This window comes from Ovis canadensis, chromosome 3 (assembly GCF_042477335.2).
Source record: "Ovis canadensis isolate MfBH-ARS-UI-01 breed Bighorn chromosome 3, ARS-UI_OviCan_v2, whole genome shotgun sequence".
Taxonomy (NCBI): domain Eukaryota; kingdom Metazoa; phylum Chordata; class Mammalia; order Artiodactyla; family Bovidae; genus Ovis; species Ovis canadensis.
In genome coordinates, this window is record NC_091247.1 from 78,119,931 (window position 1) to 78,264,109 (window position 144,179).

At 46.6% G+C, this 144,179-nt stretch overlaps 1 protein-coding gene and 1 non-coding gene across 2 annotated transcripts; one reads left to right on the top strand and one right to left on the bottom strand.

The window, feature by feature from the left end:
* Positions 1–1,419: 1,419 nt before the first annotated feature.
* On the bottom strand, positions 1,420–95,304 carry EPAS1 (endothelial PAS domain protein 1). Its single transcript, XM_069583408.2, has 16 exons — positions 94,635–95,304; positions 42,973–43,163; positions 33,866–34,017; positions 33,368–33,452; positions 29,505–29,623; positions 29,210–29,415; positions 19,796–19,902; positions 12,270–12,417; positions 11,404–11,618; positions 10,148–10,338; positions 9,521–9,631; positions 7,744–8,234; positions 6,639–6,765; positions 6,325–6,442; positions 5,942–6,115; positions 1,420–3,932 (listed from the first exon to the last, which is right to left on the bottom strand). Exons 1-16 carry the CDS (start codon positions 94,658–94,660, stop codon positions 3,781–3,783), a joined length of 2,613 nt encoding a protein of 870 aa, XP_069439509.1. The 5' UTR covers positions 94,661–95,304; the 3' UTR covers positions 1,420–3,780.
* On the top strand, positions 20,454–20,525 carry TRNAC-GCA (transfer RNA cysteine (anticodon GCA)). Its single transcript has one exon. It is a non-coding gene; the product is annotated as a tRNA-Cys (tRNA).
* Positions 95,305–144,179: the final 48,875 nt, after the last annotated feature.

Sequence of the window (144,179 nt, forward strand, 5' to 3'; positions counted from 1 at the left end):
TTAGTACCTTGAGTCCATCTGGGACTAGTACATCCAGTAACTGCTGTCTTACTGGGGACACCACTGCCTCAAGACAGGAAGAACCTGGTTAACCTGCAGCAACTGCCCCCCCCCCCCCCAAAAAAAAAAAGATTCTGTGCTTCCAATGCTGGAGGCATGGGTTCAATCCCTGGTTGGGAAACTAAGATCCCATGTGTCTTGCAGTGTGGCCCAAAAGAATAAAAAGTTCTTTTTTACATAAAGCAGAGGGTGAGCAGGGACCGAGGAGAACAGGGCTACAGAGGGTTGAATCTTGTATGTTGTGAAGGAAATGGGCCTGCACTGTATCTCTAGCGAAACCCACACTTCACCCCTCAACTCCAGTTTGAAATCTTCATTAGAGACCATGCTTCAGGAGAGGGTAAATTCTGCCCTACTCGGATCACAGGGAGCCAGGGCTGGCCCTTCTTTACCAAGTGGGGCTGCCTCCCTCCTCAGCTTTGGGTCTGCATGTCCCCACCCCTCAAAAGAGGGACTTCTCGTCTGGAGGCTGTTAGGCAAGGTAAGCTCTGGGAAGGTGAGTTTTGCATGCCTGGAAGAGAATGTATGTCGAGTCAGGAGGAACCCCAGTGGCTGATCTATTGTTAATTCTTGCAGGCTGCTGCCCCTGCACACCTGGCCATGTAGGCACACACCTACTCCTAAGTGTTAGTTGCTCAGTTGTGTCTCTCTGCGACCCCATAGCGATAAAGAACCCACCTGCCAATGCAGGAGACATGAGATGCAGGTTAGATCCCTGGGTCAGGAAGCTCCCTTGGAGTAGGAAATGGCAACCCACTCCAGTATTCTTGCCTGGAGAATCCCATGGACAGAGGAGCCTGGTGGGCTACAGTCCACAGGGTTGCAAACAGTCGGACACGACTGAAATGACTGAGTGTGTGCTGACTGTAGCCCATCAGGCTCCTCTGTGGGATTTTCCAGGCAGGAATAATAGAGTGGATTATCATTTTCTTGTCCAGGGGATCTTCTTGACCCAGGGATCAAACCCAGGTCTCCTGCATTGCAGGCAGATTCTTTAGCAGGGAAGCCACCTACTCCTAAGCCACCTGCATTAAAAATTTTATTTCTCAAAATGCTTCCCATAATTTTCTGAAGGCAGGGACCATGACTTCTTTTCTTGGTGCCCTCCCAGAATACAGAAAAAGGGGCCTGAAGCAGAGAAAACACCACCTGCAGAAATATGGATGATGTAGCATGGCTTCCTGGTCTTAGACAGTTGGAAAGGTTTAGTGATAGCCTTTTTTTCCTTCATCCAGCTTCCTGTCAGTTGTCTCACAAAGATCAGTGCCCATGTTCATTTTCTGTAAACTATTCAATAGTTCACTTTATATTGGTGTAGCCCATGATCAATCCACCAGAAACAACAGCCACCAGCAGTGGTAGGATCAGAATACTTTAATAAGATATCAGTGTCAAAATACATTTCCTTATAAAGTTAAGCTCCCATATAGTAATAACGTTGTCAGTAGGAATTTGACAAAATAATAATGTTCACGAAATCATTATGTTGATAGATAAGGTTAATATGAAGCTTGGAATATTTTTTCAGAGTGTTTTAGTAAAACTGCAAGGGTAAAATGCCCTTAATGCTGAGGCAAACACAGAAAATCAAACACCAGCGCTTACACGTCAGTAGCCCTTCAGGTTGTGCTGCCCACTGTGCGTGAGGCAGGGCTGCGGTGCTAAAGTACAATTTGAGCAACACAAATATGATTTGGGCGACACAGTGACTAGGTAATTTTTCTTTTGAAACTTAACTTTTGTTTTGGGCAATAAGTTCATCCAGCCTTACCAGATTCTCGGTTTGCTGTGCTTTGCTTTGTGTGTTTCTAGAAACTTTGTCATTGTACCCATGATGGAAAAGTTCCATGTGGCTGCTGCTGCTGCTGCTAAGTCACCTCAGTCGTGTCTGATTCTGTGCAACCCCATAGACGGCAGCCTACCATCCCTGGGATTCTCCAGGCAAGAACACTGGAGTGGGTTGCCATTTCCTTCTCCAATGCATGAAAGTGAAAGGTGAAAGTGAAGTCGCTCAGTCGTGTCTGACTCTTAGCGACCCCATGGACTGCAGCCTACCAGGCTCCTCCGTCCATGGGATTTTCCAGGCAAGAGTACTGGAGTGGGGTGCCATTGCCTTCTCCTCCATGTGGCTAGTATTCTGAAAACAAGTGATATTGTCCCTCTTACCTGGTGAATTACAAGGCACTTTTAGGAGACTGTTTTCAGTGCTTCCTACCTATATATGTCCCTTCTGGGAACAGACAGACCTCAAGGAGGCCCAGGGGCCATCCCCGGAGGTCTGCTTGCTGCACCTTGACATTGTAGGGTGATCTGAGGGCCTGGCCCCATGGGGAAGGGGCATGAGGGTGAGGCTGGTCAGAACCAAGGGCCCCCTTTCTGCACCTTCACCCCACCCCCGGTTCAACTCCATGGGCTCCAAGGTGGTGAGCTGGACGTGCACTGGATCACTATACTGTTTCTGAATCTGCACCGTGTTATGAATTCCCATCTAAACCACCTCATGGTAGTTCTGGAAGTATCCAGATGTGCCACATGAAAGACCATTAGAGTCGCATAGCTCAGTGCACTTGAAGGGCTGGCAACAAAATCTTAAGAGTTAAAGCACTTCCCCTCCCTTAGATCGTCCCACCCCCACCCCTGACGTGCCATCAGACCCTCTTGGCAGTAATAATAATACATACATACATACATACAAAATCCATATAGAACACGAGGAGAAGACAGCTCGCAATGCTCTCACTTAATGATTCCACTTTCTGGCTTATTTGTCACGCCTATGGCATGTCCCGAAAGCAAAGAGCCAACAGCGAGAGACCTTGAGCAAGGTTAGTACAGGCCTGTGGGAGTTCTGTACAGTTCTGCAGTGTCAGCAACATCAGGAAAAAGATCAAACAGCTTAAAAAAGATTTTAAAGTGATTTTGTGAGCAGGATTCCATTTCCGTTTCTGATATTACAAAGTACCCATATATATGATAAACACTTAACCCAGATATAAATTTTCTTTCTTAAAAAACTCAGTTATGCTTTTGAATAATATTAAAAAAAAATCCACCAAATGCAGGGGAAAAACACCAGTTTAAGAAAAGCCATACTGTGCAACTTTCATAGATAACCACACACAATGGAGTTTACCCTTCACATTTCATTTCTTTTTTTACCCCCAAAAGTCATACCAAAATTAGAGCAGAGAGTTGTCTTAAAAAAAAAAAAAGATGGAAATTTACAATACAGTGATTAGTTTTAGAAAAGAAAGGGCTGAGTGAGGCCAAAAATCAAGTTTAGAAAGCAAGATTATTTTGTTTCTCTTTGGCAACAACAAAATCTTTTTTTAGTTAAATGAAGCCAAAGCTTTCCCGAAAGGCGAACAAACGTACACCAAACTTGTTAATATTGTTTGTGTGTGTGTGTGTGTGTGTGAGAGAGACCCGTGAATATTATAAATTAGGATTTGGGGAAAGAAAACTCTTATAAAATTTAAGAACATTTCCATTGACAGAGCAAAACATAGCAGGTAAAACAATTATATTTTAAAAATATGGATAATAAAGTGAGCATCTTCAGAAAAAGGCCACTACTCGGTGACCTGGACAAGTTTGCCAGGTGAGTATATCTTGTAAAAAGTGTGGTGGTGTTAGAAATACCTAGTTGCAAAAAACAGACGGAGAACATGAAGCTGGTGGGACGGTGTGGGAAGGGTGCCTGTCGGTGGCGGTCCTGGCTCAGGTGGCCTGGTCCAGGGCTCGGAGGAGATCCCCTCCTTGGAGGAGCGTGGAGGTTCCCGGAACAGGAACGTTCACCTCACAGTCATATCTGGTCAATTCCGGCAGCAGGTAGGGCTCAAACGAGGGTCCGAGCAGCCGGCTGGCCATGCCTGAACAGAGAGTTAAGTGCTGTCGTTTAAAAACCCTGAATCAACCGTGTGTGGGGGTGGGGTCTGTTCTCTAAAAGGCTGGCAGGGATGCAGCAGGTTCACAGAGCAAGAGGCACTTCCAGCTTTCCTGACTCTGGGGCACAGTGGGGCAGCCCTCATTCCACTCTTCAGCGTTGTCTTTCCCTAGTGACCTACCCCCTGCTCGGAGCAGGGACCCAGCAGATACATGTCTGCCTCTCTCATTAGCTGAGAGGCTGAGACCCAAGGCGGGGACAAGAGTGTGCAAGGCAGATAGGACGGGGAAGGGTTCAGAGGATGGGGAGGGTGGGTGGTTCCCACGAAGGCTTCCTGGCCTGGGAGGTGGAGGCATGAGGCAGTGCCTGGGCAAGGCTCGGAGTTACCGACGGAGCCCTGCCCTCTGTGCACTGGCAGCTGGAGGGAAGGCCGAGCAGAGAAATGGAATTCTGAACCAGCTGGCGCCTGTACACACTTGCACACACGTTTACATGCACTCATATCATACACATGTGCCACAAGCACATGGACATGCACATACATATGTGCACACACACATACATGCATGTACACACACACACACGGGTCCTTCAAAGGCCTGACTTCCAGTTTCAGGATCCTCACCCTTGGCTGCTCCTCTCCTGCTGAGAAGGAAGATAAGGGGACATTCCCAGCCCAATCCCCACCTCCCACTTCCAGGGAAGAGAGGGCCCGGGTGCCTGGAGGCAGACCCAGAAGCCCTTCACTGGCCCCAGTGATGTGAGTCCCTGCTTCCCTTCCTGACTTACATGAAGCATCTCAGCCCTGGGCCCTCTCTTCTTCAGCCCGCATCTCAGCCACTACCAAGGGTCCATGCCTGCCTCCCCAACTCATCCTTGCTTTCCTGTGGACTGGGTGTGTCTCATGGCTGTCTGCAGCCCCACAGTAGAAAGGGGTACTTGCTCATCATCCTTTTCTAATCCCCTCTTCTTTTACTCATCCTCAGAACCGATCTAAATTTAAAAAAAAAATTATTTTCCCCTGAAAAGAATGAGTTTCCATTCACGGAAACTCATGGGTTCACAGCAGGCATAATAATGCTGACTACCACTTCATGCAAACATATACACTTTGCACAGGTGCGGGCATGGTAAGTCTTTGCAAACCCATGGACTATAGCCTGCCAGGCTCCTCTGCCCGTGGGATTTCCCAGGCAAGAATACTGGAATAGTTTGACATTCCTTTCTTCAGGGGATCTTCCTGACCCATGGATCAGACCCAAGTCTCCTGCATTAGCAGGTGGGTTCTTTACCTGCAGAGCCACCAGGGAAGCCCACGCTTTGCATGCAAGCCGCTAAATTAAACGTGCAGGCTACTACTCCAGCCTAAGGTAGGTAAGGAGCAAAGCTGGAATGGAAGCCCAGGACTATCTCGGAACTCTAAAACCTGGACTCTGAAGCACTGAACAGCAGTCTGTCTCAAACCATAGTGCTGAGGAAATGACTCTTTTAGGGCAGGAGTTTGGTATGTTTCACCCAAAGTATGAATTACATTCCTGTTTACATAGCAACCTTTTCATGATAACATACTACATAGGATGCTGACAGACTAAGGTGGGTAAGAGGCAGGCATTGGGTGGCTAGTCCTCCTAGAAAGCAGGATCCCCTCCACAGGCAAGCCTGCCCATCCTCCCGGCAGTGCGTCCTCATCTCAGCGTGATGCCCCAGTAGGTCACTGCATCAGGCATTACAGTAACACGAAGAACTGAGCAAAAGGCCTAGGCTCTGGGGCTCTTATAGTGGTATAGCCCTGGGTGTCACCTAGTCACTGGAGGGCTCCTGCTACAGCCCTGTGGACAGGTGGCCTTCCAGTCTCTGCTGTGGTCCCCTGGGGAAAGGAGGCTGCCTTGCATGAGCAAACTCATCCTTGTGCTGAGATCTGCCACCTTTCTCCATCCCCTGGCTCCCACAACCCCCGGGCGCTGGCACAGCACGCCTGTTCCCGAGTGCACCCACCTGACATCTTGTGAGCCGCTGGTAGGCTGTAGTCCTGGTACTGGGGGGCATAACACTGTGGGGGGAACCCACTCTTGGTGGGCTCCCCCGGGTTTGTGGCAGACGGTGGCTGTGGTGGTGGTAAGTGTCTCAGGGGCTGGCTCCTACCCCTCACGGGATTCTGGATGAACTCATCTGAAAAGGCCGATGTCAGAGTGAGGGGACAGACTGTGACATCCCCAGCATCCCTCTTCCTCCATGGGAGGAGCCCAGAGATTTCTGACCACGTCATCCTCAGGTGGTGAGGAGAGAGGAACCAAGGTGGGCCCGGATCTAAGCCCCTGGCTCCACCGGCAAATGCCCTCTCCCAACCCCAGCCTGCCACGGCCCAGGACTGCACTCACCGTTAGGGACGTCTGCATTAGGCAGCTTGTCCGGCATCAAAGAGCAGGTCCCACCACCCCTGAGACTCTTCATTCTTTTCCACATCAAGTGTGAGGTGCTGCTGCCTGGTGGATCCCCCTGCATGTGGAAGTGCAGACATAGAGGGAGAGGCCAGAGAACCCAGTCCCAAACTGCGCTGGGATGAGGCAGGCCCTGCTTGTTCTGAGAGACCCTCCCTGTCAGCCTGGGTCTCGACATTCAGCCCCGGCTCCCACCCAGCCTTCCCCAGGGCTGTGGAGGGAACCTGCAGCAATGCCCCCAGGAGACGGCTCACCCCACTCAGGTCTTGGAAGGCTTGCTCCTCATACTCCAGCTGTCGCTTCAGCTTCAGCTTGTTGGAGAGGGCAATCATGGCTGGGCTCATCACATCCGGACCCTGAGGCCCGAAGCCCTTGGCAGACCTGCCAAGCCAGAGAGAGTGGGCGTGAGAGAGTCTGGGGCGCCATGTGCCCAGGGTCCTCCCAGGAGGAGGACCCTGACAATGGTGGCTCTGGAGCCCCAGGGAAGAGTCCTGGAGGAGGGGGCGAGGGCCTGGGCTGGAGCTCTCCCTGTCCTCAGTGTGCCCTGCCTGGTAGACACTGATGGCTCAGCTGTCTGCACCTCCCTCCACACGTGTCTATCTGCCTGGCTGGCCCCCGGTGGCCTTTGGTCCTGGCCTGGTTTGTGGCCGCCCAGCTGTGACAGCTGTCTTTGCAAGGGCCGCTTCTGCCCCATCTCCCCTGCTCTGCTTGGACTGCTCCCCACCAGGGACAAGGGAGGATGCCCTGGAAAAGGCAAGGGCCTCAGGGAAGCCTACCCAATGGGCCCTGGGAACTTGAAGCCTATTCCAACCATGGGACAGCCAGGGAAGCTCCCAGGGGTTGGAAGGGCCTTGTGGGGGTGGTGGATGCTGGCAGGTGCTGGGAGGAGGCAGGCCGGGGAGGGTGCTGCTGGACTCTGGCAACCAAAGTCAGGGGGAAGGCAGGGGCATCTTTTCACTTTTCTCAGCTAGGCTTCCACACTTGAACTGAGGAAATGTCCCTCCATGTTGTGTGTGTGGGTGGTCTGTGGCTCAGATCATGAACTCTGAATAAAAAAAGGAAGGGGTAGTTCAGGAAGCCACTGGTATGCAGGGCCCAGGACAAGCCACTTCCTTCCCTTTCCCTGTCTGCAGCTCCCTCTTGGTCTCCTCCAGCTCTGATAAAACGTGTCCCACTCAAGGCCTCACGTATCTTAGGGCGAATCCCCTAAAGTTTAGAGAAGGGCCACGTGGCATATTGGACCGCTGTCGAATGGAAACTGGTGATGGGGCAAGGGGCCTTTTGGAGCCCCATACCTGCCCCTAGTGGGCACCTGTCTGTACCCCCTCCCCTATGCAGCCCAGCGTCTCTGTCACTGACCTCTTCTTGAACGTGGCGAGATGGGGTGTGGCAATGGGGGCCCCCAGGGGCACTGTCCCCAAGGCCTCTGCGTGCTGATCTTCGCCAGGCCACTTCATGGGCCCCAGCTGTAATGGCGGGTCAGGGGGCCACTGTGTGCTGGATATGCCTCCCATGGAGGAGAGAGGGGTGTAGGTCTGGCCGCAGCGCTGCAGCAGGGACACCTTGCTGCCACCGTCAAAGAAGGTGAAGGACACGCGCCGCTGCTCAGGCTCCGTCTTCTTGCTTTCCAGCTGCTGCTGATACTTGTCCAGGAGGAAGGTGCTGTGAGAGGCCATCGGAGCCAGTGGCTGGAAGATGTTTGACATGGTGCTGAAGCAGTGCTGCGGGGTCGACTGGGGGGTCTCCGGCAGGAGGCTCTCCTCGGGGCAGATGGGGCTAAGCTGGAAGTCCTCTCCGTCCATGGGGATGTAAGGCGCCAGGGTCTCCAAGTCCAGCTCATTAAAGTCAGTCTAGAAGACACAGAGCAGGGGCAAAGCAGCTCAGCAGTGGGTGCTGCCTCAAGGACGCTGCCTCATCTTAGTCCCTCGTTCCCCCACCCCCACCCGAGGCATTCCTCCTGCACAGCCTGGAAGCTGGGGGCCCAAGAGAGGAAAGCACACGTGTGTCCTCAAAGTGTGGAAGGTTTTCTGACACGCGTTACCAGCCTTCCACTCAGTCATTCTTCCACACACCCCACTGGTGTCGGCCCCACCTCTTCATTCCTGCCTACTCTGATGAGCACGATGGCTCCTGGGGGCCAAGGGCAGCTTTGTCCTCATCTCCCGCCCGTGCCCAGGGTGTATCTGTGGACAGCTCGTAGGGTAACCGTGGCCCAGTGCTCTCTGTGGGACCTTCATTCAGATCAACAAGGAAGCAGAGGTGGCCCCCATGATCCCAGTATGGGCACCATAGCGAATCCTCACAAGCAGATGCAGCAAAACAAACATTTCAACCCTCCCTGGGGGGAGGTAGCTTATTAATGGTTACAACTGCATGAGATGGTTAAAGAGAAGCAGCAGCCAGTCACACACTTTCTCTTTTCAAGGAATAAATCTTAGAGTTCAGAGAAGAAAGTGCAGGGTTGAAGTAGGGAAAGATCGCAGAATAAAGACACAAACTGAGGAGGCAAGGTAGAAATTTGGATGAATAACCCAGAGTAAGACAAATAGGGATTAATACATTTCCTTTGGGTTTTGTGACACACATACCATCCACCCACACCCTAGCCTGTTTACACAGGTTTTACAAGACTGTTTGGCCTTATGTAATATGTTTCTGAAAAGTTATATGTAAATAAAAATTTGTCAGATGTCATTTTAAAATGCATTTAACATAAGTTATTTCAAAGAATCCTAAAATGAAAATGTATATAAAGGGAATTGTTCCCTGTGCTTAGAAAAGTCTTACACATCTGGACATCTGGGGATGCTTTTTAAATGCAGGGCTCCTTAAAGAAAGGTTCAGTTGTAGTTTTGGCTTTCTGAGCACTAATAGCCAAGTTAGTGGACATAAATATATGGAGAGTTAAAAAGAGCTGCATTTGACATGGGTAAAGCAGAAGGCAGACGTGGGAGAAGCAGGCAACCACAGGCTCCATTTCCTTGCACTCTCACCCAGTTAAGGGACTATGGCATTGGCCAAGCTTTCCCACTAGTCTTTGCAACAAAGGGCCGAGGCTGCAAGAATGGGCATAAGCCTTCACAGCATCGGCAGGCAGGCCTGGTGCACCATCCCGATCTTCTCCAGGGCTACATACCTGGGTGCCACACTGGTCCTTTGCCTCCGTGTCCATGGCAAAGAGCTTCTCGATTGCTTCAATCTTCAGATTGTCATCTAGAGATGTGTAATAGTCTCCAGGGCTACTGGGCTAGGGGCCAGGAAGGAAGGTGACCAAGTCAAGGCTATGGCACTGCTTTCCCCAGAAGTCCAAGGTGGAAGGAGAAATACATCTCAGAGTCAACTCCATTCCATGGAACAGGATTTGTAGAGAGGCCACTCCATATGAGCTGTGTGAACCTCTCTGAGCTCAGTCTCCTCACCATAAAATGAGGCCGTCTTGAAGAACACCAGACAGAAGCATGGCTGGCCAGGCCCTTTGCGCCCTGCAGGATGGTTACTGTCCTGCATGGAGACTGAGTGCAGGGCTCACAGCCATGAGTGACTTAGCCCCTGTCTTCAAGGAGCTTATTCTGTGGATGGGGGTGGAGAGCCAACAGCAAGCATCTAATATGTGGCAGGCAAGTCTCACGGCCACCTTTGGGGTCTGCAGGAAACCTGAGGGAGAGGAGCGCAGCACTGGGGCCTGGCCTGTCCACTCAGCCATCCGGCCGCGACCAGAGGAGCCCACCCTCTCCATGACCTCAACCCAAGGTGGGGGGCTCACCGTGGAGCAGCTGCTGCTGCTGCTGGCACTCGGGGTGCTGTTCCCCAGGGCGGCCGCCTGGGGCACAGTGAAGGCGGGCAGGCTCCCGGCCTCGCTGTGGGTGCCGTGGCTTTTCACCTCTCCAGTCCACTGCTGGCTTGGGGGCAGGATGCCCTTGCCATAGGCTGAGGACTCCTCAAAGTTCGGGGTCCCTGTGGAGACAGGGCCTGGCTTGGTTAGCACCCACAACCACTGGGCTCACCCCCAGGACAGAGGAAGCCCGAAGGATGCACAAGAGTTCCGAAAAGGGTCTGCAGCGTGCCTGGGGCTAGGCCCTGGTGCACTGAGGCTTGGTTGGGTTAAAGAGGCCTTCAACCAGGGCTTTGCTTCAATGTACAGACTCTGTTTAATGGGAACATCCTCTTGGAGCCGCTAACTTTCAGAGATTAAATGTATCAGTTGCCTCTCTTCCCTGAAGGACAATCTAGAATGCAGAGGAGAAGGTTATGAGAACTGGGCAAGTCACCTTGTTATTGCCACAAAATTGGGACGCTGCATGACTCGTTGGCCCAGGTTTGCCCTCTGTGACCCTCTGCAGTCACGACTCCCCTGTGGCTTCTCAAGAACACGTCTAGCAAGGCCAAGCCACTTCAGAGCAAGTACAGGGAGGTACAGCTACTCCTTGAGGGGCCACAGTAAGGCTGGGGGTGATGGTGGTCAGTTGCCACATGGAGAGGAAGGGGCCTTGCAGGTACAGAGCAAGGGTTAAGAGCTGGAAACCCTGCTGGGGCCACCAGGACTCGCATCCCCAGGGGACAGGTAAACGTTTAAAGACGTGCATGTAAGGACTTACTGCTGGGCCTGAATCTGTTTCTCCATCCATGTTTCTGGGATGATTTCTCCCAACATTATTTCAACCTGGCAGCCTTCTGCCTAAACACACAATCTGTCTTTCAAGGTGGAGATCTGCCCACTCTGTGAAAATATGCCCATGGCCTCAGAGCAGATCCCCGAGACCTCTCCTCTCAGACTCCCACTGCCCATGATGCAGAATCAACCGGATCCCACCTGGATCGGTGCCTTGAGAGGTGAGACATGGGGCAGTCCCGAGCACGGTGAGTGCGTGTGCACAGCACACGGTTTGGCCACACTAATGGAGGATTAGCAAGACTCGGAGAAGGTACACGGCAGCTCTGCTTAAGGGAAACCTGTGCCAGGGAGGCCTCCCCCCACCCCAGGAGGGTTTGATTGCCCCGGCCTAGCTAAGATGCACCCACCGAAATCCAGAGAAATGATGGTGTCTCCCGCGGTAGGTGCCAGCTGGGCCAGCTCCTCGGGCTCCTCCTTCAGCTTGGTGAACAGGAAGTTGCTCTTCTCAGACACAGCCACCTTGCCACTGTTATCAAAGATGCTGTTCATGGTCAGCAGGTGTGGCTTAAACGGTGACTCTGTCTGGTCCATGGAGAACACCACGTCGTTCTTCTCAATTTCACTGTTGAGATGAGAGGGAGCTTCAGACCCTCCACATTTTCCATCAAAACCCTTTTGCTCTCCCAGACACACTGAAGCCCTGACAGCTAAGCCTCTCAGATAAAACCATGGGTATGGACAGTGTGTTAGCATTTTGTAAAGAACTGCACGATGGTAGTTTGGAGTCCTGGAGCCTAGCGATGCCAAGAGAGCCTCACAATATGTATGTGTCTTGGATGCTGTTTTTATATTGTACATGGACTGAGTGGTGTGCACAGACATGAAGGCTTCTGCTTTTGTTTCACCCCAGCACTGCCTTTCTCCAGCTGTCTTCCCAAGTTCTACATAGCTAGGGTGTTACATCTGCTCCCCAAAAGTATGAGCAGTTCTCTTCCCTTGATCCTCATTCAGAAAACAGGTTAGGCTTCATCTGTGTTCTAGTTGCCTCCCTCACATAGGGTGGAGGCGTGACAGATGACAGACGAGAGGCAAGGGGCAGAAAAAGTGCCATCAAAGGGAAATCCCAATGTCCCATTGTTCCCAGGATGCCCACCGCCAAGGACTCTAAGGTGTGGTGCCCGGGTTCTGAGGAGCCTGGTGTCCCTGGGTCGCACTGTCAGTCTCAGGAACACCCCAGCCCCAGCCTTGTGGCCCCCAGCCCTCACACACTCACCTCAGGACATAGTTCACACACATGATGCACTGGGGCTGCAGGTTGCGAGGGTTGTAGATCACCGTCCCCTGTGTCTCCAGCCACACGTAGCCCCCATGCTTGGCAAGCATCCGGTACTGGCCGCTCACCACCTGACCCTTGGTGCACACTAGGGGAGGAGAAACGGGGCCTGAGGTCAGGGAGGCAAGGGCAGTGTATGGGAAAAGATGCGGGGGGAAAGGGCGCTGAGAGCGTCTTGCCCAACACTTCATGTTAAACGTGGGGAAGGCGGTCCAGAGAGGTTAGCTGACGTCCCCAGGCTGGCTGTAAGGGAGCGGCCATGGCCAACCCTTGACAGGTCAGCTCACACCGGCTCAGCTGTGAGCAGAAACCAAGAACAGCACCTGCCCTTCTTTCCCCTCAAGGTCAACGAGAGGAAGCCGCTCCACGGGGCACCAGCCGGATCCATGCATGCACCCGGGGTGCAAGAGCACCTCCTCTGCCCCGCACTGCAGGTGGGGGGAACCTGCAGGCAGCGTGGAGAATGCCTGTTCTCGGCAGCTGCTGGTAGCAGACCCACCATCAACACTCTGCATGTGAACATAGGCAGTTTAAAACACACAAAACCGATATCCTGATTGTTTCAAGTCATTGGTCAGACCCGCCACCTTTAGGGCCACAAAAGGTTTGGGACCCAGAGCAAAGGCATAAGCAAGCCTCCCGCTCCCAGTGGGGGCTGAGGCAGTACTGGGCCCCCAGCCACCTCCACACAGAGCCTCTTCAAAGCCTGTGAGTCCTCTGCACTTGGCCTCCCAGCTGCTCAGCTAGGCTACCTGCATATGACTTCCTTCCTCTCCCAGAATGTTCTGAATGTTCATTTAACATTTGCTTTTCTCCATAAAAACACTGGAGAAAGAACCCTGCATCCCAATATAGTTCTCTTCCCCAGTCTAGAATGCTCTGACTGTTCCCCTTAAAAAGGAATCAACAAGTCCCTTCAAATGAAAGTTTACTAATGTTAGGATTTCTGATAGTTTTCTGAACTGCCCACTTACTTTCATTCCTTGGGAATTCATTCTTTTGAATCCCAGCTCAGAAACCCCCAAATCACAGAGAACTAAGAAGAGGCGTGCCAGCAGGATTATAAAATCTTGGTTTTGGTTTCTTCATCTGCAAAATGGGGTACTGATAATAATTAACAGTAATGAAAAGGCAGAGGAACCAGAGATGAAATTGCCAACATCCGCTGGATCATCAAAAAAACAAGAGAGTTCCAGAAAAACATCTATTTCTGCTTTATTGACTATGCCAAAGCCTTTGATTGTGTGAATCACAACAAACTGGAAAATTCTGAAAGAAATGGGAATACCAGACCACCTAACCTGCCTCTTGAGAAACCTGTATGCAGGTCAGGAAGCAACAGTTAGAACTGGACATGGAACAACAGACTGGTTCCAAATAGGAAAAGGAGTACGTCAAGGCTGTATCTTGTCACCCTGCTTATTTAACTTATATGCAGAGTACATCATGAGAAACGCTGGGCTGGAGGAAGTACAAGCTGGAATCAAGATGGCTGGGAGAAATATCAATAATCTCAGGTATGCAGATGACACCACCCTTATGGCAGAAAGTGAAGAGGAACTAAAAAGCCTCTTGATGAAAGTGAAAGAGGAGAGTGAAAAGGTTGGCTTAAAGCTCAACATTCAGAAAACTAAGATCATGGCATCTGGTCCCGTCACTTCATGGCAGATAGATGGGGAAACAGTGGAAATAGTGGCTGACTATTTTTCTGGGCTTCAAAATCACTGCAGATGGTGATTGCAGCCATGAAATTAAAAGACACTTACTCCTTGGAAGGAAAGTTATGACCAACCTAGACAGCATATTAAAAAGCAGAGACATTACCTTGGCAACAAAGGTCCATCTAGTCAAGGCTATGGTTTTTCCTGTGGTCATGTATGGATGTAAGAGTTGGACTATAAAGAAAGCTGAGTGCTGAAGAATTGATGCTTTTGAACTGTGATGTTGGAGAAGACTCTTGAGAGTCCCTTGGACTGCAAGGAGATCCAACCAGTCCATCCTAAGGGAGATCAGTCCTGGGTGTTCATTGGAAGGACTGATGTTGAGGCTGAAACTCCAAATCTTTGCCCACCTGATGCGAAGAGCTGACTCATTTGAAAAGACCCTGATGCTGGGAAAGATTGGGGGCAGGAGGAGAAGGGGACGACAGAAGATGAGATGGTTGGATGACATCACCTACTTGATGGACAAGGGTTTGGGTGGACTCCAGGAATTGGTGATGGACAGGGAGGCCTGGCGTGTTGCGGCTCATGGAGTTGCAGAGAGTCAGACACGACTGAAAGACTGGACTGAACTGAATGATAATAGTTATTATTAGCACCCAGTATCCCACAGCTGTTTGTACTGAGGACCACATCTGCCCACCTGGCTACAGGTATAAAAATGCTGGCTGAATGTCACTGACAAATGCTGTGAAGGAATAAGCCCCTCTGCCCCAGTTACTAACATGTACAGTGCTCAGGCCCTGCCACATCTGCAGATAATGTTCTGAGGGGCCTTATGTGAGAACATGCGGACATTCTGTAAACACAGAGAATCTCTCCAGTTTTCCTTGTAGGCTCCTGAACCACTCCCCGTTCACCACTCCTGTGTGACTGAGGAATACAGCTTGGTTCATACTAATGCTGCTTGTAATCCTTTTACATTTATGTTTTTCTTGGCACATGTCACCCTGTTCAGAAATCTAATAAGCACTTCCAAGGTATAGGAAGCACTATAACTTACATGTGTATAGTGCTTTGCAGGGTTCAAAACCATAAGATAAATTCATTTCTGCAAAGGAATGAGAACAGTGCTTGACCACTAAAGCATCCACAGGATTAGTGTCAGCATCATCTAACTTACTGTACAGTAATACTATAAACTGCTTATTATTAATATTCCTGGTTTTCATCTGAAGAAACTGAGGCTTAGAAATACTGAATGATTTGCTGAAAGGCCCTATCAGTGGAACTAGTACAGGACTGTAGTCCAAACTGAAGACTCCTAAGTTTTTTTTGGTTTGGTTTGTACTTTAAAAAAAAAATCAACTCTGTGTGCTGAGTTGCTTCAGTTGTGTTTGATTCTTTGAGACCCTATGGACCGTAGCCTGCCCGACTCCTCTGTCCATGGGGTTCTCTAGACAAGAATACTGGAGTGGGTTGCCATGCCCTCCTCCAGGGGATCCTCATGACCCAGGGATCGAACCTGAGTCTCATGTCTTCGGCATTCGCAGGCAGGTTTTTTACTGCTTACGCCATTACCACCAATAGAAAATGCACCCATTTTAAGCATACATGTTTTGATGAATGTACAGACCCTTGTAACAGTCACTACAATCAAAGAACTTTCCCTTATCCCACCTCCCGAATTTCTTATAGCTCTTAACAGTCAATCCCCATTGCTCCACCCCAGTCCCAGGCAACCACTGATCTGTTTTCTGTTAACGATATATTGAAATCATCTTCTCTCCATTTGCATGGAAGTGGAATCACACAGGAGCACGCACTCTTTTGCATCTGCCTTCTTTTTACGTAGCGTGTTTCCCAGAACCCTCATGTTGTTGTAGATATTTCTGGCTTGCCCCCTTTAATTGCTGAGTAATGGTCTACTGCACAGAGATACCATTATTTATCCATTCACCTTTCAGTGGATGTTTGAGTTGTTTTCAGTTTTTGGCTATGATGAATAAAGGTGCTATAAACATCTATGTACAAATCTTTGTATGGACATACAGTGTGGGTGTAGCTTAGGGGTGCAGTGGGTGGGTCATATGGTAAGTACACCTTTCCTTTACTAGATACTGCCAAGTTATTTTCCAAAGTGGTTATATCAGCATTGTCTAATCTTTTAAATAAAATCCTGTGCTGTAGGGAAGACAGATATCATTTTCTTTTTTTTTTAAACATGAGGAAACTAAGGCCAGAGGGACCTGGCCTGCTTTACATCACACAGGACAATCGTCTGGGCTGTGAGACAGCCTTGTGGCCCGCAGTATGGTGCCCTCCTACTACATTCCCATGGGCGACACTTCACTGGGAAGACTGAACTGGTGGTTGCTGCTGTCCCAAATCATCATGGACCCCTTGGCCAAAGAAATGACTCTGTCTTCCCTCATCTCCCTTTATCTGCCCCACTGAGGCTCCCTTGCTCTAGCGACATGATTCTCGCACAATTTCAAGTGCCTGGAGTGAACTTATTTTTTAACTTATTAACTTGTTCTTAATGCAGACAAGATTCTGGGCTCTTATTCTTTTTGATTAAACAGTGCAGTGAGCAAAGGTCCTTAACTGCATTTCTAGCGACTGCAGGCGAGGGCCTGCTCTGTCAGTAGCATGTAATTACACCAGCTTTCTAATCATCTGCTCATTAATGCCAGCCCGGGTGAGGGGCCTGCTACTTGGTAGATAGGCTTTTTATGGCCTTAATCTTGTTTTCCTAAGAGCACATACTGTCCTCACACAACAAAGAGAAATCAGCCCCCCTCCCCCAAACCCTTACCCTCCAAGGGTAACAAATGTATAAACTACTAATCCATTTGCAAATGATGGCTTTCAATTATCTAAATCTGGTCTGAGGCCTGAACTTCCCCAGCAATTTCAATGGTAAACCTTCACAGTCTAAGATACACGTACATGCCTAAATTCGGGATACTGGTGTGTAACCCTAGACCAGCCTCAGCCCCCAACTATTCCATAGTATGAGCATGGGTCTGTGGTGCAACTTTATCTGCATAAACTCAGTGAGAGAGAGAGAGAGAGACAGAGTCAGACAAACACAGAGAAACTGATTGAGATAGACGGAAAGATTGAAAGAGAGAAAAAGAACTGTATAGCACATGGAACTCTACTCAGTTATGTGGCATCCTGGATGGGAGGGGAGTTTGGGGGGAGAATGGATACATGTATATGTATGGCTGAGTCTCTTTGCTATCCACCTGAAACTATCACAACATTGTTAATTGGCTATACTCCAATATAAAATAAAAAGTTTTTAAAAAGAGAGGGGGAAAGAGAGACAGAAATAGTTGCTTCTGTTTAGCTGGCATTAACCCAATTTCCTTCCTTATGTGGGTTCAGGCTGACTAGGAAGAGGCCTCCAAACTCAGAGCTGCTTTGCTTGGCTCCATCAGGGAAAGAAGGGAACCTGTGATTTATATTTGGTCTGTGAATTATCTTTAAGTGTGCCTATTGCTTAAAAACACAGAGTCAATAAAAAGCACCATATTGCCCTTGGATTCAGCAGAAAACTAAATTAGTATGACAATATTTTACCCCAGATCTTATTTAAGGATGAAAGATTTTCTAAGAGAAAGGAAAAAACCCTTTCATAGGCCTACTGAGAAGTCATCATTTTTTGTTCTTTTTGACAGTAGCTTCCTCACCTTTCCCACCCTGGAAGCTTCAGTCCAATGCTGTCCTACAAGAATTCTCAGAAACATTTGCTAGTATCCCTACTTTGACGCACCCTTGGCTGAGAAGGAAGGTTAGGCTTTTCCCCAGTTTTACATCTAAAGGAGGGAAACCCCAGAAAGCCAGGCCCTGGGGAATCAGTGGGTAAGCTGAGCCAGAGCCAGGTCTCCCAGGCCCAGTATCAGGAAGACTTAGGGAGCTGGAACCGCCATGGATCCGAAAAGCATGGGGAATCCCAGAGAGGAGGCTGGTGCCACATCCTACAGTTTCAAAGCTGGGCCAGGTTAGGGCTGGGTCACGTCCATGGCACGTCCACCTCCCGCCCCCATCCCTGTGTCCCTGAATGTGGAATCTGGATTTTGGATTTTTTTTTTTTTTTTTTGCCAGAGACCACAGTGAGAAACATCTTTGAGATATCATTAGGGGCCCTGCTGCACTGTCAGACTGAACCCTAAAGCCGTGAGGATGAAGCAAAGAAACCAATCAGAGAAGATCTTACTGCTTGAGAGAACAGTAGCTGTGCTTCTGTGCAGTTTATGGGCTGCTGATCTGTTAGCTGCTCTGACCCTCAGCTGTCCTAACCTTGGGATAGATGGATGGATTTAGGAACAATGGCGAAATGGCTGCATTTCCATTTTCTTCATTGCTACTTCAAGCCACTCTAATCCCTGGAGTCCAAGACCAGCAGGACCACTGGGAATCTTCTCAGATTAACCCATTTTAAGTCCTTCTGTAATCCTCTCAGCACCTCCATCTGCACTGGGGGCACTTTTTTGAAGCGTTCTTTCCAAAATGTAGTTTTTGCCCTTGAGTTTATCATTCACTTAGTGCCTATACAGTACCAAACACTATGCTAGATACTGAGGCTGAAGGCACCAGTCAACTGGCTCCCAGGGAACACATAGCCCTCCTTCTCCCTCAGATATGAGATCCTTTAGGGTAGGCATCAATCCTATAAATTTCTATTTCCCCCAGTAGGCCAAGTGAGGAGGGTATGGCAACTCACTCCAGTATTCTTGCCTGGAGAATCCTCATGGACAGAGGAGCCTGGCGGGCTATAGTCCATAGCGTCACAAAGAGTTGGACATGACTGAGCGACTAAGCCTAGCACAGCACAGGCCAAGAACAGGGTTATAGACCCACTGTTCTTGCATGTTGATGGGCTGTATGGATTCAAGAAAATTGTCTTGGATCATTTACAAATGAGAAGGCTTAATTGGGATTAAAGTCAACTGAAATTCAGTAGAACAGCTCTGTCTAATATGGTAGCCATAAGCCAAGTGTGGCTACTTATAGTTAATTAAAACTATAATTTAAAAATTCAGTTGCATTACACATATTTCAAATACAGCAAAGGTCACCCATGACTCTGCAGAGGAAGAACATTTCCACTCCAAAAAGTTCTTTTGGACAACCCTGCTCTAGAATCCTTTCATAATTCAGGGTTGTTGTTTCTTTTTCTTTTTTTTGTAAGCTGCAAGGCACAATTTCCGCATGCCATTATTGGGTTGCCTGGACATTCTCATCCAATTGAGTTCTCTTGATTCAGCAAGCAAGATCTTGGAAAACCATGGCTTACCTCAACTAATCTAGTAAGTTGGTACTGTACAACCTCCACCTCTGTTTAGCCCAATGTTCCCCCATCCTTCAAGGTTCAACTAAAGTGCCCTGAACTGTCCCAGCCCTCTTCTTCTCTGAATGGATGTACTTGCACCTAAAGCATATTACCCAAGTTGATCATGCTCTATGGGGCTGTTCCATAAGCTTTTGCAGTCTGTTGACTGCAGAAATGTGCCCAGTGGAGGTGGTAAGGGGGGAATGAGATTCAGCCCACCCTCCATTCTCTAGGCTGTATGCCTTGGTGTGTTGGTGTGTCCCCTTATCCTATTTGCATCAACATGCCATATAGGCTGGTGGCAAGTTTGATTCTCTAACTTTCCTGAGGACATGAGTCTTGTCTGCCACACAAGATGGTGGGCCCTGTGATGAAAGCGATTGGATTTTCTTCCTTCTCACCGGTCACATTTCACTCAAGGCCAGATTCCACAGCTGTCTGGGGGTACTCCTGGAACTTACAGTTCTGGTGGCTTTTGGTCATGTTCTCTGAGTCCAGCGCATGGTAGAACTCATAGGCTGAGCGGCCAAGCAGCTCTTCAGGGTGGTAACCAACCAGTTCTGTGATTCTAAATTGGGGAAAAAAAAAAAGCAAGGTGGGGAGATCATATGAGTATGAATGGGGTGCAAGGACCTATATCCAGAATGTAAGTCAAATGCACACGTTCAATGAAACATGCTCCAAACTTCCTGGTCACACCATTCATCCAAACAGACAAAAATATGCTGATCAACTTGCAACTATGGGTCTACTGAACCTCACTCTTCCTGCCTTTCCTGAATTGTGTTTGGAGAAGAAGGAAAAGCACCTATCTAAGGGTTCCCTCACTCTCATCCCCAGACAAGCACACATGCATATTCTCCAGTGACCACTGGAAGGGGCTCCCATCAGCCCCCAACTCCTAGTTTTTGTAGACAAGTGAGCAGAGATGCAGAGACAGCAGATAATTTACTTGATGTCTACACAAGTGTCTGGGGACAGAGAAAGAATAAAAATGGGAACCTCCTGGTTATTCAAGCTTATTCTAGTAGAAGTCATTATAAATGAAAAGTGAAAATTATGTGATCCTGAGTTAGAAAAGCCCGGAGGTGGCCTTTCCACGTGTGTTACCCATTGGCTTCCCTGGTGGCTCAGATGGTAAAGCGTCTGCCTGCAATGCGGGAGACCCAGGTTCGATCCCTGGGTTGGGAAGATCCCCTGGAGAAGGAAATGGCAATCCACTCCAGTATTCTTGCCTAGAAAATCCCATGGATGGAGGAGCCTGGCAGGCTACAGTCCATGTAGTCACAAAGAGTTGGACACAACTAAGTGATTTCATTTTCACTTATCCATGGGACAAGAGGAAGCCGGGCAGCAGAGGCTGGTCTGTGCTCAAGTCTTCACCCCTCAGGTCCTGCCTGGTGACCTGATGCCTCTTAGACAGCAGGGGTGCCATTATGGGTTCGCCAATTTGTCCCTCCGTACCTCAAGGAAAGGAGGGAGGGCATAACGTGCTGAGAGGAACAAATACAAAATCATAGCTCTAGAAATGTGCCCCTTCATTAACACTCTGATAAATAGGCAGCTCTGAAATGACAGGGCTTGGCTGGGCCCTGTACAGTGTCTGCTTTTGATGGGAAGTGGGCAGAGAAAAGGCAGATGTGAAGAATCATGAAGAATCAGGTACCTTTCTAAGAACACGCTGCTCTGCACAGGAATCGTTAAAATAAACAAAGTCCTACCCAAGAACCACCAGATAAGCTGCTTCCCCACGTCATACCTAAACATATTTCTCATAATCTTTGTTCTCTTACATTTTTTCTAATGGGCTTGCTGTCTTGTTTACTTAGCCTATCACGAGCTAGAAGCGATGCTATCTCCTCATCATTACAAGCTCTGTTTTGGAACACATGGCTTCTGGGGCCTGGCCCAGTCACCTGTCCATGCTGGAGATGAAAGCAGAAGCTGTGACTCCTTGGTCCCTTGTCTCTACTCCTCTCTCCCTCTCCATACGGGTTTTATATAGGTCAGACTAAATCATCCTAGAATATTATTTCTGTTCTGTCACTCCCCTCTATAAGCATCTCCAGCTTACCTATCACCAGCCATATCCAGAGGAAATAAACTCTGCCTAACTTCCAAGTTCCCCCAGAGTCTTATCTCCACCTTCCAAGCAGTTTAATTTGCAGCTGATGGGCAGCATGCCATGTCTCCTGCCCTGGTATATCCCCTTCCTCCCAGTTTCCATTGCTGGCAAAGCTAGGCTTGCTGCAGAGCCTCAGGGCCTTCTTTCTCTGAGCCCTGATGATGACAGGGCCAGTTCAAGACTGCATCTTGTTCACCGAGCTGTCTCCAAGTCCCCCTTCTTAAGCCTAATCAGCGAATACAGTGTCACAAGGAATTATGTATTATTCTGTCCACATCTTAGGCTGCCAACCCTGAATTCAGGAACCACATTCTCCTTTGGCCTCCGCGACAACGGGTGCTCAGTAAATGCCAGAGTAGTCGACCAATGGACTGATTTTCTTTGGGGGCCTAAGGTACAATCAGAGCCCTGTCTAACTCAGCACTGCTAAGGATCCCGAGCACTAACAATCCACTTTTCTTCCTAGAACACAATCACCTATCTCAGTGCACGACGGTGCACACACACAGCCTTCAGCGCAGCCCTCATGGTATTCGGTCCATCCTTCCTCCATTCCCTAAGGTGTGTCTGGTGTTGAAGTGGGCAGAGAAGAGGCAAATTCTCTGCCTAAGTGAGACCTGGGGGTGAAGGGCTTTGTCAAACAATGGGCAACACAGCAGAGCTGAGATGCTTAGGTCTCAGCTGATTTAGGCCAGCAGAGATTTCTCCGGTGAGATTTCAGCAGTTCACTTGCACCAGCCAACTGGTTCCAGATGGGGAAGACCTGTCCCCTCACTTGGCCCTGAGCAGAGAGATCTTTGAAGTCATCAGCAACAGACGTGTTCCTCAGCAGCCCAACTCTGCCAATGGCACTTTAGCTGGAGTGGAGATTCAGGGAGAACAAGGAGATGGTTGAACAGAGCTGGTGCTTCCTTTCCTACACGCATGTAGCTTTTCCGATGGGTTCCATGTCTTTCAGGCTTAGCCTGGGAGTCAGAATTGCACCGGTAGGCTGTGCTGACAATGGGCTGGCCACCAGTTTGCCACAAAAACTACTTCGTGCCTGCACTAGTTGTAAATTTCCTAGAGACCCTCAGAAATGAGGCTGTTCTGGGAAAGTCTGATTCTCCTCTGTAAAAAGACTACACTTTCTTTCAAGATTAGAATCTTTAAAATGCTTAAAGTAAATGTTTATTGTAATCAACCTCAAATAAAATATTTTCTGATCTAATTAGTATACTATCCATTCAGAGGACACAATGGGTATGTTTTGGAAGTGGACAAACAAGGGCTCAGCTTCAGGATTGCCAGCTCTCTTCCCAGTAGCAGCCTTCATTTATCTTGTCAACTAAAATAAATATTTAACGTCTCTTTCTTTATGCCTTTAAACAGACGACTATAAAAACTGGGAAATACACATACCCCAAACACAATTGAAGAACATTCGAGTGGTTGAACTTCACAAAACCAGGAAACCCCAACTCAAAGCTAATGGTCGTTGCCCTCCTTCGGCAGGCACGCCGACGCCAGCGGGGAGGCTAACGAACCCAGTTTGTTTATAGGGTCGGCCTCCGTGGCACACAAGGGCCCTGCCTGCTCATTTCCCTCTGTCCCAGGGAAGTCTCCAGAGCTGGGCTGTGATAACATAATTTCATCTGCTCTCTTCACCAGAGGCAGGGGAACTATTATTATTTTTTTTTTTCTAATTAAGGGTCCCTGACTCTGGAGAGGGGAGAAAAGTCATTTTGGGGTCACCCATAAATTTCAAAAGTCGATTCAGTATGGCTGTTCTGTTTGTAGAGAAGAGCGACATGCAAAGGGGCTTAATTCACCAGACTTCAGAAGCAAAACAGCACAGAGGTTCCTTTTTAATAATAAAGTAGGAAGAGAGCTGGATCAAGGATGAGGCCAGGAGAGAGACATAGACATTGACAGGAAGCCACAGGAGGCAGAGGCAGGAGGAAGAGAGAGAAAAAGAAACCAGAAAATGGAGAGGGAAAGAAAGGCAGTTAAAATCTGAAGTTAGTGCCACCCCAAGTTAATATGTGGGTCAGAAGGCTGGGCTCTCTGGATTTCAGAGTCGGGTTTGCCTCACAGCATAAAATGACAGTTACTGGTCACTCATTGCTGGCTCCCCTTCACGCTGTGGGGCCCTTTCCACGTGGACCAGCCGTGGCTGAGCGCTCGGAAGATGCGGACTCTCCCACGGCAGCAGGGTCAGGGCAGTGTGGGCTCGTAGGCAGAAGAAACTCAGCGCAGGCCTGAGCCAGCTCGGCCGCCCACGAGTAATAGGGCAGCGAGCTCCCTGCTTCACACGCCACGCCTGGAGTCAGACGAGGTCTGGCGGCAGTCTTTACTCATTCCCTACACGGGCACAGAATTTGCTCAGTAAATTAATCATGTAAACAAGATGGTTAGAAGAGTATTTAAACTATTTGAGAGGATGAAAGTTCTAAGTACTTCATAACCACCTATTTGTTTTTGAAAGAATGCCTTTGCTAATAAAACCATCCTTCTATCCAGGCCTGCTTTCTTTCCTTCCCTCCTCTGGCTATGGCCTCTCCACAGTAACACTGGGCTCACCTCATTTTGGTTTCCGTATGTGCTTTTTTTTTTTTTTAGTTTTGAAACTGCATTTCCTTAATAATAACCAGAATATTCACTACCACAGATTTCAACGTCATTTGTTTTAATGTATTTCAATCCAGATTTTCTTTGCTTTAAACAACCCTTTTGCCTTGTGTTTCCCTCCAATAGTACATGGTTCAGTGAATATCCAGCTGGCTCTGCAGTTAATAGATAATTAATTTGCATCCTGTCAGTGTTATGTGTTACAGGTGGGGTGGATATATACACAGTGTGCATAGGAGGATAGCCCTGGTTCAGTCCTGGACCAACTCTGCTGCTGCTGCTGCTGAGTTGCTTCAGTCATGTCTGACTCTGTGTGACCCCATAGACGGCAGTGCCACCAAATGCCGCAACTGCCTTTCATTACCTTGAAACCCACAAGCAGGAAGGGGAAAGTTGCCTTGAATTGTAGCGAGAGAAAGGCAAATCACGCAGATGAATAATTTTTGAATTGTGAGGTCTACCACACTTCAAACCAATTCCAAAGAGCTGCTTCTTCCAAGGAATATTTTGAACAGATCAGACAGGATGATATACAAGCATTTCTCATAAACATGCTCAGTCTTTCTTAGGACTGATTTCAGAACATTGTTTGGAAGAGACATGGATGCACGAGAACATTGCAAGTGTCTTCTAAACTCAGGGACTTCAAAAACACATTATATACACCCTGCCACACAAGATCGGTAGAGAAAGACTAATATGTTTGCAAAAATATTTAGAACAGACTATGAAACTAAAAATGATACGTAACACATTAAGCTAAAAGATCACTTTGCACTTAAAGATGCTACCTATCCTCTAAAAAAAAAGAAGTGAAATAATTTGTTAAATGTATCTAAGTATGCAATGAAAGTATATACTCTTTTATTATTAATTTGCCCAAAGTCAGTCTATTTTCTTCTTGGGCATTAATACTATCACTTTTCAGGTGTTCTGATGTGTGTGTGTTTTACATCTCATGGCTCTCTAATTTTACTGACAGTCTCTTAAAGATTCTCAACTATCCCTCACTTTTATCATCATTACCATTTCCAGCTTCATCGTAGAAAAAGAGTTAATCATAAATCTGACCCACAGAATTTGAAATGTAGGCATCTTAATTCAGTAAACTGTAACTTCTGATATTATTACATCCTATGTTGCCCTAATTCAGTGACAAAAAGGGGTTGCCCTCAGATTCTTTATTTTTTAAAATTACATGACCCTCTTTGTTAATCTGAAAATTTTACTGTTATAACTACCCCCCATTCTTCTCTTATCCACATAATTTGCTTTTATAATTTATTTCTAAGATACAAAAAGACTCATAAAACACAGTCACAGTGGGATTTTGTGTATTACAGATTTGCCCTGCTCTCCCTGATGACTTGGCTTCTTTCACAGTTACTTTCTTTTTCCACTAGATGGCGCCTCCACGTGAATTTAAGAACTACCCCATCTTGAAGTTAAATTACGTGGGAACAACTTTTGTTTTCCTTTTGGGTGCATGGTTCATTAGGGTGCTCATGTCTCCAACTCCAGACCCTCAGAGATCAAGAATCACCTCTTTCCTTCTTTGACAGAATCGGTCTACGGCACTGAGTTAGATACATAGTAGATGTTCCATAAGTAACACTTCATTAATTGGCTGCTCATTTTAGGAAACTACTTGAATTGTGCATGGAGACAAGTTCATTACACTGATAATCAGGATATTCTTTTTTAAACTTTCTGCTCAGTTTTACTGCCTCCACTGAGAGCAATTGATTGTATATACAAATAAGTGTGACTGACATAAACTGTTATAGAATTCTCTTCTAACAATATTTGCTGTTTCAGATAATACAGGACTTGGTATGGTCTTGACTCTTTATTAAGAGGAGCAGGATGAATGCATTTTGAACCATCTGCATTCCTTTATTTAATTTCAGATCTTTCAGGACAAGTTGCTTCTGTTTCAACTGATTTTGGAAATCTGAGCGTTGAGTACAAGATTACTCTTTTTTCTAGTATACTTCTCACCTCCCCGCTTCCTTTCTTCTCCCTTCTCTTTTTCTCCATGATCCTTTTTTTGTTTGTTTGATTATGTCTGTGGTCTCAATACAACTAAGAAAAAGTACCAAACAACCTCAAAAGTGATTTTGTGGGTTCTAATTGCCTTATATTTTCACCAGATTCTTTCTAACTTTCCCACTGGAAAAAGAATCCCTTTGTGGGAAATCACAGCCTCTCATGTGTGCCAGATGTCATTAAATCTAGTGAATCCCCTGATTAAAATGAAATGGTCCTCTTACTATGATACGCAAGTGTTGGTTTTTGAAGCACTGATCTTGGGAGAGTAGTGTGTGTGTGTATGTGTCTGTGTATGTGTGCGCACGCGTGCATACCCGCGAGAGAGCAGACACGAATGTGTGTATACCTTTCCCCATCCCAATACAAAAAGTAACAGCAAGATAAGCTACCAAACCCGAAAAATCCTAGTCCTCGTCAAAGCAATTGAGAAGCAACACATAGGTGTTAAGGACTTAAAATAGTCACTTTATAAACTGTCTAAGCCATGTCTGTGCCCTTGTGAACTAATCTCCTAATCCGTTAAACACAACTTCTGTGTGGCACAGCCTTCTGTGTCTTTAAATGCCTCTGCATCCATCTCCCCAGCACCATTGAGTTCAGAGTTTGGGCCATGTAATTAGGTTTTTGAAAGACAAGATTTTGCTGAAAGTGCACTATATCCAGCAAACCTTACAAGTAATATCCCCCTCCACACTCTGAGTCACAAAGCCCTAAATCACAGGTTCCTTCAAGTCAGGATCAACTCTGCCTACCAGACCTGAAGCAAACTAAGAAGTCAGTGCAGGGTCCCTCTCTTTTCTGGGAGGAGGGTCTTCCACACTTTTAGTCCCCCAATTCCTCATGTTATTGCCCCTTCTGCCTTTCACCCAAAGATTAGATGCTTTCAGGAAATGACCTGAAATTCATTCAAAACATGGTAAAGAGTGAGGAATAACTTCAAATTACTCTTTCCAGAGGAATTTTCCCTTCCCTTTAACAAGGATCAAAGTCTTAACACTTAAAAATTTCTTCTTTCCTGTTATCTAGGGATGAGAAGTTATTTTCTAGGACAGTACGGTTTTCCCAGTGCTTCTGGGGTCACATTAGGGCTGTGTGTGTTACAAAACTGTATCTTCTGCCCAGAATGGTCCTTTGAATACAAAGACTGCATCTGATAAATAACCTTACACAGCATGGATTTCTCGGGTGCCTGCCTTTGCAATAGTCTTTCTCTCTAATTATCCTCATATCACAATTATGACAACATGAATAACCATAATAACTGCTGGCTGTGCCAGAGTGTCAGGACACAGTCTTCATATGGGATATTTTCTCCCTATGAGGTTAGAGCACTTCTTTCTACATCTCAAACCACCCATTACCTGCCACAGCCTTGAATCCAGCACTATGGTGGTCAGAACTAGGGGACAGGAATGACTCAAGGGTACTTTCACCAGAGTTCTTAAATCTGTCCTAGAGTCCAGTTCTAAGGAGTGGTAGCAGCAAACACCAGGTCAGTCCAGAGTCAGGGCAGACAGACTCAGCAGAGCTTGGAAAGTAGAGCCCCATCCATGAAGAAACCTGCACCCCTGGGACATCCAGCAGAGGGAGAGAAAGGTGGGTGGGCCTGGGGGTTGCTGAGCAGGAGCTCCCTCCTGGGGTCTGTGGCTTCCTGCTGGCTGGGAAGGTGAGGCAGTTTCCTGCCGGTAGGCTATCCTTCCAGGCCCCCAGCCTCTACATATCTTCAGAAGTGGTTTCAGCCCCTTGAGTTTAGCAGGGAGACAAGCTTCAGGGGAGGACAAGGACAGGGAGCAAGATGGCAGCAGGAACAGAAAGCCTCTCATCAGTTAGGGGGTTTCTGCTTTTCAAAGCACTTCCATGTCATCACTCATCTTACAGTGATTCTGTGAAACAGGTGGGGGTAAGTGTGGATTTTATAGAAGGGGAAGCCACGATCTCGGGGTTTCTGGAGAAAGCTAGAAGGTGAGAGTGGAATGGCTGGAGCAGCAGGGAGTTGCCCCAGGAACTATGACTCCGGACAAACGTGGTGATTCTGGACACTGCTGAAAGCTGGCGTCAGGTGAGGAGGTCCCCAAGGGCACATCCTATCACGCACTAGATGGCGGGCGGCAGTGGCATCTCCTTGAGACGGGCCTGGCCTGTCCCTCCCTCCCTGATGGCAGCCATTGCCCATGGCATCCTTGCTTCTTCCACCTCCTGATGCACCCATGTGTCCAATGTCCAGGCACAGAGGGGAGGGCAGAGGCCAGGCAGTGGGGAGGAGTCAGAGCTGTTCTTCCTGCCCCTCCCATGACAACTCAAACCTTTTCCCTACCTGTTTCGATCTTTACCTTGAGGTAAAACTAGAATGACATGGATTATATGTGTGGCCTTGGGTACTCTTTCAACTACTTTAATAAAGAAGTAATTTAGGGTGGGAATCACAGCTAACACTGAATACTTCCTATCGGACTGGAACTTAGGCCATCTCACTGCATTAAGGCTCTTAACCACTACAATCTCCCATAAGAGAATTTTCCAGTTGGGCCTGGCTTCGGGGATTGGAGTCTGACTTGGTTCCCTTCATCAAAAAGCCTTCCACCCGGGGCTGGACACTGGCTGGAATGGAGGTGGCGCAGGAGCAGAGGCTGAGGAAAGAGCTCACTAATGGAAGAGAACACACAGGAGTCACGTGACTGCAGAGCAGCTTCCAGGCTCCCAGCTGGCCTCGGCCCTAGGTGTGCTGATGGAGACCTCTAGACCCTTTTTTTCTGGGGAGCGGAGTGGAGAGAGGCTTGGAGATCTAGGAGTCTCTCTCTCTCTCTCTCTCTCACACACACACACACACACACACACGGAGTCTCTCTCTCACACACACACACGTGTGGAGGAAGATGTACACACCACCTCCATCCACCATGACGACAGCTGCACTCTAGAACAGCTCTGGGCTGACAACAGGGGATGGTCCAGTACGACCCTTGGCAGCATTGGTGGGATGAAACTGTGACCTGCCCCCAACAATACAACACGTCAGCCGCGGGCCCGCCTCCTGACCACAGGCACAACCACAGGCGCATGCGCACCCACGCTCCCCGCCGGGCCCCACCTGTCGTCGCAGTAGGTGAACTTCATGTCCATACTGTGGCGGCTCAGGAAGGTCTTGCTGTCCAGTGGGATGTCCATGTGGGACGGGTGCTGGATCGGCTCGCACATGATGATGAGGCAGGACAGCAGCGGCTCCTTGCAGCCGCAGAGACTGCTGTGAGGGGGGCAGTTGCTGTAGACCTTCACCTGGCCCGTGCAGTGCAAGACCTGGAGACCAGCCGCGGAGGGTCAGATGTGAGGCCGGGGGAGGGGCGGGGGGGCACCCCGGGACTCCAGACCCAGGCCTGACGCCCTACCTTCCAGGTGGCTGACTTGAGGTTGACCGTGCGGCCTCTGTTGGTGACCGTGCACTTCATCCTCATGAAGAAGTCCCGCTCTGTGGACATGTCTTTGCTTTTCTTCCCAAAACCAGAGCCTGGATGGAGAAGGGTAGTGGAGCCAGCTGAAGTTAGTTCTGTTTGTAGTCAGAAGCAGGGCAGTTTTTCAGGGGTGTGTATGTGTGTATGTGTCTGTGTGTGTCCATGTGTGTGGTCTGTGTATCTGTGTATGTGTGTGTGTGTCCGTGTGTGTGGTCTGTGTATCTGTGTATGTGTGTCTGTGTGTGTGGTGTATCTGTGTGTCCGTGTGTGTGGTCTGTGTGTGTGTGTCCGTGTGTGTGGTCTGTGTATCTGTGTATGTGTGTCCGTGTGTGTGGTGTATCTGTGTATGTGTGTCCGTGTGTGTGGTGTATCTGTGTATGTGTGTCCGTGTGTGTGGTGTATCTGTGTGTGTGTGTCCGTGTGTGTGGTGTATCTGTGTGTGTGTCTGTGTGTGTGGTCTGTGAGTGTCTGTGTGTGTGGTCTGTGTATCTATGTGTGTGTGTGTGTGTGTGTGTGTCCATGTGTGTGGTCTGTGTATCTGTGTGTCTGTGTGTGTGTGATCCTTGAGAGCTGCCCTGAGCTGTGGATCAAGGCTCCCTCATCTCCAGCCTGTCTCCCCTGCAGGGTGAGCTCCTGAAGGGTCGGGGCTATTCCACGGTTTCATTTCCCACTGCACCTCTACTCTGCAGAGTAGTCAGGTGATGTGTGACCATTGGCCATGATCTCAACAAACCTCTCCCCTGAGTGGGCCCCATAGAAGGAATTCCAAAGGGACCATCTAAGCAAGATCACAATCGCTCAAGGGGATAAGCTTCTCAGGTGGGAAATTTCCCTTAGATGCCCCTGTCTTTCCCCCATTCCTGTCCCTCCAGTGCCCTACTGTTAACCCACAGTGGCTGTGTTCAGGATCCCACACCATGTGCTCCCTTTCCAAAGTGACACAGGTCAAGGCTCATGGAACACCGCTGGTCCAAATCTCCTGTAGAGAGCAAGTTCACCTTGAGGATTAACTCAGTATGGATCATACCCCTTCTCGGCCAGAATTAAATAAATCATAAAGACAAACAAGATTGCTTCCTTCCTTATGGTCTCCAAATAACCTGCCCACTCAAAACTTCTCCCACTGGGGGAAAAAACAGTGACGACTGCAGTAAACCCCAGAGGTGTCCCCCATCCGTGTCTAAATTCTGCCATTCTGGGCCTTCCAAGGTGCACTCCCGCCCGGCTGCCCAGCATCTCAGAACAACCCAGAGCCTTGTTTCTGGTAGTCACAACTCCCCTCTGGGCATAGCCTCCGGACTGAAACCCCCAGGGGTCAGTGACGAGTGGCACAGCCTCAAGTGGCTGTGTCAGATGAACTGTGGTGCTTTTTAATCTGTCATAAACATCAAAAGAGAGGCCACCAAGTAACAGGCCAGACAGTGAATCTTTTTCTTTTTCTTATGAGAGGGTATTCCTCCCCATCACAATCACAAAATCATCTCTCCCATACTCAATGATGCTTTTCACAATTCTAGCTTCCATAGGTGGCATTTGCACATCATGAGATGTTCTTGTCTCTTGGGGTCTGGACACACTACCAGGACCAGCTCAGGTGCTGTGCAGGAGTGGGCGGGAGGGACTCATTTGTGGCCGTGGCATGGGTTATGGTTGTAGCTTCCTAACCTGTTAACATCGGGATTTTCCCCATCCTGTCATTTGGTTAATCTCTCTGAACACAGCTCCAATCAGATTACCCCATCTCTGTTCAAAAACTTCCAACAGCCCCCTCTGTCTACAGGATGAAGTTCAAGGCTCAACTGCCGGCCTTCAAAGCTTTCCACAAGTAGCCTCACAGCCTTATCTGCCTCTGGGTGCTCACACTAACCCTTTGCTTATAGATCACGAGTCCACTCAGGTCAGCACCTTCAAAGCCTTTGCTGATTCACTGATTTTGATCCCAAGTCGTCAACACAGGGACCGAGAGACCTAACATTCTACTCAGATCAACAGAGTAGAGTCATGCTGAGTCACAGCACTTGAGAGCGAAAGGTCCTGGACTTTGCCTGGTCCAACACTGTCACTCTGAAGAGAATGATTCCCAGGAACAGAGCGATGAAGGGACTTGGTTCAAGTTGTATGATCAGACAGAGACTAGGTCAGAGGTTGAACTGACCGAGAACCCAAGGGTTTCCAGAGTAGAGAAGAAATAAGAGACTTTGGGGTTTTCTCAGGCTTCCAGTGCCTGTTTTAGAAAGGGATTCAGAAGGTCTGGCAGCCTTTTTCTCACAGAACTAAACAAGACTTTCTTAGTAACACAGAGCAGACAGTGAACAGCCCTGAGAGCTCCCCAGCCTGTGCCTGACCAGAGCCAGGTGGCCTTCAGGAGGGAGAGCAGAGGGGCTGGGGGAGGAGGCAGGGGTGGGGGTCGGGGCAGGTGGTGGGAATCCTGCACTCTGCAGGCTCAGGTGGTAACAAGGGTAGAAGTAGGCTAATGAAATGTATGCTTTTTCAGCATGTGTGATAATAAGAGCAAAACCTTGTAGGCTTGATACTGCCACCTTGCCTCTGTCATTCAGGTTGGATAAGTACACGCTCCATGTCAGTGACAGGTGAGAGCTATAAAAAGGGATGTTAGACTCGGTACAATCTGTTCAGGGCAGAGACTGACTCTCAGGTTCAGAAGGGACCTTGAAAGACATTGAATCCCTTTTTCTTAAAGCTTCAGTCCACTTGACAATATGTCCATTAGAGCTTTTGCGCAACTGTCCCCAGTTATGAGAGATGAAGCAGCCAGCTCCGACTGTCCCTGAAAAGTGCTTTTTGCTTGTATGGGCCCTTCCTTCCACTGGCACCTGCGGGAGCCCCCGCAGGTAGAGTGCAGTGCACAACACCTTTCAAACTTTCTCCCTCAAAGCCGCCTGTTCCATTTTTTATCACCCAGGGACCAGGCTCCTTCCTTGGCTCCGGTGGTAGCTAGTCTCTAAAGGTGGTCCCAGGGAGCCACATCTCACAGTATCAGGGCCTGGTATAGCCCCCTCCCACAGTGAATGGGCCAGGTCTGTAACTCACTTTAACCAAAGAGTGGTGCTGTACCAGTTTCAGGACTAAGCCTTCAGAGGGCCTGGCAGCTTCTACTTTTGCACTTTTGGGGAGTCCTGAGCTCCCCAAAAGGGAGCTAAGAATATAAGTATAAGAAGTTTGGCTACCCTGGAGAGACCATGTGGAGAGGAAGAGGCTCTGATACCTTATGGAGTGAGAGAGAGCTCCAGCCTCTGGCTACGCCACAAGGTCCCAGAGGTGTAGGTGAGCCCTCTGCTTATCCCATCGAGTTGAGCCCCCTGACATCACATGGAGCATAACCACCCATAGAACCCACCGAATCATGAGAGACTATAAAAGCACTGTTTAACCCACTATGTTTGGGCAGCCTGTTACACAACCAGCACACGGACAGCTGCAACAGTTCCCATGAACATTTTGGCACAGACAAGCTGATTGGTTTGGATGGTGTCATTCGGAAAAGATGCTGGACACTCAGGTGATGAAACCTCCTAGAGATGGTGTCCTAACCCACAGGACTGCCCTAGGAGTGTGATCTCAGGCACCACAAGAGCCAGCAAAAGATAATTCTGAGTACTAGGTCCTTTCAGGGCCCTTGATCTCATCTCCAAAGTCCTGTTGGATTTTCTGTGGGTGTCTGTTTTTTCTGGATCATGATTGCCATGATTTATCGATCCTACATTAGTACACAAAGGGGAGGCAGGTCCCTTCCCCACGTGGTGTTAAGTAGGAAAGAAACACACCAAAAAATACCTTACCATTTTTGAGACTCAAGTTCTCACGGATCTCCTCATGGTCACAGGGATGAGTGAAGTCAAAGATACTGTGTCCTGTTAACTCTACCTGTTTCAAAAAACAAGGCTGGGCTCATTATTCCTGACACTGAAGAAGTCTCCAGGAGGAAGCTGGGCCCCCTTTCAGGTTTGGAGAGAGGGAGGAGGCTGAGTCAGACCTTCTCATATTCCCCCCGGCAGATCCACAGACACACAGGTGTACCAGAGGTCATGACAGACACGGCTGACAAGGGGGGCCTGCAATCCAGCTGGCAGAGCTGTCTGCCAGGATAGCCACCGGCAATGCTAGCCCAGTGCCAGGGGCTCTAAGTTATTTCTAAGGTTTGAGGCTTGAGATCAGAGAGGAGGAGGGTGGGTGCATGCAGGGAAAGGTCAGGAGGGAGGTGATCAGAATCTTCCACGAATTTCTACCCCTAAATGGAAACATTTTCCCTTTTTGAAGGAGCCCGAGGAGGGTGTCACCTGTGTGAGTCCCATGAACTTGCTGATGTTCTCCGACAGAAAGATCATGTCACCATCTTGGGTCACCACGGCAATGAAACCCTCCAAGGCTTTCAGATACAAGTTGTCCATCTGCTGGTCAGCATCGGCTTCAGATTCATTTTCAGAGCAAACTGGAAAGACAGGGGGTGGGGTTGAACAGTTTGCATCAATGTGGGGTTAAAGCAGATGTGACTGGTGTGGATGGATGTCTTCCAGGGATGGCTCAAAGGCATCAGATGGATTTTTCTGGAAACACACACTGCCAACCACCTAAGTGTCCATCACATGCCCAAGGAGCAGGCATCTGATGAGCACCACTGCACGGGGGACACCCTGCTGGGGGCTTCACAGGCAGTACAGTTGCGGCACTGTACCTGTGGTACTGGCGGCAGTGGGGTCACTGATGTCAAGGCAGTTACAGGAGTAGTCAGGATGGTCATTTTTCCCTAATGGATGTTGAGCAATGACGGCATATCAGCCTATCACTGAGAATGCTATGTAATCTTCAAAACACCTGTGGGGTAGGTCCTATTTTTTTTTTTTTTTTGTCTTATCTTACAGATGAAGCCCAGAGAGATTAAGTCATTTGCCCAAGGTTATAAAGGTTGTGGACTCAGGCAGATGAATCCAGAAGCCACACTCCTAACCATTCATCAGCTTTGGAGTCAAATAACCACTGACTCTATTCCTCCTATTAGGTTATGGCTCTAACTGACATGACAAAGAGTAAGTGAAAACCTCTTTGAATGTCAGTTTCCTCGTCAGCTAAATGGAGATAATAATGCCCATCTCTTGTAAGGATTAGAGAAGTATGGAGAATGCCTAAAACGTACCAACTAGCATGACTTCTCTCCCTTTCTGGCCCCTTCTACACACCGTCACTGCCTTCAGATTCCTCAGACCCCAAATCGGGGCTAGGTGGTACACTAAGCCACAAATCTAAGTGAAAGATTCAGGGTGACAGAGCTGGGTGCCCAAGGGGAATACAGTCAGTGCTGAAGGGTTCACAGGAAGAGGGGGTTGCTTTGAGGCGGTCAGAGACAACTGTTCAAAGAAAGGCATTAGAAGAGACTCATGAAAAGCAAGTATCTCTCTGTTAAATGAAAGTAGGGCTTTCTGGGCCTACTGGCGTGGGCAGATGCTGGAAAGCATGGAGGAGGCAGAGCCTGGAAGGAACTCTGCAGGGATGAGAACAGGTCCACCCGGTGGAAGAAAGAGGGTCTGTGCCCCAGGCTCTTTGACTGGGCTTGTGAGTCCAGCAGCCTGGAGGAATGGCATCTCAGACCATTGCTTTGGGGAGATTCATCCGGCAATGGCATGCGAGATGATTTGGAGAGAGTGAGGATCAGAGGTGTGAAGCCACAGGAGGAGGCTGCTGTGTTAGTGGCAGGCTGTGGAGGTGGTTGCTAGGGGCAACCGAGGAAGGCATCCACTCCCCAACCACTCTGGGGGGCCCTGGCCTATCAAGTAGACCTCTGCTGTCTGCAAAATGTAGCCTCAGCTCTGGCCCCAGCGAATAAAGCTCTCAGGCCCCAGACCCTTGGTTGTTACTGCTCAGACCACAGACTTTAGTTCAGCACTGCTTCTCCTAGCTAATTATTTACCTCCAAACATACATTTACTTATAAAAACTTGTATTCATCCACTACAAACATCAAGCCAAGTATGCTTACCTTAATTTGCAGAACGAGAGAATCATAGAATAACTTGTCACTTATGAAAGTTAATATTCACTTAACTAAAAAAGAAGTCGTTCGAACTGAGACTATTGGAGGGAATGTAAAATGCAATTGAATTTATGGGCCACTTGGCAAGAGACATGTGGATGCTGTGCAATAAGGTTCAAGGGCCTTCCTGCAAGGGCACTGGATTTATTTGGTTCTCTTTTCCCTTGAGCCCCTAAATTTAAGCTCTGGGCCATACACTGTTATTCCTCCAGAACAAATCCAAATTAGGAGATGTTCCTACTAAGGGGCTTCAGTGGCATCCCTGGGGACTGGCCACCTTCAGGACACAGCATCAGTGACTGGGCTGGGGTCACTGATGCTGTCCAGGGACAGGCGACCCTTCAGAGCCAAGAGCTGGGCCATGCAGAGTGTTATCCTAGTGACTTCCCTGTGTTTTGCTAAAATGGTAGAACAAAATGAGGGAAATTCTTTCCTCTTCATACCCTGACTCAGGCAGCTAGCCTATGGGATGGGAGACTGGGGATGGCCTTTTACCATACACATGCCCATACCTGTTCCCTGCTTAGGGTCCTTGCCAACCAACTGGTTAGCCGAACTGATGATAATGAACCAGAGTTCTAGGTGTGGGTGGTGCCATGGCCTATATTCACACTCCTGGTTAACACCTAAATTTAAACAAGGGCTTCAGAAGAGACCACGACATTACCTAGTGCTTTCAAGGTGGAGCAAGCACCAGGACCACTGCAGGACTTGCTAAAACAAGGATTTCTGAGACCAGAGCAAAGTAAAAATGTGCGATCTCTCACTGAAACATCAAACCATGCCCAGGGCCCTTCTAATGGTGGAAGTCCCCATGGGACTGCAGAGTCACAGAGAGCCATAGAGCCAGCCCTGGATGGGCCCTGTGCCCAGCATTCCTGATTCAGGTCTCAGGTTGGGGGCAGGGCTTCCCGGGTGGCTCAGTGGTAAAGAATCATCTACCTGCCAATGCAGGAGACACAGGTTCAGTCCCTGAATTGGGAAGATCCCCTGAAGGAGGAAATGGCAACCCATTCTTGCCTGGGAAATCCCATGGACAGAGGAGTCCAGTGGGCTACAGTCAATGGGGTCACAGAGTCAGACACGACTGAGTGAGCATGCGGGCACGCAGGTTGGGGGCTGAGAATCTGCTTTTCTAACAAATTCTCATATGATGTGAATGCTGGTGATCACAGGTAGAGACCATCACTGCCTTAACTGAAAGTCCTATAAGCCACCCTAATGCTGCGAAACGGAGAAGGCAATAGCACCCCACTCTAGTACTTTTGCCTGGAAAATCCCATGGATAGAGGAGCCTGGTAGGCTGTGGTCCATGGGGTTGCTAAGAGTCAGACACACTGAGCGACTTCACTTTCACTTTTCACTTTGGAGAAGTGAAGTAAATGGCAACCCACTCCAGTGTTCTTGCCTGGAGAATCCCAGGGACTGGGGAGCTTGGTGGGCTGCCATCTATGGGGTCGCACAGAGTCAGACATGACTGAAGTGACTAACCAATGCTGGGAAAATCAACATGTTTTGGCAAGTGGTGACCTATCTGGGGGACATAAGGAGAGATTTTCAGCACTGTTAAAAATCACACCACACAGGTGAGCGCCTTCTTCAGACAGCAGAGGCCAGTCCTGTGATTCCTGGCCTAGTGAAAAGATTTTTCTTCTCTTCAATTTCTTTGATCTCAGTGGCAACACTGACTTCAAAATCTGGAGTCATCCCAAGACAACCTGATTTGGGTTAGCTAGGCCCAGAGGAAATAGTTCCGCTTAAAGTTTCCTGTTTTTAACAGTTCCAGCACAGCCAAACTGGTTTCCATCCGTGCCCAGTACACTTGCTTCCAGGAGGTGGTGAAATTGGCTGCAACAGCTGGCCAGCTGGACTACGGGAGGGAGGGAGAGGGGCACACAGAGCCCATGAAGGGAAACAGAGCATCTCGGGACTGAAGTCACAATGGCTGGGGGACCAGGAAGCCAGCAGGCCAGCCCCCTGAGGACCTGGAAACAACGGGGCCTCTTTCCTCTGTGGAATCATTTGCTCCCAAAGCACCTGCCTATCCTCCTGGGGACTTCGGACGGAACCTGGCCAGCTTGCTGTCAGCTTGGAGCTGAGGGCTGAAGCTGTGGGGCCGGAGGCAGCACTTTACCCAAGGGGCTAGGGCTCCAGGCACATCACCTGGCTGAAGACGGCCCTGCCTTTCCCCTTTTCCTCTCTCATGGGAGCATCAGGTCTCCTGAGGGGATCACTAATCTCTGACTCAGTGCTGGGCACACAGACAGTTCACTTGCCTACAATGCAGCTATCACACTCCTGCCACATGTCTGCCCCATGCTGGGCACGAAGTCAGGCCATCTGTCAGCAAGTGTCACTTACTGGGTGCTCAGCCCTGTCCTCGGGAAAGTCAGGTGTAAGAGCATCCTTTCCCCAGAGGAATCTACAGACCAGTGGGGAAGAGACAGATAAGCTGCCGTAAAGTTGCACAACAATCCGAAAGAAACCCTCAGTGCCCAATGAAGAGGAGCACACAGTAGGTGCTTGATAAACCCTCAGTGGACTCTTTAAATAGCCCTGGGCTCCGGGTCCCAGTTACTTGCTTCCCAGGACCCTTCAGGGTCTGACCCCCAAGAAGAGAAGCGGGTCATGCAGATCAGAGGCACTCTGCAGAGACTCAGTACACTGCACCCGAGAGCACAACAAGATTCTTTCAAGCTAAAAATAGCCCCGGTAAACAGGCTTTGATGACTCCCCACAGCCAGGATATGCGCGGGCTGAGGTTTCGGAGCACTTTTTCCGGAGCACCGCGCATTTCCTTCAGGCAGCACCGCCTGGGTGGGGTTGGACCTGAGGTGGGGCGGGGGGGTGGGCAGCAGGAGCTGGGCATCTGGGGTGAGCAGGCAGTGGTGGGGCAGATGCTCCTGACCGGGCCCCTGGGGCCAGGCAGGCCATCACAGGTGCTGCTGCGCAGGGTGCCAAGGTGATTTTCCCTCTGTTCCTACTCTGAGAAGTTCCGAGTATTCTGACTGGTCTCCAAACCACTCTGAAGTGATCCTCCTGGGGCATACGTGCTTGGTGGGCAGTCACCCCGTAGTTATTATCGAAGGGGCTTCCCTTTCACACTGATTCTTCTCCTCGGGCTCTGCTGGGCCCTGGATGTGCTGACTGCAAAAGCAGCCCCGTCAAGCCATGAGGAAACAATTTTTTAATGGTTTATCTGGCCATCAGCCCCACCTTTAAACGCCACCATCACCAGGTAGTAGGCTGGAGTTACCCTCGCATCTTTGGCAGAGGGCACTGCGTCTTATCTGACCTGTGGGCCTCCCAAAGGGCCTTGAAAGTCCACCATTAGAAATGCATTTCTTTGTCCTGTACATGACTTACTGTCCTGTCTTACCTTTCTATATGACCCCTCATGACATACAGCACAGGGCTGGGGCAGCAAACACCTGCTGACGGGCCAGACTTAGCAAATTTAAGCTAAGGGAACGATCTGAACAAAGTGTCTCTAGAAGAGACTGTACACCAGGGGCTGTCAGCGATCAAGATCCCGGCATGAGTCAACATTTCAGCTCTTCTCCAACAGGACAGAAAGAGGCCTTGGTTTGGAGGGTGGTTGGGACAAGGGGGTGAGACAGAAAGAAAGGGGAGAAAGCCTGGGAAAAGAAGTCTGAAAGAGGGGCATAAGAAGACACCAGAAACCATAGCTGCCTCCCCAGTTTCACCTCTGCTCTCATTTTCCTGCATGAAAAGGTCATGGTAAAAAGCTAAAATCACTTGTCCCACATTTTAATGCCTTTCCCTTGGCAGTCTAGAGAGGAGGAAATCATCATCTCTTATTAAGAGCGATGTCTTCACTATGCAACTGCCAATGAATTAATCATAAACCTGACGTTTGTCTTAGAAATGCTGCTTCCCATTGATCTCTAGCTCTTGTGTCAAATGAATTTGATTTTTCCCTCACGAGTGTGTGTGTGGGGAGCCAAAAATCAATTTCATAGTGAAAAGCCAATTTTGCATATTTACTGCTGTCGAAGGCCCTTCAAGTGCAGGAGTGACCCTCATTTGGGTACAGTTTGTGGGGCTCCTCTTGAAAGAGGATTTAAGACAATCAAGTGGCATTTCCACTGATGTTCCCGTCAGAATGTGTTCTGTTCTCAGCCCAGCGTGGAAGCTAATATCATAAAGCTATTGTTTCAGTTTGCTTCCTGTGATACAAATCTCAATCGGCCGCCGAGACTCCCAGCCTGAATTTCTCAGCGCTGAGGTTTCCTCTCCAACATTCCCACACAGAACAGCCTACTGTGAAAATCAAAGGGAAACGTGTTACTAAGTAAAGAAGAAACTTCTCTAAAGCAAAACCTGGTCTTTTTTAGCCTTTTGAACTCTGAGGTATGCAACCAGCTATTTCCTATCATAAAGGGAGCCAACATCGACGCTCACCTTTGTTAGAAATGCTTCCATCATGGATCTGTGGTTTATTTTGACTTAGGAAGGCTTGGCGACTCTGCATTTTGCTAGAAATTGCTAGAAGGTAGTAAGAGGACAGTAAGGGTTTACACTGGGTTTTCATTTACATCATTTTCTCCCAAAAGCCTATACTTATAAATCTTTTTCTTGATCATAGTTGGTTTTACCTCTAGGCTGTAACTTATTGAGAGCCTAATACATGGCAGCAAGAGGATAAGGATTTTTATATCCAACATCCTTGGACAGCACTGCAAGTGAGTACCGGCAGCCGCTTTGTGCAGCTGAGAAAATGAGCTGGAAGGGTGGTAAGGAGGTTTTCACAAGGCTGCAGAGAAGAAAGGCAGCCTGACTGAGGTTCTAGGGAAGCTCTAACTGCCCACAAATCCTGTACATCTTTTCGTTGCGCTGCAGGTTTTAAACAAGCAAAATATGATTAAGATTGTCTCACATTCAATTCCTAAAAACATCGTCAATAACTGGTCTAAAGAGTGTGTGGCAGCAACTGTGGAAGAGGGGGCACAGAGAGCCATCCGTCACCTCCTCCCTCAGGTGAGGCATGTTTTATGAGAACTGCTCCTTCAAGGACACCTGGACCAGATGACCAAATGTGGACACTTTTTACCCTTTTCTGTCATTTCTTTCCTCTGGACTGAGAGGACCAGAGCCAACATGCTGAGTGCTCCAGTAGGTCCCGGGAAAGCCCAGCCAGAGGGCAGGCACTTTGTGTCCACAACTTGCAACAGGCCCTGGGCAGGAATATGTGAGGTCTTGCTGTGGCCTCTCTGGTCCCATCTCCCCAGGTGTGTCTGGACCACAGGGGGCTCTCGCCAGCACACTTGCAGGCAGACATGCTCAGAGCCTCTGACACACGTCCTGTCCAAGCCAACCCTGAACCACTGAGAGGGGGGTGGCTATGCACGGGAGAGCTTGGAAACCCAAGGCCGTGCACCGAGAGCAAGGGTAGAAACAGCCACTGAGTGTGTAAGGATCTCCTACAGACCCCACTGCTCAGGGCCAGCCCCCTATGCCTCCGTTTAACTTTGGTTCCCCACCAAGGAAGACCCCCTTTCTCCCCAATCACCAGGCCCCATCCACATCTTCAGGTGATGACGACCAAGTCTGCAGAATGCTCCTGCCCTCCGTGTCTCTGTTCCACTGGATTCAAAAGGACTTGAACTCCAGGTACTAAATGTGTGCCTTTGCAGCAAAGTTAACTTTTCTGTGCCTCACTTCTAATCATCTGTGAAATGAGCAGAAACATCCTCCAAGCTGAAATTCAATCAGGATTAACGTATTACTCCTTTTGGGGACCCCTGTTGGTGAAGGAACAGGGGTGATGGTGGTGAAAGGAAGTAGTGATGAACCCAAAGAAATCAGTGTCTAAAAGTAGAATTTCATTTCGTGTCTCAGAGTGGAATTTCAAGTACTGGAACAGGGAAGATGAGATGCTTCTGGGTGTGGGGAAGGGGTCTCCGTTTAGTCCTTAAGTCCTCCACTCCCTGTTCTGTGCAGATGGAAAGATGATTCCAACACGGGCAGACACTGCCCTCACCTGTCCTAGAGGAGATGCTTCTTTAAAGGACACAGGTACACCCATGCCCTGCGATGGCACCTCCAGGCCTTGCACTTCAGTCCACGGTTCCCTTTCTCTGCAGCATCTAAGACACCACGCCTGCCATCACCTTGCACTGCTTCTTTCAAAGTATTTTGAGAGCAAGGTTTCACCCTGGGTTCTCTCCCTCCTGTCTGCTCTTTTCTGAGATGCTTTAGATTTTCAGGCCAGGGTTAGCCCTCCAACCCCTGGACCCACAGTGCTGTCATCCTATTTTCTGAAAGTCTTCCCCCCATATCCTTCCTGCGCTCCCGGGCCCAGAATAGCACATGGCGCTCCGGCTTCCCCGCCTCACAGTGGATTCCCTCTGTTCTGGGTTTCCTTCCCAGAATAGCCACTGCATAACAGGATGGCAGAGTCCACCCCACTCCAAGGTACATGGCTCACTCGGGAAAACTGAAAACCAAGCATGAGAGAACTCCCCCTGCTGCCCCGCTCTGCTCACCACCTCGGACGTGGCTACTGACGGTGCCACAGCTGGGTGGGGGCGGTGGGCACAGAGGGGCGCAGCCCCCTGCCCAGTTCCCTTACAAAACTGGCAGACTAGAAAGGACTGACTGTCTATCTGTTAGATCTGATATTGGCAGAAGCCCCAGGCCTCCTCCTTCTGGTCTGGACTAACAGGAAATGGTATTCTGAAGAAGATGAACTCAGGCGGGAAAAGGTTTCATGACCTTGAGACTTGCAGAGATAGCAGGGAAGGTGAGAATTCGTGGGTTCTGAGGGGAGATGGTTATCTGTCCGGGGCTCCCCAGCGTGGCTGGGCCTGTGCTTCACAGACATTATCTCAGTTTATTCTTAAAGATACCCCGAGCAATAAGTATTCTAACTCCTTTTACGGATAAGGAAACTAGGGGCACAGACGCTGAATAATCTGCCTGGCATCCTGGCTAGTAAGAGGGAAGGGTCACATGGGCACACCTCTGCCTTCTGGAGAAGGTGGCCAGCAGACAAACACTAAGATGTTCCCTGAAGGATTCATCCAACCTGGACTGGAGTGTGGAGCTGCCAGCCGAGGGCATGGCAACCGGGAGCCAGCGCCAGCGGCTCTCAGTCTCCCAGCCCTCTGTGCCCCCTCAGCTGCCAAGGCTTCGGCCCATGACTGTAATCACCGCCAAGGCCACTGCTGGAAAGAGGTGCAACAGAAGAGAACTAAATGCTATGACGGCGTTGCTGTGGGTGGAAGGTGTGCAGAGTGGGGGTTCCTGGGTGGCCTGTCAGCTCTGGCTCCTGCGTGTGAGAACTCGGGGGTCGGGGCGGGACAGAGGGAGGGGGCCCAGGGTTCGCGGCCTCACCGGAGGAGAGGAGCTTGTGCGTGCGCAGGAAGCTGATGGCCAGCCGCATGATGGAGGCCTTGTCCAGGTGTGAGCTCACGCTGTGCGGCAGGGGCAGCTCGTGCGCCAGCTCATAGAAGACCTCTGTTTCCTTGCTCCGCCGGCACCTGGCTGCATCTCGGGACTTCTCCTTCCTCCTCTCTGAGCTGCTCCTAAGTTGAGAGACAAGGGTTAGTCTCCAGAACATCACTGCCATCCCATCACACCCCTGGTCATGACACCCTCAGGACTCCCCCATCCAAGGCATGGCTAGACTCTCCCTCTGAGCTGATGTGGGCTCCCATCGGTCACCTGAGCCACAGGTGACAAAGAGCTCTGCCTTTGTGCATCTCGTGTCTGCTCAGCCGCCCTCCCATCCTGCACGCCGTGGAGTCCACACCAGGGCTTCCAGTGGGTGAAGTCTGAGCAAAGACTTGCTGGTTAAGTCAATCCGCTGACAATGCCCAGGGGTTTTTGGGGACTGAGGTGAGTGCCCAGGACAAAGAGGGAAGTGGGAGGAAGCTGGGGCCAGTGGCTTAGATGGCTGTGTCAAAGCCTCTGGGGAACAAGATGAAGAACTGCTTCTGGATAAAATGCTGAAACAACTGAGCCCAGTAGTGGCCCTTAGATTCCATTTCCTATCAGTGATTTCCATCACAAAAATTGAAAACGCCACTAGAGCCCAGGAGCAGTCAACCAGACGGACACCTATCTGTCTGATGTCCTAAAGCACACACCTGTCAAGGGTTCAAAAGGACCAAGCACAGACACTCTTCCTCTCCGATCTACCAGCATAGGCTTCCAGTCAGTCGCATCTCCCTTCTCCTTTCAGGAGAAAGGTCCACTTGCCAGTGCTGCACATTTATATTATTTAAACTGATTAGCCTCAGTTTTCTCATCGGTAAAATGATAATACAGCACTTGCCCCACAGAGTTAATGTTGAGGACTGAATGTGATAACATGTGGAAAATCTTTAGTGCCAGGGCTCTCCCGATGGTAAAGCAGTGTTAGCTAATAGTAATAACAAATTTGTCCATGAAGAGATGAGCATGAGAGCAAAAACATTACAAAAGAGTACAGCAGAATCCTATTTTCATGGAAATATATGTATTATACATAACACCTCTTATATAGGAAAAATCTAGAAATATACTAAAATACTAACGACTATTGCTCTTACAGCTACCCTGTTTATGGTGCCTACTACATCCCAGGGATTGGGTTAAGCACCACGGCACTGGCTCCTCTAATTCTCACAACTACCCTTGGAAGTGGTTATTATTGTCCCTGATTTACAGAGGAGGAAATGGGTCGACAGAGGCTAGGCATCGTACTCCCTCCTTTATTCACGGGGGTTCATTCCAGGATTCCCAGAGGATGCCTGAAAGCACCAACCGTCCAGGAGCCCTGCATGTACTGTTTTGCCCTAGACTAATGGGCAGGTAGCATATACGGCACCAACACACAGGACAAAGGAATGATTCACGTCCTGGGTGGGACGGCAGGAGATTTCATCATGCTACTCAGAATGGCATGAGATGGAAAACTTAAGAATTGTTTATTTCTAGAATTTTCCATTCAATATTTTCATCCTGGGGTTGACTGTGCGGAACTGAAATCGCAGAAAGTGAAACCAATGATAAGGGGGGATGGCCGTTAATTCACCTGCAGCCTCTAAGACAGCCTCTAGGTAGGGAAGTGGGACTCTACACCAGGCATCTGGGCCCCAAACTGTAGACTCTTACCCACTAACAATGTCCTGCCCCCCTATCTTCAAAAATGTTCACAGTGTCAGGTCAGTGAGGTGAGGAGGAGATTTTTTTTTTAAGTGCTTATCCATATTTTCTTATGTTTCTATAAAATACCTATATTGCTTGTTTAATAAACAAGTGTTCAATGATGCTCATAGCTCTCAAGGCCTCACCCTACCAGCTCCGGCTTGCTCTGTCTATCCTTTCTCCTGAGAGTTCTAAAACCAAAGGTTACTTCTCTTTTTGTTTGGCTTTGCAGACTGAAATCTGGACAGAAAAAAAAAAATCAGTATTTTGGAGATTCCCCAAATGTTGACATGCCGTCTCTCAAACCCCTCAAGATCTGGGGCAGAGGCACTGTTTTGACTTTACAACATGCTTTATTTTAAAAAAACAGAACATCCAACTCCTTGGATGGATTAAGCATCGTAGATCCAGAATGCAAGAAGAAACTCCAGCACCTCTTGATGTTCTGGAAGAACCTTCTGAAAAATTGTGAAACGGGTGGGATCGTTTTTCTTGCCCTATCTCCCTTTTCTGTTTCCTTTACCAAACCTGCTTCCTCCGCGCCCCGCCACCCCCCCCTCCCCCCCGCCCCTTCCCCGCTGACTTTCAGCTGTTGCAGCTCTGGGCCTAGCACCCCGCCCATCCTCACACCCATCCCTCAGAGCCTGCCCGTAGGATAATTCTGCTCTACTTCCAGCCGGTAGTGGCAGTTTGTATACTAGTCCCTCCCAGTTGCCTTTAAATCCTGACCTCTGACTGTGGAGCACAAGCGGTTGGTCAAGGTTTGCAGGAGTCCTGGCCCAGGAAGGGAGGGTGGGAAAGAGGCAGGATGCTGTCGCTGTGCCCGCCGCACCTGTGTGTCACGACAGCAGGTAAAGGACGGCCGGTGTCTTTAGGACATTGACTCCACTCTCTAGCACCTACGTTCACGCTTTCTGAAAAAAGCATCATCAACACATGATCAGCCATTCGAAGCCTCTAGGGAAAGCCTGGGCTTTCCTGGTGGCTCAGTGGTAAAGAATCCACCTGCCAATGTAGGAGATGCAAGTTTGATCCCTGGGTTGGGAAGATCCCCTGGAGAAGGAAATGGCAACCCACTCCAGCATTCTTGCCTGGAAAATCCCATGGACAGAGGGACCTGGTGGGCTACAGTCCATGGGGTCGCAAAAAGCACTGGACACTCCTTAGCGACTAAACAACAACAGCAACAAGAGAAGGCCCCCTGAGTGAGACAGACACCAGCACAGGCTGTGACCTTCAAGCCAAGATCCGCACACAGTGCTTCCCTTGGCCATCACCCTTTCCTTGAAGTGGAAGAGCAGACAGAGAGGAAGAGCCAGGGAAGGAAAAGGCTGTCTGGAGTTGGCGCTCTGTCCGGCAATGGCCTTTGAGATTTGGCTCCTACTATGTTCCCTTGGCTGCACAAATGTTTACTGACACTTTTATGTTGGATGCTGCACTGAGAACCCTACACACAGTACCTCATTATAATCCTCTTAACGGGACATGTGAGATGGGCAAGGCAGGCACTGCTGTTGTTCCCATTTCACAGATCTGGAAACTGAGGCCCTGCCAGGTTAAGTTACTAACCTAGGACAGTTCAACTAATTAGCAGCAGGGCTAGGACTAGAGCCCATCTCTTCTCAGGCTAAAGCACACTCTTTCTATTTCTTAATGGTAGGAGATAGTGGCTTTAGCAAAAATAAACAGCAAAGTCTTAACATTGAGAAAAAGAAAGGTTGAGAATCTCACACAGACTCCTAGTTTAAATGTCTGAGCTCCACTTCAGGTACCTTGTTTTTATAGTAGTGCTTGGGGACCAGCATGACTTTAATTGGATTATCTAGTTAACCTTGACACAGCCCAGAGATATCTGTCTAATGTTGACTCTTGGAAGAACAGACAAACGTGTAGCACTGCCATCATTGGATTAGCAACATGAAGAATTACAGTTAAGTGTGAAGGTAAGACCTGCCTTGACCCAAATGAGGCACCCAGCTGACCTCACCCCATGAACCACCGTTTGGGCCTCTCAAGCCAACAGACCAAGGAACGGGAAGTTAGGAGGACTGGTTTTAATACACTGGTTAATACACTTGTATTACTACTGGTGTTAATACACTGGCAACCCATTATCTTGCTATCTGATGTTGAACAAGGAAATGCATTCTCAGTGCCCTGATGGCCTCACCTGTGAAATGGGAGCCTTCTCCTGTCTTCCTTGTCAGGATCAAGTGAGACGAGTATAGAAGGGATGGGAGTACTAGAAAGCTCTCCATGGGATACTAATGACCCCACTGCCAGGCTAATCTGAGCACTAGTCGCAGTCAGACTTCGGCCCTACAGCTGCTGGTCGCCAAGTCACCACTGTGACCGCAGTTCCCTTTGTTGGTCAGGCTGATTTTGACCAGTTTGTTGGGTCATGTTGCTGGTCCTTCTTAGATCAATGAGGCTTCATGTCCTAAGGTGCATATGCCTTATTTTCTCTCCCTAGATGGGTCCTAGAATTCCCCACAAAGACCAGAATTTTTTTTTAATGATAATCCTAGACATGCCATGTTACAATTCTCTGGTTTGTTTATTTTTTGGTAAGAATATATTTTTATCTAAGTTTTCCAGATCATCAGCTCATCAGAAATATATTTCTCACTCCAGTTCCTCTTTCTACAAAGTCCCTGCTCTCACCCTTCTTGGTGGCCTTCCTGTGACCATGGGGTGGTCTTGTATAATATGTGGTATATGGAATATATAATTTGAACATGGCCCTGGTGGACTGTGTCCTCATGCAGACCCAGAAGTATTTACTGAGCTCCCTTCTGGGCCTCGTGGCCGAGATGCACAGTCCTTGTCCTCAAGGAATATGCAGTCTGATTGGGGTGCCAACTTGAAACATCCCTGTTAACCAGACAAATAAGCACAGACAAAAAGCACAACAGGTGGTTAAGATGCGAGACAAGCTGGTGGCCACAAGCAAGGTCAAGGCAGGCTCCCCAGGGAGGCAGAAGTCCAGCTGATTCCAGAAGGTCAAACGGCAATACCCTCACAGTATTTGAGGGGTGTAGAGAGCACTTTTTTTTTTTTACATGTTATCTCATGTGAGTCTCATAAAATCCCTGAGAAATAGAAATCACCATCCTCATTTAATAGATGAAGTGGAAATGTAGACAGATGAAGTGACTTGCTAAAAACATGGTCTCAAACCTAGTTCTGGGTTCAAGGTCAACGTTTTTCCACTGGCAGCAAGGAAGCTGTTATTTGCTGTCTACTTTTGGAGAAGGAAATGGCAACCCACTCCAGTATTCTTGCCTGGAGAATCCCATGGATGGAGGAGCTTGGTGGGCTACAGTCCACAGGTCGCAAAGAGTCGGACACGATTGAGCGACTTCACTTTCACTTTCAATATGGACCAGGCTGTGTTAGGTATTTTCCCACCAACTGGATGTCCATATATACAACAGGAAGGAGAGAGGGGGGCGATATGGAAAAGAGACAGTGACATAAAGATTCCTTGGTGGGGTGGGAGGAGAGGCTGCCTTAGGTGAGCATCCCACTCACCTTGGGAAAAGACCTGGAACCTTAGGAGTAGGATTAAGAACCAATTGTTGTTCTGACTCATTGAGACCCCTGGACTGCAGCACACCAGGCTTCCTTGTCCTTCACTATCTCCCATAGTTTTCTTAAATTCATGTCCATTGAGTCAGTGACGCCATCCAACCATCTCATTCTCTGGCTCCCCTTTCTCCTCCTGTCTTTAATCTTTCCCAGCCTCAGGGTCTTCTCCAGTGAGTCAACTCTTCAGGTGGCCAGAGCTCAAAATGAGTGTGAGTAGGAAGAAGGGGAATTGGGGCAGGATGCAGGCTGCATCACTCAGGGCTGAGAGTCTGGTGCAGGGCCATCAGAAGCGGCTCCGTGCTGCTCCGTAGAAGCCGCAGGTTCAGCCTATATGATTGTCTCTCTTCATGCTGCAGCTGGAGACCAAGCAGCGTCTCTCACTTTGGGGGGACATTTTCATATACACAAATGTATACTCTTTCCAAGCTCAAATGTCAAATTCTGAAACATTCGACCTCAACTAAGGGAAACAACCAGGCAGCCAGTCAAAACATAACACAAAAACGACTGTCCTAAAGCTTCAGTGGGTGCATGCTACAGGTTAAACAGGGAGAAAGCTCTTTGCCCAGAGCTTCATTATCTTAAAAAGTCTCTAACTTTGGAGACATTGCTCTAAGCCTGGCTTAGGGATCCCTACTTAAGTCAGTAATGGAACCATTATTAGCCTGGCCTGGGGCCCCTGAGATGTCACCCTCTACACCAAGGGGGCTGGTGGTTTAGTTAGCCATAGTCTCCTGACCTTTAGCGTGATCAGGGTTCCCATGACTAATGCCTGTAGGCCATCAGGGTGTCAAAACAACATACCTGTTCCCTGTAAGGTTAAATGGCTTAGAAGCAGAATGAATTTTTAGCAGGCTAGGGAGAGAGAGACTGAAACTTATTGAGCCGGCTTGGATCAGTCTATTGGCTGGTGGTGAAATTCTAAGCTGGTGCCAATTTGCAGGAGGCTGTAAATGGATGAAACAGAGGTCAAATGCAACGGGGAGGGTGTCCCTTCACTGAGGCTGCACTGCTGCTGCATGAGGGGTGCCTGAAGGGAGGAATGTGCTCCAGATCCCAGCAATCAGGATCCCACCCAGGAGTGGCTGCCCTACACAGAGGGGTTGACGGCTTCATGGATTAAATCAGAGCAGAACCAAAGCTGGTGCTACTCAGTCTCGGCCGCTCACGGCAATCACCAGAGAAGCCTCAAAAAATGGATGCCTGACCCGGCATCAGGGGTTTTAAACCTTGCCCTGTGATTCTCCTCTGCAGCTAGGGCTGGGAACCACCACTGCAAAGTAGTGCCTTTAAAAATGAAAAGGCTTTTTTTTTTTTGGTGGAAGAAAAAAGGAAACTGATATTTATTGAGCATGGGGGCTAGGTGCATTTCATAAACATTCTCCTCTGATCCTTACATTATGCAGCAGTACTGGTCCCAATTTTGCAGAGCAGTGGATCTCAACTTTAGCCTGCAGGAGAATCACTTGGAGGGCCCGTTAACAGGTTTCTGAGCCTGTGATCATGGGTCTCTGGAGGACTGAAATAAGTGCAGGTGTACTCAAACCTAACCACATCTCTTCTCCTATCATGGACTGTGTCCACACTCATTATGTACAACAAATCTCAGGTAGCCGTCGTAAACCAAAGTTATTTTATCTAGGAGCTCATGTGACCATCAGTGCCCCAGAGGTATAACTGACCGAAGGAGGGAGGTGAAAACAAGGAGACAGATTTGAATCGAGGCTACATACAAGGCAGCAACCCTCCAATACAGCCACCTGAGGAGAAGGCACAAACTTTACTCTAGTGAAATGGCCATTTGTTGTTGTTGTTTAGTTGCTAAGTCATGTCCAGCTCTTTGTGACCCCATGGACTGTAGCCCACCAGACTCTTCTGTCCATGGGATTTTCTGGGCAAGAATACTGGAGTGGGTTGCCATTTCCTACTCCAGGGGGTCTTCCCAATCCAAGGATCGAGCCCACATCTCCTGCATTGGAAGGTGAATTATTTATCATTGAGCTACCTAGGAAGCCCTAAATGATCACTGCAGTAAGTGTTTTAGGAGGTCTTTAATGGCAACCCACTCCAGTATTCTTGCCTGGAGAATCCCCTGGACGGAAGAGCCTGGTAGGCTACAGTCCACGGGGTCGCAAAGAGTTGGACACGACTGAGCGACTTCACCTTTAGAAAGGACCTCAGAGCCACACAAATCCATCATAATACTTCAGAGAACTAACTTCATTTCAAACTGCAAACAGTATTATCCTGTTTAACCACCCCTTTTAGTCACCAGACTTGGCTGTAGATGGATCTCAGTTGTTTGAAAGAATAAAATATGCCCTCAAAGATAAGGCCTTGCCACAATTGAAGGTATTGAAAAGAATGGCCTTTGGCTCTGAAGGCAATTCCAAAGGAGTGGCAAAAATGCTTTAGAAGAGGGTGGTTTGGCCAACTTTCTGGATGTGTTCTGATGTTTGCCTAGAGGCAGTAGTGAAGTGTAGGGGACTCTATGACATAAGTTATATATTATATAGGAGAGGAAAAGGCATCAAAATTATCCAGGTGAAACAGAAGAAATTAAACAAGCAAATTCAGTAGAAACTGGGCAGATCAGACAGAACTTGACGAGGGTGGAAGGCACTATTCACCCGGCAATATGCATGCTTCAGGGAGAAGACTGGCCTCTGCCTGAAAGAGAGCACAGGCCAACTGGGAGGTAAGACTAATACTCCAGACAGGGGCATCAAAAGCCCTGAAAGAAGGGATACAAAGAAGAGAGGAGGGCTGCAGAGGCAACAGAGCCCTGCCCCTAAGGAGGGATCCTGGAAGCGTCTCACTTCTCAGCCTCCCCACCACCCCTGTCTTGAGGCTAAGTCCCGAGGCTGCCCGACCCCTCCGATGGTCTGTGCCCGGGGAGACAGGGCCTGGACTGCATTCAGCACTGACAGTAATGCCTGGGGCCCTCCCAACATGGCCCTCTAACGGTCAGACCTGCTCAGGGCCCACTGGAGATGCTTATCTGGTGGCCTCCTAGGCCCCAGGCAGCCTTGGGGAAGCGAGCAGCAGACCCAATTACCAAGCAGCTCCGTAGGCACAGCCCATCTGGGGCTCCAGATAACCCAGCTCCTCACGTCATCTGAGGATACGTGCAGTCCTCAGCCCAGCTGGGAAAAGCATGCGTGCACGGGAGCAGCAGTGACAAGCTGGCTCTATGCTGAGCTTCACCAAGCCCAAGACTTAGCGTCGTTCTCTGCTCAACACATTGCATTTGCATCACTCATCACAGCTTACAGCGCACTTTACACATTAATCTGTAAATCTCACCCAGCAGGGCACAAAGAGCAGGTGCTGTTATTTCCATTTTAGAGATGAGGAAAACAGAGGCTCAGAAAGGTACTGGAATGTGTGGAGCTGGAACCAAACCCCTGAGCTCTGTTTCCAGGACACATAACAGAGCCCATTGCCAAGAAGCACTAGATGGTTCACACGACTGGAAACAGACTTTCATTATGCATTACCATCACATAACCTAGTTTAAGATAACACTTTTAAAAAAGGCTTCGGTGGAAGTAAGGGTATTGCACATTTAGTGCAGGCAATTTTGAAAACACAAAAAGTACAGAGAAAAAAATTGAGATCTCATTGGACACATGGCTTGTTACTTAACATTTATTACATTTTGGAGAACTCTCTAAAGATACTCCTAACAGCCAGCAATGTCATACTGTCTGGGTGGATCACAATGTGCTGGACTGTAGATCAGAGTATGGCTTCTAATTTCTAGCTGTTATAAATAACACTATCATAACTACCTTTCTATCAGGTGTTGGCTCTTAATTTATATATTTTTTTATGATATAAGGTGACACATACCCAGCTTGCTGCCAGCTCCCCATGACTTTCTCACCATGATCACCTGTGGAAGTTGAAGAGATGAGTTTGGGAGCAGCATCTTCGAGACCACGGCTGCCATTACTGAATGCAGAGCCCCAGAAGAGGTGCTGCCACAGGGAGACAGCCGGAGAAGCACAGCGGGGTGTGCACTGTCTCAGCAGCTTTCCCTGTCCTCTGACCGGCTCTCTGAGGCTTCCTCTTTCCCTCATGCCATGCCCAGTTTAAAACATCTGAAGAGAGGTGACTAATTGAACTGGAACTGGAGAATCCAGTTCTGCAAAGATGGCCACTCCTGCTGGTCAGTAGGAACTCAGCCCCAGTGTGAAAATAAGGTGTTATTTCTGTCTGCGCTGATGCATCATGTCCCGTGCACCGAGAGAGGAGACTCCCCATGAAGAGGGAGGAAAGTGAGCAGCCACAGAGCAGCTGCCTGGCTCCCTACTGGTCTCTCCGGCCTCCGATGCCCACTTGTGCCTGCCCTACTGCACCGTGTAGACTCCAGCTGGGGGACTAATTAATCCCAGCAAGCTGAGGGGCTGCTGCTGCTGCTGCAGCTGCAGCTAAGAAAGAACCACATGCAACACTTGTCCCTTGCTGAAGAACTCTCACCGCACCGCCTCTGATTTAATCCTGAAACAACCTGAGGAGGTAGGCCTGTATCAGCCCCATTTCACACATGAGGAAATAGACTCCAAGGATGTTCGTGATGTGCCCTGTGTCACCCAGCAATGGAGCCAGCACTCAAGCCTACCATCTGACCCCAAATCCCATACTGTACTGTTGGTGGCAATCGGGCAACCTTCCCCAAAATGCCCACGGGCAGATCTCTCTCACGGGTTCAGATGGTTTAGCTGTGTCGGGGTGAAGCCTCTACGGATGTTTAATGTGATGAGTCTTGGCTGGGATGCAGCAGAGGGAAAGTCATTCTCACCCTCTCGTCTTAGGCCAGTCTCACTAGTCCCACAATAACCATCCAGGCCCAGTAGGATCCCCTTTCTCTGCTTGGAGATGTCTGCTTCACAAAGACAAAAATTTCCTACTTTGCTATCACCATCTATAGACACCAGAAAAGACTAGGGTTTCCCTGGTGGCTCAGATGGTAAAGAATCTTATCTGCCTGTAATGTGAGAGCCCTGAGTTCGATCCCTGGGCCGGAAAGATAGATCCCTTTGGAGAAGGAAATGGTAACCCACTCCAATATTCTTGCCTGGGAAATCCCATGGACAGAGAAGCCTCGTAGGCTACAGCCCATGGGGTTGCAAGAGTCAAACACAACTGAGCAACTAACAGTTTCCCTGGCTTTCTACACACACACAGGTTACACATTCCACTCTTGCTACATGCTTTCCCTTGGTGCCACTTGCCCACACCCAAGCTGGTACCAGATCTGATCAAGGGTTTTCCCTAGGGCTTCTCTCTGTCAGCAGCCTACTTCCTCTGAATCCCACAAGCTTCCAACAGCACAATCTGTGGTTTGGCTCCAGCCATTCTGCCTAGGCAGCCATCCTGTTCCTACAACACGGCCTTCAACTAAGAGAACTGATAGAGACATTGCACGGCAGAGGGATAAAGAAAAAAAAAAAAGCCCTGCCCTAGATGTAAAATGATCCTGGATCATTTTACATTTGTATAGAAAAGCCAGCAAGACTGGGAAACCAGTCTTGCCTTCTCCTTCACCAGCATTTCCCCAGATCATTTGCCTCCTCCTTCCCCAGCAGGAGGCAAGCACTTACCCTGGAGGTAGTGGGAAGCAGCTTACTGTCCCCACAGAGCCTAAGACCTAGCCCTTCTCCTCTACTCCCCACACCTTTCCTGGAGGACGTGCTCTTCATCCCTCGGTTTGTCTAATCGCACTCATCCTGCAGGACCTCCCCAGGGCCAGTTTCTCCAGGAAGGCCTCACTTACGCTGACCTCTCCGCCTCCCAGTTCAGAGACCCTGCGTCGCATCATCAGGCCCTGGGTTGTGCTCCACTCACTTCACTTCCATAGCCTTTGTCCCCTCACTGGAACCACCATTCTGGAGGGAAAGGACCCCACCATCTGCTCCTCTGGTGTGCTCCAAAGCATAAACAGTACAGAGTAGTAGGAACTGGAGACATTAGATAAAAACCACTTAAATGATTTCCATTCTGTGAATTCTTCAAAATTGCTCACTGTTCTATATCATTCATGAAAACTCTAATCCAATTCTTAATTAGAATAAAAGATTTCCATCTAAGAAGAGCCCTAGTGCAGAGACACTTCAAGATGTTTGTGTGTTTCCCCAACTCTTTGAATCAGAGTTGAGGTCTGAACTAGCACTGCTGATAGCTGCCTGTGGAGTCACACAGAGCAGCACTTCTCAAACCCGACTCTGCCCACAAAGCACCCCAGGATCCTGTTACAATGCAATTTCTGACTCGCAGGTCTGGGCTGGGGTCTGAGGTTCTACATTTCTAACCACCTCCCAGACGATGCTAATTCTACTGTCCACGACCACAATTTAAATAGAAAGAGACTCAGGGACACATGAGACCTGGAGACCAAGGACGTGAGGGAGATACCAACGTCTGGCTGGGCCAGTGCTACCCAGAGATGCCGTCCTTATCCATCCGCAGTCACCTGAAGTCTAACAAGTCAGCTCTCCTCTTCTGCCAGGAAGCATCTGACTTTTTCTGTTTCTTGGTAAGATTTCATCAAGCCCTACTTTGGAGATCCTCTCCTCCTTCACATCTTCACCACTATCATCTCGTCCCTTCTTGTCTCTTAAAACTCCATCCCTTGGGGGGCAGTTCCAGCCCTACTTCCCCAGACACTTCCCCAGCTACTCTCACTCCCTCCTCCAAGGCACCTCCCGCCCACATTTCTCACTGGCCCTCCTTAAAGGTTTCCCAGTCTTGCTGGCTTTTCTACACAAATCTCCTGCTGCTATAAGTAGACTGCAAGAAAGTGCCTTGGGGGTGGGGCACAGACACAACATCGTCTACTTCAGTGTATCCTTCAGGGAACCTTGGACCACGGCAGACAAGTAAATATCTGCTACTCGACTTTAAGGACAATTCAAGTGTGCCCTTTACTCATCTCCTTTCCCTCTCAGGGAGGAAAAGAAAGTGATCCCGGCTGTCTTGGCCTCCATCCCCAGTCCTGGGCCTTGCTTCTCTCCGGGGAGCTGCAGCTGGGCAAGCCTAGACTGTGTTTTGTTCTCCGAGGCTCCTCTCCCCTTAAGGGAAGAGTTAAAGCACTGGGAAGGCTGCTTCCCACTTGGAAATCTCCATTTCCTCATGCAGTGTGAACAAGAGAACATCTATGATCAGAGGCTGAGCGAGCCAACTGCACAGGGAGTGAACGCGCCCTGAATGGGGCTGCTCTAACGCCCGCCAAGTCAAGTCATTAAGATGCCATCCCTGAGGTGCAGCCCCCAGCGTCACCTCAAGATAGTCCCTCAAATCTTGCCGGCAGAGGGGATGAATGGGGAGCCCAGAGCCTGCTAAAAGCAGGCTCTTTCATGAGTAGGGGGGGCCAGGACCTCTGCACTGACACCATGGTGGCGGGGTGGGGGGGGCGGGGCGTGTGGCTGGGGTGCTGCAGAGGAAGCAAAGAAGTCCTCTTGCCCCTCTACTTCCCCTCTCACTACACAGAACCAAAACCAACCCCCTGCTCTACAGCGAGTTGCCCAAATGATTGCTCCTCAAAAGGCAACCAAGGAGGGGGGAGCGTAGGGGCAGCGGGGGAGGTAATAACATTAGAGAAAATATGCACAATGCCAAAAATAATCACTGTGTCATGAGAAAACAGAACTGGGCCGCCTCGGGGGCCAGGCTGGGTATATTCAGGAAGGAGGGGGCAGAAATTCCCCTGGCAGTGTCGTCAGACATTCTGGCTGAAAAAAAAAATTTAAAAAGCCCCAAACTGGAACAGACAGTGGTCAGGGTGAACTCAAGTACAGAACATGATTTTAAGGGTTGGTTCTCTCCTCTTTATTTTAGACACTTCAATTTCAAAGAAAATAACATTTGTTCAGACTTCTAATCAGAACTGATGCCTGATCAGTTAATAGTGAAATATCCACAGGATTTGCCTTACTAATCCCAATTTGACACCAGAACTTGTGGTGCCTGGTATTTAAAGTATTTCAGAACAGCAAGGGTGGGGTGGGGGGAGGCACAGGTTCTGTCATTCCTCCTCTGATTCCATATCCCTTCTAGCCTCCCTGGTGATAGAACGGAGAAAGCAAAGACAAAAAAAAAAACCAAAAAACCAAAAAACCAAAAAACCGGAAAGACAGAGAAAGGAACCCAGAGAGAACTCAAGATCCTTTCTCTTTAGAACCACAATTTTCAGCCTGTTTACATGGTCACGTTAAGTCCCTGCTTTGTTCATTTCTGCCTCCTCATACTATGATGTGACGTGAGATAGATATCCATGCATGTTTAGAAAGCTACGTTGCATTTTTTGTACAAAAATCATCAAAAACCATGGGAAATGCCAAAGAGTCTTCCTCACATTACTATCGTGCTCTCAAGTGATAATATTGAGTAATTTGGGAAATACGTTGTGTTTTTTTCCCCCCAGCCACCACTTTTTCTCTCCACTCATTCAGTAAGAATTTGTGGATCCCTTTTCATGTGCCGGGGCTGTGAGCAATAGAATGAAAGATGGAATGGCCACACCTGACCTCAGGGAGCCTGCAGAGAAGTGAAGAGTCAAGTCCTGAAGGAACGGCCTGGGGGTCAGCAGATGCCATGGGAGTTTGCGTGGAGAAAGTCTGTAAAGCTGGACAACACGGGGAGAGCCTGTCACTGAAGGCAGAATTCGAAGGAGGAGCAGATAACAGGGAGGTAATCATGAAGGCAGGAGGGGTGAGAACAAAGATACTGCTGGGGAGTGAACAGGGGCGCCAGGGGTCAGGAGACATACTGGAGGTGGGTGCAAGGCCGGAAAAGTCCAAATGGGGGATAACTTCACTCAGCACACAGGGCTGAGCGGCCAAGCACAGAGGAGGGCTGTCAACGATAATAAAGCTGCTGAGTCGGTAACCACCTGCCCGACTGACCAGTTAGTGGTTGACCTAGCAGGTGGTGGGCAGTGTAGAACCTGGCCTGGACCCCTCTTCTGCTGGTTGTGCTTCTGCCACAGTGGACAGCAAATATGAGAACCCTTCTTCCTTGGGAGCAGAGCCAGGGGAAACAAGTCCCTTTGTTAAGAGCTCTAAAAATGGCAGCAACCCTTGGGCCACCATGTGCGGGCGCCTCAGTCCAGCCCGCAGAGACTTCGGCAGGCATTCTTGCTGAACAGTTAGTCAGACACTGCCCATGGGACAGAAAACAAACTTGAGCAAGGTTGCATGCCTCCTCGGGCTCCAGCGGTGTTCCATTTGTTTTCAGACTTTAGCCCCTATCCTCGAGCTGTTTTCCCTTGCCTCTTACCTCCTTGACCACGGGTCAAGAAGAATACGCTTCCAACCAGATCTCAGAGAGGACCAGCACAGCAGCCCACCCCTGCTTTCCCCAAGCTATTTCAGCATGTCATTCCCCTATTTAAAAAAACAGGGGCAGCTCCCTATTGCCCTCACCTTGACGTTCAAGCCGTGGATGCCCCTCAAGGTCTGTGCAGCAAACCCCTCTGCTCCAACCAGACTGCACTCTGCACCACTGCCCACAACTCAGCTCCCTGCCTGCTGCCCAGTTCTTTTTTCCTTACCTGAAATGCGATCCCTCCTTTCCCACATTCCAAACCCTGTACTTTCAGAACCAACACAGGCCCAGCAGCTCCACAGAGGTTTTCCTGGCCACACTACCCAGTCTGCACTGATCTCCCCTCTCCTGCCGGCCCTGAGCAACCAGAGAGTTGAGTTATTTCACTTAACTACAAGCGAGCATCACCTTAGTATTCCCTGTCTTAAGGATCTTCTCTGAGGGCAGATGCAAAATGTCAAGAGTTCATGTATCAGAGGCTGGGACTGCCTCTTACCCCAACAACAACAGCTTCGTCCAGCTCTTTCAGATACGGTATGGCGAGCTGGAGTGAAGGCTAAACCGGTGTGATCCCCCGCAGTGGGATTAGGGCGGCAGAGCTACAGTGCTCTGCTGCTTTCCGGGTAGAAAGTAGGTTAATAAAGAGGCGTGAGGGTGGCTGCATTCATCACCGGGTTACTTAACATCCAATGACTCCCCGCTGTTCCCGGGGACCAGATCCTCATACCCTCGGGACGTTTTCATATGGAGCTGCTGGCTGTGCCCGTGTCCACATCATGTTCAGTGTGCCAGACGCCAGGCAGCTTTCACTAACACCGGTGAACAAGCCTGGACAGAGGCGGCCCGCTCCTTCCTCGGCCCCCTGCCCCTCCCCCTCCCTCCTCTTCCCTACCCTCCAGATGAGCCCAAGGAGGCTTCTGCCTCTGACCCCACCTCCCAGAGACAACAGAGTGATCTGTTGCCAACACCACCATCACCCAAAGTCCTCGTGTCACATGTGGACATGCCCTTTCGGCAGTCAGATTTCTGGCAGGGAGGATGCTGGAGCTTGGCCAGGGTTCCGCCCGTTCGGTGATGTAAAATAGAGGTGAGAATATTGGCCAAACCAAAAAAAAGGAAAAAAAGCTACTAAACACAAAATCCCTAAGGGGGGGAAAACCCCATTAAAAACCCAATACAATCTTAAAGGCAAGCAAGAAGGGTTGGAGAATGACCTACACTTTGGAATAAACCACTAGCCCACACTTCAATCTTTAAAAATCTTGTCCCCTAACCTCAACCCTGCCCCCTAACATACCCACCCCAACGTACACACATACACCCCAGACTAGGAGAGGTTAACAGAACCCAGCTGCTCTCTTATCTGGCTAGTCTGCTAATGGCAAATCTCTGGTACTGAGATTCTACAAGTGATTTCTGCAAATCACTTTAATTAGAGATAATGTCATTTTTACTTCATTATCCAGCCTAGCAGTCAAAGAGAAACAAGTCAATATTATTTCTGTGAAACACCAGTTCTGCCCTTTAATGCTGACAGGTGACAGGGAACCGAAACTCCTGCCTACACCACTTTTCAGGAGATTTTGGTCAAAAGACTGGGAGGTTAACCCTTGGTATCCTGGGCCGAGCAGAGCACCCCCAGCAGCCTTTACCCCAGAGACTCTAAAGCAAAGGCTGGTCTCTGTGTCTGGGACGAGGGCCCCCTGACTGCAGCACCGTGTGACGCCCGGGCAAGCGAGTGGGGCAGCACACTGCTACCTCCACTTTGTGGGAAGCAATCATTAACATGTGAGTCAGCAGCCGAGAGAAGACTTTAAGCCCAAGGGAAAAACAGCCCCAAGTCCCTGTAGCCTCAGAGGCCACACTGGGTTTGATTAAACCATTTGAAGATTAGCTGTGTGTGGGAGGCCTGAGTGGCTATGTAGTCCTGGCAGCTCTCATGGATCCTCTCAGCTGTGCCCGTGCTGACTCCCTCAGTCGTGTCCGACTCTTTGTGACCCCACGGACTGCAGTCCGCCAGGCTCCTCTGTCCATGGGAATTCTCTGGGCAAGAATACTGGAGTGGGTTGCCATTTCCTCCTCCAGGGGAATCTTCCCAACCTAGGGACTGAACCCAGGTCTCCCGCATTGCAGGCAGATTCCTTACAGTCTGAGCCACCAGAGAAGCCCAAGAATACTGGAGCAGGTAGCATATCCCTTCTCTGGGCCAGGGTCAGGGGGTGGGGGTGGGGGTGGGGGTGGGGTCTTACTGACCCAGGAATTGAACCAGGGTCTCCTGCATTGCAGGCCTGGGACATTTCAAATCCTGCTGCCACACTGGAGGAGAAGATTTGTTTCTCCAGAATCAAGTAAGAAATGCTCTTTGCTGGGTCTCTGTTTACGGCTGCTGCTGCTAAGTCACTTCAGTCGTGCCCGATTCTGTGCGCCCCCGTAGATGGCAGCCTACCAGGCTCCCCCATCCCTGGGATTCTCCAGGCAAGAACACTGGAGTGGGGTGCCATTGCCTTCTCCGTCTCTGCTTACTAGTTTCTCCTAATTATTTAAAAATGCCAGATGCAGCTCTGGTTTCATTGGAGTGACTTCTGATCGCCTTCGAGATTGTGAGAAACCTGCTTGCCCTACACCCACCAAACTGTACAACTCTGGCACGTAGGAGAAGTCCTGAAGCACCCAGGGTTCTAAAAAGCACCATCACTGAGCTCAGAGAGCAAGGACTCCTTTGCATTTTAGCCTTCTGTCAAGAAGTGTGGCTCTTTGGAATTTAAATCCCATCTGGCGTTTTTGTTTTGTGAGCTTTTGTTTTCACTGAGTCAACATTTACTGAGTGCCGGCTCAGCGCCAGCCTTAGGGGATACAGGAGGAAATATGGGTCCCTGCCCACAGTGAGCTGATGGTCTAGTGAGGGAGATGGACAAGTAGGTCAGGGTCTAGGGCCAGACAGACAGCCTGGGCTTGGGGGCGCAGATGTTTCCTCTGTGACACCGGGGCAAGTCACTGAGGTTTCTCTAAACCTGTGTCTTGTAAAAACAGTTTGTCTCAAAGTCTCTGCCTCCTGGGCTCTTGTGCAGAATAAGTGTTACATATGTGCAGCACGCTTAGAATCATGCCTGACATGTAGGGTTGACTCTGTTGCTGCTGAAGTCAATAAACAGAGCTCTGGGAGCACAGAGGGTGCCCTGACCGAGGCGAGGAGAAAGGGAGACCTGTGGAAGGCTTCTCAAGGAGACAGTTAGGACAGACAGGAGTGAGCCAGGTCAAAGAAGGGGTGAAGGGGTTCCTGACAAGATGGGCCAGAACCAGGCCTCGTAAAGAGGGCTCAACTCAGGTTTGGGAGCACAGGCCTTAACCAATTGGGGTCGACCCAGAACAGGGGGATTGTCCCTCCCGAGGTGTCCCAAAGTGCCCTCAGTAAGAAGCAGAAGCCTGGGTTAGCAGAACCATGGGGCAACCCTGTTGTGGCATTTCTTCTATTTTCACATTCCTAGCGCTTTGACAATGAGATGATTGTGTGGATATTACAAGAGGTGATTATCTCCATGGGTGCTGACCCTGTTCTGGCGCAAAGACCTTGCCTCGCCAGAGCCAAGACTTGTGAGGTCACTGCTAAGTTGTCGATTCTAGAGAACCTCGACAAACCTCAAAGCCACCAGGGGAATCTGCTCTTGGCAGGATGGCTTATTTTAAAAGACAAGCTGCAGTAAACAGGTGCAGGACAGGAGGCAGCCTGTACATGAGGCACTTTCAATTCAAAGGGCTGTGTACTAAACTTCCCCACGTGCAGGGGCTGGTGAGGGGTCAGAGAAAGGCAGCCTCCCCATGAATCAGCAACCGACATCCACGCTGCTGGGTGCCACGAAGCCCTGGTCCCGCAGATCCTCTGTGGGACTGGGGGTGTGCAGGGCACTTCCTCCCATCACAAGGAGAGGGGAGCACAGAGCTGATGGCCTCTGTCATGATTAAAGCCTGAAGGTGGAAACTTGGAGGAAAAGTTTCAAGGAAACAAAATGTCACCGAGTCTTCTACATGTTACAACAAACCCAGGCATCACAAACGTTCCAGGACCTCAAGCAGAATGTGTTGAGCAGTTACACATTCCTAGCTGGATTTAAGTCCTCCTGTGAATGATTCATCTTGATGTCCAGTGATGAGCTTCTTGGCTATGAGGAAAGGAGAGCGAAGGAGATGAAAATGTCTGATAATCCATGTGAGGCAAGTAGAGGTTACAGAGATAGCCAGTAGTGTTTTCTCTTTGGGAAAGTTTAACAGACACCTTATTATTCTTTCTTGGAAACAAAAATAGAGAGGAGCATAGGCCAGTGAACAGGCAAGGTCTCGGGGAAAAAGCTCATCTTAGTAGGAGGCCTCCTTGGCCCTATTACCTTTCGGCCACCAGGTTTTCTTGATTATCTTCCTGTTCTTCTCCAGGCCTCCCCTTTCCTCACCCTGGGACAGCCTACATGCTCTGCTCCTGCCTGGAAAGGACCCAGAGTGGAGGCTGAGTCCTAGGAAAGTCAGCACATTCTGGAAACCATGTCTCCCCTGCTGCTGTTGTCTAGCACCCAGATGACAATCCCCAAACCAGCGTCAGTAGCCAACTGTAGGTCTCCGCTTTTGGACATGGCCTAAAAAGGCATCACTGACTCGATGGACGTGAATCTGAGTGAACTCCGGGAGTTGGTGATGGACAGGGAGGCCTGGCGTGCTGCGATTCATGGGGTCGCAAAGAGTCGGACACGACTGAGCGACTGAACTGAACTGAATCATTCAGGAAGGATTTTTGGAACTGCCCTTATTAAGGAAAAGAAATGTAATATGTAACTTGACTGAAAAAAATCCAGGAAACTCCAACACTCTATCGAGTTCTTAAGACATTTTCTTCCCCCCATAATCCTTGGCCAAGTTCAAAGGTGAGCACTTTCCCAGAGGCTCATTAGGAATAATGTTTATTTCATACATTTGGAGGTTGCAAAGTTTGATTCCATCTTGCTTATTTGGGGAAAAAAATAACTTTTTTATGAAAGGAAAGGAGGGGGTGGGAATGGGGAAAGAGACAAGGGTACGACTGGGGAGAGAAGAAAGGTGCCTGGAGTACCGCCTGGAAGGCAGACCCGGCTTCTGAACCATTTTCACCTCTGGTTTTCTCTGAAGGGTTATAACAGCAAGTCACCGCCCCTTCCACCCTCCTAGACCTCCTGACCCCATCTGTCCTCTCTACCTTGGTGGGTGCCTATGTTGAGGTGTGTTTTGATGGCAAATACAATACACCACAGAGGGTGGTATATAAATGAAATGTACTGATGTGTTGTGAGGGTTTGTGGTCTGCTCATCTGAAGCCAGGATGCCCTGAACTGGCCTATCAAGCCAAGCCATCACTGACCACTTGGGTGATGAGCAGGAATTCTCAGTGACTAGTTGTTGGCCGGCGGGGGGTGGGGGGGGGTGTTCATGTTTGTGTTTCATCTGTCCTTTCTATCTCGCTTCCTTTCCGCGCTTCTAACTGGCTTTGCCACCTCCCATGTTTGCTTAGCGAGGAGCAGGGGGGGAAGGGGTCACTGTAGGGGAATGGATGTACCTGGTATCTCTACCCATCTTATCTGCTGACCTGACCTGGCCTCCACTCATCCTCCCAGGCCCACTCAAGCCCTCAGCTCAACCCTTCCAGCAGGAGGTGCCCCTAGTCTCCTGGCCAGGGTAACCTTGCTGTCTATATCAGTCTTTTGGCACCATCAATATGCCAAGTATTTTAAGTTTCCTGTTGCCTGTGTAGGCCAGGGTCACTAACGGTCTGGTCTGCATATCCACCTTAAGACATTCTAACATGTATACTATCATGTAAGAATTGAATCGCCAGTCTATGTCTGACGCAGGATGCAGCATGCTTGGGGCCGGTGCATGGGGATGACCCAGAGAGATGTTATGGGGAGGGAGGTGGGAGGGGGGTTCATGTTTGGGAATGCATGTAAGAATTAAAGATATTAAAATTTAAAAAATAAAAAACTAAAAAATAAATAAATAAAGAATGTCATGTAAATAGAAAAAAAAAAAAGAAAGAAAAGAAACTATGAGATAGTAGGGCTGCAGGAGGCAGTTTCCTCAAAACCTAAGTTTAAACACTGTTGGAGAGAGTGGACCTAGAGTCTCCAAGGCATGGAGTGAGGAACCTTAGGAGCAGAACTCATCTTTGATAAGGAAGCTTGAGGAATACTACGCTTTACCAAAGCTGTGGCTGGAGAGCTCTGCAGGGCCACCTCTGTGTGCTGCCCTCTAGAGGAGGGGCTGAGAACACCATTGGGATGCCCCGGCTGTTAAGAGCTGAGGAGTCAGATGAATTGACACAATGTTCTACCAGAACTATGTTCTACCACAATGACCAACCAGGACCACATGGAAAATCAGTGTGAGCCTCTTTACAGTTTTAGAACAAATTTTTTCTTTGAGCAAGGAGTTTTACAGATCTTACTCCCTCTAAATCCTAAATAGGTAATTTTTTTTTTTTTAAGTGAACCATTTTTAAAGTCTTTACTGAATTTGTTGCAATACTGTTTCTGTTTTAAGTTTTGGTTTTTTGCCCATGATGCATGTGGCATCTTAGCTCCCCGACCAGAGACTGAATCTGCACCCCCTTGCATTGGAAGAAATCTTAATCACTAGATCGCCAGGGAAGTCCCAACTGTTGTTTTTCTACAGTTCAACTTTAACTTAAATATTAAACAATTTAACTTAATTGTTTACTTGTTTATTTAACTTAAATATGAAGCAATGTTTCAAGCTTCAGAATTCTGGGATTTGATAAACAAGGCTGTAGTCTCTGTGGTTCTACAGATTGAATTGATGGTTGCTGTGGAATCTCTTGACTATTTTGGTCTGCTCTAAACTCTCTATTTCTATTCTGTTACACCCATATAACCAAGTTTTTAATTTCTAATATTCTGTAATTCTCCAGTACTATCCTGAACATTAATGTCCTCTCCTCATAGATTATGGCTTCTTGAGGGTTATTACCTTTTCTCTTTCCCACCATGCTTAGCACAGTACTGGATACCCAGAAAGCTCTTCATATAAAATCATAGAATAATAGAATTTTAGAATAACTAAAATATTAGCATTTATTCATTCTGATCCAGTTCAAATGAGGAAACTGAGGCCTGGAGGTTGTCAGTCACTAACTCAAGGTCAGGACAGTCCCTCCATTTCTGGTCTTGGAGCTAAAACCAACTTTATGAACATTAAAACATACCCTCTGACATAGTACTAGAATGACTCTCAGTCTGCAGTCAAGGACACAGAGGCACAGAGTGCCTTATCCCAAATGTCTCGTTAAATAAGGGCAGACCAGGGCTCGAATGCAGGCTATGTGGCTCTGGGACTACTGTGTTGACACCACTCTACCCGGCTTCTCCTCTGCAGAAGCCCTAAAGCCACTCCCCCCACTTCCCCGTCATGGCATCCACCATCTCCTGCCGTGGCTGCAGTCCTCTGTATGCTTGTCCTCCCCATTCCCAGTCCCCACTAGACTGCAGCTCCTATGGGTGGAAACAGAGATGTCTCCTTCTCCCTTGATCCTTGATCCTCTGGGGTCTCCAGCCCTGTGCCTTCACTACAGTGGATGTGTGTTGACTAAAACTCTAAGAAAATGCAACTACAGTGTGCTAGACTAGATAAAGCAATTGATTTCTTCCTCTTAAAATGCTTAGCAAAACTTTAATACTTGTTTTCATGGAGAAGATAGGAATCTATTAGGAGTGCAAATACCTTTGCCAAGCCCTCTCCACCCTGGCCAAATGTTGCCCAATTCTTGCACAACTATGAAGTCCTGTGGGAGGTTTATACCACCGCCCGCCCCCAGGCAGGTGACCCAGCCACTCCTTTCTGCAGCCTATTCATGGTTTTTATTCCCTTATCCTTTTAACTCTGTACAGAAAACTTCATCCTGGCCCATGACTGAAGTTAAACCTCTCCAAGAAGTCTTATTTCCCTGATATTAGGCAGTTGGGACTGGAAGCCAATGTGAAAAGCATATTCGCCACTTTTGGGCTCTTTCCAGTCCTCTGAGCTTCTCCTGGGAGCTGCGGGTGGAAGTCAATCCAGCAATGACTACTGGATTCAAGGATTTCCCAAACCCACACAGGAGAGGAAACTGGGCTATCCCCAGGGGCCACCAATGCCTGGAGGGAGCTGCCCCTATCCCAGCAGTGTGGAGTCATTCCCATTTCTCACTGAATGTCACTCTTTTCTCAAATATTCAAAATAGCATCCGTGCTATTCCAAGGCTGCTCCTTATGAAGACTAACTGAGCCCCAATTTTATAATTTTCTTAGATGGAAATAATCACTACAGCTCAGCTATTTTCTCTCTTCAGGATTAAAATGGGGTGGAGATGAGAGGCTTTCATTAACCTTGTACAGAGCTTTTTCTGTTTCTTCTATATTTGGTGTCCTTGTTTTAAAAGTCAAAGGCCCTAACACAAATTCTGAAAACGATGATGGTAATAGTATTTTGCCTTTCACCCATGCAGTGGCTATGGATAACTGCAAGTAAGACATTCTGGAAGTGAAGGTGCACATCCTGATGGAGTTTTTCTGTAGCAGGAGGCCAAACAGAGAAAATGGTTATGGAACTTATCCTCCAAAACCTTCCTGATGCCACTGGTCCACAGACCAGGATGCTCTTGCTGAGAGATGGAGAGGCTGACCAGTGACTACACAGTCACCCCCGACTGACCTGATTCACCTGGATTCTTAGATGGACTACCAGGAGGGTACCACCCAAGTGAATCATGTCATCCTTCACCTGCCTATCAGACATTCTTACATCGAGACTATGAGCGCATTACCATGAAGGAAGCACACCCTCGGTGCCTCTCCCAGTCGCTTGCCACAAAAAAAACACCTCCAATGGATGGAAAAAACAGGACCTCTCCTCAAGTAACTATCTAAAAATGTCAAAAAAACAGCAATATTCTAATATAATATTGGGTTGGCCAAGAAGTTCACCTGGGTTTTTCCATATGAACTTCTTGGCCAACCCAACACGAAGCTTATTTTTAAACCTTTTTCATTTAAGACTCTGACTTACAACATCCAGAGGCACTGATCATTGGGCAGCAGCGGGTCAAAGAAGCCACCTTCTTCTCTCTGCTTTCTGGTAGGGAAGTAGGCTCTTCCCAGGGGCCTGTCCTTAGGGGGCTTCTCTGCTCCATCTGGAAGGGTTCATTGACCCTAAGGATTAATTGGATCATTCGTCTTCTCTTTCAATGTCAAACAAGCTACAGAACATACCTAAAATATTAAACAACTTTTCTATCAACCGGAATTTTCCAATCCAACACTATAGCTAAAGTCTCTACCCACTCTAACAGGAGGGAAGTGTGGCTCATGCAGACTGTGAGACTGGCTTGGCTCCAGTTAAATCCATTTCCAGAGCAGAGCAGAAATAATGAGTTTTAGATTTCCCTGGTGGCTCAGATGGTAAAGCGTCTGTCTACAATGCGGGAGACCCGGGGTCGATCCCTGGGTGGGAAAGATCTGGAGAAGGAAATGGCAACCCACTCCAGTATTCGTGCCTGGAAAATCCCATGGATGGAGGAGCCTGGTAGGCTACAGTCCATGGGGTCACAAAGAGTTGGACATGACTTCACTTTCACCCTTGACACCTAACAAAAAAGCCTCCGAAAGAGGGCTCTGCCTGCATGTTAAGCCTTTTATAAGGTTCCCCACTTATGTAATTGGATTTAATACACAGCTTTAAAAATTTACTCTGGAAAAACCTTGGCATTAAGCAAGCAAGAAAGATAGTGCTAAGTCGTGTCCGACTCTTGCGATCCCATTAACTGTAGCCTGCTAGGCTCTTCTGTCCACGGGATTCTCCAGGCAAGAATACCAGAGTGGGCTGCCATTTCCTTCTCCAGGGGAACTTCTCAACCCAGGAACTGAACCCAGGTCTCCCACACGGAGGGCAGATGCATTACTGACTGAACTACACAGGAAGCCCCATTGACATTAAGAAGCTTCCCAAAGATAGACATTTTTCATTCTAACCAACCCCAGTCTTGCCCACCACAGGCATCATCACAACCAAAGTGGGCAGAGATGATGCCATACCTTTTTTTGAGCACAATGTCTATGATGTTATTCTCCAACCAAGGTGGATTTCTCAGGGTGTGTATACTGTTCAGCCAGGACAGCAGACAGACATCCTGAGAGAACCCCTCCTTTCCCTCTGGAGGCCCTATGCTCAAGTTTTTTAACCAGTAAAAAACCTGTACTTACTAATCTATTTCATTTGATCTGCTTGGCCACGGTCATGGCTTTCAATGGCCAACTGAGTGATCCTTGGGTGATACATGAGACTAACTTTCAATCCCATTAATGGTTTCATCAGAGACCCACAGAGGGACTTCTCTGTGGTCCAGTGGTTAAGACTTCGTCTTCCAGTGCAAAGGATGTGGGTTCAATCCCCATTTGGGAAACTAAGATCCCATATGCTGTGGAGCAACTAAACCCATGCACCACAACTACTGATTCCACATGCTACAGCTAGAGAGTCCATGCGGCTGCAACGAGAGATCTCACACGCCACAGCTAAGATCCGCGGCTGCAACAAGAGATCTCACACGCCACGGCTAAGATCCATGGCAGTCAGATAAGTAAATAAAGTTAAAAAATACACATAGAGCATCTTGGAAAGCGTTCTTTCCAACACAATGTTGGATGAAATACTCCTTCTTCCTTTCACCAGTTGGGCTATGGATAATGATACAGAAAGTATCATTAAAAAAGAAAAATAAAAAAAGCATGACTATAAGCATGCTCATGTAGAAACACATGGAATCAGGAATGTGCAGAGAGAGTTGAGTTTTCTATACAAAGGTGTGGATGCTAAAAACCATAAAGTCTTTCCTCTCAAAACAATCCAGAAGGCAAGACTTAGGAACACCCTTCAAGGCAATAAATATAAATGCTCCCTGTCACTGCGTACTGGTTTGGCCAGAGACAGCCCTGGACAAATCTGTTCTCAGGGTTATTTTTCCCCATTTCCAACATACACGTTCCCTACTGATGTACTTTTCAGCCCTGCCACTTCATCTCTAATCCACCTCTTAACACCATCATGTGCCCAATTCAGATGTGAAATGCAAATCACTTAAAAATGCACACACACATATGCCCAGACACCTGCTTCCTCTGTTTCAGATATAGAGGGTAGATGCACATATAAGCACATGTTATATGTACGCTTATGAACATTACGTTCTTTTCCCAAAAGATTTTTGGAAGAAGATCTGTAGTAGTTTTAAATGATGAATGTGTGTTGAATATCTGCTATATACAGGTCTTGCTAAGTACTGTAGCACATTCAAAACACATAAAAACATAATTAATCTCACCCTTACTTTTAAAAGACAGCAGGTGAGACAAGAGATCTCCCTGTACACACACTAGCAACAGACTAAATATTTGATGTTGGTAGTGATGCGGGTCAGACATTGTCTGGGCTGGCAGAAACAGGAAAGATAGTGATGGATTATTCTAGAAGACAGGAATCCCACCTCAAACAAGCAGCTTCCTTTGGTCACTCACATATAAAGTTTAGAAGACTCCTGACCTTTATAAAACTCTTCTTTGGCGTCCATTGACTCCCTTTGGAAAAAAACATATCCAAGGGCTATAACAATGGCAATGCCTCAAATAATTCACAATTTTCAGAGGGAAAATTAATTATTCCCTTGATTGATCAGTTTAATCAGTTTTCCACCATTCTCTCATTTCACACAAATGTGGGAAGATAGAAGTCTATGGATGACTTTGAAAGCCCTAGAGGAGCTATGTAAACTCAAGATGTTATCCTGTTCAACCTTATTCATTCCTCCTGTCCATTTACTAAAAGATCTCATCAAGCAAGGACGCAACTGCCTCTGGCACCTACTTTGCCTTTCTTAATTATTTATTGAGCAGTGTTTTCTATTTATCACTAAACTTACTGCCAAATACTGGAATAACTCATTTTTAGAATAACGAGTAGTAGATATAAATTAGACAAATAATGGCAGCTTAAAAAATCTCCTTATTGACTTCATCTAGGTTTTAAACTTGGTAAGGGCCCCTAGTCAAGGATCCTGCCTTGCCTGGGTGCCAAACAAAGACTAGCTAATGGCCCACAGGTCCCGGCATACTCTGGGACAGCTATACTTCCCATAGCTCCCAATCCACCAACCACTTTCCTCCTAGGCAGAGCAGACCTGAGCTCAGGTAAGGGCTCTTTTTCAACATAAACAGACCACTTTTGGGTACTGTTTCTCTTTTAGGGAGGATGCATTCATTGGTACAAGAATGACTCGTTTCAGTACCCAGTGAAATGGGTAGGCCTAGCTATCAGGAGCAGAGTAGGAAGGATTCCGAAGCCACCTCTGGGCTCAGAGGTCCTGTGATCGATTAATACTGCCTATCCCCAGGGGTAGATTAAATGAGGGATGCTCAAGGGCTGCACATCTACCACTCTTGATATAATGGGAATTAAATCAACACAGCAGAGGCTTTGGAGTGAGGGCCCCCTGCTTCAAATCTAGGCTTTGGCACTCTGTAGGACCTGAGGCCAGTCACTTTGGCTCTCTACAGCTCACCTCTTCATCTGTAAATGGGAATAATTCCTATCTCATAGGGTCCATGTAAAGCGGTTATCCTCAAAGTGTGGTCCTCTGGCTAGCAGCATCAGTATCATCTGGAAATGTGTTAGCAAGGCAGAATCTCAGGCCCTACCCAGCCCTCCTGAATAAGAAATTCTGGGGATGAAGCAATATGAATTTTAATGAGCCCTCCTAGTGGTTCTGATGCCTGTTAAAAGTTTGGAAGCCCTGTTGTAGAATTCCATATTAAATTATAAGACCTATAATACTCTTTCAAGGATAGAAGTCAGATCTTTTGTCTTATGCACTGACCAGCAAAGTGCCCAGCTTACCACAGGTACTCAATACATTCTAAGTCCTTTCCCTTTCTTGTCAAAATATAAGCTGCCAACACAAGAACTTAGTGGGTAGGGAAGAGCAGGGGGTGTGTATGTTGTTTTAGGTGGAGAAATTAGACAGTGGGGTGGTTCAAAGAATTAAGCAAGCTTGTGGCAAGAAGTCTGGGGGATTTCCTCCCCAGGGAGAGGAAGGAGGATGGGCCTAGGTCTCTGGAGCTGATGACAACAATTATTATTCTCAGGGACGAGGGCTACTTATGTCTATGTAACACACTAAAGCAGGAAAGATCACACAGCAGGCTTGTCTTAGTTAAACCTCATCCAAAGAGATGACATTACTTCACCCCAAAGCCCTCTGTTTTTGTTTTTCTGAAGTATAAGTGACTTAGAATTTTTTTTTTTATCAGTTTCAGGTGTCAAGGGCCTCTATTTTAAAATTGCTTCACTTGTTCCCCAGTACAGACTTTGACAACAGGTCTACTGAGGCGGCTGTACTGTGTGTAATAATCGCACAACGCTCCCCTCCCTCTCACCTCTCACTCCCAACAAGCATTACCACACTGACAGTCTCACTTGCCTCACAGGTATAAACAATGGTGTGGTGATTTCCACCCCCATAGTCCGTTGTGTGTGTGGCAATGCATTTATAAAGACAAACTGTAAATCATTAGGGAAATGCAGATTAGAACCACAGTGAAATGTCACCTCTTGAAAACAACAACAAAAACAAACAATGGTGAGGGTGTGGAAATGTTGGAACCCTTGTATTTTGCTGGCGGGAATGTAAAATGATACAGTTGTTATGGAAGACACTAAGGCAGTTCTGTAAAATATTAAACATAAAATTACCATGTGTGTGCGTGCTAAGTTGCTTCAGTCCTGTTTGACATTTTGTGACCCTATGGACTGTAGTCCGCCAGCCTTTCTGTCTATGGGATTCTCCAGGCAAGAATACCGGAGTGGGTTGCCATTTCCTACTCCAGGGGATCTTCCCGACCCAGGGATCGAAACTGCATCTCTTGTGACTCCTGCATTGGGAGGCGGTTCTTTACCACAAGCACCACTGGGGAAGACCACACAATCCAGCAACTGCACTCCAAGGTAAATACCCTAAAGAATTGAAAGCAGGGACTCAAACAGGTATTTGTATGCTCATGTTCCTAGCAGCATTACTCACAATAGCTGAAGACAGAAAAAAAAAACCAACAACAAATGTCCACTTATAGAAGAATAAACTAAATGTGGTGTGTGTGTGTTTATATATATATAAATATATATCAGTTCAGTTAAGTTGCTCAGTTGTGTCTGACTCTTTGCGACCCCATGGACTACAGCACGCCAGGCTTCCTTGTCCATCACCAACTCCCGGAGCTTGCTCAAACTCATGTCCATTCAGTTGGTGGTGCAATCCAACCATCTCATCCTGTGTCGTCCCCTTCTCCTCCTGCCTTCAATCTTTCCCAGCATCAGGGTCTTTTCCAATGAGTCAGTTCTTCATATCAGGTGGCCAGAGTATTGGAGTTTCAGCTTCAGCATCAGTCCTTCCAATGTATATTCAGGACTGATCTCCTTTAGGACGGACTGGTTTGATTTCCTTGCAGTCCAAGGGACTCTCAAGAGTCTTCTCTAGTACCACACAGTTCAAAAGCATTAATTCTTTGGTGCTCAGCTTTCTTTAGAGTCCAAGTCTCACATCCATACATGACTACTGGAAAAACCATAGCTTTGACTAGATGGGACCTTTGTCAGCAAAGTAATGTCTCTGCTTTTTAATATGCTGTCTAGGTTGGTCATAGTTTTTTTTCCAAGGAGTAAGTGTCTTTTAATTTCAGTCTGCAGTCACTACCTGCAGTGATCTTGGAGCCCAAGAAAAGAAAGTCTGTCACTGTTTCCATTGTTTCTCCATCTATTTGCCATGGAGTGATGGGACCAGATACCATGATCTTAATTTTTTGAATGTTGAGTTTTAAGCCAAATTTTTCACTCTCCTCTTTCACTTTCATCAAGAGGCTCTTTAGTTCTCTTCACTTTCTGCCATAAGGGTGGTGTCATCTGCATATCTGAGGTTATTGATATTTCTCCTGGCAATCTTGATTCCAGCTTGTTTCTTCCAGTCCAGCATTTCTCATGATGTACTCTGCATATAAGTTAAATAAGCAGGGTGACAGTATACAGCCTTGATGTACTCCTTTTCCTATTTGGAACCAGTCTGTTGTTCCATGTCCAGTTCTAACTGTTGCTTCCTGACCTGCATACAGATTTCTCAGGAGGCAGGTAAGGTGGTCCAGTATTCCCATCTCTTGAAGAATTTTCCACAGTTTGTTGTGATCCACACAGTCAAAGGCTTTGGGATAGGCAATGAAGCAGAAGTAGGTGTTTTTCTGGAACTCTCTTGCTTTTTCAATAATCCAAAGGATGTTGGCAATTTGACCTCTGGTTCCTCTGCCTTTCTGAAATCGAGCTTGAACATCTGAAAGTTCATAGTTCATGTATTGTTGAAGCCTGGTTTGGAGAATTTTGAGCATTACTTTGCTAACGTGTGAGATGAGTGCATTGTGCGGTAGTTTGAACATTTTTTGGCATTGCCTTTCTTCAGGATTGGAATGAAAACTGACCTTTTCCAGTCCTGTGGCCACTGCTGAGTTTTACACATTTGCTGGCATACTGAGTGCAGCACTTTAATAGCATCATTTTTTTAGGATTTGAAATAGCTCAACTGGAATTCCAAGACCTCCACTAGCTTTGTTCGTAACGGTGCTTTCTAAGGCCCACTTGACTTCGCATTCCAGGATGTCTGGCTCTTTTCTGGGTCATTAAGATATTTTTTGTATAGTTTTTCTGTGTATTCTTGCCATCTCTTCTTAATATCTTCTGCTTCTGCTAGGTCCATACCATTTCTGTCCTTTATTGACCATCTTCGCATGAAATGTTCCCTTGGTATCTCTAATTTTCTGGAAGAGATCTCTAGTCTTACCCATTCTATTGTTTTCCTCTATTTCTTTGCATTGATCACTGAGGAAGGCTTTCTTATCTCTCCTTGCTATTGTTTGGAACTCTGCATTCAGGTGGGTTTATCTTTCCTTTTCTCCTTTGCCTTTCTCACTTCTCTACTTTTCTCAGCTATCTGTAAGGCCTCCTCAGACAACCATTTTGAGTCATTCTGTCATTTTTGAGATCGCACCTAAGTACTGAATTTTGGACTCTTTTGTTGACTATGAGGGCTACTCCATTTCTTCTAAGGGATTCTTGCCCACAGTAGTAGATATAATGGTCATCTAAATTAAGTTTGCCCATTCCAGTCCATTTTAGTTCACTAAACATGTATATGTAAATATAATGCATATATATGTGTATGTGTTTGTGTGTATATATGCTGTTGCTGCTAAGTCACTTCAGTCGTGTCCAACTTTGTGCGACCCCATAGATGGCAGCCCACCAGGCTCCCCCATCCCTTGGATTCTCCAGGCAAGCAATGCAGGAGACCTGGTTTCGATCCCTGGGTTGGGAAGATTTCCTGGAGAAGGAAATGGCAACCCACTCTAGTACTCTTACCTGGAAAATCCCATGGATGGAGAAGCCTGGTAGGCTACTGTCCATGGGGTCGCTCACTCACTCATATATAATGTTATATTATTCAGCCTTAAAAAGCAATGAAATTCTGACACATGCAACAACATGAATGAAACTGGAAAACACTACACAGGCTAAGTGAAATAAGCAAGACAAAAAAGAATAAATATTGAATGATTCCACTTATGAGATACCTATTGTAATCAAATTCATAGAGAAAAATAGAATGGTGGTTACTAGTGACTTGAGAGAGGGAGAAATGGGAGTTCTTGTTTAATGGATAGAGACTTTTCAACTTGGGATGATAGAAAAGTTCAAGAGATGAAGAGAGGGGTGATGGCTGCCCAACAATGTGAGTATGCTTGATGCCAGTGAATTGTACGCTTAAGAAATGGTTAAAATGGTAAATTTTTACAACAAAAAAGAGTACTTAACCAGCTTTATCCTGTCATGACCACAAAAGGAACATCACGATACAAACCTTTTACAGTCCTCCTAAACTCTGATTAAAATAAATGTCCTAAATAAAAAGGACTCCAAAACATCTGCACGCTTGAAAATCTAAACTGACCATGGCAGCGACACCCTTTCAAGACAAATAGAATTCTCGATTTACTTTGGCTTGCTATGCTATGAGAATATTTGATGTAAAAAAGAGACACAGCTGAAAATGGGTTTTTGGCTGTGGCTTTCCGATGTGTTCACTCAGAGGCTTCAAAATGCCCATCCTTCTTCCCATTAATGAAGGTTTGATTCAACCTTTCCATTAGCCCACAAACTACTATTAAAAAAGCCATTTATCAGATTAACACTGAGTACTGCAAAAGTCATCTGCAAGCGTCGTGCTCTTTTCCACGTAGGGGTTGCCATGCCAACGGCTGCTCCATGTTCATTGTACAGGAGTGTCAACTTCAACAAAGTCCTGTTTCATAATTCTGAGGACTAGTTCCATCCTGTTGTCCCTGACCACTTCCCAAACGTGCACACATGACAAAGACCCCCTCCTCCCTGCCCCACCAGATCAGGGAACCGAGAAAGGGAGCCATGACCAAATCAGCTTGCTAAACGTCCACATACTGAAAATGTTGCAAGGCAGACCCACATATTATTTCCTCTAACTCTTATCCCCATCCTAAAGAAGGACAGACAAAGAATTTGACGTAATAACAGTTCAGATGTAATTCTTGAAAAAGGGGGAATGAACTGAAGGCGAGATTATAATTATGCAAATTGTTGTAACAGACTGCTCCTGAAGAGTGGACAATTGTAAACAAACTCAGGTAAGAGACTTGGATTCTACTGGTGCTAAGTTTTGTTGCAAACTTTGTTTTCAAGAAGGCCTGAAAACTTTTAAGTAAATGTGTTTAAACTGACCAGCAGTATCAAGCCTTTTGATTTAGAAGATAGGTCTGAAACAGAGCTCTAGGAAACAATTTGTCTTGACTCAAAAGTAAATCTAACAAGCAATTACCAACCACAGTCAATGAGCCTAGCCTCATACTAAAAACTCATTAGTAAATCAAAGAAGTATCCAATCCAGTTTAAAAATGATTCCCAGGAAACAAGCAAATGCTGTACAGACAACGGATCCCCACAAGAACAGGAGTCATTTTATGTTGAAGTCCGCTATAAATCTATGCCACACTTCCAACCACAATCAGCAATGGAAAAGAAAAAGCTCATTACAACTCTTAAACATATACAGTAAGCTCCCTCCAATACGAATGAGTTCCATTCTGAGAGTGTATTGCTAAATTCAATTTGTTCATAAGACCAACTAAGTTTAGCCTAGGTACGATTCATGGGGTCGCAAAGAGTCGGACACGACTGAGCAACTGAACTGAACTGACTGACTGACCCAACTATTAATGATACAATTGGCTACATAGGACTGTACTGTAAAAGGTTTATGATACTTTTTTCACAAATACATAAAAAACACATAAAAAATAAAACATTTTTGATCCTACAGTACAGTACCTTGAAAAGTACAGTAGGACAGTAGAACAGTTGTCGCACAGGGCCTGGCATTGAGTGAATGGGCATGAAGAGTCACTGACTGGAGGAGGGGGAGGAGTTGGGAGAGGATATAGCTGAAGGACCGTTGGCACCAGGAGATGGAGCGTACACTGCAATTTCACTCATGCTTGACATTTGCATCTTTGAAACTTTGCAACTTGAAGGTTCCTATGTACTGTATGGCTTTTAGGCATGAGACAGAAACATTGTATAGATAGTCTCTACTTCAGCCAAAAATTTTTTTACTTTTATCTTCTAGTTGTCACAAATCTGAAAGATACTGTATATGCATTAAAGTTTAATATTATGAACACACTACTGTGTAAAGAAGGCAATGTTACAAAATTTCAGGAGGGCAATAATCAATTAAAAATTTAAATGACATTTATTTGACATCTTGGGCACAGGAATAACACCACTGAAGAAAAACTTGTTATTCTAGCTAGTGGCTCCTGGTTTAGGGCAGACATACAGGCCACACGGGGAGATGATTTTACCCAAGGGACACCCAGCCCAGCCCTGACAGCCCTCATCACCCCAGCCTCTTCTATGTAATCATAGGAATTATTCTAAGCCTAGAGAAAGGCCTACATGGATACAAAACCTTTTAATTTGTAGTTATTTCTGGGACACTAGAGCTAACACATTTGTCAGGCGTATACAAGAGATGCTGCTTTCCAAGTCTGTGAACATCTCTGGGCTGGTTAGAGCTTGTTTTCTGAACCTGGACATGTCAATGAATCGGTGTTGTGTTATGATACATCTGTAAGTGGAACTAAATATAGCTGTATTAAATCTATGTTCTGTGATAGCAAGAGAGAATATTGATACTCTGCTGTATGAGAAATCCATTTTCTACAACCGTGTATATAGTATGTTCATATTTGCAATTACATGTCCATAGTTACTGTATTGAAGAAAATATGTTCACCAAAGTGTTTACAGTCGTTATCTCTGGAAGGTATAATTTAGGTGATTTTTATTTTCATCTTGATGCCTTCCTGTACTATAACTTTTTACAGGGAACATATGTACTTTTTATAATCAGAAGGAAACAACTAGTTTAATAATAATTTTACAGAAGAAACAACTTATAGGGTCTGGGGTGTGTGTATGTGTGTCCCAGTCTCCTTAACTACCCTAATGCTAAAATCTCCTTCTAAACATTTTGGGGAGCACTACCTTCCTCCCTTGGGGCCCAGGCACCCCTGGGTGATGTCTGCACATCCCCATCCTCCCTCCACATCCTGCTGCCCATCCAGCAGTGTCAGGGAGCTGCCCCCGCATTGGGGGCAGCCATTCAAGCAGCAAGGAAATATTATGCAAGAGCACAGGAAGTCAGAGGAGACAGGATTCTGGGCAGGCCTGGCAAGGAGTCTGTGTGAACTCCAGCGAACAAGCGGACTTTGCTCAGCGGGGCTGAAGCCAGCAGCAAGCCTTCCCAGGGCGGCAAGGGAGAGCCGTCCACCTCAGGTCTCCAGCCAGTGGGCGGCCATCCAGAACTTGATGTACCTGATGTAAGGCAGATAAACCCAAGTCCCCATATTTCTACTTCTTGGCCCAAGTTCAAGGTGACTCCCCAGCACTCATGCAGCATGACTCACTTCTGTCCCACATCACTCTCCCCCCTGCTCCCCCCAAATACAGCACGACTCCATTCAGCAATTTCCAGGCCCGTTCCTCTCAGGGCCACCCGCTTTCCGACTCAGTCCTCTCCCTCACTGCCTCAGGCTAAGGGACTCAGAGCTTTCAGGTAGCGTACGTCCCTCATCTCACGTCAGTACCAACCCTGAGAACCCCAGATACGTTTATACACACAGACACACACACAAATCACAGAAGTAATAACCCCTTCTTTTGCAGTAGCTTATATTTTCGGAGCCCCAATCCAATCAGCAGAGCAGGGGTTATAGCAGCTATCTGACTGATGAGGAAACCGGGGCTCAGAGAGGGTGTAGGAATGCTGCATCTCTGGTCACAGGTGCTCTCGTTCACCCCAGAAGCCTGCCCCCCTCTTCCCTGGGATTAGGAGATGAGACGTGGCCTCACCTGGTAACACGACTGCTCCCTTTTGTAGAAACTGTGGGATAGAATGCAGAGACACTCTGTCCCATCTCAACCCACTTCCTCCTTAAGGAGGAGGGCCCTGTTGCTGCCAATGAAGTGAGTCCAGAATCTGCTCTCTGGCATCATGCCATGCCCAGGACTGACTCTCAAGGCTCTGGCCCTCTCTACTTTAACAGAACCTCCCTCTTGGAGAGGGCGAAATTACAAGGGAACTGGAGAGGCTTTCTTCAAAACCCTCTCTGATCACCTTTAACCTCCCAACTTCCTCGCCTCAGGAAGCACCTGGAAACAGGAGTTAGGACCAGGCTCCACCTGGATTTCACCTCACAATGGAACTGGGTCCCACCTACTGGCCCATTTTAAAGATGGAGAAACTGAGGCTCAGAGGTCACCCAGCTGGTTGGCACTCCTCTTTCCACCAGGCCACAGGAATTTCACTAGACATACAACAGGACATTTCCCAAGCAGAAAGGGCCTAGATGTAAGTGGTAGGATAGACAAGACTGGAGAGAAATGGGACTGAGGTCCTAGGCTCCTCCCAGTCTCTCTGATCCCCACTCCCCTACTCTCCCTTGCCTCTGTCAGAAGCAGACAGTGGTATTTTAACACATTAAACCAGCCACACAGGGAACACCACCCACCCAGTCACTGCCCCTGGCCCGACAATTGCTAATTGTGGTGAGGACCGACAGTGGCATTCTCCTGGGACTCTCTTGTGTATTTCCAGTCGCCACCAACACACAATGGCCCCTACTTCTCTGGTGTAAACATTGCCAAATAAGACAAACAATAACATCACCATGACAGAAAAATGAGGTGCCCGGAGAGGCAGCACCAGCCAGGGGAGAGAAGGCTCCGCTCACGTGGGCTCCTCTGCAGTCTGGCTTGGCAGTCTCATTTTTGCACCTCTGTTGTTTCACCTGTATGATGAGAACGACAACTATTTCATCATGAGCTTTGGGGAAAAAAACTGAGCACTGAACAAATGTAAGAAAGGATGCCAGGTTGAGGACAAAGCCCCAGCCACCCTGAAGTAATTATTTCACTTAACAAATGTTTAAGGAGCACCTTGTAGGTGTCCAGCACTGCCCCCAAACACTAAGGATATGGTGGCAAAAAAGACAGAACGGCCCTGCCCTCACAGACCTTGCAAACTAGTGGGGGGCAACAGAGAATAGACAGACAAGTGCAAGACAGCGTGTGGGGAGTGCTGTCTTTCAGAAAAAGAGAGAGAGAGAAGAGGGCTGGAGGTCAGCTGAGGGGGTCAGGGGAGGCTTCCCTGAGGATGTGATATATAAGCTGAGCCCTAAGGCCCTGACAGCTGTCCACCTCAAAACGGGGCTGAAGGAAGGGCCAGCTCAGGCACGAGAGGTGTCAGGGATGCGGCAGGTGATAGACCTGAGGCTGGAGTGAATACCCTGCCAGATTTCATGGTCACTGTGTGGCAGAGCCAGACTCTTCACATCCAAAGCCTCTTCCCACTACCAGTAAGACCAGGAAGCATAGACATCCCAAGGCATCAATGTGTCCGTTTCTGTCTCTCTCCCAGCAAGCTGCCTGGCCTTTTAAACACCTTGGCTGCAGCACTTAGTCCCTTCAGTGCTGTGCTGTGCTTAGTCCCTCAATCGTGTTCGACTCTTTGCGCCCCCATGGACTGTAGCCCACCAGGCTCCTCTGTCCATGGGATTCTCCAGGCAAGAATGCTGGAGTGGGTTGCCATTCCCTTCTCCAGGGGATCTTCCCGACTCAGGGATGGAACTCAGGTCTCCTGCATTGCAAGTGGATTCTTTACTGTCTGAGCCACCGTGGGCCTACAATTAGGTATTACCGGTAAGACACAGAGCAACAAGTGGGACCCAGGCAGAGGTGGTGCAGACACAGCCCTGCAGGTCGAGAGATCTGGGGGTATGGAATCAAAGGGCAAATTCCCACTGTATCAGCATGGCAGTGGCCCTGGACCCTCATCTTCACAGATGAGGGGAGAACAGGCCAGGCAGGGAAAGAGGCATACCCAGGGCAGACCGTTTTTCAGGAGTCCTGGAAGGTTCCTTAGTCTCTTGATGCTATCAGATTTTCTCACATCTCAGGACATGGGAGAAATACAACTCAAATGTGGAAATCACTCTTGGCAAGAGCCCATAATCTTGGGGACAGCTGGGGGTGAGGGCAGTTAAAAGCCCTTGATAGGCTTGAGAGCAAGTGAGATATCTCCATTTAGAGTCGGCTAAGACTCCCTCTCAGTTGCAGTCAAATCCCTCCAACAGGCAGTGATGTGCCAAGTGATTATAATGCTGTGCTTGTTAATAATGATGCCTTAATGGTCTGTACTTTATGCTTTTCAAAGGTCTTTCTATTGAGATAATCATTGCAAAAATGACTTTCAAAGCTTAAAAAATATGCTTTTTTATTTGTCTTTTTTAAAAGTATTTTTTATCGAGGGAAAATTGCTTTGCGATGTTGTGTTGGTTTCTGCTGTACAACAACACAAATCAGCCATAATTATACCGACATCACCTTCCTCTTGCGCTTCCCTCTCCACCCCCATCCTACTCGTCTGGGTCAGCACACAGCACCAGGCTGTGTTATGTAGTAATTTCTCACCAGCTATCTATTTTTGCACGTGCTTTTTAAAACATTTTTTAAATGCATGGTTTTAGGGAATTCCCTAGAGGTCTAGTGGTTAAGATTGCACTTCCACTGCAGGGAGGATGGGTTTGATCCCTGCTTGGCGAATTAAGATCCTGCAAGCTGTGCAGCACAGACCAAAAAAAAAAAAACTTTTTAAAAAAATTAAAAAATAAAAGGCATGGTTTTACTGAAATCCTAGCTCATTTCAAACTTATAATAATAGTACTCTTAGAAAGCAGGTAGTGTGTGTAACTCCCATTTAGGAATGGGAAACATACAAGAGGTTAAATTACCTTCCTAGGTCACACAAGTCAGAAAAGATCTAGAACAGTCTCAGTCCTAGAGGTTTCTGAGAGCTCCTCTGAACCTCCTGTGGAGGCTGACTTTGCCAGGGACACAGAAGAAGTCAAAGGCAGCCCTGGGGGCATTTACAATCTGCTTGGCAAGACGAAGGGTAAGAAATATGGAACGCTTGTGGTTGTCCCCTGACACTAATTTTGGAGGCAAAGGAATTCAAGTGGGTGAAAGTTTGTCCCTTTCCAAAATAAACACGTCCTCTGCCTGGACCCAGAAGATCTGACTCCAGGAGAATTAAGTGACGTCATTCCCCTCGTAACATCAGGATCCATACAGGTGACCCAGAATCTCAAGGCTTGTGTTTATCTGAGCATGGAAAATGGTTCAAATGTGCACGAGTGGATGGCCTGGGAAAGAAAGAAGCGACTTTCGTGGTCATCTCAGACTGCTTGCTGCCAGGCGCTGTGGTCACCAGGATTTTCCAAGGCCCCACGCTGGCCAGCAGCCGCCATGTCCACACTAGAACCACGTGTGCCCATGACTCATCAACAAAATGACCCAGGTGGGAAAACAGCTTGGAGTTCAACAGTGGCAAAATTGTCATTTTCAAAGGTAATTTTACTTTGGAAAGGAAAAACAAAAAACAAAAAAACAGCCCCAGAGAGGAGTAGGCACGGTGAGAGTGTCATTGCAGATTAGCCAGCTTAGATCTCCCTCCTTTCTCCTCCAGAGGCCTGTATGGAGCTATGGGAGGCAGATGCTAGACTCAGATTCTAGCTCTAGCTAGATTAGGGTGAATGCTACCTCCTGGGCTGTGGGGTGTCTTTGGGCGTTCCTTGAGGCCGGTTCCCAGGGACTGCCCAAGCCCCCAGACAGCCCCTGTGTCTGGGCTGCCTGCCCTGGGGTCCGGGGCTCTCTGCCACCTGCGGGCCTGGAGGACTAAGGCTCTGTCCACCCGGCTCCAGAGGGGGCCCTTCCTGGGCTGCTCAGACCCACAGTTCAGCAGCCCACACAGAGGAGGTTATCAAATGTGAGCACAGCACTGAGTAAAGCAGTCCTCCCTGGGATGGGTAGCAGTTTCCCTGTCCAACAACCACTTACGGATGACCGAGGGGCTGGGAGAGGAAGAAAAGACGAGACACACAGTTATCGTAATGAGATTAAATTCCAACCCAAGGGCTTTCAGGAGCAGTGGCCTCCCTCAAGGTACCCCTGGACATGGCACAGTAAAGTGACATGCTTGGCCTTTGCTGGTCCCTAGTGTGGAACTTTCCCAGAGACTTGGGATCTCTGGCCAAGGCTCTGCTCACAAATGGCCAACCCTGACCTCAAGTGCTTCTAAATATCTTTGGGAGAAGGTCATACCTGCTCGGCAGGGGAAGAACCCCAGCTACCCCACCAGGTGACTCCAAAAGATGTTCTTTGACTACACCTGTCCAAGAACAGCAGGGTTCAGGCTTTAGGGAATTGTGTAGCCACATAACAGGAAAGGAGTAGGCCAAGGAACAGCTCAGCTGCCTCTTTGTGCAAGGGACACAATTCCCAGTAATTGGTACAAACTGCCAAAAAGCATGGATACCTCTCTCTCTATAAACAGTGGAGCACTGAATATCCTTTCACAGTGACCAGACTCAGAAACCTAGACTCTATGATGACAAAGGGCAAGAAGGGAGAGGATGAAAGCCCCCATCAAATTATTCGGGGGAAGCAGGCTTCACCATCAAAATGAGAAGATGAGATGAGCATCACACACTCCTCCACAGAGCCTGATGGAAGCTATTTAGAACACAGCAAGTTGTCCCCTTCTGGTCTCCCACTCTAGACCCCAGGAGGCATTTCTTACCCTCAGGCATGGTATAGTCTGAAAAGAAATATATTCTAGAGCAAGCTGGGCACATTTGCAGATGACTTGATTTCCTGAGATGCAGAGGGCATTTTCAGTCTCTGAGGTCATTCTTACAAAGGATAACCATGGTACCCTCCACCCACCCTTTGGTGCTTATGCTAGAGTCAACTGGAAGATAACAGGTGTGCCCTGGGCATCTCCCTTAGGTTCAAATAACCCAAGAGAAGCAGGCACTGCTCTTGTGGCCCCAAGGCAGCCCTAAGGTTCCATCATGTCATGACTAAGATATCACGGTGTTCTCAACTTCTCAGCACCAGCCTGGGCCTGACCCCTTTCTCCCATACGTTTATACAGCTCCAGATTCAGCTCTGGAAGGAGCCGATTCACCAGTACTGGTCTGTACACCCTAAATATTCCTACCTTCTCGTTTAACTCCAGCTGTTCACCCCACTGGAATGCCCCAAACCCATCTGCCTATCTAAATTCTACCTAATCTTCAAGACCTAGCTCTTAATGCTCCTCCATTAAACCTCTAACTACTCACAGGACACAAGATCTACTTACCCTTCTTCACACTCAATTACTATCAATCTTCCAATTTGCTCAGTGTTTTGTCTGAACTCTTTTTGACTTCCTAACAAGACAGCAACATCATAAAGATGGGGTGAGGACAACCTTTAACATCAACCATCTTGTATGATTTTAAACAAATCAGTTTAGGAATTCTTTGACTCACCAACTAGATTCTAAGCCCCCTGAGTGCAAGGTCCATCTAAAGCCTCTCTGAAACCTCACTGCGTGGCATGGCATCTGAATTTAGTAGGTAACCTAGAATGTTTGTACACAGTGATGATGGCAGTAGCCCCCAAAACTTCACTACACACATGGTAGGGGATCCAGGAGGACGGGTAGGTTGATCCGAACAAAGGTTTCTGCCTAAATCGCTAACCCTCTGCACTAAGCCCAAAGTTCATGACATAAGATCAAGTTACTCAGTCTATAAGTAATTACTGAGCACCAAGTGTGGGCTTCTGTTTTGAGTGCTGAGAACAAAAAAAGTTAACAGGGCTTTTGTTCCTGGAGGGCTTACTCCCTAAGTGGTGACCAGAGACAGACAGACAGACACACACACACACAGAGAAAAGCAAACTGTAACAGCAGCATCCTAGTAGCATGAAACAGACTAAAGGGCACGTAAATGCAGGGGGAACCAACGTGCTGCAAATCAGGAAGGCTCCTAGGGAAGAGGATTTCTAACAGAGAGGGGGTACTCCCCTACACGCCCTTTCCCGCCTGGCCATTTTAAACTTTCACCTGGAGTAAGTACTTTGCTGTTTGGCTTGCACTTGCCTTGGTGTATTGGGCATTCTTAAAGTGAAGCCCTGACTTCACAATACTTGCCTAATGCTTGCATTTGATGTAAAACCATGAGGCAACCACATCTGTCTATGGTCTTCTGGTTGTTTGTTTTTTTTTCCCCCCTTTCTCTTCTTTCTCTTGTCAAGGAAAATTTAAAAAGGGCTCAAATCTACATGAACAAGAAAAGCACAGTCCAAGAGGCAGGCTTTCCAAGTGACCCAAGAGACATCGATAAAGCAACTGTATGTTTTTTTTTAATTAAGCATGATTTTAGGGACTCAAAATGTGCAAGAAGTTTACAAGGCACATAAGAAAATTAGACATCCTTGCCCTTGAGCAACATGCAATGTTGCTGGAAAGACAAGACCACATGAAATGTCATTAGATAACAAGGAAATATAATCAGGCAGGCTCTCTGGCGAAAGCAACCAAGAGCTAGAAAGGAGTGGAGGGGGGAGGTGCCCTACCGAAGGTTCTATAGGACCTGGGGGACTCGGCCTCACACTGGGAAAGAGGAAGATACTCAAGTAGAGAGAGAAACGGGGAGAACATCTGAGATGGAGAGACTGGGCTGAGGGAGCAGAGGAGGGAGGGAGACCCATGACGTGGGGTGAGAAAGCCCTTAGGGTACAAGGAGGAGACTGGCATATTTGGGGTTCAGGAGGCTCACTGGGTGATGGTGAATGGGGTGCCGGGGCTGAAGTGGGGTCCCTTATTGTCAGTGAGATGAACTCCCAATGCTGTGTGGACTGCCCTTGGGAAGAAAACTGGACCAAGGATCTACGTCCACATTCAAGCTTCAAGTGTGTCGGCTAATCCTTGGAAATCTCTAAGAGAAACATGCAAATCCACAAAAGGAACTCCCCTGCCCCCCTAAAGACTCTGTGCTCCAAGGACATGACAACCCTGCCTAAAATAGGGGCAGTAGCAGCACCACGCAAACTTGTTCTGGGAGGCTAGGAAAGCTATTGTATCTGAGCAGCCAGACTCCCTCCCAGCCAGTCCCATAGCAGGGAAATGCATGGGGGCGGGGGCTAATTTCCAGAGACTACCAGAAAGTTCGGGAAAGTGGGGCAGCCACACAGTGGACCAAGATTTTCCCCTGACATCCTGACCACCTCAAAGGGCCTCGCCAAATGGGAGGGGCATGTCAGCAGCGCCAGGACATGCAGAGCACAGCAGGGAAGCCAGAATGCTGTGAAGGGGCTGGATCCCAGGCCCCACCCACCACTAATTCCCCTAAATCCTTGGTACAAAAGAAAAGACAGACTCCTGCAGCATGGCGGTACGGTTACTTTTATAGAAGTTTCCTTGTCACCCGCGAAATGTGACCTTCATACTTCTCTTATCTTAATATCTGGATAAACACGTGTTGTGCAAGCACACAAATAAAGGTTCTAAAGGTGAAATGTGGTGTGTCCGGTAACACCACACAGCTCTTGAACCCAGGCACCAGCAAGCCCTTTCAGCTCCAGAGAGGACTTCTCTCTCTCTACCCTGGGCACCAAAATTAGCTTCATCAACCTCAGCCAGTGCTGGAGTGAAGGCTGCCATTCTAAAATAGCATCTGAGAACTCTTGGAAACACAGGAGAGAAACACAGGAGAGAAACACAAGGGTGTGTAGTTTACAGACACTGAAGAGAGCAATTTCACTGGAGTGCTTCTTAAACCAAGTACAGAGGAAGGAAGCATTATTGTGGTTTATCCTGAATCTAGATTCTTCTAGCTCCCTGAATTTCCCACATGGCATACTTTACATACTGTGATATACTTAATTAAGCTTGATTATCTTCATCCAGAAAAACAGTGCAGAGGTCATATGTTCTTTAAAAAGTTATCAAGCGACCCGTGCTTTGCTTGCACAGTCCTATAATTCCTAGAACATTCTGCAGAAACATCACGTGTCCCACTCCCCATACATTTGACCATCCGGAATTGATTTTCCAAATTTTGTTTTCCAGTTCTGAAGAATGGGCCCTTGAACAGACCCTCCCAAGCACAATTTTCTGTTGTTTCCACATGGAATTCATAAACAGAGTGCGTGCGCTTAAAGTTAAAGCCATTCTTTCCTGCAACTGGGTATGACGTACTTTCCGGGATCTTTCTCAATACTCCAAAGTGTTTCAGAAACAGGAAGCCGTAAAGGTAGGAAGGAGGCCTGTAAATATTTGCTATAATTACTCATTAGTAATGAGAGTAGTTAGCCCTGAAGTTTGAGTCGCCCCCTTTGTGCTCGTGCTTAACTACTTTGTAACAGAAGCCCAAGGGGACACCCAGGTCCAGCTCTAGCTTTCACTGGAGGTGGTGTGGCTTTCTTCTTTTCACAGCTCAAATTTGTCAAACACAAAATTAGGATAATATGTTGCCCTTCCTTCTGCCCTCTCTACAGAGGCAGTCAGAACAAATCTTATTCGAAGTGCTAACAATATGAAATTTTTTTTTTTATCAAGAGTAAAATACACATCTTAAATTGATGAGAGTAGGGAAAACTACTAGGCCATTCAGATATGATCTAAATCAAATCCATTATGATTATACAGTGGCGGTGACAAATCGATTTAAAGGACTATATCTGGTAGACAGAGTACCTGAAGAACTATGGATGGAAGTTTGTAACACTGTACAGGAGGTGGTGACCAAAACCATCCCCAAGAAAAAGCAATGCAACAATTCAAAGTGGTTGTCTGAGGATGCCTTACCAATAGCTGAGAAAAGAGGCGAAAACACACGTTTGTTAATACAAACACAACATTGAGAGAGAGAGAACTGTCCGACTAGATATCCAGCACAGTGATTTCAATGATTATTACATAAAACCCCCCAACCAAAACTGAACATTCACTTTGATGTATTTTTAAAGTATATATAAAATGCTTCTAAATAGATTGAGGCCATGTGTCCCCTTATTCATAGGGAACCACTGACTCCCCACAGTGATAGGTCATAAGCAAGGAGACTCAGACTGAAAATGAGACCAAAACTGTCAACTAGAGCTGTTAGAGAATTGATGAACTTCTAAAAGACTCTCATATTGGCTGCATCCCCAGCAATTGAGAGCAACCAACACCACAAGCAGGGTTCGTTAACCTCCAACATTACAACTGTGACTGCAGAAAATGGACCCATTTCCTCACTCATGTATTTTAGTACATAGTCTCATCCAATAAAATCATTAATCTGTTATGATTCCTAGCACTAACCTCTCAGGTTTGATTTTTTTTTTTTTATTGGAGGGTACCATGGAGATGGGATGCAGAAAGTCACTGGAGGAATATAAGGAGAGATTTCTAACAATCCACTTCCTTGGTTTTGTAGAATTGGGAAAGTAAACCAGACAGGGGCATGGCAAATCAATATATACACATTTTTAATAAAGTTGTTTTCCTTACTGACATACCATCTTTTCTGAAATAGCTTTCCACGTGAGAAAAGGAATTGCTTCCCAGAGTCATTATCTGGCATAGAAGTTACTTGTGACTTTAAAACCCGAAGAATTTTCCCAAGTGTGCGCGGGGGCGGGGGGAGGGGCGCGGAACGTGCCTCCTAGGAACCGGCAAAGGTTCCAATAGTCATGGCAGATAAGTTTTGCTGATGTGCAAGTGATCTCTGGAAACAGTCTAAGGTGGTCAAGCTAACCGGTAGTCTTGAAAATTTAGGGGGAATTAAAAAAGACCACTTAGAAGTAGGTAACATTCTGGTCCGTTCCACACCTGTCTTCTTGACTCCAGAGGGCTCACAGGGCCCTGCCACTCTTCTTGAGACCAGACCATTGGGTGACAGATTGCACCCAATCTCTACCTGAAAGAGCTTCCCTGGTGGCTCAGATGGTAAAGAACTTGCCTGCAATGCAGGAGACCTGAGTTCGATCCCTGGGTGGGGAAAATCCCTAGAGAAGGACATGGTACTTGGCACTGCATTCCAGTATTCTTGTCTGGAGAATCCCATGGACAGAGGAGCCTAGTGGGCTACAGTCCATGGAGTCACAAGAGTTGGACATGACTGAGTGACTAACATTTCATTTCATTTCCACCTGAAAATCACAGATGCTGCGAATGGCACACCATGCACGGCCACCATACATGCAATGATGTGCAGCCGCCAACGTGGCTTGCTTCTCTCCTTAATGATACCTGTCCATGCAATTGTGTTTTAGAGCACTGGGAAAACTCAAGAAGCCCTTCTAAGTTCACAGTGCAGAGACCAATGGTGTGATGACTGTGAAAGCTTAGGACTCATCAGAGAAAGGGCCCTATAAAAATGCACCGTACTAGTATTGCAATGATCATAGCTATTCTTTAGTCTCCCCTCCAATCTCTCCTTCCCGTGATTACAATTTCAAAAGATCAGTAGAGCCAGAGGCTGTTTTGTGCATCTTGATTTGGAGATGGCTCTTCAAAAGTTACCGAGGAAGAGCTTCTAACAGGTTCTTCTGCACAATGGAGTCCAAAGGTTACAGTAATTCCTGAATTATTGCTACAGCAGTTAAGAGTGGGAAGTGGAGGGCTTCCCTGGTGGTCTAGTGGTTAAGAATCTGCCTGCCAATGCAGGGGACACGGTTCAATCTCTGGTCCAGGAAGATCCCACGTGCCCTAGAGCAGCCTGGGCCTGTGTGCCACAACTATTGAGCCTGTGTTTTAGAACCCGGAAGCCAAAACTACTGAGCCTGCCCGCTGCAACTAGCGAAACCCGCTTTCCCTAGAGCCTGTGCTCCACAACAAGAGAAGCAGTGATAAGCCTGTGCACTGCAAGTAGAGAGCAGCTCCCAGTCCTTGCAACTGGAGAAAAGCCCACACAGCATCGAGGAAAACCAATGAAAACTAAAGAGCTTCCAGGGCTTCCAAGCCTGCCCTTCAGATCTTCAACCCTTGCTGCATGTCAGGGTCAAAACAAGTGATGAGTCACAAAAGAGAAAAGTAATTATAATAATTATAAATACAATAGCAAAAGCAGTTATAATTTATAGAGTACTTGCCACAGGTCCGGAATGGTATTTATAGACATCTTAGGTAAGGCAAGATGGTGTGGATCACTGGTTAAGAGTAAAGGCTCCGAAGGCATTTTGCCCCATTTGAATCTGAGCCTCGGCCATAGGCCATACTACCTATTTGACCATTGGCATCTCGCCTTTCTATGCTTCAGCTTTCCCATCAGGGAAATGGGGATAATAACAGGGCTTATCTTATGGGTGGTTATGAGGATTAAAAGAGCTCATGCATGGAAAGTTCTGAGGACGGTGCCTACACAAACAAGACTGAGGTTTTTTTTGGTTTGTTTTGTCCTACTGCAGATATAATTAATATTAAGGACACACACATTCCTAGTATGTAAAAAGACCTCCAATAACTGTTTGAGGATGGTAGAAAATGTAAAGATAAAATTTCATGGCCATTTTAAGAAGCAGTAACAAAATGAGCTACATGAGACCTAAGCCTGTGCAGGGCACTGGGCTCCCCACCCCCCATTACCGAAGGCAGACGTGTGGGTGGACAGACAGGTGGGTACAGGTAAGGTTAAGCCACACTACAGAATTTTAACTAGATGCACACGCCAACCTCCTCCCCCATCTCCAAGACAGGGAGAAATACTGGCGGTGAAATGTGGACCTCTTTGAGACCTGAACAGTAAGATCCTGAAAGGTAGGGCAATCACCAAATCAGACATCCAAGAGCAAGGGCTCACCTTCTTCAGATCACAGAACCTATGAAAGGCTATCAGCGCTGAACTGACTTCCCTTGCGGGGAACAATACTTATATCCCTAACACTAGCAGCCATTCAGAGACTCACAGACCACCCTCTGAACCCCACTCACAAAGCCCAGATTAAGAAGCTCCCTCTCCCTTCTTGGTCTCCCTAGAGTCTAGGCTGTCTCCACGATTACCCATAATGGGACCGGATTCTCCACCCCATCCCTCCCAGACCCCTACTAGGTGTCTGCCTTCATGCCCCTCACCAAAGCAAGTGTGCAAAGAATAGCAAACACACAACTCTGGGGGCCCTTCTGTCTATGGTGTCAGAGAATACCCCAGGGATGCTCTTGAACCCTCTACTTCTCATCACTCCTGACACTAACTGACCTTCGCTTAGAGCCAGTCTTTATGCTGGTATCAGAGCCTCTCCTGTGTGATTCCAGGGAAAACTAGGAACCCATTCTCCCACTCCCAAACACACAATACTTTTCAATAATTATGCTTGTATAATAAGAACTTCTTTAGCTTCAAAAGATTTGATCTCAATAGAAAAGTGACAAGTAAGCTGCCAGCTACCTATATTTTTAGGTAAGCTTCCTTGTGTGTTCTTCCCTTCCCCTCAACAAACTAAACAACTCAAAGACCAAGACTACATCCCTTATTCCTTAATGTCTCCTCAACATTTTATCCAGAGAGGGGGTAGGTGTTCCATACACATTTGCTTTCATATTGGTTTATATCATGGTATGAATAGCAGAGCTAATTTCATCATGACACTAGATATTAGTACTGGGAGAGTGAGGATAAAGGGTACTGTGAATCCTGGGAGCAAACACTGTTAACTTCACAATATTGGCAAAAGCCCTACCTGCTATGAACTACAAATGAAGGTCAGTACCAAAAGCAAAAGGGAAGATTCATTAGGCTAAAACAAAAAGTCATGTTGCTATGGGCCAGAACTGAGGGGGGAAGAAACAGCACTACTGGAGAGATTTCCTGAGAGGTGGAAAAGCCTAAATCTTAAGATAACTAATGACGGCAAATATTTTCAAATGTATTGGGCTAAAATCCTGAAGTACTAAGAATTACCTAATTGGTTGTTTTATTTGTAAACATTTTACAGACTAGATTCCTAGAACACTGAGGATCACCCTACACAGGGAGAGAGAGACAGACCGACTGATTTACGTTTGAAGTAAATTAAACAGTTCTGTCTCATGGTTTTCACTCCTAGTGAAACTGCCAGCATATTCAGTACAGGAGTCAACCTAATAGTCTCTTGGATGTCTCCACTGACAGTAGTTCTCTACTTCACAAAGCAATCTTCTCCACTGGGGAACAGTCCTTGCATAAAACTGTAAGATTCCCATCAGCAATACTGAAAAAACCTGTAGTCAGAGCATTCTTTTGAACTTTACAAAAGCTGTGTGAGTTAAATTTTATTCACCTGAACCTGACCTGTGTTACATCAATTTACTACATCCAGTAATGCAATTGGAAAGAGATCAAATGTTAAAGGAATGTTTATAGAAAATATATTTACACTGAGAAAAACTGCCCAGCAGTATTTTTGCCTTTAGATTTGAATAAGAGGTGGACTTCGATTTTACTTTGGCAGGAGAGTTCTGATCCTCTTTCCATGGAGGCCCCACACTAAGCAATAGAAGCCTTCTGGGAAAGAGCTCTGAGCTGTCTAGCTTTAGGAATGGACTTTGATCCCTGAGCATCCAAGGATCTGCTTTACATTTATCCAAACCACTCTCCAATCCCCATGTACCTGAGAACTTCCAGACTGTTTCCTCTTTCAGGGAAGGGACTCAAAAATTGTCTGATCAGGAAGTGAGTAGCCCAGACATTTTCTAGCTCTTCACAGTCCAAGAAACCTGATTAAAGAGACCTTCGCTTCACTCCTGACAGGTGAGTGCAGAAAGTGAGTGCAGCACCCTTAGCAAGCTTCTGGCCATCTCTGATATCAGCAGGAATGCCCACTACCACTAAAAGAGCACACTTTGAAACCCTCTGTCAAGGCCAGCCAAACGTTTAGAAAGTAAACTTTTTATTATTAAACATTAACATCTCCATCGACGCATGAATGTTCTGGAACAAAACAATCGTGCCCACTTCTTGAACGCCTGTTGATAGAAGAACACTGCGAATGTTCCGTGCATCTTGCATTTGGGGGAAGAAGAGACTCTGCTGAACCAGAAGAATCACATCTTAAGAATCTATACACAGAATCCTAACCTGAAAGCCTCATACGGAACTTGTGAAGCACTCTGTCAAAGCTAAGGATCACCACTTACATGACATACCAAAACTTCCAATGCGCTGGTTCACCTATTTTAATTATACGTTGGTCCTTCAAGGAGCCTGCCCCCAGCAAACAGAGCCAGACTAGAAAAGTAAATATGTCTCAAAACAGCCCAACATGAATTGGACAGCCTCTCACAGGGCTCCGGATGGTGAGGGACACAAATGTTTGCCCTGCCGGTCTGCGACATAAAAACCAAGGGAAGTCGCAAAGCAGACAGGCAGGGCCACCGGCTCTGGCCTCCTAGACATCTCACAGGCAATCCCCACAGTGGTTCTTAAACTTGCTGCTCTCGCGAATAATTCAGAGCCTGATTACCCGACTTTTTTCCAGCTCCGATTCTGGCTCCCTCTAACTCTAACAAAAGAAGCACCACAGTCAGGTATGTCGAAATAATTTCTCCCCTGCTCCTAAGTTTCTTGAAACGATTAACATATGTAACAGCACAGAAGCCGCGCGGGAGAAACTGACGCTTCACACATCTGTCAAGACTGCCGTCAGGCCCCACCTCCGCGATCGCAACATTCGCCGATAGGCATCACAGTTGTAAAATGTACAATAAGTTCCCTCACGGGCCTCGGAGCTGACTATAACTTTGTTTTTTGATTGTTCAATCATTGTTATTGGCAGACTATACTGGGCTTGCAAAATGCGTTGGAATCTTAAAGTCCCTTCCCTGCTTCGCTGCCCTTCAAAGACAGAAGACTCCAGGGCTGCTCCGAGGCCTCCGGGGGCGCGCGCCCGCTGCGATCTCCGGGGGCCCAGATTGGCCGGGGCAAGACTCCGTTAGCCATCTCAGGCCTGGGGGTGCCGCAGTGACACGGGAGGGGCAGCTGCGGCCGTAAACTCAGAGTTAGGCTCAATCCCCTCCCCTTCTCCCTTCCACCCACGGCAATCCGGGAGCGAAGGGTCCGGGCGCTCTGCCAGAAAGGGCGCGATTTGCTCCTGTTTATCAAATCCTTATCGGTGCCCCGAGATGGGAACCGCCGCTTTCGACCAGAGGATACACGGTTTCTGGCTCCGGTCCCGAAGTCGGAACACGAGTAAATCGACCCAAGCACTGAGCTCTTTGGGCTCCCCAGTTCGAAGCCAGTCACGCCCGCCCATCGCGGCTGGGTTCCTCATCTCCGAACCACCGTACAACCACCCAGCAGCTGATTTCCGGAGGCTCAGATCCTTCAGCCAGCCCACCACGCTTTCGATTACAGTTCCCCGTACCCCAGCCCCGCCAGCCACTGTCGAATACTGGGCGGAGAGCTCCAGCTCGCTGGGGCGGCACGAGTGAGGTTGAGAGGAAAGGGGAGCCAGGCTGCAAGCCGCGCACGATTGCAGGAGGCAAGGTGGTTCCCACGTCTGCGCGCCACGCCGTGCGCTCTCACCCTCGCCGGGAGAGGGCAGGAGGGCAGTGAGAGTTGGCCCGCGTTGCCTCTCACCCAGTGCCGAGAGGCTGGCGAGGGCAGGCGGACATATCGTGGCTGCCCTTCTCTGTCCTCTTGGGAGAGAGACACCGGGACCTGCCGGAGTGCCCGGTGTCGCCATCCCCTCCCCACACGCGAAGACAGTTGCTTCCGCGAGGCAGCCGGGCCCACTACCCACTCTCCCGCCGAGGCAAGCTGCGGGATGAGGAAAGGGACTTCTTCCAGCTTCCGTGGGGTCTGGAGCCCTGGAGTGGGTCCCTTCACTGCTCCCTGGCAGCTCTGCCGGGGCCCGTCCCAGCGCTGCATTCTGCCTCCGGCCCCTTGCCAGTGCCGGGAGGCAGCGCGGGCAGAGCTCATTTAGAAGGACCCCACGGGTCCCGAGGAAAAGAGTGGATGCTGCCCCTCAAGTGGGCCGTGAGAAAGTTGACTTGAGCGAGTCAACCAACAAACGTTTCAACAAGCTGGCGGCGTGAGTCTGGTGCGGGGTTTGGAGGCGGATGGATTTTGGAAGGTACCTCGGCAGCACCTCCGACCTCTAGGGCCATTTCCTGGCTTCGTTGTCCGCGCAGATTCCCGACTCCTTCGGGCCACAGAACTCTCGACCGCGAAGCCGGAGCGGCGCGTCCCCAGACTGGACACTTGCGCTCCCCTGCCAAACCTTCCAAATCGATCCCTGGGTCCTCAAAATCCCCTCCGCGCTCCTCTCCCAGCGGCGGTCCCGCGGGGCCCCGCCACCCCCACCCCGGACCAACTCCCCTGCCGGCTCGGACGCCCGCTTACCTTTTCTTCTCCTTGTCAGCTGTCATTGTCGCTGGGGCCCTTTGAGGCTCCGAACACCTGAGCTCCAGGGCCGGCGGGGGCTGCAGCCGCTACTTTCGCTGTGGCCCTAGCCCACTCCTCCAGGCCCACGCCGATGTGAAAGGTGCCAGGTGCTCGCAGGTCCCGAGCGTCCGCACGGTCAGGTGGAAGTTGCGGGCGGCAGGCTCGGTGCGCGGGAAGGGGGTGGAGAACGGTGACGGGGAGGAACCTGTACCGGGAGGCGGGGTCGGGAAAGGAGTGGAAGGACGCTGTCAAACGCAAAAAAAAAGTGGGGGCGGTGGGCACCGAGCAGGGGGCTGAAGTTTCTTTTTCCTTCGAAAAGAAGTCAGGAGTCGCTTTTCTGGGTTTTCAAAATACAAGAAGCGGCTTGAAAACGACGGGAGTTGGCAGAGTCCGGGGCCGGGCAGACGCGGAGGCTATGACCATACAGTCTCAGGACACTGCCGAGGATTGTACGGCCGCCTCAGGAAAGCTGGGGCGGGAGGCGGCGGGCGCCGGAGCTGTGCGTCGGGCCGCTCCCGAATGTCGGGCTCGCGGGCCGGTCAGCCCACTTTAAAAACTCCGGCGGCCAGCGGGGGTGGGGAGGGCGCGAGGGGCGCGGGCGCCGCGGGCGGGGGCCGGGGGCGGGCTCGCGCAGGCAGGCAGGCCCCGCCCCCGTCCGCCCCGCCCCGCCCCGGTGCCCCCGCCCCGCCCGCGCCGCGCGCCGCGGCAGCCCTCGGCGTCCCGGCCAATCGGGAGGCGCGGCCGCAGCCTGTGCCCTGACCCCGGCCCGCCCCGCGGCCCCCGCGCGCGGCTCGGCCGCGGCCCGCCCGCCCCGCCTCCAACCTCTGCGGTTAGCGAAGTTGTTTATGAGGTCGGCGGGGTGGCGGGAGGTAGGTGGGACTCCGCACCGAGGAGGCGCACCTTGGTGGGGCTAAGCGGCGGCGAGGACCGGGTTTCCGGGGGGTGCTTGCAGGCGCGCCTGTGCTCGCGTAAGCCCGGGTCCTCCCACCTCTGCCCTGTCCTTGGGACCCCGGCTCAACCGCGAGCGCCCAGGGCCCCGCGCTTCATAGAGCCACTCGGCGATGCCGCGCTCCCGCGTCCCTCGCCCCGCTGCCTGTGCCATCGGGTCGGGGGGTAATTCCGAGGTCCCAAACGCTGCGCTCGGTCTGGGCGATGTGTTTTTCCGGCAGAACGCAGCTAGCTTAGCAGCCCCGAGAGAGAGAGGCAGGGAGACCGATCCCTTGTGCCTGTCGGATCCGGGGAAACAGTGCAGTGAAACTGAGTTACTGCTGCCTCTGCTCTTCTCTTCTTTCACCTGGCACGTCGGTTGCCTGCGGGGTTGCGCCGAGCTGGAGGGGATGCCTGTTCGAAGGTCCTTCGGACGCTCTGGCTTGCCTCGCCCAGCTCCCAACACCCGGCCACCACCGCGCGGGTCCGGGCCAGTTCAGAATTGGAGAAGGAGTCTGGTTTTATAGCGTGATCTCGGGATAATAGTTGACAGCGTGTCCTCAAATCGCATAATTTCAGGCCTGCCCAATGTATCTCCGCGGTCCAGTTGAAGCCCTGGTAACGAAAAGACTGCAGGTGTAGGGAGATCAGAGGTCCAGGGGCCGTCAGATCCTCTGCTCTGTGCTGTCGCTGACTGCTCTCCCAAGAATCCCACCCTATTCCCTACCTACATGGCAGTGATCCAGCAGGGATATTTCTGGAAGGGACCGGGAGGATTTTAATCTTTGAAGCTCATTTGAGAAGGGCACGGGCTTCACAGGTGTGAGCTGAAGAGAAGAGAAAACAAGGGTGGTGGAACTCGTCCACCCTAGGACCCTAAGCCTTGCTGTTCCTCCCCCCACCCTTAGTTTCCCCACATTTTATACAAAAATAATCTGCTGTAAGGCACCTTCAGTACTGTTAGGCTAAGTGAAAAAAGCCAGTCACAAAAAGGCAAACGCTGTGTGATTCCACTCTTGACGTTTCCAGTCAGATTCATAGAAGAAACAAACCAGAAGGGGGTGGTGTGAGGGATTCATGCTTAATATGTATAGAGTTTTAGTTTTGCAGGATGAAAAAGTTCTAGACGATGAACAATGTGAACATATTAACAATACTGAATTGTATGCTTAAAATGGTCAAGGGGGTGTTTATGTTTTTTAAAACATAATACAAAAGGAAGTATCAAGAAATAAGATACATAAGAGTTTGGTATAAGTTTTTGTCACCACCAAAATACAAAATAAACATGTGTTTGCCCCCTTGCAAGCCATAAGAGGGGTGGGAGTACTTTTCAGGAGCCTTTGGAAGGCACTGGAAAGCAGAATAGGAATAGGTGAAAAAACCAGCAGAGAACTGGGGAAACAGGCATATTTTCTCATTTCCCTAGGGTTGCTGAGCACTGTGCACACAGACTTTGAAATCAAATATCAGGTCCGAAGTTAGGAAATTCAAACAAAAAATTGCAAGTCCCTCTAGGGAACCTTTTCTTGGTGTTGGTGGGTTTTCAGTTCAGTTCAGTCGCGCAGTCATGTCTGACTCTTTGCTACTCGCCAGGCCTCCCTGTCCATCACCAACTTCTGGAGTTTACCCAAACCCATGTCCATTGAGTTGGTGATGCCATCCAACCATATCATCCTCCGTCGTCCCCTTCTCCTCCTGCCTTCAGTCTTTCCCAACATCCGGGTCTTTTGAAATAAGTCAGCTCTTTGCATCAGGTGGCCAAAATACTGGAGTTTCAGCTTTAACATCAGTCCTTCCAATGAATACCCAGGACTGATTTCCTTTAGGATGGACTGGTTGGATCTCCTTGCAGTCCAAGGGACTCTCAAGTGTTTTCTCCAACACCGCAGTTCAAAAGCATCAATTCTTTGGTGGGTTTTAGGAACGAGTTAATTTCATGTTGGGTTTCTCCAGCCAAACGATTGGTGAGACAGTTCTCCATTAATTAGCATTAAGCTTATTCACCTCACTTGGGACTGGAGTGGGAAAAAAAAAAAACATGTACTTTGACAACTTTCAGGTGCCCAAAACCTTGCATTCCCAGAGCAAGGAGAAATCTCTTAAGTCCTCAGCTGTGCTTGCCAGTAGCAAACTGACACCTCCAACCCAAAGAGAACATTTCAACAAGGTTGAGCTTATGAAATTAACTTGTGTTAAAAAAAGAAGAAAGATAAAGCATCAGACAAGAACACATCAACCATATTAACAGATCCTTCTCATGGCCAGCCTGCCCATCTTTCTAACCAGGATTTTTGCCCTCTTAAGTGAAAGGTCCCAAGCTAAAATAAACAATTATGCAGATTTTGTGGAAATCCCAGTGAGTAACACTGAAGAACCTAGGATTTTGGAGTATGAGATTTGCCAAAGCCTATATAATTCCCAGAAGAGTTGCAGCCAGTCTTGCTTAAAGCAGAGCTGACGGACTCAATGACCTCTTAAGATTTCTTCCAGGATTCAGTTCAACAACCTTTGCAGGAAGGAGCTGAGAATGTAAACCAGAAGCAGGCTTGTGGCTAGAGTGTCCCATTTTACTTGTAAAGCCTATGGAGAACTAAAGGAGAAAAGCTTCATAAGATGATGGCAGGAAGAGAGAGAGAGAGAGAGCCCCAGATTCAGTGTCTCTAGAGACCTTGAAGCTTTGGCCACAGAGGGCAGCAGAGGGCACTACTAGGCAAAGCTCCCAAGCTTCTTAAAATGGGAGCAAAACTGCCCAGCTCCCAACAAATCTTGCCCCCTTCTCCTTACTCCAGACGGAACTGCTTGGTGGCAAAGGCTGCAGCAGCAGGGAAACACCCATCTTGTTTTAACAAGTTCCAAGACTGGGTCTCTGGCTTCCTCTCCTCTATAGAGCACAGCCCTAGGAGGATGGGATAGAGAAAAGGAGTTAAGTTACAACCTTGGTAGTTAGCTGGCACCTGGGATGCTGTGTGCCGATGGCAGAAATAAGACCTCAGTAATCTGTTAAAGTAACAGTATGGTCCAGGATGTGGTTGGAAATTATGTTGGAATATCTCTTCCCAGAAGAAGAGATATTGGAAGGCAGGGCTGTTTCTTTTGTATTTTATGACTTTCAGCACATTATCACACATCAGGGCTGAAACTAGAGTGAGGTAAGAGAGGCTGTCAGAGTCAACAAGTCCCTGCATGAAGCCTGGTGCTACCAGGCATGTTATCTCAAGGATGACCCATCTGGCCCTTGTCTGGACATTTAGTTGTTTTAGGGGTGGGAGAGGCTGCAGATTCGGGAGCAGAGATGGGAGGCCACAACTCCTTCCCTATGGAAATAACACTTGAAATAACAAGGAACACTTGCACGTTACTCCCTCCAAAAGAAACCAGCTCTTAAGTTGTGACTTTACAAAATCTATTCTCACACTTCCCGTCACTGAACTTCAACACCAGTAAACCATACCCCCCCATCCCCCGCATCTGGATTCCGGCCAAAGCTGTGGGATGGTTCACACAGACATATGCTGTATCTACTATTAAATGTTGTGATTCTTGACACCCTTAATCCAGAATTTGTCATCTTTCAAAGAGTTCTGTAATTTTTATTGAGGAAAGGATCAAGCTTTTTTGAATTCCTAAGTGCTTATTGATGAGAAGTATCCAGTTTTAAAGAACCACAGCCTTGGGACTTCCCTGACAGTCCAGTGGTCAAAACTCTGTGCTTCCAGTGCAGGGGATGTGGGTTTGATCTCTTGTCAGAGAACTAAGATTCCCATCCGCCGTATAGCATGGTTAAAAAAAAAAATCTAAAAAAATATAATCAAGAATCCCAGCTTCCCAGCTTCCCCTATGCCTCAACCTGGATAATCAATGACTATTGAGACTAATGGCTTCCATTTTTAGGTCTAGGGATGAGGTTTTTGCCCATGAAAGGTCTTGTCTATCCATCATGCTTATTAGTCCTTCAACTAACAGTGAAGGAGTCTTTGGCCCATGGCTACCATGTATCTAGCTTCTATTTGTCTATACCCCACATTTCCAGATAATGACACACATTTGCTCTCTTTTTAAGACTTCTGAAACCAGCAAGAATCATTTAATGTGATAATGTTCCTATTTTCTCCCCTAAACTGTTTTTAAATTGATATATACAACATATATATTCTTAAAGTTTTTTAATATCAGAATTGAGAGAAAAATCAGAGTCTAAACAATGAGTGTTAAGAGAGTTTGGTGATGGAGGGTGAGACAGTACAAAGAGTGAGTGAGAAAGTAGGAAAAGCTAGAGTCCCAGCTGTGTATTAATAAGAAAGCTAGGGCCCTGAGAAGCGCCGCTTAGATTGGCCCATCTGCCAGGCTGGTGGGTGCCATTGCAAGGTGGTAAAATCACACACATGTGGGAAGAATGGTCCATAGAAAGGACACACCAGCCCCACCTTAGAGAGAAAAAGGCACAAGCAGAAGTGAAGGTGCTAATGTCACTAAAAATGATGATACTGGGCCCTAAACAGCACTACCCTGGAGCCTGGACAACTAAGAAGGATACAGAATAGGGGTCAGAGATACCCTCCTGACTCCTGTAGTGTGGGTTTGGTTTGTTAAAAATAAAGTAAGGTCTGTAACCAGGTGTTAAAGTGGGACTTTTTCTAGTTCAGTGTCAACTGAGTTCAGTCCCAAGACAAGAGGAACCAACTACCCTTTTTTCCAAGATACAGAACTGGAGAAAGAGATTTTTGAAGATGGTTTTGCAGGCTTTAGCTAGTGCTTGCCTCAGGGAGTGTGTGGATAGATATGGGCAAGGACTAGACATTTGGTCTTGAGGGCAGAGTTGTCAAAGTCACGGAGTCCCCCCATCCCAGGCCATGGAGGAAGGGAGGACCCTCCCAACCACTCTCTCCAGGTCTGGTGACTGGGGCTTACTAGCGACCATGTCCTGAGGTTGATGCCTGTCCCCTGGAGCTTGAGGAACACCTATGGGTAAGAGGCTGGCTGAAGTGGCATGATGCTGTCAGGGGGAGGACGAGGTTCTGAAGTTACTCCCTCTTGCCTACATCATGATGATGGTGCCTGTTGCAGGTTGGATTCCTCGGAAGCCAACTTGAGGGGGAGATGAGTGTGCAGGGAGGTTTAATAAGGAGCACTCTTGGAATTAGCACCAGTGTGAGGAACAGGAATTAAGCTGGATTGGGCAGAAGAAGAAGTGGAATCTCAACAGAGACCTCACCCAGTGAATCCCCCCAGGAAGTTCTGAAGCTGGAACAGCCCTTCAGGGTTGCGTTGGAGACGACAGGCCTGTGTACCTCTGTGCTGATCAACCATTGGTTCTGGCCACTGCCGGGGAAGATATCTGATCATGGGCACCAGTGCCTGGGGGAGGATGCTCTTCATTTCTAAGGGGGATCTGGGCAGTGATCACTAGGTCTGTACAATGTTTACAGATATTGTACAATATTTACCAGATTGGAATCCATAGGCTTACCTGTCTAGAATTTTAGAGAGGATCGTGTCCAAATATACTTCTTCAAGGAGATCCCAGCAGAAAAAGTGAAGGTGCTGCTGGAGGAAGAAACTATGAGAAGATCACGAGTGGTCAGCTGAAGAAGCCATGAGGGCTGCAAGCGGAGGGCACGATTAGGGGAGTATCCAGCAAATGCACAAAGACAGCGAAGACAGAAGTAGCTGCGACGGCCAGAGAAAACCAAACAGATTGGTTTCCTATCTCTGGGCCTCAGTTCCCTTTTCTTTAAAGCGAGAGGGCTAGATATTTAGAGTTCCTTTAAGCTCTGCTGTTTGAATACTCTGTGCATCACTGAATTACATGATGATTTCTGACTCATTAGCCTAGGCTGGCAGAGGTGTGAGACTATCTCTGGGTTGCTTAGGGTCCAGCCATAGACTATACTGTTAGGGCTTCCATTTCCTACATGGGAAGAGAACTGCTTTGGGCATCTTGTCTAGGCAGGTGCTCTGCGGAAGTGTGGTTAGACAGGAGTTGGTCTCCAGCATCTTCATGTCTCACCTCCCCTTGATCTCCTTGTCTTCCTGCCATCCTCAATGCACTCCTGTGGCAGACAACAGGGCACCCAGCAATATCAACGAGGGAGCTTAGAAATGGAGGGAAATTCTAGTCACATCTGGCCCACTCTCTAGGCTTCAGTCTCAGAAAAGGAAATGGGAGGGAAGGGCCGCACAACCTCAGAAATGGCTTTCCTTCCAAGTCGTCATCACGTGTCCCCAGCAAACTCCCCGCAGATTTAAGAAGTGGTCAGAGATAGCAAGAGACAATCAAGGCTTGGGCCTAAGCTAAGTGAGGATAGTTCCATGGTACTGAAGGGGCTTCCCTAGTGGCTCAGATGGTAAAGAATCTGCCTGCAATGCAGGAGACCTGGGTTTGATACCTGGGTTGGGAAGATTCCCTGGAGAAAGGCATGGCAACCCACCCTAGTATTCTTGCCTAGAGAATCCCATGGACAGAACAGAGTCAGACATGACTAAAGCGACTTAGTGTGCACATATGGCACTGAAGGGATCTGGATACTGCAGGAGTTTGATTATGAAACATATTAATATACAAAGAATGGGGGGAATGTTTGCCCCTTTATGATTTGCAGTGGCTGTGCAAAGACCTTTTCTACCTGTATAATTCTAGGGTCTGGAGCTGCATTTTTCTGCAGAGTTGGTGTTAGAGAGGAGGGTTTCAGGGGCACCTTCTGAAGCACTCATGAATGTGTCCCTAAATGTGCTCACACATACCCACATATACATGCACACGTACCTCCCCAGGTGCCAAGCCAAGATATAAGTTTCCGCACAAACCTCATTTTTAACATTTTATTTTTCTCTACTGCATACCTCTGTCTTTGCCCTTTGAAGAAAACCAGGGATGTAATGCTGAGAATGTGCCTGTAAATACTTAAGATTTTAAACTCTCAGGATTTCTCTTGGTTTCGCTCAGAGGATAGTAGTCTCTGGTGCATGAGTTGGGGTCACAAGCCCAGCTATGATCAACATGTTCAATGATCTTCCTCAACAGAATGAAGAGGAGGCATGGATGTTTCAAAACTTTTAGACAATGGTGCTTGGCATGCTCTATCTTAATTGTTCATTTTTTATCATAGCAGATTAGCCCTCTTATTTATTCTGTCTTAGGCTAAATTAAAGAGTCTCTCCATCAGACAGTAATTTATGGTAGAGAGATGCCTTCTGACCTAGAAATGTGCTGATAGTAAAGTTCTAAGTAAATGACTCCAAGGCAGAGAGCCCAGAGTTCATTGTATATGAGAGCATTACAAAGAGAAGTTCATCTGCCTGAAGTGTAATGATTAAGGCCAGAATTAGGCTTGTACTGGAAAGACCCAAAGACAATTTCACACTGACTTTACCTGTACAATGTACAGTGGTGAGTATTTCTCTGCAAATTCTAGGAGCATGTGTGGAACAGAACATGGGTGCAGATCTGGGCAGCCCCTGGCTCAGGTTGCTAAGTACTTTCTCCCAGTGCATCATAAGAACAGTTTACTTTTCTTGTTCAGCTCAATTTTTACAAAACCTTCATGCTGTCTTTATACTGAAACTTTGTACAATCGGCATTAGCATCAGAGCAAAATTCCTGTGGATTTTAGAATCTCCTGCCTATTCCCCCTCTAAATAAGGAGCCAACTATTACAGCCTTGATGTTGGAGGGGATCTTGGTCTGTAGGTGTGTCCTTGAAAGTACAGATGGGTGGCTGTGAAGGTCATAGCATCTTGGGGGATTAAATAGGGTTGAAGCAATTCGAATGCTTCCCCACAGTCCAGTTATTTAGGTGAAAGTAGCATGAGGAAATCCCTAGAGCTGGGAAGAGTGGATTTAGAGGGAGTCCCCGGCCCTGCAAATTTTCACTAAATTTCTTGCCTGGGGCAATCCCATCCCCCACCTGCCCTGTGTGCCTGCTCCTTCGCTTCTTCTTTCCACGCCTCCCTTTCTCTTTCCCTGTTTTTCTTTCCTAGTGAATATATCTTTTTTCTCCAGAAGTTTCTATTGAATTTAAGAGAAGCTGTCAGGACAAATGGATCCCAAACTGAACCACTTTGCTGTACACCTGAAAGTAACACAACATTGTAATTTAAGTATTCAGTTCAGACAAAACCTAAGTCTTGCACATACACATCCTGTACATTTAAAAATGTAGTTTCTATTTGATATCGTTTTTTCAAAAATCAGATTGTCTTAAATTTTTGCTAGAAAATTACAATGAAGAGGCATTTTTTCTATTTGATATCATTTAAAATCAGATTACTTAAAATCAGTTTCCATTAAAATGAAGAGGCATTTGCTTTTAAGAGTCAGGAAAGACACCTCTCCCCTGCCCTTTGCTTGCTAAAGTGGCCTACTTCGGGGGGGGCCCACTGTCCCCCTCCCCACTTATTAATGTAGGGGTGTTTAGGTGAATTCCCTGCACCTGTCAGGAGCAGGTGGGTAGGGACAAGGGAAGCCTCTGGTTACATTTTTAAAATAGTGTTGAGAGAGAGGGAGGGAGCCAGGCAGGGAGGCCCACCTGACAGGAAGGGCAGGTTTTTCTGCCTCCCTCTCCGCCTTCGGTCTCAGCTAGCCCCACACCCTGTCACCTTGTCACCCCAGAGCAGCCACTAGTCCAGCCCCACACATTCAAGGGCCCTACACTGGCCCCACACAGGCTTCCCACTGAGTTTCTCTGTTCCTGGGGGACCTCCCCTCACACAGAAAGGAATCCCTTCTCCTAGTTCAGTTCCTGCATCTAGGCAGAGGGCAGCCTCAGTCCCTCAGCCAGTTATCAGCTGGGAGCTGGAAATGCAGAGGATGGCTCTGTAGGGAAAATGGACAATGAGTCCGGGGTCTGGGTCTGGCTCACTTGGGCAAAGCTGAGAGGAGAGGTGGGTGCCAGGCACTCCCAGTGGCCCTTTCTATGCCCCAGAGGGAGTCCCAGGCCCTGGAAGGGAAGCCATCAGGGCCTCTGGCTTCCCAACAGTGGCACCCTGCCTCACCCTCAGCCTCTGGTCAGTGCCTTCCTCGATGGGTGGCACGGCTCCTCCACTGGGCTTAGATGTGGCTGCGTCTTGCTCTTGAATTATTCTCAGGCTTGCACACCTTCTGCCTCCCCTGCCAGGCTTCTCACCCAGGCCCTCAATTAATACTTGCTGGCTGATGATTTGCCTCTTGGTGGATTGAATGACAAACCAGTCGCAAGGGGTCTGACCTTGTCCTCAATCATCTATGGCCTGACAGGTTCCCAGGATGTCTGGATCACTGGCTGTCATGGAAAGACTGATGGAGAGCAAGACACTGATGCTTTAGGGTGGCAGGCCCTAGGACTGGGGCACACAGGGCCTTGGAATCAGGCTGACCTGGGCAGACTCCCAGCTCTGCAACTCGCCTGATATCCTTGGACAAATCCATTACCAGTTTCCTCATGTGTAAAACTGAGATGATGATACCCACTGGGAGGGATGTTTGAAGATCAAATGAACTTTAATACATAGACAATGCTTAGGCACAAAAATTGCCTACCTATTACCCAAAGTGTACGTGCAGATAGAGGCTGGCTTCTTGCATTTGTTTGTTTTTCACTTTGTGCACTTGTGTGTGTGTGTGTGTGTGTGTGTGTGTTTAAATGCTTTTTATTCAAACTCAGCCTGCAGGGCTGGTGACACACCGGAGGAGCACTAAGATCTTTCTTGATGTGTCACAGGTCTTTTCCCAGTCCACTGGCAACAGAAATAACTCTTCAGTAAAAGCAACAACACTACGAGCACTTCCTAAGAGGTTTCTGTTGCTTCTACTTCGCGATGAGGAAGCCAGTACCAGATTCTTATCCCTCTTCTCCTTAAGGGGAAATTGCCTTGGAGCTAAAAATGAAGCGCTTCAGCAGTGACTGCAGGCTGATCACCAGTCCCAAGTGTGTTAGTTTCTACTGTACGGTAAATGAATCAGATCTATATGTATATCTATATATCCCCACTTTCTTTTGGATTTCCTTCCCATTTAGGTTACCATAGAGCACCGAGTTCCCTCTGCTATACATTAGTCCTCGTTAGCTCTCTGTTCTTTACATAGGAGCGTATTTATGTCAGTCCCAATCTTCCGGTTCATTCCCCACCCGGCTTTTCCCCACTTGGTGTCCACAGGTTTTTCTCGGTGTCAGTGTCTCTGTTTCTGCTTTGCAAATAGGTTCACCTGTACCATTTTTCTAGGTTCCTAAATATGTGTTCATATATGACATTTGTTTTTCTCTTTCTGACTTCACTCTGTGTAACAGTCTATAGGTGTATCCACATCTCTGCAAATGGCATACTTTTGTTCTATATGGCTGAGTGATAGTCCATTGTATGTGTGTACCAAATCTTCTGTATCCATTCCTCTGCTGATGGATATTTAGGTTGCTTCTTTTCTTGGCTATGGTAAATAGCACTGCAGTGAACATTGGGTGCATGTATTTTTGGGGGGAATTATGGTTTTCTCTGGAATGCACATCAAAACTACAATAAGGTATCCCTTCGCACCCACCAGAATGATCATCACCAAAAAAATCTACATATAATAAATGCTGGAGAGGGTGTGGAGAAAAGGGAACACTGTTGGTGGGAACAGTAAATTGATACAGCCACTATGGAGAACCGAATGGAGGTTCCTTAAAAAATTCAAAAAAATAAAACTAGTATATGACCCAGCAATCCACTCCTGGTCATAAAAGTAACTTTTAAAATGATCTAGCACCATCTTTATGTCATGATGGCATAAATAGCATAGATATCACTACTGGCATTTCAGAGACAGCAGGGGAGAGAGACTAAGTGGAGTAGCCAGCTTCGAGCACAGCACGTTGGGGAATCCAGGGCTCCTATCTCTTGGTCCTTTGTTTCATTTTGTTTGGTTTTCACTTGTCTCTGCTCCAGGCTATTCTTCACCCAGCAGCCTGTGTTATCTTTTAGATCTCAAGACCACTCAATCCCTGGTTTCCAACCTCCAGGAGCTTCCATCAGAAGTAGAATACAACCTGAGAGTTTACTGGGAAGAGCTGCTGCTGCTGCTCCAAGCTCCTTTCCTGCCCACCTCTCGCACCACACTGCCTTCTCTCCACCCATGTCCAGAGCTCTGTCCCTGCTGCCCCTTCTCCCCATCCATCACAGGATCTTTCCAGACTTCCAGACCACTCTGACCTACTGGCCTGGTTCTTCTGACTGGAGTCAAGTTTGTTTCTTGTCTCCCACCAACAGAATATCAGCTTGGTGGGGTCAGGGGCTTTGTCTTGTTCACGCTGCCTTCCCAGCACCTAACATGGTGCCTGATACACAGAAGGTAATCAAGAAAGGCGTTTTGAATCAATAGACGTTATACTGCATTCATAAAAGAAAGAGAGGAAAAAGTCCTAGAGAAAAAAAGTCCTGGAAGAAAGAGGTTATTAACTATGAGAAAGTATAATGCTTTGAATAACATGAAGATCTGCTGTGAGAGATTGCAGGAGGCTTGCTGGATCAGCCCTTCCCCACCCAATCTAATCTTCCTGAACCCCAGTCCTCTCCCACCCTACAGATCTGACCAACAAACCAAATCCAGCAGCAACTCCAAGCAGACTCCAACTCTAAATCAGCCTTAACCCCAGGCCTACCTTGCAGAAGTAACATCTCTAAATTTAACCCTGCCCCTAATCATCACCTGAATATAAGTAACCTTAACTAACTATGCCAAACATCCAGCATAACTGGATGCTGACACGGAGATATCAACTAAAATCAGAGACTCCAAAAGCTGGGAAGGACCTTAGAGATCATTTAATTTCTTCCCTTTCTGGATAATATATTACAATTAATATGTGCTGCCATTTATTTTCTACTTGGCCTCTTGGTTTCTTTTTCGTTTTCCTTGTTCTCTTTCAGATCAACTATTACTTAATAATCCATCTTATCCCTTTTTTGGCTTTTTAGCTAACCTTCTTTTATTCTTGAAGTATCTAGGGATTACCATATGCATCCTTATCATGTGTGTGTGTGTTAGTTGCTTCGTCATGTCTGACTCCTGGCAACCCCATGAACTATGGCCTGCCAGGCTCCTCTGTCCATGGGATTTCCCAGGCAAGAATACTGGAATGGGTTGCCATTTCCTTCCTCAGGGAATCTTCCTGACCCAGGGATCAAACCCAGGTTACCTGCGTTGCAGGCAGATTCTCTACCATCTGAGCTATAGGGAAGTCCCTCCTTATCACATATAAGAATTTAAACCAGTATCATTCTCTTTACCACCCTCTTTCCCTGTTCTACTGCTCTCATATATTTTATTCCTTGAGGATATTGTTATAAGCCCCATGATACATTCTTGTTGTTGCTTTAGACAACTGTCTTTTAAAGGAATTAAGAACCTTAATTAAGAACCTTAAAGTACCTATCCTGTATGATAATAGTTTCTGGTGCTCTTCATCCTTTTCCATAGATCTTACAGAACCTCACAATTCTCTCCCCACCACCAGAGATACTGTGACCTCTCTACCTTTCCACCCTTGGCTTCACAAAGGCTTCAAAATCTTCAAGCTTCTATCCAGTTCCCAGAGTGTGGTTGACTGCCAAGATAAAATTTTAAGCATTTCAAACTCCCTAAAGATGGGTCCAGATGGAGCCATGAGAGAAGGCAAGTAACAAGGGGCCCCTCCTCTTTCTTCTTCCTTCTTCACCTCCTCCATCTCTGCTTTGACCTCACTCTATAGGGCATCTGTCTGATCCCAGGATGCAAGATTCAACTACTATGTTTATTGTTTTTATATCTGTTCCCTCCCAGGGGATTGGAATCCATGTGCACCCATCCTAAGGAGACCAACAATCCAGTCTTCTTTCTTTTTCCTTCTTTTTCCTCCTCTTTCCCTTTCTTTTCCTGCCAATCAGCCAACATCAATAAAAATGTGGGTTGGATAAATGCAACTAGGTGGGAAAAGAGGATCAAAGAAGTCCTCAGATTCTGGTCTCTGCTGAGGATGTTGCCTCCAAGGCCATCTAAATATCCATTTCTAAATATCATTTAAAGAGATAACAAGGGGCCCCTCAGAGCTTTGGGAATGTACAGGTAAGGACAAACCAAAGGCTATGCTGATGTGCATGGATTTGAAGAGGATATAGGTAAACACTGGAGGAGTCCTCTGAAGGGTTATGAAGGAAGAAGGGATGCTAGGCACACGTCCCTCAACTTGGAGGCAATGAAAGGAAAAATGCACAGCTGGCACCAGGCCAGGCTCCTTCCTGGCTTCCAGTTCCCCTGGCACTTCATTCCTCCTGCTCCATATGTGTCCCCAGCCCCTCCAACAACTGACTTCTGCTCATCCCTCAGAACACACTCAAGTTCCACCACTAAGGCTTCCACATGTACTAGTACCATTTCCTTTCCTCTTCTTTTTTTTTGTTTTTCTGATCAAGAGTTGTGGAGTCAGAAAGACCTGTGTTTGAATCCCAACTTCACCACCTGCTGGTTGAATGACATTGGATAATTCATTTTCCTTGTTGAGTTTTGGTATACTCATCTGTAAAAATGGATATATATTTTTCTTTATTTGGAAAATTCTTTATGAATGAATATAATATCCTGAAAATATAAAGATTTCATCTAAAACAACAAGAAATATGCAAAGACAAAAACAATAAGCGGATAGGCTCATGAGCAGATGATTCTCAAAAAAATGAATTACGAGTAGCTAACAAACATTTCAAAATATGTTAAATATCATTAATTATAAATGTGAAAATTAAAGAAGTGAAGCATATTTTGCTCATGAAAAGCTACTGCAGTTTTAATCTAAATTAATATTGCAAGGACATGTGAAGATGGACACTCTCTGCCTGGTTATTAGCAATGCTTTTGGAATACAGTTTGGCAATACATACAAACAGCTTTGACAAGGCTGGTACATTTTGATCTAGTAATTTCACTTCTAGGAATCTATTTGGAGGACATAACCAGAAATGAGGTCAAAGATGAATATTCACAGATGTTTAGATATTCATCTCAGAGTTATTAATAGGAAGTTTTTGAAAACAGAAATCTAAATGGCCATTTGTAAAAGAATGCTTACATTTGTATAGCACATTCTTAAAGTAGAATTGCACAGCTATTAAAAATAGCATTTTAAACAATAATTATAATGATTAATAATAATATAATATTACATTATTATATAATACTTGCTCATAAGTAAAATATAGCATTGTATAAGCTGTGCAATACCAACTTTATGCAGCTATATTTATTTACACTTATGTATGTATGTCACTGGAAAAAAAGACCAAGAAACAATCACACCAAAATGTTATAATAGCAATTTGAAAGGCTTTAGATGATATTATTTTCTTTTTCTTAGTGTGTTCTATATTTTTTACCATAAGCAACTGTTACTTTTAAAATCAGAAAGTAAAATTATTATTTAAAGTCACAATTATGCAGTTTGTCCCAGTAACTTCTCTTCTTCAAACTATCCTAAAAAATAAACAGAAATCAGAGAAAGATATTGGAACATGATGTTATAGAACTATTATCTGTAATTTCAAAAGATAGAAAAACAGATGTCCAGCAGTTGGGGAAAAGCTAAAAAGCTAGTCTTGCTGTTTATCCTTATAATGGAGCACTGTGAGGGCAATATAGATGCTTTTAAAGAATTTTAATGACATGAAAATATTTTTGCTATACAGGTTATTAGAATAGAAAATATTATATATATGTGATGTCACATGTTTAAAATGAATTTTAAAAACTGAAATATACACACATACATGCTAATAATTATATTTTTATTATTAGATGATAGATGATTTTTTCCTTTCTTGTACTTTATTATTTTCATATACCAGGTCTATAAGGAACACTAATTACTTTATGACCAGAAAAGAAAAAATAAAAAGGAAAACTAACAATGGAGAAAGGGTGTGAGAGGAAATAAACTCCTGTGTTGGAGAATGCAGCTACTGACAATTATTTTACAAGATTTCTGGGAAGATTAGATGAGGTAATGGGTATGAATGTGACTAGCACAGTGCCTTGCACACAATAGGTCCTCATCAATGCAAGTTCATCCCTCCTTCTCCCCATATGCCCACACCCATCTTTCTCATTCTGCACCCTATGTGCCTTTGGCAGCCTATTTCATCTCTTTTGCTTGAGTAACATTTGTCTCCCTAGTAGTTTGCTGGCCCAGCTCTTCTTGCCTTGCAAGGAGCTCCAGGCAGCCTTGCAGACCAGAAGACAGAGGAACAGGAATAACACCCGCTTCCCTCCACCCTCATGACCCACACGTGCAGTCTCTTCTCAGGGATGACATCTAGTGAGGTCAGATTTGCATGGAGTTAAGGTGTGAGAGGGGAATTTCCTTGAAAACGGATAGTTCCTTTCCCCTCTTTCTACTCTCCAGTCTAGAACTGGCAGAACACCCAGGTAAAGAAGCTAAGGGGAAAAGGGTATGGTCAACTGGCTCTAAGACAGATTCCCATGCCAACCTTCCCTCTCTCTGATAATGGCTCAGTAGAGCCAAACAACAGCTCAGTAGTGCTCCTTGCAGGTACCTCTCACAATACAGATCCCTCTGGGGGACAAATATGTTAAGTCTCTAATACCCCAAGATGCATATATTTATTGGCTTCCCTTCAGAAGGCATATGTATGACAGCCACCACATATGGCAACTGAGCAGGAAACTACTGAAGACAGGCATATCTGGGGGTAGGGGTCTGGAAACTTGCCATCAGTTCAGTTCAGTTCCGTTTAGTTGCTCAGTCGTGTCCGACTCTTTGCGACCCCATGAATCGCAGCATGCCAGGCCTCCCTGTCCATCACCAACTCCCGGAGTTTACTCAGACTCACGTCCATCGAGTCGGTGATGCCATCCAGCCATCTCATCCTCGGTCGTCCCCTTCTCCTCCTGCCCCCAATCCCTCCCAGCATCAGAGTCTTTTCCAATGAGTCAATTCTTCACATGAGGTGACCAAAGTACTGGAGTTTCAGCTTTAGCATCATTCCTTCCAAAGAACACCCAGGACCAATCTACTTTAGAATGGACTGGTTGGATCTCCTTGCAGTCCAAGGGACTCTCAAGAGTCTTTGCCAACACCACAGTTCAAAAGCATCAATTCTTCGGCGCTCAGCTTTCTTCACAGTCTAACTCTCACATCCATGCATGACCACAGGAATAACCATAGGCTTGACTAGACGGACCGTAGTAGGCAAAGTAATGTCTCTGCTTTTGAATATGCTATCTAGGTTGGTCATAACTTTCCTTCCAAGGAGTAAGCGTCTTTTAATTTCATGGCTGCAATCAATATCTGCAGTGATTTTGGAGCCCAAAAAATAAAGTCTGACACTGTTTCCACTGTTTCCCCATCTATTTACAATGAAGTGATGGGACCAAATACCATGATCTTAGTTTTCTGAATGTTGAGCTTTAAGCCAACTTTTTCACTCTCCTCTTACACTTTCATCAAGAAGCTTTTTAGTTCCTCTTCACTTTCTGCCATAAGGGTGGTGTCATCTGCATATCTGAGGTTATTGATATTTCTCCTGGCAATCTGGATTCCAGCTTGTGCTTCTTCCAGCCCAGCGTTTCTCATGATGTACTCTGCTTATAACTTAAATAAGCAGGGTGACAATAAATAGCCTTGACGTACTTCTTTTCCTATTTGGAACCAGTCTGTTGTTTCATGTCCAGTTCTAACTGCTGCTTCCTGACCTGCATATAGGTTTCTCAAGAGGCAGGTCAGGTGGTCTGATATTCCCATCTCTTTCAGAATTTTCCACAGTTTTTTGTGATCCACACAGTCAAAGGCTTTGGCATAGTCAATGAAGCAGAAATAGATGTTTTTTCTGGAACTCTCTTGCTTTTTCGATGATCCAGCAGATGTTGGCAATTTGACCTCTGGTTCCTCTGCCTTTTCTAAAACCAGCTTGAACATCTGGAAGTTCACGGTTCATGTATTGCTGAATCCTGGCTTGGAGAATTTTGAGCGTTACTTTACTAGCATGTGAAATGAGTGCAATTGTGTGGTAGTTTGAGCATTCTTTGGCATTGCCTTTCTTTGGGATTGGAATGAAAACTGACCTTTTCCAGTCCTGTGGCCACTGCTGAGTTTTCCAAATTTGCTGGCATATTGAGTGCAGCACTTTCACAGCATCATCTTTCAGGATTTGAAACAGCTCAACTGGAATTCCATCACCTCCACTAGCTTTGTTTGTAGTGATACTTTCTAAGGCCCCCTTGACTTCACATTCCAGGATGTCTGGCTCTAGGTGAGTGATCACACCATCGTGATTATCTTGGTCATGAAGATCTTTTTTGTACAGTTCTTCTGTGTATTCTTGCCACCTCTTCTTAATATCTTCTGCTTCTGTTAGATCCATACCATTTCTGTCCTTTATTGAGCCCATCTTTGCCCATAATGAATTTCCTGCCATGTGCCAGGGACTACTATATCCTAGAAGATACACACTGATAAAGGCAAAGGTCTGGTCTTCAAATCTGTTACTCTAAAAATGAAGAACTAATGAGACAAACTTATGGAATATCAGCAAAAACACATGGTCAAAATTGAACTGCACAAGTAACAGGACCCTCAAAGCTCTCAAGGTCAACTGTCTAATTGGTTACTAAGTGACTAGAGGTAGAGAGCATAAGTGATACAGGGCTCAGAGATGGGTTGAGTAAGCTGGAAGGATGTGTATAGCACTGGATGGGAGGAGAGACTGGGCCTTCAGGACAAGAAGGCCCAGAGCTGGGACGCTGTTGAGAGGAGGGGCTGTGAGCAGACTGTCAGCTGGAGGTTGGTGAAGAGGAAGAGGAAGACGTGTGCACAGGGGCATTGGGGTCAATTTTCAGAGGGCCCCGGACACCAGGTGTGGGTGTCCGGACTTTGTCCTTGTACAGTGAGGGGTGACTTGGAAAGCAGAAGTTTCTGCAGATGATTCTAACACTGGAGGCAGAGGGTAGGAACTAATAGAAGGTGGAGACAAGGCGATGAGCCAGAAGACATCCCAGGCCAACGTGTGAAGACAGGGGTGTGGATTAGGACTGTGGATGTGGGAGGGACACAAGAAGGACAGAGGTGTTCAAGGGCAGGCTGGCAGGCCTTTAGGGCTGAGGGATGGCAGGACAGCCAGTCCACTGCACCCTTTGTAAATGCTACTGCCCCTGGAGGACTCAGAGTCCCCAGGGCCTGGTGAGGAAGCACATTTTTGACCAGGGTTTCCAGGAGTTGTGTGGCTAGCCATAGACTGGTACCCAGGGCAGGGATGGAGTCAAGGAGAGGGGTGGCCTCTTCTATTCTCTGGGACAGCAATACTCTTCAGCCAGCCATTTTCTATGATTGAAATGAGGGCCTTTCTGCTGCCAGTCCCTCACCCACAGGAAATCTGAGTCCCTCAGAAGCCTGCAGCTGTGACTACAGTCTGTTCAATATCCAAGGGCATGTTTAACTCAGGCCCCCTGGGGCCTCTCAGGAGACGACCACGGCAGCCACGCACTGCTCATTCAACCAGTCAACATGGTTCATGAGCACCCACTCCGTGCCAGGCAGGTGCTGAATGCTGAGGATACGGAGGCGAGTGAGACAGGCTATAACTGGAAGGCAGCCAGACACCTGCCCATCAAGGTCTGTGCCAGGTGTCACATAAGCCGAAGATGGGGCTGGAACAGTCAATGGGAAGTTTAAGAAAAGGCTCCATCATGGAGTAGGTGATGTTGAACAGATTCTTGAAGGAAGGGGAAGGGCTTGTCAGGTGGACATAGGTAGGAGGAAAGTGGATCACATTCCAGGAGATGCCCATGTGCCCAGATCGGAAGCAGCCAGGACAGTGCATCTGGGGAACTGCCAGTCCTGGGTCAGCTGCAGGCCGCAGTGAAAGTATAAGGGATCAGAGAGAGGAACAAGGTTCAGGAATAGAGAATAACCACAGGCATCCAAACAAGTACATCAGGGTTATTCTGCAGATCCAGGGATGCAACTGGAGCACAGATGTGGCCACCTGTTCTTGGTCCTGCCTCTGGGAGATTTCCCCCTACTGCAGCTGAGCTCTGGACTCCAGGGAAGGCCCAGGTGGCGGAGGGGCAAAACCCTCTCTGTGTAACTCCTGTCCTGCCAGGCAGACTCCCACTGCAGACTTTGTACTGTCTGCTTCCTCCACTTAGAATGTTCTTCTGCCAGTGAAGTGACTTGGAAAACAGAGGTTTCCAAGAAAACATGATGCTAACACTAGCAGGAGAGGGTAGGAACCTGATAGTAGGTGGAGACAAGGTGATGAGTCAGAAGACATCCCAGGCAGAAGTGTGAATTCAGGGATGTGGATTAGAACTGTGTACGTGGGAGGGAGAGGGGGGCAGGAACCGCACAAGGGAAGACAGGGAGGGCCCCTCCCCTATCACTGATTTCCCCACCCCCTCTACTCTTTTACAACACTCATCATCGTTCCCACAATATACTTGTCTATCACAACTATTTTGTTGTTGTTGTCTGTTTGCTAGAATACAAGCTCCAGGAGGCAAAGATCTTTACTTCCTTCGTTCCCAGGCTTATCCCAGTACAGTACCTAGAACAGTGCCGGCAGACGCCCCTGCTCCATAACTGTATGTGGAATCAGTGAATGAGAGAACGAATGAATGAAGGCAGAAACTATGTAATCCCAATGTGGAACACAGAACTTGGCAATAAGAACAGCTGTGATGATTAGGAGAAAGATGTAAGGAAGGAAGGGGCCAAGAAGTGAGTGCACCCGGGTTTCCAAGGCAAGCCCCCAAGGCGGGGTTTGCACCCCAGCGTGGCGCCGACCCCCACCCCGGCCCAGCGGGGCACTTGGCAGGGCACGAGGAGAACGTGCCACTCGGAGAATCAAGGCTTCCTTGGCGGGGCCGCCCTGCCAGGCTGCCCAGTCTTGCGTCCCGGAAAAGCCCCTCCACCCCCGACATGCTGGCCCAGCGGGTCCAAGCTCGGGCACAATGGCTCGCAGGAAGGCCGCGGCTGCAGAAGCCTGGGCGGGGCTTTCAAGGAAGGGGACCCCGCCTCGGGGCCTCCTCCTGATCCTGCCCAGAGAAGAGAATGAACTTGGGGCGCCCACACCGCCTCCTCAACAGCTGGGGACACCCTTCCGCAGGTCTCTTCCGGACCCCAGGGACCTCTTACATAGGGCCCCAAGCCCTGGAAATATCGCCGTGTTCCGGTCCGGTCCCCTTTTGTAATTTTAGAATTACATTGTTTTAATTTAGAGAAATTAAAATCTTCATAAATTAAGCAGAAATGTAAGAAGAGACTTGGGGTGTGAATACAAGGGCACTCAGCTCTATCTGAAATGATATTCTTTACAGGATAAAATGATTGGATGCAAAAGTGAAAAAAAATATTAGCTTAATATGGGAGCTGCTTATATAATTCTTTTCAATTTTCTGTAACTTTAAAATATCTCAAGATTCAAAATAAAGTAAACATAAAGAAGAGCAACAAGATGCATATTTTCTTTTCCCTGACGACTCCTTGGAGGTTCGCTAAATTAATGAATGTCCTGGATTCCAGCCTTGGCACGGCTGTTTCACCAATTCAGATATCAAGGTCGTGCCCCCACCCCCATCCCCACCCACCTTGCCTCAGACAGTTTTGTGGGTAGAAAAGAGTTGTGAGGGGCCTAAGGTATAGGAAGGGTGGAGGGTGGGAGGCCAAGGCACTCTCCTGCCGTCTCCCAAGTCTCCCCACACAGGGAGATGTCCTGTTCCCACAGAAAGGGCAGACTTACTTTCTTGGGTTCTTGCATGTTTTATTTTCTGCCTCTGAGCTAGAGGTCAATTGTTGCCACATGAATTAGAGGACAGAGGAGTTGGCTGAACAGAAAATGCCACCTCAGAGGCAGACTCTGCCAGGAGGGGTCCAGCCAGAGTCACCTGGTAACTCAGGTCTGTTTCTGTTGCTGGAATCTCTGAGGGGGGATTTACGAGGGTGCTCATGGACTCCTAGGACACACTGAATCCCAGCACCCCTAAATAGCACCCTCTGGGTCCCAAGAAAACACATGAAAAATTTGCAGATTCCTGTTTATCCACCATCCAGTGAAAGTATAAACCATAGGTTTTTTCCTGCTTTTGTGAGGGAGAAATCTTTTCTTTCTTTTTTTTTTAATCATGTTCTGAGCATCTCATAGGATCTCATAAGGTTGGTGTAGACTTAATCCCATCTCTCTTTTTTTTACAGATTTATCTTTACCTGAAGGACAATTGCTTTACGATATTGTATTGGTTTTTGCCATACATCAACATGAATCAGCCATAGCCAACCCCATCTCTTGACTCTCCGTGAGGGCAATGCCTGTCTGGTGGTGTCTATGTCAGTTTGGGCTGCTGTAGCACAATACCATGGAGAGTGTGGCTTAAACAACAGAAGTGGATCTCTCATAGTTCTGGAGGCTGGGAAGTCTAAGACCAAGGTGCTGGCTGATTCAGTTCCTGACTGAGGCCCGCTTTCTGGCTGGTGAACAGCCACTTTCTTGCTTCATGGCAGACAGAAGCAGCTCTGGTATCCCCTGCTTGTCTATAATGGCACTAAAAATGTCACTAATAATGGCACTGATCCTATTATGGGGGCTGTACCATCATGACTGCTCTAAACCTAATTACCTCCCAAAGGCCTTACCTCCTATCACATTGGAAATTAGGGCATCCACATATGAATTTGCGGGGACATAAACATTCAGTCCATAACAGATGGGAAGTGACTTGGTAGCCAGCCCTCATGAGGACATAAAAGCCTCAGCTGACTGATGCGTATGTAGCCTTCCTTCAAACTTCCCCGATGGCTGCACACTCACTACCTCCATCCACCAGACAAAATTCTGCTCTCTGGGGTGTACTAAATCTGGCTTTTATCCACAAGGCATCCATTCCCATATTTATAGACCCAGTCTTACTTTCTCTAGGTTAAATACCCTGGTTCCTCCCATACAGTCTTCTATTCTCTGACTGATCAGGTCTATGCAATGTGAGTGATGCTCTCAGAGTACTCTGAAATTCCAAAAGATTGTTAAGTGATCAATCCACTAGCCATGGAAATGATGGCTTAAGATAAACCAAGCTATTAAATCATTCAGAGCTATTTATTTCCTGGTCAGCTGGGTTGGTTAAAGATAGAGTAACCTCGTAGAATTATTTAATTTGCAACCCACACTGGGCTCAGAAATTTCAGGACTTATTTACAGGAATATTCATCAAATTACTCTCCATGAAAGCCAGGAGGATGCAGAGAACTAGTCATTTATTTCTAAGGAAAGAGGGTTGAGATGCAGGATAAAACATTTTGGTTAAGAATTGGCTGAAGAAGTTGGAAAGGAGTTGAGGGAGGCCAAAAAGTCTCCTGAGCAGAACAGGGTCAGAGCATTTGATTTAATTCTGCCGCATTTTGTGAGCATCCACTTATAACAGGCACCATGCTTGGGTCCGGGACAGACAAGGGGTTCAAGGTCCTGCCTTCTATGCTCCCCACTACCATACTATGCTGTCTGTTGGAATTCAGACACAAACAAGGTGCAGAAATGGAGGAAGGAGTAACATTTCTGCAGGGGAACAGTCTAAAGAAGGTGAGCAACTAAAGGGTGGCCCTGATCAAAGGAAAAGCATGGAAACAAACAAACAAAAAGCTCATACAGAATAAATGACCTTCTATTGCAGAGGCAGGAGACTACACTAGTTAGAGCACCCCTTAAAATTCCAAATGAACCACAGGTGTGTTTATGCTGGGAGGAATAATCTACCAGGGAGAGAAAAAAAACAATCCTAGAAAAGTCCCAAGTTGGCTAATTTGCCTCACCTGCACCTCTGGCCCTGTCACAACTGCTTTCTGCTGGACCAGACCCTGCTCATGTGCACACTGCCACTAGCATTCTAAGATAACCTTCTCCCCAAGGGTCCTTGCAAAAGCTTTGGCCCTTATGTCAACCTCCAAGAAGTCACGGTAGTTTTCCCAACCCCTTTGCAAAACTGTTTGACACACATGGTCTTGAAACCAAATGGCAGGTCAGGTTTAGAGAAATTCTGGAGTATTGATCTTCCCTGTGAGAATTAGAATTGTCTGCCCTTTGGGGCAACAAGTGCTTTCACCTTTGAGAGGGGACTGTCCTTTGTAGTAGCTTTCCTTCATCACAATAGTCCCACCTGCCTGACAGCACATCTGATCACAGCTCCCAGGTCCTGACAGCTGCTCGGAGCTGCCACGGCCACCACCATGCCCAGGCAAACCAAGGTGCTGGCTTGTGTACCCAGAACATGATTCTGCTCAGCTCTGCAAAGACATTACCTTTACCAGCACTCACAGGCCAATTACGGTCCATCTTGATTTAATAAGACATTAATGCCAAACAATAACAAAGGATTAACTTAAGCAAATAGAGAAGCCCACAGGCTCCAATGCGCCATGTGTCAGATGGATTTGCTCCTCTGGGGCCAGGGCTGGGTCCCAGAGGCCACAGGGTAGGTTAAGGGAGTTGTATCTTTTAAGGATGACTTCTGTGGGGAGGTGTGCCAGGGAGGGAAGGAGAAGGGATTGTTTGCAGGGCTGGAGCAGCAACTGCAGCTTTTATGCACCCAGGGATTTGTCTGCTAGAGTAAGTCTGAAGTTGGCCATGAGGCGGTTTTAGCCAGGGGCATGTGGGGCAGGGCCAGAGGCCTGACCTCTGTGGGGAGAAATGTCTCCTTCTGGTCTTTGGGCAGAAAGATACACCAGAGAATGTCAAGCAAATGAATATGATCTTATGGCCACATTGTAAACTCTTGACAGGGAGTAAAAGGTGCTAACCTCTCCTTGCATCTTCTACACTACTTAGAGTATTCAGCTCTTAGAAGCTACTCAGTGAAACAGTATTTGTTAAACAAATGAACGAATCTGTTTCCTCCCTATTAGAAATTCCCCATCTGGAAAGGGAAGCAAGTTTTGGGTGAGTCACAAATATTCCGATTGTTGTATCCAGGACCCTCCATTTCCATATTGTCTCTAGTTCTAGGAATTTGCTGAGAAACAAGCACAGCAAAGCTTTGCTTTATAAAGAGACAATGCTCCCGAAAAGTTGAGTGTTAAATCGATTTTTGGAAAACAATAAGTAGTTTAAACGCACAGTGGGAATTGGCTATTTTAGGAATGCTGTGAATTTGTATAGAAAGTAATGTTAAATTATCTTAAGGTGAAATCAAGCTAAGCCACAGAAACCAGGTACACACGTGGATGCACTCTCACTACACCCTCCCACATCTTTCTTTATCTGTTCCTAAGGGACCAATCTTAAATAAAAATTGCATTACATTATTACAAAATTGCATTACATTACAAAGCTCAGTGGGACTGAGTTTTTTGTAAACTCTTTAAAGTACAAACAAGTGATAGGAATTCACCTTATCTTCCAGGATTATGGCCACTGATTCCCAGTAGGGGAAGAGGGAAAATAGGCTGGTACATCACCGATCACCAGTTGGCTGATTAGCTTCTGGGAAGCCAGTGAGTCACACTGTGGTCCCTGTAGGCAAGTCATATGTACTCCTCATCAATGACCATGAATCTGCTCTCAAAAGGAGAGGGTGGGACCCTTGCAGGCATCTGGACAGACGCAGCCTGGATTGTGGGAATGGAATAGGAAAGGAACAGGCATGGAGGGGACCAATCTCAAGCCCCAAACAAGCTCCTTTAATTGGTCTTTGTGGTCTCAGCTGCAGAAAGTAGAAGCACTAAGGGTTCTTTCAGTGGGGTACAGTGTATAGAGCTGGGATGGGGCTCTCTTCTTCTAGAGGTGAGGGAAGTGCTAGGGGCTCGGTAAGTGTGATAAACTAAATTATTCTTCCCTGAAGGAGGATTTTAAAGTAATGCTGGGCCATCCCACATGCTTTAGACAAAGAAATGAGCAGAAGTGACCTGGATCATTTCCAGACAAGGGCTGTAAGAGTCAGCATCCGTGGTCACCATAGAGTTCCCAATAGTGACTGTGGTATCAGCCTGGATCCCAGAGGGCCCATGACACAGAGAAGAGCCCCAGTCAACCTGTGTTAAATTCACAGAATGAGCAAGAAATAAACATCTGATGTCTTAAACCACTGAGGTTTAATAAACCACTGTTTATTACCACAGCGTAACCTTGCCTATACAGATAGGTGTGTATGTAGATACAGATGGGGTGAACATGAACGCTGTGAGAAGATTCCATAGAACCAAGGGACACGAGTAACTGGGCCAGCCCCTCAGGGAGGTGGGGATGGAAGATGAGTGTGCATATCCCAAGTTACTCCTGAGCCCCGAGGAACCAGGCCTCAGGGATATGAGGGCAGGCTTGTCTCGTCTCTGAGAGATTAAGATAACGTTCAATGGAACCTTGTTAATAGTTCTCCCCAAGTGAACAGAATTTTCCTTTCTGCACTCTGACCTTTCCCAGCCGTCCATCCCTATCTGTGGATTAAGAATGTACTAATACCCAGTCCCGTGGTTCTGTCTCTCAAAACAAGCTGTGTTCCAGATGCTGATCACGTGAAGCCCTGCTGGGAAGAGGAGCCTAACTTGCAAGAAATATGTAGGAGCAAGACGTTGCAGAACCGAATGATAAACTCTGCAGTCCTTGTTTTGGTTTTGAGTGTGGCAAAATATACATTATGAAAAATGTACTATCTTTACCATTTTTAAGCATCTGGTTTGGTGGCATGAAGTTCATTCAGGTTTTTGTGTGACCATCAGCATCACCATGATCATACCATCATTTCTGGACCTCTTTTCATTTTGCATAACGGAACCTCTGAACCCATTAAACTCCCCATCTCCCTCCTTCTACCCCTGGCAACCACCATTCTACTTTCTCTCTGTGGTTTTGACTACTCTAGGTATCCACCATCTCTTTGCCTCAGGTTGAAGAACAGTCGTCTTCATATCTCTTTAACCACAAATTCCAATCAGTTAAATAGGTTGGCATACACACCACTAATGTGTCTATCATCATTCATTTATACTAATACATTTGTATCACTCTACTAATGCTTATTTAACTTATATGCAGAGTACATCATGAGGAACCCTGGACTGGAAGAAACACAAGCTGGAATCAAGATTGCAGGGAGAAATATCAATAACCTCAGATGCAGATGATACCACCCTTATGGCAGAAAGTGAAGAGGAGCTAAAAAGCCTCTTGATGAAAGTGAAAGAGGAGAGTGAAAAAGTTGGCTTAAAGCTCAACATTCAGAAAACGAAGATCATGGCATCCCGTCCCATCACTTCATGGCAAATAGATGGGGAAACAATAGAAACAGTGTCAGACTTTATTTTTTTGGGCTCCAAATCACTGCAGATGGTGACTGCAGCCATGAAATTAAAAGACACTTACTCCTTGGAAGAAAAGTTATGGCCAACCTAGATAGTATATTTAAGAGCAGAGATATTACTTTGCCGACTAAGGTCTGCCTAGTCAAGGCTATGGTTTTTCCAGTAGTCATGTATGGATGTGAGAGTTGGACTGTGAAGAAGGCTGAGCACCGAAGAATTGATGCTTTTGAACTGTGGTGTTGGAGAAGACTCTTGACGGTCCCTTGGACCGCAAGGAGATCCAACCAGTCCATTCTGAAGGAGATCAACCCTGGGATTTCTTTGGAAGGAATGATGCTAAAGCTGAAGCTCCAGTACTTTGGCCACCTCATGTGAAGAGTTGACTCATTGGAAAAGACTCTGATGCTGGGAGAGATTGGGGGCAGGAGGAGAAGGAGACGACCCAGGATGAGATGGCTGGATGGCATCACGGACTCGATGGATGTGAGTCTGAGTGAACTCCAGGAGATGGTGATGGACAGGGAGGCCTGGTGTACTGCGATTCATGGGGTCGCAAAGAGTCAGACACAACTGAGCAACTGAACTGAACTGAACTGAACTAATGCATTAGGTATATTTTTAAACATATAGAAAGCAGTAGAACTTTAAGTTTTTCTTTCTAAGAAAATATTTTACATTGAAAAAAATTCAGACTGACAGAAAAGTTGCAAAAATAGTACAGAGAGTTCCCATATTCCCTTCTCTCAGTTTCTCCTAATGCTACTATTTCACACAGTCCCAGGAGCTATCAAAACTAAAATAGCAACAGGGGTACAATACCCATAGCTGAACTATAGACTTTATTTGGATTTTCACTAGCTTTTTCCACTAAAATGCTTTTTCTCTCCTGGGATCTAGTCCAGGACCTCACATTGCACTTACTCATCCTGATTCCTTCATCTCCTGGGTCATTCTGTGGCAGTTTCTGCCTTTCTTTGTCTTTCATGACAGGGACATTTTGTAGAATTTCCCACAATTTGAGTTTGCATGAGATCTTTTGATGTTTAGGTTAGTTACACATTTTTGGCAGAGACACCAATATGCCCTTTTCCACGTGACCTATCAAGGGGCTCTGTCAGATCCATACATCTTACTCCTGGTAATGTTCACACTGACCAGTTACTTAGGTGGGGTTGTCCCACTGTCAGGCTGTGATTTTTCCCTCTGTAAATGATAAATATCTTGGGAGAGACACTCTGAAGCGAAGTAAAGTCACTCAGTTGTGTCTGACTCTTTGTGACCCCGTGGGCTGTAGCCTACCAGGCTCCTCAATCCACAGAATTCTCCAGGCAAGAATACTGGAGTGGGTTGTCATTTCCTTCTCCAGGGGATCTTCCCGACCCAGGGATCGAACTTGGGTCTCCTGCATTACAGGCAGATGCTTTATGCAAATATCCACTTTCTCCTTTTGCCCACTGATGTTAGCATCTGTGTGGATCCTACCTGCAGTAGTTATTACTGTGATTTTCTAATGGTGACTTTTCTCTTTCCTTCATTCTTCCTACATTTATTATTTGGAATTCTTCCAAAAGGAGGGGCTATCTTTTCATTTCCATTTATTTATATTTGATTATTTATTTCAATCAGAGCAAATTCATGCCTAGCATGTGGTGATAATCTAGCATTATTTATTTATTTATTTAATTTCCCAAATTACTCGGGTCTGGCTACTGGTAGTTCCTTCAGGTACTACCTGAAGTCCTACGCGCTCCACCCTTAAAAAGCAGAACCAAAAACAGAGAGGCTCCCAACATTTGGAAAGTATTTCCTTGCTCTCTGACCCCACAAGATGCTTCAGGCTCATCTTGCATTTTCCCTGCCCCAGGCCTGGAGTCAACCATTTCTTCAAAGAGGCTTGACTCCTTTGACTGGAGAATGGGCATCAGGTATGTTCCCTGCTGCTAGAGCGTCCTCACTTCTAGGCCCTCTCAGCTGAGAGACTGGAAATAAATGTATATATACTAATATAGGGGTACACATTGTCCTCTGTTTTTTCTGTATCTATTTGCACATGTATTTAAAAAACAAGAGTGCCCACCAACAAATGAATGGATCAACAAGATGTGATATAAACAGATAATGGAACATGATTCAGCCTTGAAAAGAAATGAAATTCTGATAAATGCTACAACAAGAATGAACTTAAAAAGCAAAATGCTGAGTGAAATAAACAAGACCCAGAGAAGAAATTCTGTATGATTCCACTAACATGAGGCACCTAGGACAGTCTTATCCATATAACCAAGATTAACAGGGACTGGAGGGAGTGGAGGATGGTGAATTATTTCATGTTACGGTGTTTCTGTTTGGGATGAAGCAAAAGTTCTGGAAATGGATAGTGGTTATGGTTGCATGACATTATAAATGTAGTTAATGTCACTGAATCTTAAAAATGATAAAGATGGTAAATGTTATGTCATATGTGTTATACCACAAAAATAAACAAGAGTTTGTGCTGATACCTCTGAATCCAGTCCAACACCACAGAGTTCATTTGGGCCTTTCCCTGCCTTGTTTGTAACTTCTTCTTTGGCAGTGAGAGCACAGGCTTTCCTTATCTATAATGTGTTTACTTACTTGTTCGACCCAAGTATATCCATTTTCAGGACTGCTAATACAGACCCCCGTGAGAAACAAATTTGCTAACCACATTACTTTGTGTAGTTTATTTTTTCTTCAGGCTTATGATAGCCAAAGTACTATTTTCCAAAATTATGTAGGTTAGTTCTTTTCTTTTCCACTCCCTTCAGTGTGCTGATGTCATTCATTTGGAATATTGCTACATCACTTGTTACAATTTGTATTTCATTTTGAGTTTGCCCTACATCCTGGTTGGTTTCTTCTTAATTTAGATGCTGTAAAATTCATTTTTTATAACATTCTCTGCTGTGGGTTTTGAAAAATGCTTAGAACAGTGTATCCACGACAACAAACGCATGATATAGAACAATCCCATCATCTCCAAATTCTCTCATCAACTTCTGCCATCAACTCCTCCCAACCTCTGGAAGCCACTGATTTTTTCTCTGCCCCTGTCATTTTGCCTTTTCTGGAATGTCATGTAAACAGAACCATACCATATGGAGCCTCTTGGTTCTGGCTTTTTTCACTTATAAAATACATTTAAGATTCATCCATATTATTGTTTGAATCAATACTTTGTTCTTTTTATAGTTTGTCCATTCACCAGGATATCTGGGTTTTTCCAGTTTGGGGCAATTATGAATAAAGCTGCTATGAGTATCCACAGACGGATTTTTTAATGTGATTTTTTTTTTCTCTTGAGTAAAAACCCAGGAGAAGGATATTTGCATCATATAAGTGTATGTTTAACTTTATAAGAGACTGCCAGACTGTTTTTCAAAGTGGTTGTGTCATTTGCATTCCCACTAGAAATACGTGAGGGTTTCAATTGTTCCAAGGTTTCACCAGTACTTAGCATGAATCAGGGTTTATGGGTGTTTACACGTTCTGTTTTTGTCTTGTTTTAGCCTAATGTGTGGTGGTATCTCATAATGGTTTTAATTTAATGGTGTTGAAATGAATTTCAGCAGTGAGGATTATGGTGCCAGGCAGAGACCTGCCCACTGCATTCTGAACCTCAGTTTCTGGGATCCCTATTCAAAGTCCTTCAGGTAAACAGGGAAATAGCAACAAACCTGTTTTATCAATCTTTATCAATCCTTGTCTGATTTTTGCAACTGACTCCCATCTGTACCATGCTTATGCATTTCATACTCATGAGCTTTAATCTTCATAACCACCCTTCAGAGTAACTAGCCACTAGGACTGCCTCTATTTTACAAATGAGAAAACTGGCTTGGAGAGACTAAGTCACTTGGCTAAGATTACCAGGACTCAAGTCTAGATCAGCTCCTTCTAGATCTTGGGCTTTTGCCATTAAATGTGCAGGATGGGGTCCCACTGTTTTCACAATTCAGTTAATCTTGACTTTATTTTCATAGACAAATACAACCACATAGTCTATTAATATAAATATATACTGGGTCTCTACTACAGGTAGGCAAGCCACTCCTAGGTTAGATGGGGGTTCAAACATTAATAAGATGTAGTTCTGGCCCTGATGGACCTACCCAAACACATACAAATTTGATGAGTCTCAAATTTAAGTCTTTGGCCTGGACCACTTCCCAAAACTGCACTCACATATCCAACTGCCTACCTGACATCCCCACCTGGATGTCTAAAGGTTGGAAGCCAAATGCCTCCTCTTTCTCAACTCTTACCAGCCCTTCTTGTCTTTCCCCTCACTTCATGATGAGGACTTTTTCCAGCCGCCCAGTCCTAAAGCTTTGGAATCATCCTCAACTTCATTCTTCTTCTTCTTCTTTTTTTTAAAAAAAAACAAAAAAAAAACAAAAAAAAAACAAATCCATGTTCATCCTCAAGATCTGAGGGCTTTACTTTGGAACTTCTCCAGCAGCTGACCTTGCCTCATCAGCTACAACACAACTACTTTGGTCCAAATGGCTGTCATCTCTCCTTTTACGCTCTACAGTCTCTCTTGGGCACAGAGGACTTTGTTAAAATGGAGCCAGATATAGCCACTTCCCCTCTAAAAAATAAAAGCCAATGTTCCTACAATGGCCTCTGGAGCTCTGCACAATGTGGTTCCCTTTGGCCACGCTGACCTCATCTCTTACTAACCTACCCCACTCCACTCCAGTCACACTGGACCCCAGTATTCCTACTGGCTTTTCCTGCTTTGGAGGCTTCGTACTTGTGGTTGCCTTTGCCTGGACTATTCTTTCTCCTAATGGCCATGTGGCTCCCTCTGCAATCTCCTCAGGGCTTTCTCGAACCCATCCTCACTGAGGCCCCTAGCCCTGGCCCCTGTCCTCCATGCACATATATTTTTACTCCTCTTTCCAACTTTGCATTTCTCCAGGGTACATACCACCATCTGACACATGTTATAAGTATAGGATGCTTTCTTTCCTTCTTTCTTTCTTTGCCTGGTCCTTTCCCACTAGAATATAAGCTATATCTGTTTTGTTCATAATGTATCCCTAGGCAGCAGAACAGTGCCTGGCAAATGGTAAGTCCTCAGTAAACAAACACTTGTCAAATGAAGGTAATAACTGATACAAGAAGAAAGAGACCCTTGTCACACATGAACAGTGGAATAGGTGCCATAGTGTTGCCTCAGAGATGTGATTCCATCAGAAGAGGTCAGGTGGAGAAGGGAGAATGATAACTATTTGAGGAGCAAAGGACTTATTTTGTAGTTCTGCATGCTTACCAACATAGCCTGCATTTTCTACTATGTCTTCGCAATTCTTTACTTGTTTTGAAGCACTTAAGATTTAGACATGTGGAATTTAAAGTACGACACAAATGAACGTATCTACGAAACAAAAACAGATTCACTGACATAGAGAAGCGACTTGTGGTTGCCAAGAGGGAGGGGCAGTGGGGGAGAGAAATATTGGGTATTTGGGATTAGCAGATGTAAAATATTATACATATGATAGATAAACAACAAAGCCCTACGGTATAGCACAGGAAACTATATTCAGTATCATGTGATAAGCCATAATAGAAAAGACTATGAAAAAGAATATATACATGTGTAAGTGAGTCACGTTGCTATACAGTAGGAAATAACACAACATTGTAAATCAACTATGCTTCAATAAAATTCTTAAAAAATTAAAAAAGACTAGGATTTAGGAATAACAACTTAAAAGTAAAATTACTCTCATCACAGCTGTGTGCTTACACACAAGCAAAAACTTTCTTAAAAAAGCTGATGTCAAACAACCACTGTCTAATGCTCTATCCCCCTTCTCTGCTGCTGCAGGAAACCCTGTGTACCTGGGAGCAAGGTGGGCAGCTGGGTTAGGAGGGCCTCTTTCAGCACCCGCAGTGCCTGGTGCCACCCATGCTAGCCACTCATGGTCTCATCTGTTTCTCTTCCCTTTTCTTGTCCCTGGAGTGCTTTGAGGGGCTTTGGCAGTCTTTTTTCCTGTCCACATCTTTCCCTTGCCAAAGAAATTTCAAAACAAACTCCAAGAGTGAAATTGGGTACCTTTAAGGTGAAACTTCTTTTTATGGCACCCAGGGAATTCAAGAGTGGCGGCTGCAGAGGCCCCGCCTATCAGGCCACAGGGCAGGTATGAGGCTTAACAGCCTGATTACAGACCATAATGAACCCACTCTACAGTGCCCAGCTGGCTCCCAGGTCAGCAGGTGTGAGAGAGGGAAGTTGCTCAAACCAGAGGCTTCTCCACACAACAGAGTGGAAAGTCTCTCTGTCAGCCCCAAATCCAGATCCTTCCTCTCTGCTCTCTATGCCATTCTGCTATGCAGAGTGTGACTGCTGGTTTCTTTTGTCTCCTTCCTTCCTTAACTCAGGCAGGGCCCACCTACATCCCTGAGTCACTCACTCACTCATTCAGCCAACAAACATGTATTATTCTCCTACTTGGTGTCCAGTCCATGGGAGAGTGCTGGCAGGCCCATCCCTGCTCCTGTGGAAGGCCTGATTCTCAAGCATCTTGGCCTCATCTGTACATATCTTGGGGCTAGAGCCTTAAAAGAAAGCCGGAATTCCTGAAAGTTTTAGGAACCTCCAGTTTGGGGCAAATAAAAGTTTGGAGTAAGGAGAGAATGGGGGTAAAAAGAGAAAGAAAAAGAATGAGATGATCTTGGAGTGGGGACAATGTCTCTAGGGGGAAATGTTTACAAAATATTCTCCAAATAGTAAATTAATACATTTCAGTAGTCCTCTGTATTTTTCAAAACCATCCTACCTATTCTCTAGTTCTCTTGTCACAACACCTTTGTGAAATAGGCAAGGCAGGTGTAATTATCTCCAATTGATCGATGAGGCATGTGAGGCTCAGAGGGGTAAGAGCCTCACCCGACCTTGTGGAGTGAGTCAGTGGTGAAGCTGAGACCAGCATTGGGGTTTTCTTTCTCTTCCACCAGTGTCAAGGACATTATCTTATTATGATGATGTCATGGGAGGCATGCATATGTCTCCTAATTAGATTCATTTTAACCAATTAAGTATCATAATCATCTGTGGGGACATGAGGTGTAGCTCTTGCCCTAGCCTGCTTTGATCTATGATTGGTTGGCCAAGATGATGGGCACCATGGAGATAGGTTGGCTACCAATAATTCACAGACTTCTGAGCAAAATTTTTATTAGGAGTAGTCATTATGGATGTTGGTATGGTTGAGATTCCTAAAATGTTAGTTGGGTGCCTGCCGTCATGGTTACAAGCCCTTGTTTTTCTCAGTTCAGTTCAGTCGCTCAGTTGTGTCCAACTGTTTGTGATCCCATGGCCTGTAGCACTCCAAGCCTCCCTGTCCACCACCAACTCCCAGAGTTTACTCAAATTCACATCCATTGAGTCGGTGATGCCATCCAACCATGTCATTTCTCTAGAAATAATATAAGGCAGAAGCCTATGTCTCTGCTGTCATGAAATCTCCTCATCTGATAAAGACAGAGTCCTGAGAGGGCCTCCAGTCTGAAGAGGAGGGTCAGTCCCCATCTTCCATGAACCATTCATTTGGGAGGAGGGCCATGGTTATGCTGTTAGGGGCCTCCTGGTTTGACTGGTTGTGTTGGCAGCCCAACCAGCTCTATAAGTTTCTGAGGGTTTCTTGTTCAGAACCCTTTTCTTCCTCCTTGTATAGCTTGGTGGGCAAATTCCCCATCATTGAGGCTTTCCTGGTCAATGCCCAGGAATGAGAGCCCAGGCATGCATCCTTGGAGTGGGGAGGTCCTTTAAAGTAGAAAGAAGCCACTCAGCAGCACCAACTGCTGCCTTGTTGAGAATATGGGTTTAGTGTGACCAGATTTGATAGTTTTCTAAAAGAAACTGGAAGTAAAAATTTTAAGTGAAATTCCTCAATATTTAAATACTGGCTCCAGGAATTTCCCTTGTGGTCCAGTGGCTAAGATTCTGTGCTCCCATTGCAGGATGCCCTGGTTCCATCCCTGGTCAGGGAACTACTACATGCTGCAACTAAGATTTCACATGATGCAACTAAGACCCAGCTCAGCCAAATAAATAAATATTAAAAAAAAAAATACTAGCTAAAATTTTTAAAAACACTGTAAAGTTCATTAATGTACATTTCTGTGGGGTAGACTCAATTATTTTCTATTTTTCCTAATTTTACTATGTTGAAAAATTCCAACAACACATTAAAAAGATCATACACCATGACCCAGTGGGCTTTATCCCAGGGATGCAAGGATTCTTCAATATCTGCAAATCAATCAATGTAATTCACCACATTAACAAATTGAAAAATAAAAGCCATATGATTATCTCAAAAGATGCAGAGAAGGCCTTTAACAAAATTCAACATCCATTTATGAGAAAAACTCTCCAGAAAGCAGGAATAGAAGGAATATACCTCAACATAATAAAAGCTATATATGACAAACCCACAGCAAACATTATCCTCAATGGTGAAAAATTGAAAGCATTTCCCCTAAAGTCAGGAACAAGACAAGGGTGCCCACTTTCACCGCTACTATTCAACATAGTTCTGGAAGTTTTGGCCATAGCAATCAGAACAGAAGAAGAAATAAAAGGAATCCAAATTGGAAAAGAAGAAGTAAAACTCTCACTGTTTGCAGATGACATGATCCTCTACATGGAAAACACTAAAGACTCCACCAGAAAATTACTAGAGCTAATCAATGAATATAGTAAAGTTGCAGGATATACAATCAACACACAGAAATCCCTTGCATTCCTATACACTAATAATGAGAAAGCAGAAAAAGAAATTAAGGAAACAATTCCATTCACCATTGCAACAAAAAGAATAAAATACTTAGGAATATATCTACCTAGAGAAACTGAAGACCTATATATAGAAAACTATAAAACACTGGTGAAAGAAATCAAAGGGGACACGAATAGATGGGGAAATATATCATGTTCATGGATCGGAAAAATCAATATAGTGAAAATGAGTATACTACCCAAAGCAATCTACAGATTCAATGCAATCCCTATCAAGCTACCAGCGGTATTCTTCACAGAGCTAGAACAAATAATTTCACAATTTGTATGGAAATACAAAAACCTCGAATAGCCAAAGCAATCTTGAGAAAGAAGAATGGAACTGGAGGAATCAACCTGCCTGACTTCAAGCTCTAGTACAAAGTCACAGTCATCAAGACAGTATGGTCCTGGCACAAAGACAGAAATATAGATCAATGGAACAAAATAGAAAGCCCAGAGATAAATCCACACACCTACGGACACCTTATCTTCTACAAAGGGGCAAGAATATACAATGGATTAAAGACAATCTCTTTAACAAGTGGTGCTGGGAAAACTGGCCAACCACTTGTGAAAGAATGAAACTAGATCACTTTCTAACACCGCACACAAAAATAAACTCAAAATGGATTAAAGATCTAAATGTAAGATCAGAAACTATAAAACTCCTAGAGGAGAATATAGGCAAAACACTCTCAGACATAAATCACAGCAGGATCCTCTATGATCCACCTCCCAGAATACTGGAAATAAAAGCAAAAATAAACAAATGGGATCTAATTAAAATTAAAAGCTTCTGCACAACAAAGGAAACTATAAGCAAAGTGAAAGACAGCCTTCTGAATGGGAGAAAATAATAGCAAATGAAGCAACTGACAAACAATTAATCTCAAAAATATACAAGCAACTTCTGCAGCTTAATTCCAGAAAAATAAATGACCCAATCAAAAAATGGGCCAAAGAACTAAATAGACATTTCTCCAAAGAAGACATACGGATGGGTAACAAACACATGAAAAGATGCTCAACATCACTCATTATCGGAGAAATGCAAATCAAAACCACAATGAGGTACCATTTCACACCAGTCAGAATGGCAGCGATCCAAAAGTCTACAAGCAATAAATGCTGGAGAGGGTGTGGAGAAAAGGGAACCCTCTTACACTGTTGGTGGGAATGCAAACTAGTACAGCCACTATGGAGAACAGTGTGGAGATTCCTTAAAAAATTGCAAATAGAACTGCCTTATGACCCAGCAATCCCACTGCTGGGCATACACACCGAGGAAACCAGAATTGAAATAGACACGTGTACCCCAGTGTTCATTGCAGCACTGTTTATAATAGCCAGGACATGGAAAGAACCTAGATGTCCATCAGCAGATGAATGGATAAGAAAGCTGTGGTACATATACACAATGGAGTATTACTCAGCCATTAAAAAGAATACATTTGAATCAGTTCTAATGAGGTGGATCAAACTGGAGCTGATTATACAGAGTGAAGTAAGCCAGGAAGAAAAACACCAATATAGTATACTAACACATATATATGGAATTTAGAAACATGGTAATGATAACCCTGTATGCGAGACAGCAAAAGAGACACAAATGTATAGAACGGACTTTTGGACTCTGTGGGGGAGGGAGAGGTCAGGATTTGGGAGAATGGCATTGAAACATGTATACTATCATGTAAGAAACAAATCACCAGTCTATGTTCGATACAGGATACAGGATGCTTGGGGCTGGTGCATGGGGAAGATCCAGAGAGATGATATGGGGTGGGAGATGATATGAGGGGGGTTCAGGATTGGGAACTCATGTACACCTGTGGTGGATTCATGTCGATGTATGGCAAAACCAATACAGTATTGTAAAGCAAAATAAAGTAAAAATAAAAATTTAAAATAGAAAAAAAAAAAAAAGAAAAATTCTAAATCCAGGAAAGCCAAGAGAATAAGATGAATACTTCACCAAGACCCACCAAGTGTGTAGACCCACCTGTTGTTAGCACTTTACATTTGTTTTATTTTGCTTTCTTTCACTTTACATACATTCACACTTTCTAATTTACTAAATGTTTGAGAGTAACTTGCAACCATATGATCCTTCAACCCTAAATACTACAGCAGGAATCTTCTAAGAACAGGATATATTCCTATATAACCATAATATGATTTCACATTCAAGAAATTACATATGATATAATATTATCTAACATATGGTCCATATTCAAACTTCCCCAGTTATCATAATATCCTTTATGACTCTTTTTTTTTCTTTTAATCCACAATCTAATCCAGACTCACACACATTTTTAGTGTCCTTTAGTCAACAAGTCCCCTGCATTCTCTGTTCATGACAGGACAGTGTAGAAGGATCCAAGGTCAGCTGTTTGGAGATTGTCTCTGGGTTTGTCTGATTATGTATCCTGCGAGTGGAAGGTCAGACATTTTGGGCAAGAATCCTACCTGGATGCCACTGGATGCCCTTTTCACCGTATCAGATCAACAGGCACATGATGTCAGTCTGCCCCACGCTTAGTGATGCCAAGCTTGACCATGTAGTTAAGGTGGTTTCAGCCAGGTTTCTCCACTGTAAGGTTAGCTTTTCCCCTTGTAACTAATAGGCAATCTGTGGAGGGATAATTTTGAGAGTGCCGTCTTTGGTTTATGTAGCACTTCTGCAGGTATCTTGGGAATACAAAAAGAGACAATGGTACAGCTGTAATCAGATGCCTGGCCTGAGGCCTGATTCTGAGGATGAACAAGAGTAAGTAAACTCCTTACAGTCTCAAGGCTAGTCAGTGGGTGAATCAGGGTTTGAATCATGGCATCCCCGAGTACTAGGATAGTGTGCTTTAATCCATATGGGCAGAAAGCAGATTAGTGGTTGTAGAGACTGGGAGGAGTGAGTGGCTGAGTAATGGGTAAAGAGGGTTGAGAATATTCTGGAATTAGGTAGCAGTGATAGCCACACAACATGTGCCTGTACTAAAAACCACTGAATTCCACACTTTGAAATGGTTAAAATGGCTATGTAAATTTGTGTTTATGTGCTCTAGGCATACAAGAATTAAAATTTGTGTTTAGTACTCCTATGTGTAGAGTACTCCGTAAAAGTACTTTTATGTTATGTAAATTTGTCTTCAATAATAAAGAAAAAGAAAAGAAAAAAATCCTGTGCTTTTCTCCATACCGTGTTGACTTCCTGGTCAAAGATAACACTAAAAATTTATCAGAAATGTGTGCAAATCTGTGGACAGTTGCTAGCCTCATTATTCTTCATTAAGATGAAAACTTGGAAATAACCTAAATATCCAACAATGGGACATCAGTTAAATAAATTGTGGACAGCCAATGAAGGAATGTTATGGATCTATTCCAAATTATGTCTTGAAAGAATTTTTGATGACACAGAAATGTGCTCATGATATAATGTTAAAGGAAAGAGAACAGGATGCAACACTATATATAATTACACACAGTGCACGTGTATGTGCTTAAAAAAGAGGTCTAGATGGACACACGCCAAACTCTTAACTCTGCATAGCTCTGGGGTTATGGGTTATTTATTTTCTTCTCTATACTTTATTGCATATCCAAGTTTCCTTTAGTAAGCATTTGTTACTTTTATAATTTAAAAAAGTACAGTAAAAGTTATTAAAATAAATTTAGCGAAGTTTTCCCTGTACTCTTTCTGGCTCTGGGCATAGTTCCCAGGACCTCTCCTCTCCCCCGCACACTGCCCAGATAAATAACAAGCAGATAAATATTTCAAAAGGTCCTGATCTCAGCTGCTGCCCAATTCCAGCAGCAAATTAAAGGGACACTGCCCTGCTCCCAGGCCCAAAGCTGGTTATGGCCCTGAAATGCCCTGTTTTTCTGGCTGGAGGGCCTCGAGTACTCCTCAGGAATCCAGACTTACAAGAGGCAACCACTACCTGGGTGGATACAGAAGGCCCACAACTCACAAGGGCTGTCCTGTCGACAGGCTAACTAACACTTGATTGCTATCAGTCAATGACACCTCAGTGTGACTGAAGTTGCTAGTTTCCTGAGCATGGGTGGATAAGAAGAGACATGCCCCCAAGAAAAATGACAAAAGCCAACTTCAGTTTTTTTAGCTCCTTGGACACTGACTCTGAGTGGTGACGTTCATAAGTATACAAAATTAGCAAGGATTGAGGTCATTTCAAGGGCAGAGACACTCAGCCCTAGCTGCTCACAGAAACAACTGGGAAGCTTTAAAAAAGACCAATGCCCAGCACCACCCCATCCCAAGATTCTGTTATGATCAGTCTCAGGTGGGACCGATCATCAGGATTTTCTTAAACTCCACGAAGTCTCCAACCAGGCTTGAGAAGCAGGAGACTTAGGGATCTTCTTCCAATGACTGTTTGCTGTTAAAAATAATTTAAAGAGTGCTGCTAATGAAAGTATTCATAAGCACCTGACAATAAGCGATACCTTCTTTTCTGAAGAATATTTCAAGATGGGGGAAAAAAATCCAAACATCTGTTTTGCACTTGGGCATAATCGGGATTCATAGCCTTAGGACTCAATCATTCCGTTGTTAGGGCAAAAGCCATAGGATATGATCAGAGATGCAAAGAAAAATGTATTTGAAATGATGTTATCTGTAACATAAACATTTTGAGACAACATTATCATGTTTCTGATTCCTTGAAACCTGGTATAATTTGAGGTTGGTCAAGAAATCAAGCAGGCAAGTAATTTTAAACTTAATACTGAGTTTTTAGACTTGTCATGAGGATGGGTCTATACCTCTCTGTGTCTTCTGTTGTTTAGTCACTAAGTCACGTTCAACTCTTTTGTGACCCCGTGGACTATAGCCCGCCAGGCTCCTCTGTCCATGGGATTTCCCAGGCAAGAATACTGGAATGGGGAGCCATTTCCTTCTCCAGGGGATCTTCCTGACCCAGGGATTGAACCAACTCTCTTGCATTGCAGGTAGATTCTTTAACACCGAACCACCAGGGAAGCCCCCTCTGTATGTTGCTGCTGCTGCTGCTAAGTCGCTTTAGTCATGTCTGACTCTGTGCGACCCCATAGACAGCAGCCCACCAGGCTCCCCCATCCCTGGGATCCTCCAGGTAAGAACACTGGAGTGGGTTGCCATTTCCTTCTTTGTATGTTAGTTCCTTCTATTTGCAAAGAGAGGAGACACATTTAGGCTTTTCAAAAAACCTAGCAGGAAACGACCTCAAATGTACAAAACAGTCAAATCTCAGGAGCCTGAACCATCCATTGGAAAATATTTCATTGTTTAGGATACAACACAGCTGTAGTGACATGGTCATTTAACCATCTCCTTAGCAAGGATGCTGAAGCTTCTCCTGTCAAACTCCATCATGATCCACTGACTGTATTGACTTTCCCAGCCTTTCCAGGGCAGACTTCCAGGAAGGAATCTAATTGGTTCTAACCCTTTTTCTAACTCGTTAATTTGACAAATATTTATTAAATACCTACTTTGTACCAGACTCTTTCTAGGCACCAGACACATAGCAGTAGGCAAAATACACAAAGTCCCTGTGTTCAGGGTGTTTACATTTTAGTGGAGGAAGACAAAAAAAAAAAAATTAAACACACATTCCCACAACACATACACATATATATGTATCAAATGTCAGATAGTGCTACGTGCAGAGGCGAATAAAGCACTTAAAGGGAGAGAGAGTGGGAGGTGGTGCCAAGTTTCATAGAGCAGTAAGGGAGGACCTCTCTGACAAGGTGAACTTCAAGGTGAGATCTGAAGACAGCAGAGAAGAGTTTTCCAGGCAATGGAAAGAGTAGTTACAATACAAAGTTCCTGGACTGGGGAGACAGTGAAGTGTGTTTGCAAGGGAGTGGAGGGTGGGGACAGGGATGCAGCAAGGAGGACAATGGGGTGGCTGCTGCAGGTCTCTGAGTGACCTAGGTCAGGGTTCTGGCTGTGATGGGTACAACGTGGCCAGGTAGAGTTTTCAAGAGTTGCTGATGGATTATAGATACAGATGAGATGGAGGGAAGAACCAAGGATGATTGCAAGGTTTTAACTTGAGTAACTGAAAGAATAAAGTTGCTAGGATAGAAAAATACTCAATAGAGGGAATGAAGGAACGTCAGAAGTTTGGTTTTGAACATATTTAGTTTGGATGCTATCCAAGTGGATATTTTGGATGGGGATTGAACACATGAGTAGCGTTTAGGGGGATGGGCTTCCCTGGTGGCTCAGTTGGTAAAGAATTCACCTGCAATGCAGCAAACCTGGGTTTGATCCCTGGGTTGGGAAGATCCCCTGGAGAAGGGAAAGGCTACCCATTCCAGTATTCTGGCCTGGAGAAGTCCATGGACTGCATAGTCCATGGGGTTGCAAAGAGTTGGATGTGACTGAGCGATGTTTACTTTTACTTTAGGGGGAAGGTGTGGACTGAAGTATATATTTGGGATTATCAGTATATTCATGGTTGATTATGGGACTGAATGAGCTCAGCTAGACAGCAAATACAGAGGGTGAAGAGGAAACACTGAGAGTTAAACCCTAGGATCTTTCAACATTCAAAGATCAAGAAAATGAAGCAGATCCTGCAAAAGAGATCAAGAAGGAGCAACCAGTAAAGTTGGAGATGAACCAAGAAAGAGTGGTTTTGGACATCAAAGGAGAAATACCTCAGGAAGAATGATCCACTGTGTCACAAGCTGTTGGGAGGTGGAGGAAGATGAGGACTGCGAACTGACCATCCATTTTGCAACACAGTGGCTGCTGGTGGTTTCTTCAAGAGGGGGAAGCAACAGTCTAACTGGAATGAGTTTAAGAAACAAGGAGTTTATTCCTAGGTATTTTACTCTTTTTTATGTGATTTTAAATGAGATTGTTTTCTGCTTTCTTTCTCTGGTAGTTCATTATTAGTGTATGGAAAAGCAACAGATATCAGTATATTAATCTTGTTCCTGCATCTTTCCTGATTTCATTTATTAATTCTAATAGTTTGTTTGTTTGTTTTTGTTTTTGGTGGAGACTTCAGGGTTTTCTGCATAAACTATCATATCATCAGCAAATTATTACAGGTTTACTTCTTCCCATTTTGGATGCCTTTCATTTCTTTTTCTTATCTGATTTTTATAGCTAGGACTTCCAATATTATGTTAACTAGAAGTGGCAAGAGTGGGCCCCTCTGTCTTGATTTTGAAGGAAAACCTCTCGGTTTTTCATCATTGAATATGATTTTAGCCATGGGTTTGTCATAAATGGCCTTTATTAGGTTGAGATATGTATTCTGTATACCTATTTTGATGAGAGGACAAGATCTCCTCCTTACAGGAGACAGCAAGTTTAGACAGCTCTTTCAAGGTGTTTTGAAATAAAGTAGAGCAGAAGAATGAGGCCATGGCTGAGCAGGGTTGTGGGCTGGAGGGAAGATTTTAAAGATGGGAGATAGACTTACATGTGTTGTGCATTGCACCTCTGTGGGGCAGAAATTTATACTTACTACTATGCCAGCCTAGGGTTGCTACATGGATTATCACATGGCACCAAGCCCAATGACCACTTAGATGGGAAACTCTCAGGATGAGTACCTAGGCTTCCCTGCAGTGGACAGTATTTCTGACCAGTACCTTGTATGGCCAGTCTGCAATGATCTCTTTCGTGAAAGGAAATGGTATACTTTAAAATTAATATACAGAAAACACTTCTTCATTCACAAAACTGAGTGCCTGTTCTTCTGAGGTAATATGGTCTTTTTGTCACAGCTGTATAGTCATATCAGTACTGATCACAATGCCTTCTCATTTTAGTCTTCCAAGTCCCTTCACGGTTACATGCTATTCAAATATCTCAACCTCCATGGCTCAGACGGTAAAGAGTCTGCCTATAGTATGGGAGACCTGGGTTCAATCCCTGGGTAGGGAAGATCTCCTGGAGAAGGAAATGGCAACCCACTCCAGTATTCTTGCTGGGAAAATCCCATGGATGGTGGAACTTGGTAGGCTACAGTCCATGGGGTTGCAAAGCATTGGACACGACTGAGCAACTTCATTTCACTTCACTTCAGTTCCATGGGGTTGAAAAGGTAAATACTATTTTCCTCATTTTACAGTTAAGGCCCAGAAATGTTGACTTGACCGAGGTCACACAGGAAGCTGGTATTAGGGCCCAGGTGTCCTAATTCAAAGCTAATGATCTTGATCTTGCTGGAGTGGCCAGCCTACTCCAAACTCTGGGGTGTAAAAGAAAAAGTCTTGTCTACACTGAGACCCTGGCAGAGTCTGGGCCTCAGGGACTCTATGTATGATCCATGCCTGGTAGTATAATGGGTATTGTTGGGGGTCAAGTCAGTCATCATCAGGAAGCTTCAACCCAGGAAGAAGATCCTACCCAGGACTGGAAGAGCCTGAGAGCAGTCAGATCAAAACCGCATCTGACACAGGGGAACTCTGAGGCCAGAGAGTACAGTGATAGCCAGCCCTGTTCTTCATTCCAACCCCCTTGCCTCTGTTCACAAATCCTCCTTGCTCTTCTGTGTGGTTTCTCAAAGTTTTGATAGCAGTGGTGCTGAGGTCTTGGTCATTTCTTTTTTGGTTCTTTGGGCCCTGTCACTATCTCAGGCCTTGAATCCCACTCTGGGGAGGCTTTCTCCCTCACAGGGACCTAGCCTCCTTAACACTCTGATGATTGCAGTCTAGCCTCTGGTGTTACCTTCATCTTTCTTCTCCTTTCTAGGCTTTTCCAGCTCGCTTCCCAGGACTCTGAGAATTCAGGACCTGCCTTGTGCCCTGAGGCCCTCCTGCCATAGCAAAGAGCAGCTGCTTTTTCTCTTCTGGGAAATCAGTGCTCAAAAGGGAAAAGCTCAAAAGGGCATACTTTCTAATGAGGGCACATTGGCTAGCTCCCAGGGGCTCTTCGGGGACAGAAGGCCTTCACCATAGGCTTAGACACTCTCTCTACCCACAAGCCTTGTGTACTGGGCTCTCCTTTTCAGTTACCCGGTTGCCCTTTCTGAGCACTATGTCTCTCTCTCTCTCCCCTTTCTCAAACTTTCCCTGGCACATCACCCATCAAACTAACTGCGTCACTTGGAAAATGTGAGAAATCACTTCATAAAAAACTGCCCTGGGGAAATGGACAGGTAAAAGGCTTTAAATAAATGATTTCATCTTATGCTTAATTTAAGAAGAACTATGCCCCCAGTATCTCCACTGGTAAGGAAGATAGATGACAGATAAGTGGACGAGCTGAGCAAGCTGTCAGCGCTGGGGTGAGTAACCTCCATGAGCCTAAGTTTCCTTCTTGGGATGCAAATGGGGCCGTGCCAAGGGAGGCAGCTCTCTGCCTGTCCCTGTAGAGAGGAGGGACTGGGAATCAGGCCAACCTGATGTCATCTGACATCTGTGTGACTTTGGGTAAATTACTTAGCTTCTCTTGAGTTACATCCAGGAAATGGGGGTAACAATACATGTTTAATTTTTATCTGTTGGCTTCCCTGGTGGCTCAGATGTTAAAGAATCTGTCTGCAGTGGGGAAGACCCAGGTTTGATCTCTGGGTTGGGAAGATCCCTTGGAGAAGGGAATGGCAACCTACTCTAGTATTCTTGCCTGGAGAATCCCATGGACAGTGGAGCCTGGTGGGCTACAGTCCATGGGATCGCAAAATGTTGGGTAAGACTGAGCCACTAACATGCACACACACACACACACACACACACATTCCACATATATGCCAAGTGTCAGGCACCCTGCTAAGTTTGAGGGATACTCTATAGGCACAGTATGTTAGGAACACCACAAGCTGTAGTGAAATAGGGAGCAGACTGCCACAGTAGAGCAGGTACTGCCACAGTAGGGCTGGTCAACCTTCACAATCAAGAGCAAAGAAGTGCTATGGGCATCTGATGATGCTGTGGTCAGGAATCCTGGAAAATCAGAATTCAACCCTGTTTATCATTTCTCCTCTCCTCCTTTTAGCTCCAGAAAGTTCCCATTGGAAAGAACAAGAGCCAAACAAGAATTAAAATGACAATTATAAGCTATACCAGTGAAGAACAAAGGCTCAGTTGAATTTTTTGAAAGTTCATTTAATTAAAGCTACTTAATAGAATCCATAAATGGTTTCTCCTAGAGAAGTTATAAAATGCAGCATATTCTAAGACACTGAGAACAAGTATGCAAAGAGTCTGAACAGACTTTTCCAAAGATGACATACAGATGGCCAACAGGTATTTGAAAAAGTGTACAACTTCACTAATCATTCAGTTCAGTTCAGTTCAGTCGCTCAGTCGTGTCCGACTCTTTGCGACCCCATGAATCGCAGCAAGCCAGGCCTCCCTGTCCATCACCGACTCCCGGAGTTCACTCAGACTCACGTCCATCGAGTCAGTGATGCCATCCAGCCATCTCATCCTCTGTCATCCCCTTCTCCTCCTGCCCACAATCCCTTCCAGCATCAGAGTCTTTTCCAATGAGTCAACTCTTCACATGAGGTATCCAAAGTACTGGAGTTTCAGCTTTAGCATCATTCCTTCCAAAGAAATCCCAGGAGGAAACGCAAATCAAAACCATAGGCGAGATCACCTCACTCCTGTTAGGATGACTGTTATCAGAAAGATGAAAGATGACAAGTGTTGGTGACGAGGTGGAGAAAAGGAAACCCTGGCACACAAATCTGGGGACTATAAACTGGTGCAGCCACTAGGAGAAACAGTGTGGAAGTTCCTAAAAAAATTAAAAATGGAACAACCATGTGATCCAGCAATTCCACTTCTGGAGTATACACAGAAATATATATCCAAATGAAATGGATTCAGGATCTCAGAGATACCTGCATCCCCAAGTTCACTGAAGCATTATTTTCAGTAACCCAGATATGGAAACAACTTGAATGTACACTAATTGATGAATGGACAAAGAAAGCAAAGTATATATATATATATATATATATATATATATATATATATATATATATGATGGAATGGTATTCAGTCTTAAAAAAGAATGAAATCCTGCCATTTGCAACAACATGAATGGCCCTGGAGGATATTATGCTAAGTGAAACAGTGAAAGTGAAGTGAAGTCACTCAGTTGTGTCCGACTCTTTGCAACCCCATGGACTGTAGCCTATCAGGCTCCTTAGTCCATGGACTTTTCCAGGCAAGAATACTGGAGTGGGTTACCATTTCCTTCTCCACAGGATCTTCCCGACCCAGGGAACGAACCCGTGTCTCCCGCATTGCGGGCAGATGCTTTACCATCTGAGCCACCAGGGAAGCTCTCAAGTGAAACAAGCCAGATGCAGAAAGACAAATATTGCGTGATCTCACTTATGTGTGGAATCTAAATCGTCCGAGTGATAGAACGAGTAGAATGGTGGCCAGAGGAGCTAGGGAACAAAGGAAATGCGGAGATGCTGGTCAAGGGGTACAAAATTTAGTTATGCAAGACGAGTAAATTGTAGAGCTCTAATGTACAACATTGTGACTATAGTTAACATTGTGCTGTATACTTGGAATTACAGAGGGTAAATTTTAAGGGTTCTCACCACAAAAAAGGGTAACCAAATGGGTGATGGGTATGTTAATTAATTTGATTGTTGTGGATATTTCACTAAGTATATGTATATAAAACCATCAAATTGTACACTTTAAATATGTACAACTCGTAATCATCAATAGTGCTGGAAAAACAAACCAAAAAAACTGGGTTGAAGTGTGAAACTTAGACTCTAAACTGAAAAAGACTTTTTACTTCTCCCCACACCCAAATCCAGTTTGTAAGCTCACCAACTCTGTCTTCTGGGGCTGTATGGATGAAGTCAAGGACCTAGGGGAGCAAATCACCCAGATCTGTAGAGTAAGATATGGCCAATTGGAAGTCAATGTCCCTACCCAGCTGGATGGGGAAAAGACCCCAAAGCAGGCACACACAACCCATGAATGCACAGCACCTCTGCCCTCTTCTCTATGCAGCTAAATCAGTAGTTCTCCAGTTTAGGCATTCAGATCGGTAACTCTTCTCAGAGGAGAGCTAGGCAGAGGGTAGACATGGAGGTTGTAATTAATTCTCCCTTCTCCTAAAGGAGTCAAGTTAGGAGTCCAGAAACGCAATGAGAAACCACTGAGTGATCTTCGGCCAGCTGAGTGACAAAGTAATATTTGTATGTTTCCACTGCTGATTCTCTTCCTCCAAGATCAACCCAGGAGGAACTGTGAGACAGAAAACAGTGACAACCCCCTGGGATGATAGGAGCTATTTTTATTTGTTGTGTCTGGTGGTGACTTAGGCCTGAGGCTACATGCACTCTGGCTTCTAGCACTCCCTGGGAGGACCAAACAGAACCAGAATGGTTGGCTATTTGCTATGGCTTCTCCACCACCATTTCCTTGAGTCAGACAGGGTCTTTCCCTGTCCCTGTACCTCAGGGGGGAAATCAGGGCAAAGCAGGAGCCACGGGCTTGAAGGAGCTGACAAAACCAGGTGTCGACCAGCTGGCCTTCTTTCTCATCACGTCTCCTTCCAACCCAGAGCTGGTCTCCTCCTAATGTGTCTCTTCCTAATGCATTTCTGGCTCTGGGGCTGGAGGGGACAGTGAAAGTCAGACCTCACCTGAGAATTGTTTTGTAGAATAAACAGTGATTAACTATGTTTTACAGATTGGAGACAGAGCTGCATTAAGACTTTTGGGTCCTGGATACCCTTCCTTCATAAAATATAGTAAAAATTATTTGATGACCGCATTAATATAAAGATTAATATAATCCAGACCAGATTCAATATTACAGTCATTATTATTGTATTCATTTTTTTCTTTATGTTAAAGTGTGTGAAAGTGTTAGTCGCTCAGTCATGTCTGACTCTTTGTGACCCCATGGACTGTAGCCGGACAGGCTCCTCTGTCCTGGGATTTCCTAGGGAAGAATACTGGAATGGGTTGCCATGCCCTTCTCCAGGGGATCTTCCTGATCCAGGGATTGAACTCAGGTCTCCCACATTGCAGGCAGATTCTTTACCACCTGAGCCACATTAGAAATAACACATTTTTGTGGGCCCTCAAAAGTATAATGGACCATAGGCACCAGGTCTTCTATAGCTAATGGATAGGGAATTGTGGTTTCCTGGTGCCTGAAGTTCTCTCCACCTTAAGGTTTATTCACTGGCCATCCCCTGAGCCTTTTGGAATTTTCCTAGTCTAGTGTCTGGCCCACCCTCATAATTATTGCCTGACATAGAAGCCAATACCCCAAGGAAAAAATGAGCCCCAGCCAAAATAGCTGGCCATTTAAAGATCTCATTAAAAAGGAACCAAGTAGAAATATTAGTCATGAACATACAATGTTTAAACTAAAGAACACAATAGATGGATAAATAACAGGATGGTTACAATCAAGAAATGACTTCACAAACTAGAAAATGAAATTAAAAATAAAAAAGCCCAAACAGGAAAAGGAAAGAAATAGAAAATATGCAAAGCAAGCTAG

Coding starts and splice junctions, on each gene's coding strand:
- EPAS1 (XM_069583408.2), bottom strand. CDS start 94,660: ATGACAGCTGACAAGGAGAAGAAAAG. Junction 29,416..29,504: donor TCAAGTCAGCCACCTGGAAG/GTAGGGCGTCAG, acceptor GCTGGTCTCCAG/GTCTTGCACTGCACGGGCCA. Junction 6,443..6,638: donor CCTTCCAAGACCTGAGTGGG/GTGAGCCGTCTC, acceptor TTCCACATGCAG/GGGGATCCACCAGGCAGCAG.